Source organism: Silurus meridionalis, chromosome 13, assembly GCF_014805685.1.
Source record: "Silurus meridionalis isolate SWU-2019-XX chromosome 13, ASM1480568v1, whole genome shotgun sequence".
Lineage (NCBI taxonomy): Eukaryota > Metazoa > Chordata > Actinopteri > Siluriformes > Siluridae > Silurus > Silurus meridionalis.
This window is the reverse complement of record NC_060896.1, coordinates 18780400-18924578: the sequence shown is the minus strand read 5'-3', so window position 1 is coordinate 18924578 and position 144179 is coordinate 18780400. Positions and strand designations below refer to the sequence as shown.

General features: G+C 37.9%; 7 protein-coding genes across 23 annotated transcripts in view; 5 read left to right on the top strand and 2 right to left on the bottom strand.

The window, feature by feature from the left end:
• The window catches only part of trip12 (thyroid hormone receptor interactor 12), a 48413-nt gene extending 29802 nt beyond the window's left edge, over positions 1-18611 (bottom strand). The window contains exons 1-6 of one of the 7 annotated variants that reach the window (XM_046864048.1): positions 18520-18582; positions 15266-15307; positions 11830-11865; positions 6185-6304; positions 5296-5418; positions 4293-5173 (exon numbers count right to left, since the gene is read on the bottom strand). In XM_046864048.1, coding sequence (XP_046720004.1) covers positions 4293-5173; positions 5296-5418; positions 6185-6255 — 1075 coding nt within the window. In that variant the 5' untranslated portion in view covers positions 6256-6304; positions 11830-11865; positions 15266-15307; positions 18520-18582. Of the gene's footprint in view, positions 1-4292; positions 5174-5295; positions 5419-6184; positions 6305-11829; positions 11866-15265; positions 15308-17684; positions 17842-18519 lie in introns of those variants that run through there. The other 6 variants (XM_046864047.1, XM_046864045.1, XM_046864044.1 and 3 more) reach the window with 6 other exon arrangements.
• A 10425-nt stretch (positions 18612-29036) lies between these two features.
• On the bottom strand, positions 29037-72420 carry fbxo36a (F-box protein 36a). Of its 2 annotated transcripts, none has more exons than XM_046865217.1 (4): positions 34161-34303; positions 30595-30703; positions 29868-30010; positions 29037-29418 (listed from the first exon to the last, which is right to left on the bottom strand). In XM_046865217.1, the coding sequence occupies exons 1-4, from the start codon at positions 34254-34256 to the stop codon at positions 29236-29238; spliced, it is 531 nt and encodes a 176-aa protein (XP_046721173.1). In that variant the 5' UTR covers positions 34257-34303; the 3' UTR covers positions 29037-29235. The 2 variants fall into 2 exon arrangements, with proteins under 2 accessions (XP_046721173.1, XP_046721175.1); XM_046865219.1 differs by lacking the exon at positions 34161-34303 and adding an exon at positions 72282-72420 and having other exon boundaries at positions 29046-29418.
• On the top strand, positions 36965-63989 carry zbtb38 (zinc finger and BTB domain containing 38). 8 transcript variants are annotated; one of them, XM_046865213.1, is made up of 8 exons: positions 38254-38269; positions 41751-41829; positions 44603-44723; positions 45531-45693; positions 45890-45898; positions 46009-46104; positions 53974-54042; positions 58302-63989. In XM_046865213.1, exon 8 carries the CDS (start codon positions 58302-58304, stop codon positions 62106-62108), a length of 3807 nt encoding a protein of 1268 aa, XP_046721169.1. In that variant the 5' UTR covers positions 38254-38269; positions 41751-41829; positions 44603-44723; positions 45531-45693; positions 45890-45898; positions 46009-46104; positions 53974-54042; the 3' UTR covers positions 62109-63989. The 8 variants fall into 8 exon arrangements, with proteins under 8 accessions (XP_046721162.1, XP_046721163.1, XP_046721166.1 ...); XM_046865206.1 differs by lacking the exon at positions 53974-54042 and adding exons at positions 36965-36984; positions 37453-37510 and having other exon boundaries at positions 38221-38269; positions 45531-46104; XM_046865210.1 differs by lacking the exon at positions 53974-54042 and having other exon boundaries at positions 38253-38269; positions 46006-46104.
• A 155-nt stretch (positions 72421-72575) lies between the features above and the next one.
• rasa2 (RAS p21 protein activator 2) lies at positions 72576-120099 on the top strand. Of its 2 annotated transcripts, none has more exons than XM_046865216.1 (24): positions 72576-72786; positions 87705-87828; positions 92190-92293; positions 93021-93115; positions 95799-95872; positions 96413-96496; positions 99760-99832; positions 100193-100266; positions 101690-101791; positions 105300-105453; positions 105787-105935; positions 106334-106448; positions 106539-106613; positions 106722-106845; positions 107637-107743; positions 109836-109922; positions 111748-111825; positions 113807-113880; positions 114002-114114; positions 114520-114602; positions 114716-114861; positions 116036-116136; positions 117186-117363; positions 118698-120099. In XM_046865216.1, the coding sequence occupies exons 1-24, from the start codon at positions 72729-72731 to the stop codon at positions 118726-118728; spliced, it is 2403 nt and encodes an 800-aa protein (XP_046721172.1). In that variant the 5' UTR covers positions 72576-72728; the 3' UTR covers positions 118729-120099. The 2 variants fall into 2 exon arrangements, with proteins under 2 accessions (XP_046721172.1, XP_046721171.1); XM_046865215.1 differs by having other exon boundaries at positions 72578-72786; positions 116033-116136.
• A 3497-nt stretch (positions 120100-123596) lies between these two features.
• Positions 123597-129609, top strand: polr2i (RNA polymerase II subunit I). The gene is made up of 6 exons (XM_046863857.1): positions 123597-123766; positions 126838-126892; positions 126978-127051; positions 127285-127359; positions 129106-129157; positions 129370-129609. The coding sequence occupies exons 1-6, from the start codon at positions 123609-123611 to the stop codon at positions 129430-129432; spliced, it is 477 nt and encodes a 158-aa protein (XP_046719813.1). The 5' UTR covers positions 123597-123608; the 3' UTR covers positions 129433-129609.
• Positions 129610-133507: 3898 nt separating this feature from the next.
• pglyrp5 (peptidoglycan recognition protein 5) lies at positions 133508-136520 on the top strand. Of its 2 annotated transcripts, XM_046864660.1 has the most exons (5): positions 133508-133705; positions 133744-133819; positions 135030-135225; positions 135905-136023; positions 136120-136520. In XM_046864660.1, the coding sequence occupies exons 2-5, from the start codon at positions 133792-133794 to the stop codon at positions 136305-136307; spliced, it is 531 nt and encodes a 176-aa protein (XP_046720616.1). In that variant the 5' UTR covers positions 133508-133705; positions 133744-133791; the 3' UTR covers positions 136308-136520. The 2 variants fall into 2 exon arrangements, with proteins under 2 accessions (XP_046720616.1, XP_046720615.1); XM_046864659.1 differs by having other exon boundaries at positions 133508-133819.
• Positions 136521-139009: 2489 nt separating this feature from the next.
• Positions 139010-141827, top strand: snrpd2 (small nuclear ribonucleoprotein D2 polypeptide). The gene is made up of 3 exons (XM_046863847.1): positions 139010-139163; positions 139822-140001; positions 141495-141827. Coding segments are annotated over exons 1-3 (357 nt in total). The 5' UTR covers positions 139010-139161; the 3' UTR covers positions 141670-141827.
• The last annotated feature ends 2352 nt before the right edge of the window (positions 141828-144179 follow it).

The following is a 144179-nucleotide window of genomic DNA, read 5'->3' as shown; positions in this document are numbered from 1 at the left end:
TGACAATGCACTAAGATTAATAGAGGTCTCTGATGCACTATGGTTATCAATTCAAGTTTATTTCTATTGCGCTTTTCATCCTCACTGTAATCAACAACAACAAAAAAAAAAAAAAAAAAAAAAAAAAAAGGGGGTCCTTGCACTATAATGATCACTGCATGTGTTGGACTTTGGGTGAACATAAATATTATATGGACAAAGGTTTGTGGGCACCTGGACCATATCATTTGTATGTGCTTTTTTTAATATCCCATTCCATATTAAGCCACCATTTGCTGTTATAAGAACCTCCACTCTTAACTAGATTTTAGAGTGTGCTTATGGAGATGTGTGCTTATTCAGCCACAAGGGTGTAACTCAAGTCAAGTACTGATGTAGGTGAGGTGAGGAGGCCTGAGGTGCAGCCAGCATTTAAATTCATCCAAAAGGTGTTAAGTGCGATTGAGATCAGAGCTCTCTTGCAGGCCATTTAAGATCTACTCCAACCCATGTTAATCATATCTTCATCGATCTGGCTTTGTGCATGGGGCATTGTCATGCTAAAACGGGTTTGGATCCGGCTGTTCAAGTGAAGAGAAAATATAATGCTCTCACCTCCAACTTTCTGGTAACAACTTGGGGAACAAATCACCACAAGGAAGAAGGGAAAGAAAAAAAAAAAAAAAAAACACCCCAGGATTTGTTGTTGTTTTGATTTGATTTTTGAATCTACGATTAAAACTTTCCATTCAAACCAGACTGAAATATGATCCGCCCTGACCGTGTCGGTTCACTTTATTCTGATTTAAGTGCGCACTCGTAGGTGCCTTCCAGCACTATGGATTGTAAACACAGCGAGAGAATAATCAGATCGGCGCCACTTAATAATTCATGCCTGTAACAGTCGAGTCAAGAGTGAACGCGGGCGAAAGAAAATGACACAGCAGCTTCCCGGAAGCCTTTACAGTGGAATAAACTTGAACCGAGACTGTCCTACACAGACTGCACGTAAGAGAGAAGACGCTCGACAGCAACAAAGCCATGACTGCAAAAATGTCAGACGAAAGCTCGCGAGATCACCTAAGCAAATAGCAAAATCTTGCTGATGTAGCACTTCTGACGGCCATTCGACTCTCCACTTACAGAACACATGTCTAGGGGCAATGAAAGGCGACTAAGTCATAACATCAGCGCTGGTCCGCAAACTTAAATTCAACCTTCGGGCCAACCAAGGAGAATCATGACATGAGAACCAAAATGTTCTCTCTGCAATGAACTTTCTGAACCTTCGAGCTGCATCTACATGTGAAACTTGATCGCATCAGTCAGCCATACGCTCCTATCATATTACTCCTATACGACTCTGCTGCTGAAGTTTCTACTCTGACTGGTCAGAAGGTGTTGCTACAATTTCTATAACAGCTCTGACAAGTGCTGGCTAGAATTCAATCACAGTTTCATATTCTCTGTATAGCAACAATTCGTTGACTGTCCACATAACCCAAAGCTCAAAACAATCAGGTTACGTGCAATTAGAAAACAATGGAAAATTTCAGTTTTTCTGAAGCAGATATTCTGAAGCATTTTGTACATCGATGCTGGAAACAGGCGCCATTGTCAGCATAACGTAACTACGTTTTTCTACTTTCTACTATGAAATTTCATGACAAAGAGGATACGGCTTTGTCTTCTTAACTTTAAAAACAGAGAAGGCAGCATAGTGAGGAAACACCTTGCATTTTTACACAGAGATGGAATGATTCTAAATACATCATTTATACTAAAGCTGCTAAGACATGGCAACCGGAGTTGTTTATGAACCAGACTTTCATCTATCAGCTAGCCCAGCTCACGTTCTCCCTCTCAAGTGCAAGCAAACCAATAGCAGGCAACAGTTTACCTTATGTTTCCTCCTTGTTATGTCTAGCAACATTGTACCATCACCTTAGAACGTGAATCTGTCTATCGTGTACACGAGTTCAAACACTGGTAAGAGCCCTTGCTCACTTTACACAAGGACACTCCTCCTATGGCAACATGACCAACGACTAATTTTCTTAGCAGTCGCAGTAAAAACCTCAACAGGTAAAATATTTCAGTTTTATATTGATCAGGTACATTTTGCAGTTGAATTTTTTTTAAAGCAGAATTGTGAGGTAGCTTGTGTTTATTACATTACACACTTAACCCAAATCTTTTCCCCTACATGCTGAAAGGCTTTAGATATTACAATGCCATCATCAGTAAGTTTGATGATCGTTCTTTTTTTTAATTTTTATATATATATATATATATATATATATATATATATATATATATATATATATATATATATATATATATATATAGAAAAAGTAAACATTTTGCAATAAATTAAAATAGAAACGACACCCTGATCAGTGCCCGGACTGAGTCGCAAGATGAGACGTAATATGAAGCTTTTGAATTTTGCATAGGTATAAATGATGAATTAATTATTAATTATGAATATAAATATTGATAAATTATTTGCAGAGAAGCAACACTGAAATAAATACAACTAGAAACATCTGAACAAGGTTTTCTTTAAAACCGTGCTAACGGTTAAAAACGTTTACCCGGATAAGGATATCAAATCGGTCACGAAAAAGGGACTTCCAAAAATAGCTGATCCTCATTTGGCTTACAAAGTAACACATTCGTTCTATGGCCAAATGTTTGTGGACACCTGCGCATAAGATTTGTATGTGCTTTCTGAACATCCAATTTCACATTTAGTTCTCGTTTGCGGTCAAAATAACTCCCACTCCTCTGGGAAGATGTTTTACTAAATTTTGTGGAGATATGGGGTCATTCAGCCACAGAGGCATTAGTAAATTCATGTACTGATGTAGGGTGAGGAGCCCTGCGGTGCAGTTAGCATTCCAATTCATCCCAAAGGAGTTTAATAGGGTCAAGGTCAGCGCTCTATAACAGGCAACTCAAGATCTTATACTCCAACCCATGAAAAAAAAATCTTCATGGAGCTGGCTTTGTTTACAGAAGCATCTTGTTCAAGCAAAAAGGGAAAATATAACGCTACCACTCCCCCATATACAACAAGTACAATTATGTACCTCCAAATTTGTGGTAACAGTTTGAAGAAGAACCACATATGGCTGGAAAAGTCAGGTGTCCCAATACCTTTGTCCATGTAGTGTATATGTACATTACAGACATGACCATTAGAATTTTATGCCACATCGTAACTGCTCCGTTTTGCTTGTTCATTGCGCACAGCTCTAAATGCCATCTTGTGATCTTTCTTAATAGCAAAGCTGCTATAGAGCACACCTGCTATATCATCACTCAAACAGCAGGTGCACTGGCAGCTAGAGGCGTATCTTATTCAAATTAAAATGTTTTCGAATGAATGTTAATTCATGAACTCGCATTTCTCCTTCATTTACGTCTCACCATGTTATTTGGTCAAACCTATAAAAAAAAAAAATAAATAAAAAACCACGTCCCTAAACGAGCGAGACTTGCTGTTGGATTTGAACGAGAGTGGTACCAAATCTGTACAAACTGCGTCACATGGCGTGGCCCAGCACAAACTGAAGTTAAGCCTGTCACGAAAATGACCGAACTGGTAAACGTCGGTCGCGAGCGAATTTTTAGACCTCTGAATAATTCAATCAGTTGAGATGCAAGTCTTCCTGGTTCAACAAGAGGAGAAAGGCGCGGAGTCATGCTATAAGAATCTCAGAACAATTGTAAAACGTCAGAATATGGTAATTGTGCTTTGTGTACAAAATAAACAACCTGGGTAAACAAACAAGGATGTACTGACTCATGCATGTGGTTCGTTCAGTTCTCCACCCTTTCATCAAGAAGAGAAAGTGTGGAACGGTGCATTAGAAACAAACAGGCCTTGGGTTATGTTGCCAGAGCATAATCCACCACACGTACATGTTTGTATCAAGGTCTGCTATACCTGTATGTGCAAAAATGACGGACGCCTATTTTTCATACTTACTGTAACACTGAAATCTACTCCATATGTATAAGTAAAAATGTAATGTGTTTAATGTGAATGATTTTGGATATATTCCTATCCTCATTCGTGACCCTTCTTGCAAAACGAGCCTGCATTGATCAAACCGATGTAAGAAATGAAAAAATCTTTTTGATAAAGGAAATTCTCATTTTTGAGTAACTAGGATGAATCGAAATAACTATCGCTAGTGACAGTATGCGATATATAAAGGAACGCAGCAGATTTAGAAAGAATTTGTAGCAGAATGAGGTGTTACTGAGGGTTAAAGCCTTATTGGTCAGAGTGAGAGACTCACTGGCGAGTTTGGCCTGCAGTCCGCTCGGACCGGGTTTGCTGGACCCCGATGGAGTTTCGGGTTTGGAGGATCCGGGCAGGGCGAGTCTGGGCTTCGGTAAGTTTACTCTGGGACTGAAGCGGCTCGTCCAATCAAATTTAGAAGCAGCTGTGCTGGATTTGCTGTGCTCTTTATCGCGACTGCTGCGGCGAGGAGAGGGCGAGGAGGCGGAGCGAGAGCGCCGCGACTTGCTCTGATCTTTACCCTGCTTAAGCCGGGCACCCTGTGAGGGTGGGGCACAGCCGCTGGCACCCGCGACCACCACAGAAGAAGAGGAGGAAGAAGAGGACGTGAAGGAGGAGGAAGAAGCGGAGGAGGAAGAGGCGGAGTCGGTCACAGATTTGGCCGAGGCGGCCGATTTGGACGCCAGTTTGGAGGGTTTGGATGAGCGGCTGGCCAGCTCGCTGCTCGAGCCGGATAAAAAAGAGGAAGAGGAAGAGAATGAGGAGGAAGAAGAGGAACTAAACGGGGTGTCTGCCTTTTTACGTTTTTGGGAAGGGCTAGTGGCAGGGCACGTGCCGCTCTTCCTGCTTAGTGTCCTGCTAGTAGGATGTTCTGAGGCCAACCGTCGCTTTTTAGACCTGGCTGCGGATGGGAGTTCAGGGGCGGGGTCAGCAGTAGGGTCAGCAAGTGCAGGCTGTTCGGAGCTCTCGGGGGGCGGAGCTTTGGGCCGCTTGGCCGGGCTGGGTGAGTAGGTGGTGTTGTTGTGATCAGGTGCAGAACTACGTTTGAGGGCACGATTGTTACTGACTTCACGCTGCTCGTATTGGCCTGAGCTTCCTGCTGCCTCCGAATCCGGGTCAGATGTAGAGTGACTATGTGAAGAGAGAGAAAGACTGTTTCTGCATAAAGAAAGAGACAAATAAACAGAGAGATACTCAAGTTTCAGAAGCAGAAAAATAAGCAAAACTCATTTGAATAAAATGAATCTGTAAGTCTTTGAGTCACTCAGTGTTGGCACAACCTTCGAGGGGCGTGGCCACGTGAGGAGCCAGCAGGCGTGGGCGGGGCTTTGGAAGCTTTAGTATATGATCTTCTACTTTCAGGAGGGGAATTTGTCTTTTGTTTGGTTTGTTCTGACTGCAACCTGGAGAGGAGTTACACAATAAAAACACAAGTATTAGAACATTACCACATTATTAACTCAACCACAAAACATTTAAGAATCTACTCTGCAGCAAACAAACCACCGAGCCCTAAGAAATATATTTTTGTTCGAATTCAGTTGAATACATTTCTCAGACCGTACGAGAAAAGATGATTCAAGAATTAAGCCTGTCATTCTCACAATTTTAACGACTAAACTTTGGGCAGGTTTGGACTTGTTTGAATCACCAAGCACACAAAACAAAACCAGTATGCAAAAAGTTAGAATCCTTTGTGAAACATCTGTATGACAAGCATCCTGACATCAGCAGTTTAGTGTATATATTGTGCATTCAACAGTATACATGAATATTACAACCGGTTATTAGAGTTAAACAAGAAAAACAACACAACCCCATCATCAATATTTCTGTGTATAACTTTCTCAATTTCCTTTCGAAATGGCTCAAACGCAAGGAATTTGCTCATGTTTAAACAAAAAAAAAATTATAATAATGCAGAATCAATAACTTGAATTGTGGGTGATTGATAACTGAGATTACATTTATTCATTCATTCTTGGCCAAAGTTTGACACGACTGGCAATTATAATACCACCTTGGCACTGGCATCAGTCAAAATTCTGATACTTCTCATAAAACTACTATGCACTTGTCACTTTCTAGCAACCAATCATCAGTGTTAAACATACAGCCGTTCTAATTTGAGAAACTATTCACACACTGGTGTGTTGTGGGTGTACAGACCTGGTGGCGAGTGTGTTCCTCTGTGATCGGCGCAGTGACCCCCCTGCAGTGTGATTAATCCTGATGGACATTGGCACCTCTCTCCTGAAGGGACATACCCTTTATAGACACTACCATTCACTACAGAGACAGAGGAAGGCGAAAGAAAGGGGGAAGACAAACATTATAAAATGGTGCGCATGCAATATTCCTGGAACTAGGCTCATACTAACAATGCTCAAACCATTTTACATCATCTGTTATACCATGCACAGCTTACTAAAGGCCAGTCCATGTGTGTGTGTAAAAAAAGAGACAGAGAGAAAAAAAATACATACATAAAATTAAAATCAATTCATGTGCAGTCAAAATCAATTCAGGTCACCAATCTCAAAAAGTTGGTAATTATGACATGTATTTAAACACCAGAGTAGTGCCTGTATTTAAAATCCTATACAGCGCTATGGGGTATTTGTAATGCCCTGCATTCATATGAAGTCAGTGATATATGAAATAGAAAGAGCTTTGCATGGAAGTAATTTGATGCAGAAAACAGCAGTGTTGTGGCGTGCAAGTTGGAGGCGGGGCAGGGGCTCAGCTCACAGCACAAAGAGTCATGATGGCGCATGCATATATATATATATATATATATATATATATATATATATATATATATATATATATACATATATATATACACATACACATATTTAACTACGGTGGACACAAATCTGGTGCACTGGTTTCGCTGATTAAGGTTTCGTCCATGTTAATCTGGAGATCTCCGTGTACACTAAAATGCTTTCTAATATTTTATACTGAAGTTCCTGGAAATGCTTACACTTATCACTATACTGCATATGTGCAATGATGTATGAAGATTTGACCTGTGCTATTTCAATTTTTTTTTGTTTGTTTTAAAACAGCAAGAAATTTTAACTTTAATTATTAAGTAAGTAAATTAAGATGTGTTTTCAAATATAACTGGATTAATGTAGGCATAACTAGGGCTGTAACGATTCCTCGAAGTAATTCGATTACAGATTACAAACATTCGTCGAGGCAAATTATTTAAGTCCATTTAACTACACTGCGTTTCCCACGGATCATTATCACTGTCGCACAACCTGCTAAACTCTGGAGCTTTCTGGTCAGGTAACACAACAGATGCTGTAGAAAAACTGAGCAACGAGGAGAAAACAGCGAGGAAAAGATTCATATGGAAGCCCGTTTCCAGCACATTAAATATAAGTTTTACGTAATTCATAGTTTTTGTTCTTTTCGCAATTCCGACTTTTTTTTTGCCAACAGGGCGGCGTCACCCCCTCTATTGTGACAAAAAGCTTTACAAATTGCAAATGAAATGGGCTACAATCAATAGAATCACATTGGGATCAAACTAAGACTCCGATTCATGGAGAGAACTCTGTTTAACATTGAGCTCTGGAGGAGACAGAACAAGACAGATGAAGCAGAGGAGCCTCGTTCATACAGCAGCAGCTTTAAACTTCGGGCCGGCAATATGGTTAGCGGTGGATGCACCGGAAATGTCTGATGTTTACGAGAAATCAAGTCATAATTGCGAGGAATAAAGTTAGAATTGCAAGAATAAAAGTTGGGGGTTTTTTTTATGTGGCGACAACATGCTTCCATAGAATCCAGACCAAAGAAAGCAACGTTTCCAAAGTTTGGCATCATTTCAAACAAAGAAAACACCATACTGTGTGTTTATGTTTTTTTTGTTGGTTAATTTGTTAAATTTCAGAGTAATCTGAAATTAATTTTTATTTATGATTTATGGATATATTTGCATGTAATATGGCACTTAAGTGCACTAAATGGGTTTAGTCACAGATATAGGTGTACGCAATTTCAGCAAAAAAAAATGCTAATTTTTTAAAAAGGGAAACAAGTTACTTGTTCATTTCAAGAGACCAGTCTTGTTTTCTCTTGCATATTTAGCATCGCTCTTTAATATTAAAAAATAAAAATAAAAAAATAAAAATAAATAAAAAATTCGTATTTGATTACTCATTGGAATGATCGGTAGAATACTCGAATACTAAACAGCTCTAGATATAACCTGTTAGACTGTGCACGATTTCTGAGTATAAAAGTGTGTGTGTGTGTATATACACACAAATATAAATATAAATATAAATATATATATATATATATATATATATATATATATATATATATATATATATATATATATATATATACATACATACATTTGCATACATACATACATTTGCGCGCGCAAATACTTGACGGTTTAGTGATATCACAGATATACATGCGATAACTCATACATCCTAGAATAACATACATCCTCTCCCAAATCCTATTTAAGGATGTTCCAACATGCTTCAAGAAGATTTGGTGTACATGGGTTGGAGTGGAAGCTCTTGAGTGGCCTGTTGCAGAGCTCTGACTTCAACTCTACTGAACAACTTTGGGATAAATAGAAATTAAATGAAATCTTACCATACATCAGTGCCTGTTTAAACAAATGCCCTGGTGGCTGAGTGAAGAGAAATCTCCAAAAGCACACTCCAAATTCCAGCACAAATTTCTAAAAGCACAAACCTTTGCCTATATAGTGTCTCAGGTTAAGCTTTAATATTAAAGCCAGGGTCTATTCTTCGGCTTAAATCTTGTCAGTCACAGGAAGACTTAAACGGGGCTTTCAGACTCGTTTTGTAGTCATATTCTTAGCAATATTATGCATTTTAAAACCAGTTGCTACTCTGCATATTGCGTGTCAGCAGCTCAAAAGCTTTAACAGTCTGAATACCGCTCAGCTGTGGCAGTTGGCTCTAGCTAAATGCTACACCTTTTGAAGAGGGAAACGGGTATTAAACGTTCACCCATTCGACTCAGAAAGGACCAATCGGTTGAATCAGGCACCATGAGAACTACTCCAAGACCAGCTACAGTAAGTGGAGAACAGTCAGCTATGATGTAGAGACTTGAGGGGGAAAAAACAGAAGGAACTCAAACACATTGTGTTTCACTATGAATCCAGGGTCATCCTTTTCTATTGTGGTTACCAATTTATTCAAACTTGTATTAAAGAAATTAAAGCTTTTATGCCATTGATAATCCTCGGTAACGCAATCTTACACTATTGTGCTGACAAACAGAAGACAGGAAGTCACAGCGAACTGGACACATTGAATGATTGATCACAAGCAAACTGTGCTGTGAGAAAATACGATATTTACAGACAAAGTGACGCAATAAAAACGTGTCAAATGTAAAACCGACACAAGCAGCCAACACTAAATAAACCTGAAACATCTACATACAACATAATGTGAGTAAAAATAATCCATCATCCAGTATGTTATTCTGTAAACTGACCATGACGGACTAAAGCACAATTTGTACGTGCTTTATAAACATCCCATTCCACACCGAGTTCCCATTTGCTGCTGTAATAGCTTCCACTCTTCGGGGGGAAATGTTCCACTAGATTTCGCGATGTGGTTGGGGAGATAAAGCCTGACTCTAATGTAAGCTGAGGAGACCTGGGGTGTAGTCAGCGTTCCATTTCATCCCAAAGGAGCTCTATAACAGGCCACTCAAGAGCTTCTACTCCAATCCATGTGAACCATATCCTCAAGGAGCTCGCTTTGTGCACAGGGGCATTGTCATGCATCCTATACATTTTTGTGGTAACAGTTTGGGAAAGAGACCACATATGGCTATAAAAAAAAAAAAAAAAAAAAAAAGACAGACAGACACTTTTGTCCACATTACATACAGATATGCAACAAGTGCTTGTTTCGAAAGTGAAACAAAACCTCTTCTCTGACAGGACCACCCTACTTCATTACAAGTTCACTAACTTAGCTAACTAAAGCACTTTCAAAGAGCAACTAACTTTTTTTGGGGAAAAAAAGAAAAAAAAAAGAAAACAGGCCTAGCACCAAACTTCCTGGTCATTGCGTAAAGCAGGAAAAATAAAACAAAGCTAAAGGACACATTAGACAAACCCGTCGTCTCGATCGCAAATAGGTTACTCATTTCCTTATTATCGATAAGGTCCAAATAAATGGTATTTGTTCAACCCTAGTAGATAAAGTACAAAACATCAGACACCATGGGGGACACACTTTTGTTATAATTTCCTAGAAGGAGCCGATGACAGCTTTATTTTATTTTTTTTTTACTAAATGACTGAAAAATTCAGTGGTGGTGGTGTTCCAAAATGTCCACAAAAAAAAAAAATTGGAAAAAAATGGAGGTTAGAAATAGCAGGAAGAAAGGCTCAGACCCTAGGTGGAATGATTGAGAGACAGGCTGGGTTTAATACTCTTTATGAAGAAAGACTAGGAGGAGGCTTTGCACTGTGATGCAATCTCTTTGCTCGCACAGCGTTTGTTCTAATTCAGCATTATCACCATTACCTATACACTTTTGCTGCTGTTGAGGCCAAAGTAGCTTTACATCTTTATATCTACATTTTTACTGGCAGATAGAACCCCTATGAAAAGCGACTGAACCAGTTTCTTATGTTGAACAGCAGAAATCCACTCATTTAGCTCAAACCCCTTTAACTAGAAGGAGGAGGAGAGGGGGAAAAAAAACGTGACGAGTAACCTTGTTAAAAAAAAATAATAATAAAATCAAAAATCTACTTAACAATTTAGGTGTGTTTAATAAACAGGGACTGGTATATAAGGTTATGTCTCGGTACGGCACCAAAACACATTATGTAAGGTGCTGATCTAATCCAACAAATTATTTACTACCAACAATCGAAATTGTTTCATTATTAAATAAATTATAAAGTAAATATATATATATATATATATATATATATATATTTTGAGTGTGTGTGAATGTCACTGTAGTAATCGAGTCGCAGGCTGGCTTGGATTTCAGCAATAAGACTACACATTTTACAGCATCATGAAAAATCAGAGATGCTCGCAGTATTATCTTTCATCTGAGTCACTGTTACTTAAAATGAAGGGGTTACGCTTGCGAACATGTTACATATCGTGTACTGTTCTCTCGCTCTCTCACATGTTCACTCTTTTTCAGTCACTCCATCTTGGGTTGAGTTATTTATGTTTGTTTACGCAGCCTAAAAGCGTAATGAAAGCTTTAACAGATGACTGGAGACTGTGTGTGTGTGTTTAGGTGTTATAGTGTTAATTGCATCATAGGTCTGAATAAAATCTCTCTCCCCTTTACAGCTTCGTCAATCTCATTTCCAAAGTTTGACAGTCATTCTGCTGTTTGATAAGCGAGTATGGATTGCCTGGGGAAAAGTATGACATGAGCATTAGGATATATCGTGGTCTGTCAGGATACTGTAACCTGCTGCTACTCCTTGTAATACAGAGCTATCACACCTGGGAAAGATTACCATTTCTACCGAGAGCTAAAAACATTTTCGGGGAGTGGATCCATGGCACAAGGATTGGTTCACCACAGGATTGTTTGGGTGAGGGCGATCCCGCTAAAGATATTGACTGTTGTAAATGCCGTTCATCAAGACTGTTCACACACAAAGACTGGGGTACTGGGAATTATTTGTAAATATTGGATTTTGCACACACACACACAAACACACACACACTACTGTAAACATTTTTTAAGTGAATTACTGAGCTAAATGAATGCTTTTTGAGTGTCATGTAACTTACATGAATTGTTGAGTTTACTGAACTGGGAAGATTATGCTTAAATAAAAAAAATAAAAGTTACTGCAGAAGGAATTAAATTCATCAGCTTCAGTATTAATAGATAAGCAACAGAGGCATGTTATACAAACAGTTTCCTTCACTTAACTATTCATTTTAAACAAATGTTCTTAGTGAACTCTGTTTCATGCAGATTTGAAGCTCAATTTTATATAAAATAACATCATTGTTTAATTTCTAGTCATTTGCCAGTAATAACAAGAATTCTCCATTAAGATCATGTAACAAACACCTATACATATACACACAAAGGTATTGGGACACCTGACTTTTCCAGCACTATGTGGTTCGTCTACAAAGTGACAATACACAGTTGAATAGGACGTCTTTGGCTGTGGTAGAATTTTTATTTTCCTTCACTTGAACTATGAGACGCAAAGCTGCTCCAGTAAACCAATGTGACTGCACAAAGCCAGATCTATGAAGATATGGTTTACATTGATGGAGTGAAAGATCTTGAGTAGCCTACTATAGAGCTCTGACCTCAAACCTATGGTTCACCTTTGTGCCTAAACACCAGGCCTCCTAAGCCTGAATTTACTAACACCCTAATGGCTGAATGAACAAAGTCACAACCAGACTAACATCTTCCCAGAAAACTGGAGGTTATTGCAACAGTAAAATGGGGACTAAATGGGATGTTTAAAAAGCATAAACAAGCCTTATAAATGTGTCCACAAACTGTCGTCTATATAGGTTCCATTACACAGTTCATCACAACTTTTGAAGCATCGATAACTCATTAGCCAGCTAAGCATTTGAAGGTTCATAAAGACAGGCATTTTTAATTTATCTGGACCCTTCCAGCAACCCTGGCACCATCATGTGTCCGGGGGCAAATTAATTATATAAAATCTAATATATTGTGCACTAACCTTTCAAACATAAGTGCGTACCTTTACGAACCCTTAACTAGCAGGAAGTGTTGAAAAAAAAACTACAAATACTAAATCATTAGACAACTCAGTGCTCTGGTTCTACTAGGCTTCTCCACCAAATGAGAACTCAGGACCATCTGTGCTGCGGGTATGTGTATTGCATTCCCACCATGTAACCCGTAAACACAGGAGGAATTTATCTGGTGGTTATTGGGTGGTGACTTGGTAAGTCCAAGTAGTAACATTCTTGAAATTCATGGAGTGGATGTGAGCAGGGCATGTTGGTTGTGACATACAATTATGACAATGCAAAGCTTTACTTAATAGCTGCCCTGCGTAGTGACAATACGGAGGGGTACGAGCGCAAAGAGTAACTGATGATAAAAACAAAAACAGGCAGGTCTCAATTGTATTCAGTCACTACAATGCAAGCCATTTTGGTCCATTACATTATTTTTAATGTACAGTGCAAACAAAAGGGAAGAGAGCGCTATCTGGGTTTTGGCCCAACTGGAAGGAGTAGGAAAACCATACCCTCAGTAAACACATACAAATAAAGGGAAATATCAAACTGCTGTTTAAAACGGCAGAGTGAGGCATCTTCCACTTTCAGCCCAGCAGAAACGGGACTTTTGGAAAGAGCAGGAACTAAAACTACTACAGCAGAGTTTTGTGCTCTACACCCAGCTTAAGCCAATCAGAATTAATCAGATGTGATTGTGATGATCAAGCGAGGGTCTGTGGTGTTCTCGCTTGCACATGTTTATCCTAACTCGACCCGCCCGTTACCTGGACGAGAAGAGTAACCTGAATCGGCTTGGATAATAAAAGCACAGCACAGCTTGGTAGGGGAAAAAGGAAGAGCTTGGCAGGGAGATAAATGGTTGAGTCAAGCTGTGTTGTTCAGCAGAGACACACTATTCTACACAACCTCTGTCCTTACACTGCCTTCATAAATGGGAGTTTTGAATCTCGGGAGCATAAACAAACTGTCTGTTCATCTCGCAAAATGACCCTGTGGAGTTTTTGAAGCAAACGTTTAAAAGTTATTTACGCTTCTTGTTTTTGGAGCGGGGAGGTTGCTTTCACTGCTGAACGTCCCTATCTGAAGAAGTATGTAATTCATGGAGCTCGCACAAAAAGGTCTACATCTGTCAGAGTGGAAGCTCTCGAGTGGCCTGATATTGAGCTCTGGCCTCGACCCTATTTAACACCTTTGGGATGTACTCGAATACTCAAATAGAGACTAAATGTGAAATGGTGGAAAAGGCACATACAAATCTTAAAGTCATGTGTCCACAAACTTTTGCCCATATAGTGTATTTTACAGGTGATGATAGAAATGCATGCTTATTGTCTAAAAATGTGCAGACTTCTTGTTTCTGGGTTACAACAAACATTTTGAAGGAAGAACACAACACTTGTATACTTGTTTATCACATTTTGTCTGCAGTAATGCGCATAACTAGTACACCATGCATTTCTACACCAGGTTAGCTACCAAATGTTAGCTTTGTCAACGTCCACGTAAATTTGAATAAATCTAAACCCGCAAAATATTTTTGCCTTGCATCCGCAGGTGAACATTTTAGGCAACGAAAACTCTAAAAATATATATATATATATATATATATATATATATATATATATATATATATATATATATATATATATATAATAATAATAATAATAATAATAATAATAAATAAATAAATAAAAAATTGATTAGAATAGGCCATTTTTACGTTATAGTGTGGACTGAGAAAACGGTGCTATCAGAAGCAAGGATGTATTCATTATGTGATGAGTCATGTGACCTGCTCAACATAAAACAAACTGCTTTGTAGACTTGGGTTGCCAGATGCAGCAATCCCAAATTGTCCTCTGCCCAATTGGCAGTTCAATTTCAGGAGATATCCTAATCTTATTTTAAATGCACGGTAAAGAAATGTAAGCATTTAGAGTGTCCAGTGTTAACACTTTTTAAACAAGCAAAACGCAGTTTTTAGCTCCAACCGAATTAACGTGGATGTGGCCCTAATTAATTCGTTTCACATGCAACCAAACCATTAGCTTGGAGCAATAACAATCTAGCTGTAACAGACTGTAATTTCTGATATGATGCTGTTTAGCAAACACATGCCCACTGTGTGAGCTTTCTACCTGTTCCCTGTACCTTTCTTGTCGTTTATAAGGATGCTAGCTTTCCTAGTGCGGGTTCGGCCATTAACTATGCCTGTACTAACGTTTTTGTTCTTGACATTTGTGTCTAGACAACAGTAACTTTGGTTTGTGCTCCCCGAGATAAAACCAGCCCCATTCAGAAGGTGCCGTGAGGACATCCGTCTTCAAACAGTCCCCAAATATTCAACACCGAAACACTTCTCCTTTCTGAACCAACAAATTCTGTGATCCGTTTTGCTGTTTGGAAAAGTGTGGCTGACAGACCTGCAACTAAGGAACATATCTACAGATGTAAAAATGATTAAGCGTGCACTTACCAGCCGTGTGCAAAAGCCCCAACCGGCAGCCCAGAACAACAACTGGTGAAAGAGAGTAGAAATGAAAAGGAGGGGGGAGAAAAGCAAAGATGTGTCAAGACATGTGGTCAAGTACTGGGCTGAATGATGGGGTTGCAAAAGATGCAACTTAATCACACTAACTGCAAACTGGTGGCCATTTTGACAACCAAACATTACCAGCCATGCTATAACTTTAGACGTTTATTTACTGGTTTACACTGCCACTACAAGGATAATGCTGTTGTTGAAGTTGTTTACCAGCCGAACCACATGCCCAAATTATTAACGCCATAAGAGATAACCTGGTTTAATTAATATTATTTGGGCATAAACAATTTCATAAAAAGCATCAGTAGACATTGTTCTAAAATACAAAATATAAACATGGATTTGGACCCAGGTCAACATCTGCTGTGTCTCCTTCCACACGAGTCTGACGCTTGTCCGGAGTGACACCAGACTCAAAGTGATTCTGCCTTCAAGATGGCTGCCAGTATTGTGCCATGTAAACAATCCATGTCTCTTAAACCTGATGCGAGCTTACAGGGCACCACGGGATCATCATCACAGGTGGAAAACATAAGCGCCACCATGTAGTCAAATCCTGCAAATTCTCACATTCTTGATAACACAGAGCTTTAAAATGGCTGTGAAATAGCGCTTTACATTATCTGTGTACTTGTGGCACTGAAACTTTACCCTGGGTAAATATGTGGTTTTCCTGACAGACACAGAACAGAGCTAATAACAAAATTCTGCTTTTTAGGTTTCTGGGTCAGCAGATTCAGGGTTTAGTTGCTATTTTGTTAAGAAAAAAGCAGCATGAGAAGATGTGGAACATGCAATGCACTTGTCCACATTGTGTGTTCAGCCTTTAGGTGTCAAAAGGGTAATATAATAATTACTAGGCTGTTGTGGATGGATGGGTGGCTAAAAAAACATAAAATCTCACTAGAATAAACATTAAAGCACATGCCAGTTTTTGAAAAATACAACCACGTCATATTCAAAACTCTTGCACTGCACCGAAAAAAATCCTAAACAAAGACAACACATTCAGGAGGGGGTGGGGGTTTATACTTAATGAGATGATAGTCCTGTAGAAAAGCTGCAGCAGTGGAATAAAACTGGAAACCTGGAGTACAACTCAAACTCAATAAAGACAATCAAACAATCCTGTCTTCTAAACACATCGGTAATACGTCACACCAGGGTGAAAGGTGAACCAATTATGACGGCACAAAATCAATCACAATTCGTTCGACTGCAAATACCGTGATTCGAATTCACCGGACCGAAATAGGTTTTAAAAAAATTTGCTGACGCCGTCTTTACTTCCGGGTTTCAACCCGGAAGTGCAGACACCGCTACACCGATCTGATTAAAACGATTCCCGTCCGATCAAAGCAATCACCATCTCCTCTAGTTTCCCTGGAGCGCCTGTTCCTGTCCCTGATGTGTATTGTTTTTAACACACTAACACAGTTCTTAACAAGTAAACCCAACCTGTATATACAATGAAGCGGCGTTTGCTGTTTACTCCCCACTTAATAATAAATAATCGCTTGGAACTGCGTCTTAACCAAATGCGACATAATGATCAAGGCCATTTTTTTAGGCCTGAACGACTGTCGTCGCCTTTTGTTTTACTTCAGCTCGTGTACAAATGACTTGGCATATTCAAAACCTAAACCTGGGCGATTTTAGCGAATAAGGCCCCAGTGTTAAAAAGGTCCTGCGATTATTATTCATCATGTTTTCTTGATCGCAGATTATTTGACTTTCTCTCACACTGGCCCACTCTCTGGCGTATCTGGCTAGTTAGCACACACCAACAGCACACTCGTGTCAACACAGTGCTGATGAACAAACAGATTATAGATTGTCCACGACGCACATTGGCACAGAAAACAAATCGAAGTTATTATGATGAAGTCGGGAAAGTTAAAACTCTGAGGGGATGCGTAAGCAGTAAGCTAAGCTGCCAACTTCCCAGCTAATGTTCGCCTTGGCAACATAAAAAAAAACAAAGAACGAAAAACCGAGAGACAAGAAAAAACAAAGAAACATCCAAAGGTTTTCCCGAACCTAAATTACACAGCTGATACAGGACGCGACATGATGCTTATGGGTCAATACGAGCATAATAAATTCTAGCAAGCAAGGTACACTTACTTAGCATTAGTCGTTAGCAAGCTAGCTGCCCTTTTATATGGCTACAGCTAACGCGAGCTAACCTTCATTTCTTGCTAATCTGCTCACTCACTCACAAACCCGCTGTATATATTGCAGGGATACATTCATTATTTTGCTCATGTTGACCTAAATGTTCGTGAAGTACTGTTTCAAGGCGCTACACTGTCAGGTCGAGTTGGGAACCAAGAGAAAATCTACGTACCGTTGTTACAGAGGTTGGCCTATGTGGTTCGGGAAGGCTAACCTGATACTCAACACACATACACACACACACACACACTGCTGGACGTGGATGCGTGTTCAGACCAAGGCTGTGTTCCAATACGCGTAATTGTATTCTGCAGACGGGCGCCTAACTAGTGCGCGGCGAGGAAGCGAGAGCGCGCACGCGCGTTTTAGTCGGAACGTGCGCGCGCATATTGGAGCGCAGCCCTGGCTCGAGCTGAGCCGAGTCGAACGGGAAACAAACGGGCGCTCGTGCGATTGAGCTTTCAGCGTTGAGCCTCTGAGCATGACACAACGAATCGACTCGTGCCCGCCTCGGCGACTAGGCACAGTGACTACCAGGAATAGTGTATTGTGGATTCCGAATGATGTGCGATTAATCGGCAACCCATCGAGCTGTAGTACCGATTAAAAGATCCCATAGTCTAACGTTCACCCTGACCTTATTATCGCATAATGGCGAACTACCGAGCACAAGCATGACAAACTTTACCGGCGAACCAAATCTTACTTACTTACGTGCGATGGGTGTTTAGCTTAGGGGGAAAATAATCGATTATTCACCTCTAACCGCCAGTGTCAAACCAATCAAGTGGTGTATCGTGTGTCTATATTAGCAACAGAACACGAACGGGTCCCTGAACACCTTCACTGCATCAGACACAAATAAAAAGCAGGAACATGATTTCCAAAGATGACAACTGGGAAGCGTGTTCTGTCCGCGAAAACATCGCTGTTTTTCTTTCATCAGCAAACTTTCAGCTTCACAACCTCGTTCTTTTCTGAAGACGACGCAAAACAAGTGTTATTACCTATGTTTTTTTTGTTTTGGAGTGTTGTATAGTTGCTGTTACACACAGTTGCAGCAGCTCCACTAAGATTACTGTGGGCGAAATCTCAAATAACACCCTGCTCGCTCTCTCTAGTGCACTTCATACGGTACGAAATAATGGCTTCCGCGACTAAGTAGGACGCTCTACGTATAATAAGGTAGTGTTTTTGAGACTGGCCCCTTGTCACTAGCGGGCCCCCGCCACTTCTTCGACTCCCCCCGCGAAGAATGGTTTGAACTACGCATGTGCGCAATTTTCGCGCAGGCGTACTCTGATGGATCGGGACGTCACCTAAACAGCTGAGCGACCTGCATTCTGGTCCAAAACAATCCTGGGTGTCAGAGAATTAAATAGATAATATTAAGTGCCTAAATAAGGTTAAAACAGTTTTTTTGATCAACGTATGCAAATGACGCTTACGCTCATACATTGTCCCTCTTTTAAAATAAAATATTAATCCCCCTGACTGATATTTATATACAGTAATCCCCCACCCCGCCCCCCCGCGATAGGGGGAAAATCCGCGAAGTGGCAACCTGATATGTATACATACGGTATACAGAATACCTGTATATCTAAAGGCTTTATAAACACTCTTATAAGCCTTTCCTCTGCTCTTAAACACTTTCAATATTTTTACACCTACGTAATTCTAACCTTAAAAAGTCTATATGGGCTCACCAGTGAAGATACTTGAATGATGAAGATGATGATGAATTAAGTGTGCAGTACTACTCAGCTCTTCTGAAAGCCTAATTTATTAGGCTAGAAAATGCGTTTTTTACCTCAAAAATTACTAGGCATACTGTCCTTTTTAACGTGATTAGAACCAATAATTTACTATGAACCTTCAGCACTGACCTATGACATACACAACATTATAAGCATGTATAACGATAAATACAGAACTTCTGTTGACTCTTGTTGGCATGGTAACCAGTGTTCATAGCATCCAAAATGGTATAGTCAAAGTCAAGCGCAGTCACGCTCCAAAGACTTCTAAACAGAGATATTCTAATTTAAATGAATAGACATTCAATAATCTGTTTAGCACACACGCACAAGAATAGAAATAGGTGAGCACAACCTCTTTGTGTATATATACATCCTTAATGGCAGATTTCAGATACAACATTTTAAGTCAGTAGAGCGTTAGTCTAGTAGGAACTGCTAAGATACATTGCAGACCCCTCAAACACCCAGGCTTCTGGTAGAGAACCTGAGCTTGAGGAATTGTTGGTTAGAGGAAGGAGATGCAAAAATGAGAAGGAGAGCAACATTTAAACAGTGAAAGTCTCCATGGACTTGGCTGTGCAGAACAGTAGAACCCAGATCACATAATTTTTATTTTAAAATGCAGATCTGCTTAGGGAGGAATCCATAGTGGTGTTTTAACCACTAGCAATTTAGCAATGACAATTATTACCTTGTTGCTATCGCTGCCTACAAGTTTTTTGCTAAGTGCTCTGAATGGAGAGAATGAGCAGAATGGTTGTCCAGTAGATGCTAAGGACAGTTGTGGATCAGTGCATTCTGTCTCAGTTGGCCGTACTGTTCCATTGCTCTTGGCAACAGAGAAGATGTCCTCATCTATGTGCTTTGCCAATCTTTACTCAGCTCACATCATCACATCAATGTGCCGATGCCACTCTCCTGTGCAGCACATCTGCTGTACAAGTGTGTTGTCCTGGCAGGAGAACTATCAAATCTTGTAGCATCTTTATTATTTAAAAACTGACAAAAGTCAGTATATTATATTGTCAGTATATTATTTATATACTGACAAAAATATGACCAATCCCACCCATAAGTGTCTCCTATTTGCTGTTCTGATAGACTCAATCTTCTGGGAAGTGTTTCTATTATATTCTAGAGGGTGGTCACAAGAGCATTATTGAGCTCTGACATTAACGTCAAACAAGGTCTTTGGACCTTGTTCGACCTGGTCTATGCAGTGTGTCTTCCATTTTATCCCAAAGGTGATCAATAGAGTTGAGAGCTGGGCTCTGTGCAAGTCACTTAAGGTTTGCAAACCACTTCTTCAGTGAGTTCACATTGTGCACAGTGGAATTGTCATACTGAGACATATTTGGGTATCCATGTTTTATAGAAAGGAAATTACAATGCTTCCGCTTCCGGATACAAAGACATCCCATACAACTGTGTGCTAATTGTGTGTGTTAATAATAAACTGTGTTAATAAAAAAAACTACAAGCTATTATATGTTTTGCATTTCTTCTCCCTAACTGTACCGAAATTGAACTTAAACCAAGGCTTAAAAACCGAGGTACGTCCCGAATCGTACATTTTTGTACCATTACACCCATAGTATAAATGTATAGATAATTTTACTAATGCAAATAGAAATATCCAGCAATAAAATTAACTTAAAGAAAATAATTTACGCCACCGCAACAATGCTATTTTATGTATGTAAACAAATTATTTATGGAAACAAATTAGTTATGTGGCAAATGCAATTCCACGATAAACCGGGATGCGAGATTCAAACCGTGTTAAAGCGGGGGATTACTGTATTGCATTTTCTTAATTTACTAAAAAAATAGTGCATATGTCCCAAGGGGCCTATTCTTTGACAGAAAGCCTCCCTATCAGAAGGTCATTTAAAAACATAGAATGGAATGTAAGACTGATCTGATATAGATGCTACACAGTGATCAATGTCTTCTGTCTATTACACTACACAGTATCAGACTTAACATTATGACATTATTAAATTATGACAGATGAAGTAAATAACACTGATTATCTCTTCATCATGGCACCTGTTATTGGGTGGGATTTAATAGGTAGCATGTTAACATTCTGTCCTCAAAGTTGATGTGTTAAAAGGTAAAAGGATTTAAATGAGTTTGACAATGGCTAGATAGTGATGGCTAGACGACTGGATCAGAGCATCTCCAAAACTGAAGCTAACACTCAATGATGCACATGGGGAGCGAAGGCTGGCCCATGTGGTCTAATCCAACAGATGAGCTACTGGAGTTCAAATTGCTAATACTGTTAATGGTTATGGGTCAGGACTGTTTTGGCAGCAAATTGGAACCAACACAATATTAGGCAGATGGTCAAAAAGGTATGCCTGGTCGATGAACTTCAAAGCACTATTTAGTGTTAGTGGGGCGCTAAGGCACCCGCTCGTGGCCTGGGCTCTAGGGATCATGTGACATCGACTGAACTTTTGGGTAATGATGGAGCTAAAATTGGCATTTTGGCCAGGTTGCTGTTTTCATTCCTAAGCCTTTTGTTTTCCTATACAATTTTCTTTCTGTACACATGAGTGAGTGGGCAGAGTACTTTTTTCCTTTTATCAGAATTTTGTAAAAACACTTTATGTGGGTTATAGAACAGTTTGGGGTTAGTATTTTACTGATTAAAACTGAGGAAAGCCATCCTCCAGCGTTCCCTGGTTGGTATTATAGCATAGATTATAGCAGAATGAATACTGGAAGAAGAAATGGATGCAGAGCATGTGAGTGATGAGGTCCTGTTTAAACGCCATTGCTTAATTAATAAAAACACAAGCACATAAGAACAATGACACTTGTGTGTCATTAGAACAGTAGTGGACTCAATGAAACTGACAGTGACAGAGACAGTACCAGACGTAGAAGAAACAGGTGTAGTGCATACTCCTTTGAAAAAGTAAGGTCCTTTTTCAAGGTTCTCCATGTTTCTGGTTGCTTTATGTTTTTTTCCTGCTGCACACTGTTTTATGAATATGGTTGGGGTTGGGACTCAATATAAATGGGGCATGAAACATGCGCAGAAGAGCACTGCTATATGAATTAATAAGGCAAAAAACTTCAGTGCTGTCTTTATTCAGGGGACACAGTAATTGAATGATTGGTAGAGAGAATAGGGTAGAGTAGGGAGAGGTGCTGCTCTCACATACAAGCTCCACTAGAGAATGTGTGGCTGCTTTCTTCATCTCCTTCGAGGTGAAACAAAAGATCTCAGGCAGATTAATAGTTATTGGAGCACAGTTTTAAAAGTTCAGCATTATCTTTATTAATGTATAATTATGTGTTTTTAAGGGGACAATTTCAATTGCACAGAGAATTATGTGCTAGATCAAAACTACATATAACCTTATGCTGCACCAGGTGGCTCACAAATTATGTGATATTTGGGGATGGTTCAGTAAAAATGTAAGACAGTATGTATGGGCACATGCCAAAAATAAGTCCATATCCTTGGCTAGATTGGATAGACTTTACTGTTTTAAATATCATTTCAACATCGTGAAAGGGTGTGTAATTAGTGCTGTGAGTTTTTCTGATCATTCTTTTGTCACATGTTATGTATACAGTGCATTCAGAAAGTATTTGCTTTAAAGATTGTAAAAAAAATCTTTCAAAATGATTTAAAGATTTTAAGATTGCTTTCTGCTCATTAATCTACACTCAGTACCATATAATAAAGATGAGTGAATAATGACGAATAAAGTAAATTCAAACAGAATTCTAGAAATATCTGTAAATTTTTAAACATTTCATGTTAAAATCTTAAATATTACATGTACATAAGCAGTGTTGGGGGTAACGCGTTACAAGTAACGTGCGTTACGTAATAATATTACTTTTCTGGAGTAACGAGTAAAGTAGCGCGTTACTTTATAAATGTACACATTAATATCTGAGTTACTTTTTTTTAAAAGTAATGCGAGTTACTTTTCAGTTAAATTATTTTGCATAAAAAAATACTGAATTAAAATGAACGTAGTCACGTAGAATTGCGCACTCATACGTGCGAGCCGTGGGAACAGAAGCTGGTCAGAAGCGGAGATGGCAAACCAGAGCATTACATTACTGTGATGGAAGTATTCTTATTATTTTGAAATAGTCGAGGAAAAGGAGAAAGGAATAATGGTTAAGTGTAGATTATGTGTTGGTGAAAAGCTCTTGTCAACTGCAAAAAATAACACTTCAAAAAATAAAAAAAATCTGCATGCAAAGCACAGCACTACAGCTGTGTGTGTGTGTGTATAATGTTGAATCTGTGCAACATTATGCAATGTTGCATATATGGAAATGGAGACAGAAATATAGAAAACTTTTGCCGACTTTCCACTACTGCAGATCTATTGACTGCTCAGAATAAAAGTTTTCCATGGGAGACACATGTACGATGCCATCGCAGCGGAGATAGAAAGCAAATTCACAGCTCATTTGCTCTTTGTGGGAAGATAAACTGCCACGGTCACTGATAATAGCGCAAACTTTGTAAAAGCGTTCAGAATGTTTCGAACTGATGATGAAGCAGAGATTGATGTAGATGTAGACGTGAACGAGGTCATATTTACCGAATTGCATGATGTTTTATGAGATGACACCGAAAGGTATGTTCTCCCTCCACATGACGGCGAAGGCAGATTGCAAAGAAGTGTACAGAAGTGTGACTGGAAAGTGTTCAGCCTTGTGGTCAAAATTTAGTCGATCATCTTATTGTTCTCAAAGAAGTTATTAGGCATTTTAAATGTTTAAGAAATGTATTTTGCCCTAATATAACTTATTTCTAAATGGCAAATATCTATATTACACCTGTTACACCTGTAAGGCGTGAAAGAGATACAAGTAACGCAAAAGTAACGCAAAAGTAACGCAAAAGTAATATAACGCATTACTTTCCATAAAAAGTAACTAAGTAATGTAATTAGTTACTTTTTTGGGGAGTAACTCAATATTGTAATGCATTACTTTTAAAAGTAACGTTGCCCAACACTGTACATAAGTATTCAGACCCTTTACCCATTACTTAGTTGAAGCACCATTTCACATCTGGATTGGGGGATTTTCTGCTATTCTCCTTTTTAAATCCTCTCAAGATGGGTCAGCTTGGATAGGACTATTGGTGGACAGCCATTTTCAGATCTCTCCAGAGATGTTAGATATTGTTCAAATCAGGGCTCTGGCTGGGCCATTCTAGGACATTCAAAGAGTTGTCCCTAAGCCACTCATGTTTTGTCTTGACTGTGTGCTTAGGGTTAGGGTTGTTGTGTAGGAAAGTGAACTCGCGGGGCCAGACTGAGGTCTTGAGTGCTATGGAACAGGTTTTTATTGAGGATATCTCTAAACGCTTGCTCCATTCAGCTCTTAACCCTTGACCAGTTGCCAAGTCTCTGCTGCAGAAAAACTCCCACACACCGTGATTCTGCCACCACCATGCATCACATTTGAGAAGGTTTTGTGCATTTATAGATTTCCTCTAGACAAAACATTTAAAATTGAGGCCAAACAGTTCATTCTTGGTTTCATCAAAACAAAGAATCTGGTTCTACAAAGTCTGAGAATCTTTAAGGAGCCTGTTGACAAACCCCAAGCAGACTTCCATGGGTTTTGCACTGAAGAGAGGCCTCTGTCTTTTTACTCTGCCATAAAGCATTTAAACATGTGAAGGGGGTCTGAATACTTTGTGAATGCACTGTATATAGGGAATTTAAGGTCTAAGAGTGATTAAGGGCACTTTAATACATGCTTGCTTAGTGACCGGAATGTTTTTTTTAACATTTTAAAATAAGAAAAGTGAGTTTTAAACTGCAAGAGTGGTGGGATTATCAAAAGTTTAAATAAGATTATTGTGTCAGCAGTATACCTTCAAGGTCACTAGAAATATCACTCAAAATATGAAATATTTTGAAGCTGAAACAAGCATCAAAAGGGGTCGAACAGGGCAAAGCAGTATTCGAGGCTGGTATGTCTAAAAAGCATTCTTGCAGACCTACTGTCTTCCTTCTTCTTCTTCTTCTTCTTTTGGCTTCTCCTATTTTGGGTCGCCACAGCGGATCATTCATCTCCATACCCCTCTGTCCTCTACATCTGTCAGCCAGTGGCGCGCGCACTTCCGGTGCTTCCACTTCCGCAGCTCCCGCTTCCGCTCCCAGGGTAGCGCAAACACGCAACTGTCCCGGCTGCCATCTTGCCATTGCATAAATGAAGGCAGATTCCTTCCGTTCTCTGCCAGATTGTCTCATTGGCTTCTGTATCCGTTTGAGACTTTCCTGCCCCTCGTTTTTTGCTTCCCGCATTTTTGGTTTTGGTTTTGGATCTTCCGGTTTTCTCGGAATTGCACCTTGCCGCCCAGTCCTTGTTCCAGACCACTCAAGACAGGCGATCCGTAGCTGAATATGCCACAGACTTTCGCACCGCCGCGGCAGAGAGTGGGTGGAATTCCCCAGCTCTCTACAACGTTTTCATCCGGGGAATTAACGCTGAGATCAAGAATGAGTTTGTGGCCAGAGATCTTCCAGAGGGTCTGGATGCCCTGATCAGCCTGGCCACACGAATCGACCAGCGGATGATGGAGTTCCACTGAAGACCCACCTCGCTTCAATACTTTGCCTACCCTGCCTCCGCAGCCCATGGAGTTTGGCCGCTGCCACCTCTCCACTAGCAAGAAGGAGAGGCGTCGCTCTCACGGACTCTGCCTATATTGTGGCAAGGCAGGGCACATGGTCGCCACCTGTCCAGCAAAAGAGAGGGCTCGGCATTGAATATGGGGCCAGCACCGGGCCAAGGACTCCCAGCCCCCTCCAAACCGTTGCTTAAGGTTCAGGTCGACGTCAAGGGCCACAGCTATGAATTAGCGGTGTTTGTTGACTCCGGGGCGGACACTGAATTTTTGGATAAGAAACTTGCTCGCCAACTGGGCATTGAGTCCGAACCACTCCCTGATCCACATGTGCTTCAATCCAACAGACGAGCTACTGTAACTTAAATTGCAAAGCAAAAGTGTGGTCACACTATATTATATTATACATATGCTGTGACCACCCTTTTGCTTTGCAAAACAGCATCAATTCTTCTGGGTACACTTGCACAGTTTTGGCTGGGCTGCGGTAAAACGTGTTCTTAGCGGCCGGTCTGCGGTACAACGTCCCTCTCGCGGCCGGGCGATGGTACGACGTCCTCTTTGGGGCCGGGCGTCAGTACGACGTCCCTTTCGCGGCCGGGCGGCGGTAACACGTCCTCTTGGCGCCTCGGTGGCCGGGCGGCGGAACGGCGTCTTGTTGGTGGCCGGGCTGCGGTACGATATCCTCTTCGCGGCCGGGCTGCGGTACGACGAACTCTTGACGGCCGGGCTGCGGTACGACGTACTCTTGGCGGCCGGGCGGCGGTACTACGTCTTCTTAGCGGCCAGGCGGCGGTACGACGTCCTCTTTGCAGCCGGCGGCGGTACGACGTCCTCTTCGTGGCCGCGCGTCAGTACGATGTCCCTTTCGCGGCCGGGCGGCGGTAACACGTCCTCTTGGTGCCTGGGCGGCAGGGCAGTGAACGACGGCCTCTTGGCGGCTGGGTGGTGGTACAATGTCCTCTTTGCGACCGAGGGGCGGTACGACGTCCTCTTTCCGACGTCCCACCCTCAGCGGAACACTGGAGCTGAGCGGCACCTTCGGCGGAACACCGGAGCTGAGCGGCACCCTCAGCGGAACACTGGAGCGGAGCGGCACCCTCGGCGGAACTCTGAAGCAGAGTGGCACCCTCGGCGGAACACTGTGAAGCGGAGCCCTCTCAGAATCGAGTGGAGATCCGCCTTTGTCATCCCAAACATCCTAATGAATTGCCTGATAAAATTGGCATATGAGCCAAAATCGCCTCCTTAAGCGCTCCAGAGCTTACTAGCTCGAGAGAGAGCCTCCCCAGACAGGAGGGAAATGAAGAACGCAATTTTGGCTTGTTGGGTGGGGAATTGGGACGACTGCACCTCAATATATCTGCCGATGCTCCACTAGAAATTGCTCTATATGGCCCACTGCTGGAGAAGCGAGCCGGGAATCCCGTTGGGCTCTCGGAGAAGTGTGGCGAGCATGATCCGCGAGGAGCGGCAGCGGGCTTCCAGGTAAAATCCGGAACGGAAACGGGTTGCTGATCCATCGCAGTAGAGCGATTTCTCCTCCCTTTTTTGTTTCATTCGATTCTTCTCTCATGGTGCAGACCACGCTGAGACAAATTGAGTAACTCTATCATGTTTTTTGATTTACGGAACAATACCAGAGTCAGATAGAGTTACGGACCATGAAGCGGAGGGCGTCCGGAAGACCGGTAAGATCCGCGCAGCTGGTATAATTGGAATGTGGATAATCCACGGAACTGGGGTAATCCACGGAATGGAGATGATCCACGGAACGAAAGTAATCCGAGTGGGAACCAGCGGGAAATGCTGGCGGTTGAGGGTCCACGAGATCGGTAGCATGACGTTCAAGAACCGACAGCCTGTGACTCTGGAACGGGCATTTATAAAGGTGCATAGTTAACGAGTGACAGGTGTCTGTAGTTAAAGCCGGGACTGGCAGAGATAGCGGCAGCATGACAGCCGCCGAGGGGGGCATGGCAGGTGGATCCCTGACACAAGCATTCTCTATATATTGCTCTTCTTTTATATTGTGTAAATTAGTAAATACTCATGCATGTAAGGTCAGATATTTTGATAAAGCTCATGACAACAATCACAACGATGGTAAAAAACTGTGTGTGTGAGAGAGAGAGCTACCAAAGCATAAAAATGTGTAAATACATACAGCAGTGTGAAACATGTGGTCTGTAGTATTTTTAGGGTTTTCATAGAAACAGGATGAATCCAAACTCTTATGTTTTTATTATACATAGTTTTGCAAATTACATTGAATTATTTATTTTATTTACTCAATTATTTTGTATGTATCACAGTTAAGTAATATTAGTTGTAACACAATACAATCAGAGAAAAGTTTTTTGTGTCATCAATTCTTGTGCACACCAAAAACCTCACTCCTAGCTATCTATTAAATGCATCCTGATCTCATAATTATGACTTACTAACTCATAATTATGACTTAGTATCTCATAATTGCGTCAATGTTAAAATATAATATTAATAATAATAATAATAATGATAAAATCCTCAGATGTTAAAATATAATAATAACAATAATAATAATAATAATAATAATAATAATAATAATAATAATAATAATAATAATAATAGTTAATGCCCTATATCTGTTAACTGAAGCAAGACTTACCATAACTAAATTAATTAGCAGGAGGGGCAGGTCAGCGGGGAAATGTCCAGTAGCTAATTAAACTAATATACTGTTAGATTTTTATTATTCCATAATAACCGGAGATGTTTGAGCCCAGATAAAGACTTCCTGTAAACCTCATATACTCTCATCGTAAAGACCCTATAGACACTGAACAGATAACAGTGTTTAGAGAACCAGTGTGAGAACCATCTTAACACTAACATATACAGTCATCAAGCTAAACCATATTATTGTTTCTGTAATTTTTTTTCTCTTTGTGAATGCAATGTGCTTCCGTATGTACCTACTACACTGGCATACATAAATAATATCTTGTTGCATTAAAACCCCTGTCCACACCTGATACTGATAGCGTAGCTCAGTTAAAAAAATCTGCATTAACAGTATAAAATTATTAAAAAACTAAATACAAATACTATATGTTTACAATTGGAGCTTTTTGGCCTGACTTTTGCTTCTTCATTTATACCGTTTTCTTTAGCAGCTAAACACAATGATACCAGTACTTATGACACGTTTGTGACATTTTAAATGTTGGCCTATTCAATATTTTATTTCAAAATATGCAACTCTGTTGGGGAGCAGAGTTTTCAGTGAAGTAAATGATCAGAAAGATTCATATAATGCTTCTTAAAGCCATGCTTAATGTTTAAGGGCCTGGTTTCTCGCCCGCGTTCACGTTTGTCTCACTGTCATCCTGGCCTTTGTTAAGAATGAAAGTGTTGTAAATCTTCTCCCAGCCAATATTTTTGGCCAGCATCTCTGTTTCGGGTGTGATCTCCATGCCACTGCGCCGCACTGCCTGCTCCCATGATTGTTCAGCGTCACACGGCTGGGGACACACACACACACACACACACACACGCGCACACAAAACACTTTATTTCTCCTCATCTTAAGCTAACAGCAAAAAAGGTTTGGATGTAGAAAGGCATTTAGGATGGACATGCTCTAAACTAGATAGTAACTAAACATGAATTGTGCAGTTTAATATAAAGAGTTTCAACAAAGTTTTATTCTAACATTTGAGGTGCAAACTTTAAAAAAGCTTAAGTACCAGTAGACCACTATTTAGACATCATTTTAGCCTTAAAATGGCTGCCATGCATGTTAGGTAAAATAAAAATGAATTTTTTAAATGAAGCCAGATAAAGCTATTTAAACATAAAACTAGAGTTTGAGACAGGCCCTTAATGTGGTATTAGGACCTCTAGTGTTTAAATGAAACCTTATGTTTTCTCAAGAACACTAAGTTGAACCTTATTGTCTGGGTGCTCTCACCTGCTTTGGATCATGGGATGTCTGGCAGAGTTGGCAAATGGTCTCCAGCTTAGTAGGCAAACGCTCCAAATAATCTAAATTCCCTTCGCAGATGCCAATTATGCACTCCAGGTACTTCGACCCAAAGATTACAGAGATTTGTCCTAAATACACACACATACACACAAATGCACATGTGGCCTCAAAGAAAAATCATGATGCATATGTTCAATTATAGTCTATAAAGACGTTTCATCTACAAACTTCAAACTAAAGGTACATAAAACATATCCTTGAGGTTTCCATTTTTAATAACAATGGTTTGGAAGTTATAGATGAATAACATTCAACTGACAATGTATAATCTAACTTTCTATAGCAATTTTTGTTATTATTGTTATTATTATTATTATTATTATTATTATTATTATAAATAATAATAATAATAATATTAGTAGTAGTAGTAGTAGTAGTAGTAGAAAAAACACAATATTAAATATAAAGAAAATAACAAAAGTAATAAAACAAATAGCATAATAATAATAATAACAATAATAATAATAATAGAATATAATTAATAGAATAAAACAAAACTAGACAATTAAAGAACTGATTATTTGTAGTGTTAGGCCAATATTACTTGCCATGTCATATAGAGTTAAAAAAAATATACACAGAGGGCATGGGATAAATAAAATTATTGATCTATTGATTTGTCTGTATGTTCAACTGGTTTTATAAATCTTACGCTGTATTCTGTCATCAGTTAGGAACTCTTCATGACTTTGCTTCATTTCTCCAGGCTTTAGACTTTGCAACCTGATACGCACCGAAATCTTCCACCACCTCCATATTATCTTCGCAGAGAGAGAGAGAGAGAGAGAGAGAATAAGCCCCAATATCTCAGTTCAGTTGATGTCACATGATCCCTACCTGACCATTTTACATATTCATGAGTCTTTTAATGAAGCACACAATTGTATGGGATATCTTTGTATCCTGAAGCATTGCAATATCCTTTCCCTAAAACATGGATAACCAAACATGTTCCAGCATGACAATTCACCTGTGCACAATCTGAGATTTCTAGAGACATGATTTGCCAAGGTAGGAGTGGATGGCACAAAGGTTAACTGTAAAACCACCATCAATTTACTGAGGGTAATATAAAAGCAAATAGGAATAGCAAATACTTATGGGAGGATTGGTCATATTTTTGGCAGTAAAGTGTATTAATCATAAGCTACAAGACAAGATGCTACAAGATTGGACAGTCCTCCTGGAAGGACTACACACTGGTACAGCAGATGTGCTGCACAGGAGAGTGGCATCGGGACTCTGATGTGATGTATGAGATCTGGTTAAGATCACAAAAGCGCATTGATAAGCCTGTCTTCCCTGAGTCCAAGACTAATGAAACAGGACAGCCAACTGATCCACAACTGGCCTCAGCATCTACTGGGAAACCATTCTGCTGATTCTCTCCATTCAGCACACCTAGCTAAAGAAACATGTAGCCAGTAATGGCAAGCAAGAAAATAGTTTCCAATGCTAAATTGCTAGTGTTTGAGTTTGATAGTGTTTGCACACTATCCTAGCAGTTCCTAAACTAATGATCTACTAGACAGAGAACTAAAATGAATCTGCCTAAGCCACTAAGGAAATTATATACTGTATAACCACGATGGGCAGCATCTTTAAATACGGCACACAGTACCATGTCAGTCTGAAAAATAAAAAGATTGCTTTAATACAGTAAAAACCTATTGTACGAGGGTAGCATCAGTCGCTTAGTTGATCTTGTGTCGCTCGGTCGCTCTCGTTGTTCAGTGAAGCAAAAACTTAACTTTTTTTGTGTTATATTTTTATTTTACTAGAAATCTTGAAAAATGTCTCCCAAGAAAATCAGTGATGGTGCTTGGAAAACAAAAGTAAATAGAATTACCATTGAACCAAGGAAATAGTCGAAATGTACGAGCGTGGTGTGCATCTCACACTCGCAATCAACCACTACCACATGGGTAAGTGTTACATCTTGTTTACCATACGTAATTTGCGATATACAGTGAGGAAAATAAGTATTTGAACACCCTGCTATTTTGCAAGTTCTCCCACTTAGAAATCATGGAGGGTTCTGAAATTGTCATCGTAGGTGCATGTCCACTGTGAGAGACATAATCTAAAAAAAAAAATCCAGAAATCACAATGTATGATCTTTTAAATATTTATTTGTATGATACAGCTGCAAATAAGTATTTGAACATCTGAGAAAGTCAATGTTAATATTTGGTACAGTAGCCTTTGTTTGCAATTACAGAGGTCAAACGTTTCCTGTAGTTTTTCACCCAGGGATTTTGGCCCACTCCTCCACACAGATCTTCTCTAGATCAGTCAGGTTTCTGGCCTGTCGCTGAGAAACACGGAGTTTGAGCCCCCCCCAAAGATTCTCTATTGGGTTTAGGTCTGGAGACTGGCTAGGCCACGCCAGAACCTTGATATGCTTCTTGGTTATCCTGGCTGTGTGCTTCATGTCATTGTCATGTTGGAAGACCCAGCCTCGACTTATCTTCAATTGTTCCCCAGAATCTCGCAGTACATGGCCCCGGTCATCCTCTCCTTAATACAGTGCAGTTGCCCTGTCCCATGTGCAGAAAAACACCCCCAAAGCATGATGCTACCACCCCCATGCTTCACAGTAGGGATGGTGTTCTTGGGATGGTACTCATCATTCTTCTTCCTCCAAACACGTTTAGTGGAATTATGACCCAAAAGTTCTATTTTGGTCTCATCTGACCACATGACTTTCTCCCATGACTCCTCTAGATCATCCAAATGGTCATTGGCAAACTTAAGACATGCCTGGACATGTGCTGGTTTAAGCAGGGGAACTTCCGTGCCATGCATGATTTCAAACCATGACGTCTTAGTGTATTACCAACAGTAACCTTGGAAACGGTGGTCCCAGCTCTTTTCAGGTCATTGACCAGCTCTTCCCGTGTAGTTCTGGGCTGATTTCTCACCTTCCTTAGGATCATTTAGAACCCAACAGGGTGAGATCTTGCATGGAGCCCCAGTCCGAGGGAGATTGACAGTCATGTTTAGCTTTTTCCATTTTCTAATGATTGCTCCAACAGTGGACCTTTTTTTACCAAGCTGCTTGGCAATTTCCCCGTAGCCCTTTCCAGCCTTGTGGAGGTGTACAATTTTGTCTCTAGTGTCTTTGGACAGCTCTTTGGTCTTGGCCATGTTAGTAGTTGGATTCTTACTGATTGTATGGGGTGGACAGGTGTCTTTATGCAGCTAACGACCTCAAACAGGTGCATCTAATTTAGGATAATAAATGTAGTGGAGGTGGACATTTTAAAGGCAGACTAACAGGTCTTTGAGGGTCAGAATTTTAGCTGATAGACAGGTGTTCAAATACTTATTTGCAGCTGTATCATACAAATAAATAGTTTACAAATCATATATTGTGATTTCTGAATTTTTTTTTAAGATTATGTCTCTCACAGTGGACATGCACCTACGATGACAATTTCAGACCCCTCCATGATTTCTAAGTGGGAGAACTTGCAAAATAGCAGTGTGTTCAAATACTTATTTTCCGCACTGTATTTGTTTGTTAAAATAGGCTACAAATACTTTTTAAGTGCAGAAATAAGCGATCAAATTAGGTTTGGAACATCGCTTTTACATTCATTCTTATGGGGAAAATTAGTTCTTGAGGGTAGTTTGAGAATGGTATATATATATATATATATATATATATATATATATATATATATATATATATATATATATATATATATATATATATATATATATATATATATATATATATATATATATATATATATATATATATATATATGTGTGTGTAAAAAAAAAAAATATATATATATATATATATATATATATATATATATATATATATATATATATATATATATTATATAGGGTCTTTGTAAATTTGTTAAGATGTATACATTTACTTATCATTTAACAAAGTGGACCATTTAAATGAGCATAACTGCGCAAGTTGTATAATTAGGAAACTCATAGCATTAACTGTACACTGAGTTCTCTCAATTAAAAAGAAAAATGACATGTAAATATGTAAAATGATTTAGTCTGGATTAAAAATCTGGCCCTCTGATATGAAGGAGAAAAAATACTGGCTCTCAACACTATGAAAGTTGCCCATCCCTGCTGTATAGAAAAATGATTCCTATTTGTGTGTGTGTGTGTGTGTGTGTGTGTGTGAGTGAGTGTTATTACAGATTATTAAATTGCTATTCGTGTCAATTGTAATACCTCTGTTTTTGTTACAATAAGCTGATAGAAGTCTTTAGAGGGTGATTTAGCCTGACCACTAATCTCAAACAATATCTCTTCCCGAAACGACGCCATGTCGAATGCTACAAACAGTGGCTACCATGCCAACAAAATTGCTCAGTTGTTGTGACGTCACGATCCATCGTAATACGCCTGCGCGCAAATACTGGGTGCCTGGGCGTGCTGTGGCTACGCGATTTATACTGCGCCTACTTCATGTCGAAAGTAAGTCGGAACTACTTCATGCAGTTTGGGGTTTTATTTATTGCAAAAAAAAACAAACAAACAAGCAAAAAACCGAATGCAACAATAATTATCCGCAAGGAAGAGATAAAGAAAAGAGAGAAAATCCGGACAATACAAATGCATAGAAAACTATAAAACTGTCTTTATAAAAAAGTAAATAAAAGGTTCCTACAACAGATTAAAGAATAATATCATTTCTCGATGCCTTTGAGTTTAAAGGTTCTGATAAGTTCTTGAAGATTAAATTCATCCAGAAGACAGTAATAAAACAATGATCATCATTTGTGTGAAAACGTGTTTTCAAAAAGCTTCTTTAAATTGTTATTATTATTATTATTATTATTATTATTATTATTATTATTATTATTTAGAGCAAAGGAATTGTAGGAACTGACCAAAAAGACTTGGTGAATGGACGATGGTAAAACAAATGTAGAATTAATTCTTCAAATTTTTTTTTTTTTACAAAAAAGAGCATATAGGGGTAATGTCTAAGTAAGAGTTTTTTAATCCTACTTAGGATAAATCTTTTGTGAGGAAAGGTCCAAAAGTTATAAAGGTTTGGTTAACAGATACTCAATTTATAGTGTGCTTTAGGAAGGGTTTTTGGAGTTGAAAAAAGTGCTTTTCTAATGCAAGTGTAGGCATACAATTAATTAACTGTCCACGACTTAAATGTGCTTTAATCAGATTTAGAAGCGACACTTCTGATCACCTTGTTAAAATCACTTATTAAAACTGTAGCACATTTCAAAGACATACAATTAGAAAATGAAAGAAGGCCATCCACTGCTTGAAAAAAAGTGATTGTTTACCAGATAGCACATTATTCCAAACAATACAGGGGTGTGTGTGTGTGTGTGTGTGTGTGTGTGTGTGTGTGTGTAATCCAAAACCAGGGTAGATCATTGTTAGAGATACAGTTCTTATTCCAGTTAATTTTGAATATCTGATTGAAAACCATTTGAACGCATTCTGGTTCGTTTTTTCCAAATAAAGCAGAATAACATGGAGTTAATAGATTTGATCTTTTTTTTTTTCTTCCATCAACGTAAAGAGAAGAACGGGATACACTAAGTGTGATATGACCTCAGCCTTAGTCAGTAGGACTCTCCAATAAATTGTCATTTCCGGGTATTTATTAATTAATTAATATTTATATTAAGTTTGTAATCTTGTGTACCAGTGTGAATTTATTCATTTCTAGAGACTCAAAGCACTTTTGTACCTCGCTCTGGATAATGACTCAGCCGCCGCACGTTAGAGTGGTATATATTACGTCACCGTATTCTGGATCAATATCGGATAGGAATGCCTGAAATTCTCTGTGGTTGAATTCCCTCGAGTGAATTAAGGTTGTAGTTTTCACCACAGTGGTCATCATATCATCCATCTGAAATTAGTGCTGTCATTGCATGCAAAAATGAATAAAAATCCATCTTTGTCTGCACTTGTTCTCTCAAATTTGCTGACAAGTCTTTAATTCACCACCCGGCTGTGTTTCTTGCTAGACTGTTGTTTTTAAAATTTTCCATCTTTTCTGTGCAAATTATAATTGCATCTTTCATCAGACACCCTGTGAAGGGTTTATGTTGCGTAATCAGGTGAGCGACCTCATAACTAGCTAATACATCATTTTCCTGTGCTTTAAAAAGGTTATTGAACTGTCAAGGCAGCTGACCTCAGTGAAGAAAAATATGTTTCTAAAACTGAAATGTCTGAAATCTCCTTTGTTCACTTTAGATTTTCATTTTTCTTTGTTTGGTAATGACGTACTAAAATGTGATCGACAATAATTTTTTCAGCCTTTTTGTTCTGTTTGCAGTGGTGATGGACAGGTTGACGGACAAGGTCAGACCGGAGTCTCCATGGACTATGATGTTTGTGGATGATATTGTTATTTGTGATGAAAGTAGGGAGCAGGTTGAGAGGGCAGTGAAGTGGTGCAGCTGCAGGGAGAAGAGGTGGAGAAGTTGGAGGAGTTCAGGTACCTGGGGTCAACAGTGCAAAGTAATGGAGAGTGTGTTAGAGAAGTGAAGAAAAGAGTGCAGGCAGGGTGGAGAAGAGTGATAAAAGGAGTGATTTGTGATAGAAGAGTATCTGCAGGAGTAAAAGGTAAAGTTTATAGGACTGTGGTGAGACCTGAGTATGGTTTAGAGACAGTGGCATTGCGTAAAGACAGGAGGTGGAGCTGGAGGTAGCAGAGCTATAGATGTTGAGATTTTCATTGGGAGTGATGAGGATGGACAGGATTAGAAACGAGTTTATTACAGGGACAGCATATGTAGGACGTTTTGGAGACAAAGTGAGGGAGGTTTGATTGAGATGATTTGGACGTGTGCAGAGGAGGGACATGGGGTATATTGGAAGAAGAATGCTGAGGATGGAGCTGCCAGAAAGAAGGAAAAGAGAAAGGCCAAGGAAGAGGTATATGGATGTGATGAGGGAAGACATTCAGGTAGTTGGTGTGAAAGAGGCAGATGTAGAGGACAGGGGGGTATGGAGACGGACGATCCACTGTGGCGACCCCTAATGGGAGCAGCCGAAAAAATAAGAGGTAGTATGATTATTATATTACTAACTGCCTTGGCTGAATGTGATAACGACATCTGATGGTTATTTAGTGAATTTCATATATTTTCTTTGCAACAGGTCAGATTTGCATCATATTTTAAATCCCTTGTGGGCAAAGTGTAATAGTCCTGTTCCATATGTACATACTATGTACTTAATTTTTTTTTCTTCTGTTGAGTATTTAGTTACTAGCTAACAATCACTTTTTAGAGTAACTTATAACCAACACTGCATTGGTACTGCATTTATCGATGAATAAGATATAAATAGTTAATATTATTAACAACAAGTAATTCTTTGTGCAAAATGTAAGAAGGCAAATTATGCTGTCAACAAAATTCAATTGCTCTTTCATTGCGTTGAATTGTCATTTGCAGATTTACAAAAAAATCTATATAAATCTGTTAGTAATGAACCCAGTCTAACTGCTGCTTGCTTAATTTATTCACAGGTCTAGTGCTTCAGGTTTTCCTGTTTGGATTCCAAACACAGACTGCTGCCAACTGCTGGTATGGCAAAGTGACATTCTCTCACGCAAGCGCAGAACATACACACTACAGCCTACAAATTCCTACGTGGTCGTGGAGTTAATTTGTCTTATTTTGCATCGTATGAAGCACACTAGAGAGAGCAGGATGTTTTTTGAGATTTCACCCACAGTAATCTTAGTGGAGCTGCTGCAACTGTTGGTAACAGCAGTTTTTTTCTAACCTTTTTTATATCTACAAAACCTGTTATTAATGCTTTTACATATTTACTTCAATATGCATATTAATTCAACTTTAACTAAGGCCAACACAAAAAAGAAAAGAAAGCTCTTTTTATTATTTCTGTTTTTATTTCCAATCAATCTTATATAACTTTTTCTTTCATATTTTGATAGTCAGCTTTTGAATCAATTTCACTCTTCAGTCATTCAGCTTAGATTGAAAGCGTTGTTCATACGCAAATTTAAAGTTTACGTGTCACGGCTTGTGCTGTTTTGACGAATAAACCGGCTGGAAATAATGATCCATCTTTAAATGGTGCTGATGCCATTTGGCAGAATAAGGCTCAGATTATTTTAATAAGATATACGATAAGATATACTTTTATTCGTCCCACAGTAGGGAAATTTCTTAAGTTTTATTATTTATAATACATAATAATAAAATAAATACATGATGACAACTCGCATAGCTGCATCCTGAGCTGTGGTTTTCTTTGTGTGCCTGTTTAGCTTTTTATTTTGCAACCCTCAAGGGATATATCCGTTTTGGCACCATCAGGTCAGTATGCAGAAAAGTTGGATTTTTTTTTCTTCTCTTTTTTTTTTGCCAAGGTTTGAAATTATACAAACACAAAGCAAGTGTAGAAGTACATAAAAGTTATAGAAAAAAAGGTTTACAGAATGTAAACCAAAAAGAATCCATGTATAAAATTCCAGACAGAATATAGATTATACAAAATCTGTCTAATTGAATTGATTTCAAAAGTGTTTAGGGATTACAAATCCTACGAATCCCCCCCTCAATGTGAAGTCTCTCTGCAACCACAAACTAAATCTTATTCAGACATCTACTTTAACAGGATCAAAATGTAGGATACATGTAATTTCTTGACTTTTTGTGATTGCAATGCCTAAATATGTTACTTCAGGTTTAACTGGAATTCCATAAATAGAAAGTCCCATACAATATTTAATGGCCATTAACTCACATTTGCCTTTGTATAGATTAAGACCTGACGCTGAAGAAAACTATTTTGTCATCAATCGTTAAAAGAGATTTAGGAAGCATCTCTTAAAAATCTGCCAATTGACTAATAATGATTCGTCGATCCGCTATACAGACACCCCACAGAGAGCAGGAATAATTAGGGAAAAATGGGACATCCTTTTTATCCTGGTCATCCTTTGGTATATGCAAAACCAAATCGATACAAGGATTTTTATAATACATCTGTGCTCCAAAGAATCAAAAGCCATTTAGAAATCTAAAACCAGAATAAAGCTGTCCTCATATATCAATTCTGAGTAAAATCCAGCCTTATATTGTTAACAATATGCCTTTTACTTGAAAAACTAAATTGTGTCTCATCTATTATAGAATCCTGTAGATATTTTAATGTTTTGGTAAATTAGAGTGCTATAATTTTGTAGTCATGGTTAAGTAAAGATACAGTGGGGGGAATATGTATTGGATCCCCTGCTGCCCCTTACAAAGAATTAAACAATCTAGAATTTTTATGGTAGGTTTATTGGAACAGAGACAAAATATAAACAAAAAAATGCATTAAAATTAATTACAAATTAATTTGGATTTGTTTGAGTGAAATAAGCATTTGATCTCATACCAAATTAGCAGGAATTCCCCCCACAGACCCAAATTAGTCCTTTCCCTTTATAAAAGAACTCCAACTCGTTATGTGTATTAAAGACACCAGTCACAGAATCAACTTCTTCCATTCAAACATTAAAGACCAATGAGCTGTCAAATGGACAAGATTGTAGACCTGCACAAGTCTGAAATGGGCTACAAGACATTCTTGATCTTATATTTTTGGTCATTGTCATGCTGGAAGACCCATCCATGACCCATCTTCAGTGTTCTGGCTGAGGCCAGTAGGCTCTCATTAAAGATTCTACAATGCATGGCCACGTTCATGTAGTGAAGCCTTCCTGTACCCTTAGCAAAGAAACAGCCCCAAAGCAGAACGTTTTCTCCTCAATGTTTGACAGTGGGGATGATGTTCTTGGGGTCATTTCTCTGCCTCCAAAAACAGTGAGTCAAGTTGATGCCAAATAGCTCAATTTTGTTCTCGTATTACCACATCACCTTCTCCTAAGCCTTCTCTGAATCATTCATGTGTTTGTTGGCAAACTTCAGACTTTGGTGTGTTACCAATGGTTTTCTTGGTGACTGTGGTCTCAGCAACCTTGTGATCATTAACAAGCTTCTCCCATGTAATTCTGGGCTGATCCCTCACCTTTCTCAGAATCATTCTTACCCCATGACGTGAGATTTTGCATGGAGCTCCAGCACGAGGGCGAGCGACTTATCTTGTTTTTCATCCATTTTCTAATTATTGCGCCAACAGTGGTCTCTTTCTCAACAAGTTTCTTGCTGATGGTCTTGTAGCCCATTCCAGCCTTGTGCAGGTCCTTTGATAGCTCTTTGGTCTTGCCCATGGTGGTGGAAAGATTTGAATGGAAGAGGTTAATTCTGTGATGGTATCTTTTATAACCATAATGAGTTGATATTGAGAGTTCTATCAAAGTTCTATCTCTGTATGCTTTCTACAAAGACACTAAGTAAAAAGAAGTATATTTCTTTAGAAAACAATATGCAGAACTCTGTAGCAAGCCCATCAGTTCCAGGTGATTTATTGTTTTTAAGCTCTGTATTGGAATTATTTATCTCTATTGAACTTTCACAAAAATTTCTGTCTTTTTCTTTTTAAATAGTCTTGCAATGTTTAACACACTCTACAAATGCACAAGCTGCCTCTTCAGAATAAATGCATTGGAAAGTTGGACTGTAAAAATCAGCATCTTCTAACATCTAACAATCGATCTAACAATCATCTTCTTGAGGATTATAAGTAATAGTTCCATCACATTTAAAGATTCAATTAATGAGTTTTTGGAACAGTTCTTTTGTTATCTAAAAAAAAGAATGCTGTATTGCATTCTCCCTCCTCTATCCATTTTTCTCTAGACCTTATATAACTATGTGTCTCATCTAATTTACATTGCAGTTTAGCATATTCAAGCTTATCAGATTCACAAAGTAGCCTTGAAAACTTAAAAGCTGAGACACTACCTTATTTTCTTTTGCTTGTTTAAGTTTAGCTAAATTACTACCACATTTTCTAAAGAACGTTCAAATTCCAGCAGCTCTCATTAAAAACAATATGAATCTAGCACTGAAGTTCTTCTCCAATATTGTTCTATCAACCCTATTAACCCTTAAGAAAGATGGTTTTGAACCTCTATGGTTTGTAAAGAGGAGAAACATGAATATTGACTTGTAATTATTTGCTGGGCTTTGGGGAATAAAAAAAATCCCCAACTGAATTAAGTATAACATTTGGATATATGTTTATCCACTGCTGTATATTTTCACTTATCACCTCCAGTAAATGAGTACAATGGGAAAAAACCTTAGCATTACGCCTCCCTAGTGCTTGGTGAGCTAATGTATAGGTTTGTTGTGGGTATGAAAGCCCCACCTCTAAACCCAAGGCCCTAGCCAATTGCCTGATCTGGTTATAGTACATACAGTTATATACTGTACTATAAAAACAAATTCAGATATTATGATTGAATAGTATATACAACAGTTTAAGTCACCTATTACGAAAATAACTAGATTTTCCTTTCGACTCTCATAGCCCAAGCTATTGGTTAATGACCTGGTCAACAGTTATTGTTGTTATTGTTGTTTAAATTTCCATTGTGGTTATCATGCCTTCTTGACTGCAATACCCTTTTCTCTGTTCTCTAACAAGGCTAACCTAAAATCTAAATCTATGTTTTTTTTATTATTTTAATTCCTCTACCGTTACACGTTATAAAGCAGTCTTCTATTAGTTTTTTGTAAGTGTATGTGTGTAAGGCACAATATATATAGGGAGATATGGGACATATAAATACCCTTAACAATATATACACATATATCTAATGTTCAGTCTCCTTTGCAAAGTAAATCATATCGTGCGGTTCTGCAAAAAAATTTATCTATTTATCTTTTTCTTTTTTCTGGTCAGGGCCTGGGCTCGAACTGGTTTCAACTGTTGTTGGGCGTGTTAGAGAGTCCAGAAAACAACTAAATTAAAGAAAATCAAGGTAACTAAAATACCAAGATACAAAAGTAAATCCATAACTTAAAAGGGGCGGAAAAATCTTAAGGACTTGGGGAAAAAGCAGTTTCAAAGTATTTCTCTGGAAAAAGCACAACAAAGCAACAAATCAATCAATACACAAAAACAATACCTTACAGAGGGACAGTGCTGGAGACTGAGAAAACTAACCACAAAAGATTGACCACATAATATTAAGGTCAAAGCAAATGACTGACAAAAAGGAAATCGCCGTTTAAATTGACTTAAGAAACATTGGCGACACCTGGTGGTGAAAAACAAAGAAAGCCATTGACAGAAAATGGGGGCAGAATCATGACAGGATCCCCAAATCCTGACAGATCCAGACCATATCTTAGGAACACTGGACATGACTGGACATGGATGACTGCTATCTGGCATCATGCACACACTCAATTTCGATGTATAATGTCTCTGCATTATATTGTCTGAAACAATACAGTGGTGTGAATTTCTTGTTTTTTTGCATGTTTCACACGTTAATGTTTCAGATCATCAAACTAATTTAAATATGAGTAAAAGATAACACAATTGAACACAACATGCAGTTTTTAAATGAAGGTTTTTTATTATTGAGGGAAAACAAAATACAAAACTACATGGCCCTGTGTAAAAAAAGTGTTTGCCCCTAAACCTAATAACTGTTTGGGCCGCCCTTAGCAGCAACAACTGCAATCAAGTGTTTGTGATAACTTGCAATGAGTCTGTTACAGCGCTGTGGAGGAATTTTGCTCCACTCATCTATGCAGAATTGTTGTAATTCAGCCACATTTTAGGGTTTTCGAGCATGAAAGGCCTTTTTAAGGTCATGCCACAGCATCTCAATAGGATTCAAGTCAGGACTTTGACTAGACCACTCCAAAGTCTTCATTTAGTTTTTCTTCTCTCATTCAGAGGTGGACTTGCTCGTGTGTTCTTTGGATCATTGTCCTGCTGCAGAACACAAGTACGCTTCTGCTTAAGGTCATGAACAGGTGGCTGGACATTCTCCATCAGGATTTTTTGGTAAACAGCAGAATTCATGGTTCCATTTATCACAGCAAGTCTTCCAGGTCCTGAAGCAGCAGAACAGCCCCAGACCATCACACTACCACCACCATATTTTACTGTTGGTATGATGTTCTTTTTCTGAAATACAGTGTTACTTTTACACCAGACGTAATGGGACACACACCTTCCAAAAAGTTCAACTTTTATCTCACAGAGTATTTTCCCAAAAGTCTTGGGGATCATCAAGGTTTTTTTTGGCAGAACTGAGACGAGCTTTTATGTTCTTTTTGCTCAGCAGGGGTTTTGGTCTTGGAGACCATTTTTGCCCAGTCTCTTTCTTATGGTGGAGTCATGAACACTGACCTTAACTGAGGCAAGTGAGGCCTGCAGTTGTTTGGATGTTGTTGTGGGGTCTTTTGTGACCTCTTGGATGAGTCGTCGCTGTGCTCTTGGGGTAATTTTGGTCGGCCGGTCACTCCTGGGAAGGTTCTCCACTGTTCCATGTTTTTGTTATTTGTGAATAATGGCTCTCACTGTGGTTTACTGGAGTCCCAAAGCTTTAGAAATGACTTTATAACCTTTTCCACACTGATAGATCTCAATTACTTTCTTTCTCATTTGGTTCTGAAATTATTTGGATCTCAGCATGATGTCTAGCTTTTGAGGATCTTTTGGTCTGCTTTACTTTGTCAGGCAGGTCCATTTTAAGAGATTTCTTGATTGTGAACAGGTGTGGCAGTGATCAGGCCTGGGTGTGGCGAGAGAAATTTAACTCAGGTGTAATAAACCACAGTTTTAACAAGGGGGCAAACACTTTTTCACACAGGGCCTTTGACTGTAACTGGGCAAACAAAGGGTCAAGCCCAAGTCTTACTGATCTTAACAAATCATTGGTCAATCAAATGAGCAAGAATTAAACAAATGCACCACTGAGACTCTGTTTTGCCTTTGCTGTTTAGAGGAAAAGCTAGAGAGCAGGAATAAAAAGTATTAAAAAAGCATGTGCATTTCACACCTAGGGCTTCAGTGGTGTCCCACCTGAATCAATTCACCTCTTAATACGATCATTATGACACCACAGCTATAGAAACCATCAGTAATATACAAAAATGCAGTATAACAGAGTGCTGCACCACAGACAGGAATCTCATGCAGTGAGAACAAGTGCCATTGCTAAAGCAAGACACCCAATTACCACAAATCAACAAATCTCCTTTCAGTTCACTGCCTGCATACATCTCTAGCAGAAGCATCAATAATAACTTCATAAAATGACCACAGGGCTTCCTGCATTGTTGTGCATTTTTGCGTGCGTTACGGTTTTCCTGGGGATTTAAAATGAAGGCAAATGGTGTGTTTTGGTGCAAATTCTACAGAAAAGAAAATCTAAATGGTTCCTGAAAAAGCTTTCCAAATGTTTTGACTAAATCAGTTTCTCCTCTGTCAGCTATTATAGAATAATAAAAAAAACAGCTGTTGAATCTACATAAATATATATTTGAGCTTGTGTAGTTTGTTACAGATGTGGTTTGTGAGCTCTGACTAGTGCGCTTTTTGACCATCCAATCAAAGGATGTGAAAATGCTGATGTTACTGTATGCCTGTTAGATGGGAAAAATTGTATACTATTTGTGGATGTATTAAAATATATTTAAAATATATTAAAACATACGTGATTTTGATGTTGTTTAGCCCAGCAGAGAAGGCCTTGCTACCACTGACTATACTGTATTTTTTTTCTACTTTAGTAGGTATACCGCCATCTTGTGGTGAGTCGCAGGGCTGCGGTTGACCAACAGAGGGCGCGTTTATAACGAGCAAACACACACAATGTCCTGGATGACGATCAGGAACGTCATGTACGGAAAAGTAGGTGTTATTAAATTCTTCCAGTGCGGGCTTATAAACACCCAAAACAGTTATGCAACCTGCTCTGACCGAATACAGAGAGCTAAAAATCTAGCGGTACACACACGGAGTTTGGGAACAGCGTCAGATCCACTGAAGATTTAATGTGCTGTTATGTAATTTCCAGGTCAGGGATCTGGCATGAGAGAGAGAGAGAGAGAGAGAGAGAAGGCCTGACAATGACAAAGCATGCTAATAATTGAGATTAACAGAAAGATAAACATAAACCGTCAGTTTGAATGTGTGAGAGAAAGAAAGAACGAATGAGTGTGTGTTTGAGATTAAAAGAGAGAGTGTGTGAGAGAGAAAAAAAACTCAGAAGAGAGAGAGAAGGCCTGACAGTGTCTGAATTATGCTAATAGGGATAAACAGTAAGATAACAGAGAAAGAGAGAAAGACAGAAGGAGAGAATGTTTGAAAAAGAGGAAAAGAAAGCAAGGGTGTGTGTGAATAAGAAAGTAAGAAATAAGACAAAGACAGAAAGAGAGAATGTGTGAGAGAAACAAAGGAAGAGAAACTTATGTATGGTAATAGGGATAAAAAGTAAGAAGCACAAAGAGTGAGAGAAAGAAAGACAAAAAGAAAGAAAGAAAGAAAGAAAGAAAGAAAGAAAGAAAGAAAGAAAGAAGGCCTTACAGTGGCTGCAGTGTGTTAATAGGGGGATAAACAGAATGGGAAAGAAAGTCTGAGATAAATAAGATGAGATAATGAGGGATTTGTTTTCACGTACCACTCACTCTCTCTCTTTTTCTCTCTTTCATTCAACAGAGGAATGACACAGCATTTTGGGGCCAAAGGAAGGGCTGCTGCCGAGGGAAAAGAGTGCACCACAACACAAATGTACACACACACACACACACACACACACACAGAGTGATGCACAATGCTGCTGGTTTCGGGCTCATGACATAGTCTGAAAGAAAAGAATCAGGTATGAGAAACAACTTTCTCAGTTTCTCACTTTGGGAATACTTAAAATAGCACATGAGTATTGTGTTTGTGTGAGAGAGAGAGAGAGAGAGAGAGAGAGAGAGAGAGTGTGTTTTCAGATGACATTGTAGGACAGCTGTGACAGTGAATGACTCTGTGTGTGTGTGTGTGTGTGTGTGTGTGTGTTTTCCCCAAAGGTTTCCAAGGTAGGATGCTATAGGAGAATGGTCCTTCATGATGTGTTAAAGCCTTCTGCATGCTACTCATCCAGCTCGTTTTCTTTTTTTTCATTATTATTATTACGAATCCCCAGCAGGCGGCACTACACGCTGCTTTGCAGACTCTGCATTTACTGTGTGGTCACAGAAGAAGCAGACAAGAGACGATCATGATCGGGACAGCTGCTCTGCAGGTTGGTACACAATTACTAACCCTACTCTGGCTGTGACACTTCACACACTTCACTAATCCTTCTGCGCTCTTTTCTCTTTGGTATTCCTGCATGATGTCATCGCCTTTGGCTGTACAGCAAACACAGAGGCGTGTGTTTTTGATGTTTTTTTTTTTTATGTGCCGCAGCATTTCCGTTGCATCACTGTGAATCAGACACTCTTCTTGTTTTTGTGTTTTGTTTTTTTTTTTTTCCCCAGACCTGACCAATCCTGTCACCTGCTGCGTTTCATTCCTGTTTTATAACCGCTTCTCTCATTCCCTTGTTTTCGCCTTTACCTCTTGGCTGCCCTCCATCACTCGGGCCTATCTGTTACTTTGTCAGCTCGAGTGAAGTGCATTAGATGAGGGCTAGAAGAGCTCAACTTACCCAGAAGACATTACTGCAATGCAACATTGTGTCCTTGGTGAAAGAAGGCAGCAAAAAAAACAAAATAAAGTTTTCCACGATCGGCTGTCTTGAATCACGTCCGTGTTCCATATGTAGAGTCCGGCTATAAACGGAAGACTATAAAAGCACTAGGCGGCATTCCAGTACTGCTTTTAACATTTTTCCTTGTCCCGTTGCCCTCCTTTTCTTTCCCCTTTGGCAGTTGTCCATCCTGATGGCTGCGTGTTAGATGATTATTAGATGAGCATTGACTCAGGTCAGGAGCAAGTCATTGCTGTACATATATAGAAAACACTGACTATGAGCAAAATCATATACATCATATAGTTAATTATCGTTTTTCTTTCTTCTTATGTCAGCTAATGGAACTGTGCTACTGAACATGCTGCTGGCTTGTGAGAGGGAGCATTGTACATTTAAGTAAACCAAACCATGAGCAAATCTCTGATGAAATTCCTTTAGTTGTTTTTACATAGTAACAAACAAGCTTCGGGCTCTCTGGTTTGACTCTGAGCTCAGTTTCTTTCTCTCCACATGGGTTTCCTTTTGGTTCTCTGGTTTCCTCCAACATTTCACATGTAAGCTGGACTGGCTATACTAAATTGTACCTATGTGTGAAGAAGGGTGCATGAACATCTCATCCACTGATTATTCTTTCCTATTCGATCCCAGTGTTCCTGGGATAATCCTGGAAGCACAACCATAACCCTGACCAGATAACACGATTGCTAAAGATCACCGAATGAAAAATTGGACACTCAAGTCCGCTACTCAGCACACAAACAAGCGAGCAAAGCTTTTTTTTGTAAATCTGTTTGGAACTTGCATCAGTACCTCTCCTTGCATGGTTCTGCAAGTGCACACTGGCGTCCGGTACATCAAATGCACTTCAGCAAGGGCACTTTGGCAGCAAAATGGGCGCATAGCTCAGAGTGATTTGACACTGAATAGTCTGCACTCCTGTCTTTTCAGGATGGGTGAGTTAGTGTTAACATGTTAATGCTGTTCATGTTTAAACAGGAAGTGAGGGATGATGTGGCACACCACCTACGCCTGCGCTCGGTGACTCAGATAGAAAATAACACTGCGGTTTGCTCACTCTCTTGTAGTGTGCACTATACTTGGCGGTGTTGTTTCCTGCACCTCCAGGCCATCTCGTTCGATCATGTCTTCATCACAATGCTGATCAATATACACGTTTGGATGGAAAACAGAACTCAGCCTATGCTCAGGGCCTATCCTGATGGCAGGTGTGTATGTGTGTGTACACACACAGGTGGGAATGGAAACAGAATAGGAAGGCAATGAGACACCAATGACGTCATCATATTGCTGCAGCACATTCACCCGCACCAGGTGTAAATAAGCTGAACGATGAAAGACGGGCTGTCCAAACTCTGCATTGCTCAGAATTAAAGCTTTCTGCCATAACGGGTTAGTATTCTCCCATTAGTATTTTGTGTGCGCACAAAAGATCATAATGTGTCATGAGAAATTCATATTTAAAACATTTGTATGAAAGCACATAAACGATTCATCAGTTCAATTGAAAATATTCATCCAATAGCGTGCATACTCACTACAGACCTTTCATTTCCCTCTTGCCTTTAGCTCAGTGGTCCATTAATGTATTGTAGTATTAAAGGAATAAAAGAAGTCAGACGTGGTTTTAATGGCCTTTCTGACCATCTCTGCAGGACCACCTGAAATCCATAATCCGCCATTTGCTTTGCCCTCAAATCCTTTAGGAGCCTGTCGGTAACATACCCAAGGTCGACACTTGATTAAAATCTAGGAGATTTTTTTCACACACTTCTGCATTAACTCTGGTTTGAAAAATCTACACATTCAATACATCTTGTGTAGATCTGCAGCTAGAAATGGTACCATTGGTTTATCTGTCTGGTACTTTGCCAGAAATGGGGTGATTTACTCACAGATTAAGCAAAATGTATCATCAAATGACTTAGTGCCAGGACTTGGTGTTCTTTTCCCTTCAACAGCACTCACATATGTGGCCAAGTTTGGCAAGATCTACAGTGCTCTCTCTAAGACAGGAGCGTTTTCTACCCATCTTGCTGGGCAGAATGATAGTAGAAGAAGACCATCTTGTGACTCAAATATATTCCTTTTCGAAGGGGCAGGGCAATCAGGAGTTGGTATGTGGCACGTAGAAAAGCATCGGCTCTCCAACCTGTTGATGAAAGTCCTTTCTAAAATGCCCCATTCACAATATGCAGATCACAACTGCCCAAATTCAGGAGGAACAGTCCATATTAATCTGCAAGGGACTTTTTGTCCTTGTAAAAGGACCAATTAACATTTGGTCCATCCATGGATATTTGCAACATGTTATTTATTCTGGCAATGCCTCAGTGCCTTTCTCGAAGGCCAATTTGAGATCATCTGCTCTGGCATGCCCCATGAACTAAAAAATTGTGTCTAAACCTGATCACCATTCCAAAATCAGACACGAAAGTCACACTGTTTTGATTGTGATTCCCAGTTGAGAGACTCATCAAAAAGCGACACATAGTTCTCATGTCCAAATTTGAGCTTGTTGGTGAGCAAACATTTGAAATGGGAAGCTAAACCGTAAATGCATACGTAGGCGCACATTGTCCGGCCACATGAAAAAAGCTCATTGCAATTTCACTAGCAGGGAACCTTGCAAAAAATTGTGACCTGTAGAAATAAAATAAAAACTATGATCTCTCCTGAACATATAAATAATAAAAAATGTTACAAAATACATGAATAAAAATCAAGCAGGCCTTTGATTAGCATTTGTTATCACTACAGTCAATAAGAACCACAAGATACAACCTTTACTTTGTAATAAAGACATTTCTAAAGGGGATTATGAACACTCCTTTATGATTAAGAGTCCTTCGTTTTATAATAAATTTATGCTGATAATTTATTATCATTAACTTAAGAACTAAAGGTGTATTAAAACATATTAGGAGTGTAACGGTACACAAGTCACGGTTTGGTACACACTTTTTTGTAAAGTCATGATTCGGTAAAATTTTTGTATGGTTGGTGGATAGAAATGCAAAGCATAAAATCGATTTTTTATTAAGCATCAAAAGTTAAAATGTTAAAAACAATTTAAAATGCATGTTTGATTAAATAATATGTAAAATTATATTTATTATTTTATTAAAAAAAAAAATAGAAAAAATCTAATTAATGCAATACACTTTTATATTGATTGAATTAAGTAATCAATGAAATTGGCATGCAAATTAAATTAAATAAATAAAAGTAAATCAATTTTAAGAGAAATTCTTGAAGCTAGACATAAAATGCAAATAAAATCAATAGCTAGTTTTAGCCTTAGCCACTTCCTGCCATGTCCAGAAGCCCTGTACCAGAAAATTTCAGTATGAATGCGTGTGCCGTTACACCCCTAATAAATACTCTATACATGTCTACATGTCACCTGACAAAAAAACCACAATGTTTTATTTAAAAATAGTCAAAATGCATTTGGAACAATAATTAAACACTAATACTTTTCAAAGAAAGTACAGTCACAATTAAAACAACTAAGAAACGTTTGTTACTGCCAGTCTACACAGTCCTACTGTACCTGTGTGCTAAATATTGACAAAACAGAGGTTCTTCTGGGTGGCACCAAGTCCAATTTGTCAAAATTCTATAGTTTCTCATTTTTCATTGACCTCTATAATCTCCTCAGGTTAAGAGTCTGGGTTTTGTCCCTGATAGTACATTGTCTTTTGAAAAGCACGTGAACAATATTACTCTGTATCTTCGGATCATCATCTTCCGTTCCTCACATCCAGTTCCACAGCTGTTCTTGTACATGCTCTAGTTACCTCACACATTTACTATTGTAACTCTCTTTTGTTTGGGTTACCACACAAACTCCTTTATAAACTTCATCTTCCTCACCCCTTTCCCCTTACTGTACCTTCCGTTTAGTCACTCTGGGGTTTAGGGCATTTAGCTGGGCTGCTCCTCATCTGTGTAATTCTCTTCCACAATCAATGTGAGATTGTGACTGTCTGACCACTTTTAAATCATGCCTCAAAACTCATCTGTTCAGACGAGCCTTTTCTGATTCATTTTAACAGTCAATTAGGCATTTTGAAATATAAATGTATTATTATTATTATATTACTGCAGTAACATATGTTTATATATACTTTTATACCTTATCACTTTATACCATTTCACTTTTACATTTTTTATACCAGCACATGGACATTTTAATGACAATCATTCTGGGTCATTTTAATCTGTACTCTGTCTATATCTGTCATACACATCCATCCATCCTTTCTGTTTAACTCATGAATGTGTATATACATACTGTATATTATACTTGTTTCCTTCATTGCGTGTGTATGTGTGTGTGTGTGTATATATATATATATATATATATATATATATATATATATATATATATATATATATATATACACACACAATATACTTTTATTCTTTATTTTATTCATTTTAACGTTTTCTTTACTTTAATCTTTATATTGTATTTCTTTCCATGTTTACAAGTCAGACAGTGAAAAAAGCATTTCACTATGTCATACAGTACTTTGTATGAATGTGTATGTGACAAATTAAATTAGAATTTGAAATTGGATTTAATGCAATGAGGAGAGAAGGCTGATTGAATGTACACGATGGTAAGCAAGCTGGAACGAAAGATAAAGATTGCAGCTTTATTATCCATAATTATTCCATACTAGTTTTAGTTTTCCTTTTTGGTGAATCATTACTTTGTTAAAAACATTTAAATGTAAAGATAATATTATGAATACATTTTGCAATTGAGTGAAAAAATATGGATAATATAATTGGCAAAATTAAATAAATAAATAAATAAACAAACTACTGCCTGTATATATAACTTATTTAATCAACAGTCGCCTGAGGGCGCTATACGTCCACTGTCAAGTGCAAAACGCTGCTCTGGAAAGTTCGATACTTCTATAATAATATACAATGATGCATGCTGATACATATGTTTGCTGCCTGTATATATAAAATATACAATTATAAAGAAAATGCTTAGCATGACTTTCATTCATTATTATAAGAGAAAATTCAGTACACATTATATACAGGCACGCAGAATATGAACTCAAAGCGTGCATTACGTCCCTATTTCAGGCTCTTCTACTTGACTCTACATAATATGCTTTATTAATACGGTGTTCATTCTTATTCTTATTAATAGGAATGTTCCTTTTGGACACAGCAAGTGTCACAGGTCAAATGTCCCCCAAGTCCTAGTTTGAATAATCAAGGGGAAAATACTCGAACACGACTAGCAATGTTTAAAAATCCCAAAACAAATATTCTAGAAGTTCTAGTTCTATAAGTTTAGCAATCCGGCTATCATTTCATTGTATTTAGACAGACTCTTAAACATTTACTGACAAGATTAATTAATATTATCATTCTCAAAATTAATATATTAAAAAAAAAACACAACAAATTGGGTTTATCTATAGTTAAATAAAACATATTAAACTGAACTAACAAATAACACAACTAGACAAAATTTAGATGACTAAGCAATCAAGACCTTACACATTGGCCTTTGACAGGAAGTAACATAGTTTGGTGATTGTCCAGTAAGTTAAAATGGGGGAGAGAGGAAGAGAGGGGACTAAAAAAGAAAATGACAAGGCTTTGGTTTGCCAAGAGACTGAAGTCAGTCAATCTCACAATCAAAATAATTACTTAATTCCTATCACAGATTTATAAATCTTTTTTCTTGTGTTATCTTTTAATAAATAGAATCGATTATAAATGCAGAGGTCAGTGGGATCGCTTGTTTTGTGTGTGTGTGTTATAATAAAATAAAGGGTATTACTGTTAAGTCTTAAGAATGACCGCTGGATGAGTGGGGCTTTCAAAATAGCAAACAAAAATTTATATCTTTATTATATAATAAAAAGATTGACAGGTTTCATTTCAATCGTTAAATTAATCAAATAAAACTCTGTGGGAATTTTTGTGGGAAGTCGAAGCTTAAATGCTACAACTCTCGTTTTTTGTATAATAGGAAAACATTGCAGTATGTGAAGGGTTTTCCCAGGCTGCCACATGTATACCGTGGGTAGAGGACCTGAAGGGAGAGTACATCAAATGGCAGTGTTCATGTTTGACCATTTTGATGCTCAAATCTTTTTGGAAAAAACTACGAAAAATCCTCAGTTAAAGAACACGACACTGTTTTGCTCCCTCAATCTCTTTCTTGTCCATATTTCTGTTTCTCTTTACCCAGTACACATATTTAACCTGTTCTTGTTTTGTAACATCCGCCTGCCCTACATCTCTCCTTATTTATTTATTTATTTATTTATTTATTATTTCCCATTTTTTTAATCCCTCCTCCTGCCAGCCATCATCTTCCCTTGTGTCTTCATGCCCTCGTTCATTCTTCGCTCATGCTTTTCACGCACTGTTCCATCTGTGCCCTTGTTCTCTCCCCCATCTCGCGCTCTCTCTCGATCTCTTTCTCTCTCGCTCTGTCTGTCTCTCGTGTCACTACATTGATCAGGCTGCAGCTTAGCTGCATTAAAATATGCATTAAAAAGGGCTGCAGAAAGCGAGATGAGCCTGTCTATTCTGTATGTGTGGGACAGACACCATTTACAAGTGTGTGTGTGTGTGTGTGTGTGTGCGCGCGCATGTGTGTATGCAAATGTATAGACACTGTTTTTTTTCCCCTAATCTCCTGCTCGCCACCACTGCTGCTAACCCGGGATCGCCATCGTTTTTTTCCCTCTGACATTAGCATCCTAGGGTTCTGCTTCTTCCGCTGTATCTTTTTTTGGTCATTTTGCCTTTCAGCTTTCCTCTCTGTTTCTTTTCTTCCTCAACCTCTACAGAGCACTCGTTCCTAGTGTACTATCATCCACCCTTTCATCCTTTTCCCTTTTTCGCAGCATGCATCTGTTCAGCTCTGCCTTTTTCTTTTCCCTCGCTCTCTCTCACCGTCCATCATCTTCCCTGGTGTTTCGGCAGTGTTTCTGACGCTAGCATCGTATCGTACTCAATCCCTCGCTCTCTCTCACTCCCACCATCTACATCTCTCTGTCTCTCGCTCTCAACCGTTTTTCAGCCATGTTGATTAAAGTTGCAGTGGCTATTCCAGAGCAAAGTCGATGCCACCTCTGAAGCTCAGCGAAAAGAGAGCTCTGAGAAAAAATAGAGAGCGAGAGAGAGAGAGAGTGAGTGCATGAGAGAGAGAGAGAGAGAGAGAGAGAGAGAGAGATGACGCACAGACTTTGAGAGCAGTGCTAGACAGCAAGCAACGAGTCAAACGAGTCAATTTTTATTTTCGTTGCAAGATGGCGCATTTTTCTGTTTCCTCTGTTTCACCTCATTCTCTGATTAACAGAAATAAATAGTACGTTCTACGTGTTTCCTCTTCTGCAGAAAGCGCTGTGATGCGATTCTTGCTCTCCATATGACTGGACACCAGCAGCTGGGTGTCATTTTGCTGAGGTAGGGGATTTTTTTTCTAATTTTATTTTGATTTCTAATTGGTTAGAAAAAAAAAAAATCTGATACTATGATTGTCCACCTTTTTTATTTTCCATTGCAATTTTACGATGTTTTAAATGAGGGTGTGGCAGCATTCGTTTCCGCACATCTGCAGACGGGGAGTTAGAACGCGGAAAAAAAACAAAACAACACAATCCGTGTTTAAAACAAACAACAACTCCCAACAATTAGCTAGTGCATTGCATTATTACGCAGGTTTACTAAATTGTACGGCGAGCCGCCATCGCAGGAAAAGATGCAGCAAGCCCACAGTGTGAGAGTCCAGAGGCTGAGCAGACAAAACCCACACACACACACACACACACAGACACACACACATTTAGGAGCAGAGCAGGCAAAGCCGCCTATCCTCCATCTTAACATATGCCATTGAGCTTAAGCACAATTTTTACTCTGTTCGCCATTCATCACCAAGCTTAATTGCTGATAAATCTGTTGCCCTGACAACAGAGGCCTGTTTCAGCAATGATCATGCCAACTTCTCCGCCTTACTACATAAACTCTGCACACTGACTTTAGATTTTTGTATTTGTGCGTTGATTTTCTATACGCACTTCAACGCACAAAATGTTATAAATCGAAACATTATTTTAAAGTGTATTCCCAATGATGACATACTTAACTCTATGTGGGTGGATTAACTGTGCCTTTTTTTTCTGCTGTGTAATTCATGTAGCGCTTTGCATGTGGTTTTCTATCTCTTTCTTTTTTCTGACTCATGCTCTCGTATTCAGAGACACACTCACAGCCCCATAGCTTTCACAAACCGCATGCGGATTATAAAGAAAATGTTTATTTCCTTTTAAAAAACACCTTCGAAAACAGGAAATCTTGCGTCTTTTTAACATAATGGCATGTGTGTGTAGGTGTTAATATTTCTTTTGTCTGCTGTTTTTTTTGTTTCATGCTAACTGCTAGGCAGTTTCCATTAGGTACATGTGAAAGAAATTTGCAAAAATCATTTTCAAAATATATCATAAAACCAGGATGGTACCAGCTTCGTTTTTGTGGAAAATCATGACGCGCAATCGGCGTTCAGAATCGATAGTGATCTAAACCGTCAGCCAAACCCCAGCAGCCATTTTGTACTTACTGAGGCTGAATCATCTCTGGATCGTGATTTTAAAATGGCTGCGCTGCAGTGATGAAATGGGCAGTAGTGCAACTGACACGAAGAAAACCGAATAAGAAACGCAGGTATAAAGGAATGCGGTCGGAGGATATCGAGATGCGGAGAGAAAGGAAGAGCGATAAGATAAATTTAAAGACAGATAAAAGGTAATAACGACATAATAAGCATATAAAAAGAATGTTAATACAGTAAAATGTGAAACATTTACACACAAGTGATTTTATTTGAATGTGAAAAGTAATAATATCCAAAAACTAAATACAAATAGATGTTGGTTAATGGAATTCGAGAAACGAGATACAGGAAATCAGCATTAGATACTTTCAGTTGATGCTCTTAGCATAGAATATACAAATGCCTACACACGCACGCACGCGCACACACACACGCACGCACACATTCAATGATAGTTATCAGTATTATGACCTGCAAGTATAATAACCTCTGGATCAATAAAGAATTAAAAACCAACAACAAAATCTATGAAGTATTTATGAAGTATCAAGTGGACAATGGAGGAAGCATTTTTGGGCAGCATTTGTAGTTGTAATGAAAGATCCTCAGAGCAGCCCCTCTCTTTAATCTCCTATTTCTCCATCTGTATCTCTGATATACTGTGTATAGCTCTACAACACAGGGTTTCTTCATTAAAGAGGGTGCAACCTGTTTAGGGACCTAAGAGTCCTTGAGTGTCGCTTTGCTGAACAGTTATTGTGCTTAGCACGCGAATATTAAGTCAGTAAATACTGAGGGAGAAACATTTTTTCCATTGTTAAAGCTCTGCTGCCATCTTGTGTTTTGCAACAACGGTGTAAGCGTTCATTCTGTCGATGCTGTTTACAGTTCGATGTTCAATGGCGCATGTGTAAGTAAAATAATACAAGTTAATATAACAAGATTTAAGCAACATCTGTAAGGTAAGTATGATACAAATATTTGTATTTATGGTGTTTCTATGACTCAGATATATGTGTAGTTTGTTTTGCTGTCAAATATACGGTCTGTTGTGGAAAAAGAATAAATACCACATAGTTTCGATGCAGTGTCTTCATGTGCCTAATTTCTAACATCAACCTCATTTATCTATCTTGTAATAGTTTCAAACCAAACAAATATTTCACCAGATTTACAAAATCTAATGCACGGATTTACTTTATACTCCTGTTCATAAACTGCTAATTAACTGTAAATCACCAGGCGAATGCACAACAAAGGAAACGCCATAAAAAGGCCAAGGTCAATGAGTTTAAAGAATAAAATGACTACTAAATGGAAAAAAAATTTCTCAGAGACCGTACTGGAATTAGTTTTCACTCATGTTTACAAGATTTGATTAACAGAATTTGTAAAGGCCATATAAAAAAAGAATCTGAGATTCATCAGGAGTCCTCACTGATACAAATTATATACATGGCTGAATTTCTGCCGTTTATAACAAAAGCCTTTTTTTTAATTTTGAGATACGGTAACTATCATGTTACGGCTGAAGGGTGTTTGCGCTCTGATGTGTTCAGGATAAGCTGGATGATTGCAGACACCACACAAGGGAGTATATACCTCTTATTGAAGGCTAAAATGCCAGATTGGTCACTTATATTTTCGGATATGTGCCAGCAGCAAGATATCAAAGCATGGACAAAATTGGGATTGATTCAGTCAGCCAACTTAGTGCTGGTTCTAAAGAGTTGCACAGCACTAATAGATGATGCAATGCCACAGACCTACAAGGCAGCTTTCATTGTCTGAAAAAAATGTTACCAGTAAATCCATTGCCTTAAAAGGTGCAGCGTTCCATTAATATCAATTCTGCCATTTACACTGTCTCACTGTATCACGCCCAATCTTTTGTTGCATGTATTTGCAATATATTAGAAGCCTGATGGGAGCTGAACCACCTGCCTGTCTTCCTCCATTAAATTGCATAGTTTAATTTACTTTTACCTCACTGCTGGAGGTTGAGGTATAGCTGCAGACAACCCGAAAAATTATCCTAAATGAAGAATGACAAACCAGATCACAAAAGCTCAATTGGCATTATGCTAAACCATGAAGATGGGCAGTGATTTATGCACATTCACTCAGTGTTCATTTCATGCATTAAAAGTCTACTGTAATAGTTTTAATAATTCAGCCATGGTGGAGGGATTTCAAGCATAAACATGCCACAGAATCTTAGTGTTTAATGTAGAATTTGGAACAGGCCACTCCAAGAAATAAATTATTTCTGAAATTAGGAATGCAGTCATGAACTTTCAAGATTTAGTGAGATTTGTTGCCTTCCCTTCTTCTCCACTGAATGAATTGAAAATGTATTTATCTCCAGTTGAGCAGCTTTTAGCAGCAGTCTGTACTGCTAAATTTGTTTTCGTATAATGGCGCTCAAAATGGTTTTGTTGTTGCTCCATTACATTCTGGTGGTCCATATTCAGTGGTCCCATTTTTTTTAAAGCATTGGTCTTTTAGAGACTTACTTTGTTATATCTGTGATGGGGAAAAGTTGGCAATTATTAATTGCTAGTATTGCTAGCCAACCCCAAAACTATGTACCTATGTTTATTTCTATTTAAATTAGATATCCACCAAATTCTTTGTGTGTGCCAACAAACTTGGCCAATAAAGCTGACTCTGATGGTATTGCAGCCACTAACCTGCCTGGAACAGGAAACTTTGCTCTAACTGCTGTAAAAACTACATATTTAATACTTTTATTTAACGTGTTACCTCATTAAAATCATATATATAAGGCTTAGGTCTGAAAAGCTTTTGTATAGTTGTCACCATGTGTATATAAGGTTTTGTATAGGCCACACTGTATGGTGTATGTATTTTATTTTATTTCCTTAAATTAAATTGACCATTTGTCCAATTAAGTATGTTTTAATTATTTAGCATGTTAAAACCTTGGTCATTGAGAAATATATTAATAGAAAAGTACCTTAAGTTTATATCTCAGACGTTCTGAGATTTAAACTAACATTAAAAAGTTCTCACAGAAATTTTCTATACAACACTGACCACTAAAATTATGTCCATATGACATTGTTTTCTCTTTCATCCATACTTATAGATGATGGTGGTCCATTCCAGCTTTAATGGAATGATGGACAACCTGCATCCGCACTCTGTCCTTTCTCGGCTTAGTGAACAACAATCACATGGCCTGTTCTGTGATGTTACCATCGTTGTAGAGGACATCAAATTCCGTGCTCACAGAAACGTCTTGGCTGCAACCAGTGGGTATTTCCGCAATGCTTTCACAGCGCCTGAGACTTGCAGTTCCAGCCAGGTGCTGGAAATTCCAGATCTAAAGTCAGAAGTTTTTGCCAGCATCCTTAATTTCATTTACTCCTCCAAAGTGGATTTAGCAAGTAAAGGGGACAACAAGTCTTTAATAGCTGCAGGGAAAAAGTTAGGGATCCCCTTTCTCGAGAAGCTTCTTGATATTGAAAGACAAGACTCTGGAATTGCACAAAGCCAAACCATTGCTAAGTCAGAAAGTTCGCTGAACCAGACAAAACTTTCTGTTTGTTGCACTTTGAAGAATGAAGCACCACGACTTGAGGAGCAGGAGTGCTCCAAAGGTCCACGTATTACTAATGCTTTCTCCATCACAGAAGTGCCAGAAGTTAACAACCCATTTACTTCAGTGGACTCACATAGTAGTGGTCAACAGTCACCAGACATGGCGCACCAACCACTATCAGGAGTACCATCTGTTGAAAGTGATTCGGTTGATGCTATGTTTGAACACTCATATGCTGTAAGCCAAGGCCATCAAACATCTGAGCAAAAAGAGAAGGTACAAGAGTATGATAAAGAGGCCATAAAGCCTGCAGCGTTACCCTGCAAGACTCTGACAAACCATAGGCTTGGTCCTATTAAAAAGCGGCATCGACATTGCAAAGCCCTGGCACCCATATCCAACGAACCTAGTGAACTTATTCAAAATCCTGTTAGCAGTTCTGTTGTACAAAATGGTCCTCCTGACTCCACATCTATGCTGCAGTCTCCAAGCTCAAATTCAGCCTTGTGTTCTGCTCCAGAATTGTTGCCTCCACCTGAGATTTTGCCCCCACAGGATGATGATCCACCTTCTTTGGTTCCTGAGGATGTACCAACCTCTACAACAAACCGATGCTTGCAATGTCCTGAGGCATTCAGCAGTTCAGCACTTCTTGCTGTCCACATGCAAAGCCACAAGAGAAGATTTGTCAGTCATCTGTTTTGCAAGTACTGCTATAAAAAGTTCATACACTTGAAAAGATTGCGCAATCATGAACAAGTGTGTTTGAAAAGTCTACCACAGCTGGAGTCAAATGACATAGAGGCTTCAGTCAGTCTAGACTCAAACAGCACACCCATCCTAAATGATAAATCGTTTCCAAGTTCTGATCTTTCAGACACTCCACAACTTGATAGTACATTATTAGGCCCAATGGATGCACTTCAAGAAGAAGTTACAGAATCAAACGGTCAACGAGCTTATAAATGCAGTGTGTGCAAACGAGCCTATGTAACTCTGTCTAGCTTAAAAAGGCATGAGAATGTGCATTCATGGCAAAGGGCATATCCTTGCCACTACTGCAATAAAGTCTTTGCTTTGGCAGAATACCGGACCAAACATGAGATCTGGCACACAGGGGAGCGGCGCTATCAGTGCATTTTCTGTTTGGAGACCTTCTTGACTTACTACATCCTCAAAAACCATCAGAAGTCCTTCCATGGCATCGATCCACGTCTGGCAGTAAAAAAGAAATCTGCTAATGGTGGTTTCAAGGGAAGTGTATACCCAATAAAGCTCTACAGACTTTTGCCAATGAAGTTCAAGAAGAAAAGGTACAAGACTTACAGTCATACTTACTCTGAAACCATCGGCAACCACGAGAATTCTTTCACTGCCCCACCAGATCTTAACTCACAAGCTGATCCACTCAAAGGCACAGCACCTATTTGTAACTCGGAGAGTGCCACTAGTGGCCAGTCATTATTTTCAATGCCTGTGACTTTTATGGCAACACCAAAAATGGTGGCTTCGGAAATGCCTCACATTACCTTCGACCAGCCATGTGATCAACATGTAGAAACTCAGTTGCCTTCGGATAAGAATTTGTCTCGCGTAGAAGAGGAAGGCTTTACATCCACTAAAACACATACTGGATTAGCTGGTTTTCAGGCCACTGTGTCACCTGTTTTTGGTTGTGGATACACCCAATCTTTGACAACAGAGGAAAACACAAAATCCTCTACAATAAGGCACAGAAATGACTCTTCTTCCATGCAATGCAGTAGTAGCACAAGCAGGGATGGTCTGCCATTCCTAAACATACCGCCTGTGTGCTCATTTGAGGGACTGAGTAAGCTTAGTGAATTATCAGCAGCTGCCCAAACTATTGAAGTAATGGCTAATCAATTGCTTCAGCCACAGCCGGAGACCCTAATGCAGAATCTTCACCCTAATGGAAAGACAGAAACATACATTGCCAAGCCTGCTTGTCCTGGTCCTTCAGTGAATAGCCAAGTCTTGCCACTGTGCCAGATAACTGTCAAAATCGGTAATGAGGCGATTATTCGTCGCAAGATCAAAGGATCTAAGCTGTTTCCAAAGAGGAAAAAGAGAAGAAACTGGAAGCAAGATAATAAGGAAGGTAACACTGCGGAAGACGATGTAGGATTCCCAAACTTGCGCTTACGGACAGACGTTTCAAGCTCGGTCACAGAAGATGAGCCATACGAGGATGTGAACGATCCTGAAAACGATAAACTGTGGCGTCCTTATTACACATACAAACCTAAAAAGAAAGGCAAAAGATTCCGATCCAAGCGGAAAAGATTAAAGGTGGCTCAATACTACACAAAGCCACTGTCTCCTGAACCAGATGATAACTTCATGGAAATGGATTGTGGTCTAGAGGACAGAGCAGCGAAACCTGAGTCTAGGATGGAACTAAGGAGTCAAAGTCCAAAAGAAACATTTACCTGCGGTCGCTGTAGTAGCTCTTTCGTGACTTCAGCATCCCTTAGCATGCATATCATCAACTGTCATCAATCTTGCTGCAAGATTTGTGGTAAACAGTGTCCTCTCGAAGAGCTTCCTAGTGCAGATGTCCCATTCGTTGGGGATTTTGCCTGCCAAAGTTGCACCGAGGACGGCTCCTGCTTTAACTCGACAGAGATGACTCGTAGCCTGAGTACTGAAAAGCGCTACCGCTGCTCATACTGCCCGCAGCGGTTCCTCTACCTTGCCACCAAAAGGAGCCATGAAGCAAAACATCTCGAGAGGTTCAGTACAGAACATAGCTGTCGGTACTGTTCTAAAGTGTGCAAATCTGCACTGCTGCTCGGTATACACGAGAGCAAGCATTTCAATAAGGTAAAAGAGACAGAAAATAGTGAGATCAAGGCAATCTCAAGATCATATTTGCCCGCTTCAGAGAGCAAAGAACAACCGAAGATTGAACCTTGGGCAAGTCCTGAAATCTCATTACCACTCAGCCCTAAAACTGAGGAGGCACTGGATGCTACAGATGATAAGGGAATTTTCCCCAAAATTTCTAAACACCATAAAAAATCATCCATTTTGCTGTCCTATAAAGGTGACAGGACTTCATCTCCATTTCATCCAGAAATACAGAGAAGAAAATCTAAGAAGAAAAGCTTCGTGGAATTTTCGAAAGACTCCACTCGAGGCTTGCTTGACACTGAAGTGCATAAAGGCCATCTTTCGAAAAGTTTAACAAACAACCATCTCAACACATCCAATCTCTATTCAACATGTCTGACGAGAGTGCCTGCTATTAAGGGAGCTCCCCTGCAGTCACCCAAGTCAGAGTGGCGTATGTGTAAAGAGGAACCTGGTTTTTACACCCACAACTGATCCTGAAAAAAATGAAATGCGGAAAATGAGGTTACATAGTAAACTTTAATGAGTGTAGTACAAATACACACATTTCTAACTGACAGAAATGGAAGTTGCTATAGTCACTTTACAATGGTGTAGATATAAAGTATTTTTTAGTTGTTTTCTGCAAAATACTGTTGGTAGTTTTTTATGTTTTTTCTACGAGAGGAGAAAATTATATTTTTTTATGATTTCATTCGTCTCCTTGGATCAAGTGGGTGTGACTTTGCTTATCAGATGCATAACAGAAGCAGGACTTAATCACATTGTAAAGACTGAATTCAAATGTTCTCATATTCACGTTCACATTATTCGTTACATGCACTTGAATGTGTTTCATTCATTTTTCATTCATTTTGAACTACTCTTTTAAATGAATTAAGCTAATTGTTTGACAGTTGACAATCGCTGGGTAGATGCAAATCGGATAAATTAAAATCTATTTTACTCAGTGTTTGATTATTTTGAGAAAACAGGTAGTTCAAAAGGAACTGAAGTAAGTCATTATTGTGACTCAAATGGGTTGACAATGTTCAATTCAGCGAAATGCAATGGTTGATGTTACAGTGATTGATACGGTATGTTAACCCAAAGTGTTTATGATGCCCTCTAGTGGCTGGCTGTATAAATTGATCCTTGCCTTTATCCAAGTGAATGGACTAAGCTATTTTTTCACTTGTTAAGTCATTTATTCCTGGCACTTAAGCGCTGTAGAATTTCTCTTCCTATTTATATTTCTTCCAGTTTTACTGTTTATGATGAGTACATATTAAAGAAGTAACATCCTGTAATAATGCACTTGCATTGAAGGCACGCAGACACTTTTGTTATCTGCCAGACCTACATAATTGGGGTCTACACAGTACATGGGGTGTTGTATTAATTAAAACTTATGTTTGTGTGCCTTCTCCTTTGTCATTGGGCACAGCTGTAATTATGGTTTCATTAGTGATTGACTAATGTTTCACTTGCCCTGTAGTTTAATCTGTTTGTTTACAGTTATTAATATGGTAAAATATTTGAAGGTATTGCCAAAGTATTCCAACTGCTCAAAGTTATTAATGTGGGCTGGCTTTTAAAATAAAGTTTAAGAAATGGGCAACCTGTGCATGCCCAGTGCAGTTTTGAATGTTTTATGAATGTGATAGTTCTCTTTGGGTGTTTCTTTTTTGGGAGAGGATTCTTTTTTTTTTTTTTGCTGACCAAGTAAATCTATATAATCTGTAATTTCTGATTTGATAACAATTGTATTTTTGTGCTTTGTTTTATTATTGTGACCACCTGTAAAGACTCCAGAATATGATTTGTACTGTACTGTTCCTAAATCCACTGCTCTAGCAGTACAGATCTTGAAGACATGCACATTTTGTATTCCAGTATAGCTTTAAGCAGTAGATCCACCTCATTTTTAATCCATACTTATGAATCTTTGCATTATTATTTTGTTTCAAAACCTTTGGTCATGTTGAGATTTGTCATATTTCTGTTTTGCTTCTCAGTATACATGTTTTTAGAGTTATTCTTGACACGTTAGACATAATACAATAAGACACGTTGTCGCCGCGTTGGAGTTCTCAGGTCTAATTTCTGTCCTATTGTTTTTGCATTAATACACATTTTGCACACCTTCAACATCTTTGTAGCGGTTATTGGTAAAGCTCGATTCATATTTGCTACTCTTGTCTGAGTTGGTTCGGAGATTGGGATTTTAGAAAGTGTTTATTATTGTAAAATATCTAAACTCTTATCTTTCTCTTCTGAATAACAGCAATGTCACTGATCGCTATAGGACCAATGTTCCAATTGTTCACACAAATGCTCCTATGAAGAATACGCAATAAATATTATTAATTGCAATAAACCTGTGAGTATTTATTTTGTAGTAATATCACCAGAAACAACAGTAAATGGTTTTTGTTATGTCAGAGATTTTTTTTCTTTTCACCTTTATTGCGACTGGGCAAATAACATTCTGGTGAAAAACCAACATAATAGTAATAGTAAACACCTGCATTAAACTGAAGGCATAAATGTGTGCAATTTTTATACTGGGGCAACACAGAATTCACTAATCACATTCAATATATTGTTTACATAATTATCATACACCTGCCATCAATGATTTCAGTCTGGTTAATAAAATACACATCAGCTGCTTCTGTATGACTTCATGACTGAATTCATGGTACACAGAACTTACAAAGCATGCACAGATTCTCTTTTATGAAAGGTATCGATCAGCGGAGAATTTCCACATCATCAGATCATCAAATCTATCATAGAAGTTCTACAACAAGTGGAGAAAATAAGGAACCCCAATCACCAAGAACAAGACGTCCTTATGAAATTCACAAACTTATCAAAAGAGTCTATGGGATCATAAAGAAGTTGCAGGAATATCTGGTCCAGTTCTGGTCACTCTCCAAATGACTCTCATAATCGTCACATGGGTTACATGATTGTGTGGCTGTACAGAAGACTTGTAGAACTCAAAAAATTTCCTTCACCTGAATTTGGGACAACCGTGTGTGATGGTTAAAAGGCATGTTTTTTTTGTTGTTGCTAGTTCTAAATACTAGTCTGTTTTGGCATAAATCCAGCAGATCTCTTTTATACAATTAAAGAAAAATCTGACCTTCCAGCATTCAACACACTAATCCAAGTCAGGCATTTTGGAATTGCAATGCTAAAGTTCAATTCTACAGTATACCTTAGTGAGAACCTGTGGAATGACTTGCTGAAGACTGCGCACAAATGCTAAAAGCCTTTTACAAATTATTTCCATTTGAATGTGTTTGTTCTATCAAGATGTAGACGAATAAAAGTGAATGCTGTATTACATGGAACAGATTTTTACATTTTGTGGGAATGAAAAATTATCATGGTGTAATGTTTATTTGGCGTATATATATATATATATATATATATATATATATATATATATATATATATATATATATATATACACAGTGAGGAAAATAAGTATTTAAACACCCTGCTATTTTGCAAGTTCTCCCACTTAGAAATCATGGAGGGGTCTGAAATTGTCATCATAGGTGCATGTCCACTGTGAGAGACATAATCTAAAAAAAAAAATCCAGAAATCACAATATATGATTTTTAAACTATTTATTTGTATGATACAGCTGCACATAAGTATTTCAACACCTGTCTATCAGCTAGAATTCTGACCCTCAAAGACCTGTTAGTCTGCCTTTAAAATGTCTACCTCCACTACATTTATTATCCTAAATTAGATGCACCTGTTTGAGGTCGTTAGCTGCATAAAGACACCTGTCCACCCCATACAATCAGTAAGAATCCAACTACTAACATGGCCAAGACCAAAGAGCTGTCCAAAGACACTAGAGACAAAATTGTACACCTCCACAAGGCTGGAAAGGGCTACAGGAAATTGCCAAGCAGCTTGGTGAAAAAAGGTCCACTGTTGGAGCAATCATTAGAAAATGGAAGAAGCTAAACGTGACTGTCAATCTCCCTCGGACCGGGGGATTCACGCTAAATCTCACCTCGTGGGGTCTCAATGATCCTAAGGAAGGTGAGAAATCAGTCCAGAACTACACGGGAGGAGCTGGTCAATGACCTGAAAAGAGCTGGGACCACCGTTTCCAAGGTTACTGTTGGTAATACACTAAGACGTAATGGTTTGAAATCATGCATGGCGCGGAAGGTTCCCCTGCTTAAACCAGCACATGTCCAGGCACGTCTTAAGTTTGCCAATGACCATTTGGATGATCCAGAGGAGTCATGGGAGAAAGTCATGTGGTCAGATGAGACCAAAATAGAACTTTTGGGTCATAATTCCACTAAACGTGTTTGGAGGAAGAAGAATGATAAGTACCATCCCAAGAACACCATCCCTACTGTGAAGCATGGGGGTGGTAGCATCATGCTTTGGGGGTTTTTTTCTGCACATGGGACAGGGCGACTGCACTGTATTAAGGAGAGGATGACCGGGGCCATGTACTGCGAGATTTTGGGGAACAACCTCCTTCCCTCAGTGAGAACATTGAAGATGGGTTGAGGCTGGGTCTTCCAACATGACAATGACCCGAAGCACACAGCCAGGATAACCAAGGAGTGGCTCTGTAAGAAGTAAGGATACACCGAAATAAAAATTCTTGGCCGAAACCGAAAACCGAAAAAGGAGGAATGCAAGGCCGAAAACCGAAAAACCCGAAACACCGAAAGAAATTATGGCAATTATTATTACCATTGCATTTATGGCTCTGACTGTGTACTAAACTTACTCAAATCAAGGCATTTCAATTGCATAAATTAATATTAAAGTTTCAAAGAATTAATCAATTACAAATTATGAAAATATTTATTTATAGCACATTGCAACAATGCACAGGATAAAAACTTAAATGTTTAACTTAAATGCACTCATGTGTACATTAAATAATAATGTACAGGCCCTCTGGCCTGCTAAGAGGTTGTTAAATTAAATATGTTCTTTCATAAAAACAAAGTGCATTCAGAACAAGTGCAACTGCTTAAAGATACAATACAACACTATCACTGGGAAACTTCCTGCCTTTTTAAAAACGTCCGCCACAGACGGAGTGCGCATGCTCGGAGGAGTTTTGCTTTTCTGTGCGTTTGCGTTCCTCTCATATTTAGTATAGCGATCGGATGTTTAGATTTCAAATTAAACCCGACGTGGAGAAAGTTTTCACAGACGAAATTTCAGCATTACATGTTTTGCAAATCGCTATTCGTGGGTCTTTCTCAGATATACTGAAATACGTCCACATCGCAGACATGTTGTTTTAGACATGCACGTGCAGGCAGCGGTTTCTGTTTGCGTCATCACAACAAACTGTTTCGGCTGTGTTGTTTCGGTGATCGAAGTCTTTCGGCCGAAAACCGAAAATGCACTTTTGGGCCATTTTCGGCCGAAAATTTTCGGTGGCCGAATATTCGGTGCATCCCTAGTAAGAAGCATATCAAGGTTCTGGTGTGGCCTAGCCAGTCTCCAGACCTAAACCCAATAGAGAATTTTTGGAGGATACCCCAAACTCCGTGTTTCTCAGCGACAGGTCAGAAACCTGACTGATCTAGAGAAGATCTGTGTGGAGGTGTGGGCCAAAATCCCTCCTGCAGTGTGTGCAAACCTGGTGAAAAACTACAGGAAACATTTGACCTCTGTAATTGCAAACAAAGGCTACTGTACCAAAAATTAACATTGACTTTCTCAGGTGTTCAAATACTTATTTGCAGCTGTATCATACAAATAAATAGTTAAAAAATAATATATTGTGATTTCTGGATTTTTTTTTTTTTTTAGATTATGTCTCTCGCAGTGGACATGCACCTACGATGACAATTTCAGACCACTCCATGATTTCTAAGTGGGAGAACTTGCAAAATAGCAGGGTGTTCAAATACTTATTTTCCTCACTGTATGTATTTATATTTATATTTATATATATATATATATATATATATATATATATATATATATATATATATATATATATATATTACACACACACACACACACACACACACACACACACACGTAATTTCTGGACTATAAAGCGCACCCTTATATAAGCCACTGAATTTGACAAATATTTTTATTTTTAACATAAATAAGCCGCACCTGTCTATAAGCTGTCTACACTGAAACTAATTACTTTACACAGGCTTTACCGAAAGACACTAAATGCAATATGTTGCGCTTCCTTTAGGAGCATAGCGGTATTTTGGGAATAGCCTGCCATTGCATTTTTCCGCTATTACTGCGTGTGTGGAGACCGAGGGTTATGTCCTTATTTTTTTCTGATGCTCATTTCTAAGTTTCTTTGACTAACCCATAACGCTGTTGCCAAGAAAAATAAAAAAGCACGAGTTTTGGAAACCTGTCTGTGCTTATATGATTTCTGTTGCAACTGGAGATTTAGTGAGCTCTCCCTTTACCCAGACTCAACACGCTACAATGGGCTTGTATCTAAACTGTAGCAGTCACTCGGCCGATTTTTTTGCTTTGTTACGCGAGCAAAAATTTGAGATACGAGCTCGAGACGCCGCTGCTAGATTAGCTCAAGTCGTCTCATCTCCAAGGAAAATACACTGAATAAAACCTTATTATATCTTAACATACTCTTTCTATTATGTTTTTATACAAGATTTGTTATTTAGAAATGTATTTTCCAATTTAATAACATGAAACATAAAAACGGGGTGTAATTTTGAGGGTTGGAACGGATTAATGCCATTTTAAGTATTTTCAATGGAAAACTGATTTGATGTGCAAGAAAATTGAGTTACGAGCTCGTCCACGGAACGAATTAAACTCATAGGTCAAGGTACCACTGTATTTCTTTGGGGAGTTTATCTTTTGTCATCGGAGGTTTTTCTCCCGATGCTGTGCAGCTCAGAACACAGGTGAGGTGGGTTTTTTCGTTTCCGTTCGGAAATGTCATTGGTTTAATGTTATGTCGCTCATTTTTTTGGCTTGAAGTTTGTGAAACCTGGAAAAACCCAGGAAAAATCCATATATTAGCCGCTTCGTTGTTTAAGTGGCTGGCTTAACTGGCTTTCGTTGTTTAAGCCAGGTTCAAAACGTGGGAAAAAAGTAGCGGCTTATAGTCCGAAAAATACGGTACATAGAATTTACATATAATTGTGCAAAATAAAGAACTAAGCATCCAGTGAGTGACAGTTCCACAGATGGATATAGCTTGCTGATTAGAGTGTTAGAGGAGAACAGCCAGAAATTTAAGTTGACAGGAATGTTTTGATAACTAAAATAAACACAGTGAGTAGACAAACAATCCAGAATGCATCATCACCAAACTTGGAAAAGCAGAGGACCAGGAGTTTGTGGCTACAGTGGGCCAAATGAACAGGTGAAGATTGAGGAAAAGAAAAAAAAAAACACCACCTGGTAAACTGTCAACTGTTGCACCATATTGTGTAAACTCTAGCAACTGCTGTGCATGAAAATCTCAAAAGATCAGCAGTTTCTGATGCACTCAAATGAGCCCATCTGGCAACAACCCTGCCATAGTCACGGTGATCACATTTTTCCTAATCTGACTGTTGATGAATATTAACTGAAGCGCCTGTCCTGGATCAGCATGGTTTTATGCATTGTGATGCTGCCTCATGATTGGCAAATTAGAAAATTGCATGAAAGTGCTAGTGTACAGATGTGCCCATTTTGTGTACAAGTCTACAATTTTGTTGCATGCAAATTACTTTTATTTACCCACTTATTCACTTATTGTATACTTTATCCAGTGTATATAAGCTCTTTTTAACACTCCCAAATTGAGTAGATATTCAGTTCCTTGCACTTTCACATATAAATGATTTGAAATGACCGAAATTAGTTTGAAAACCTTCAAATGGTGCTGCACTTGCTATCATTGCTATGATTTTTATTAATTACTTCATTCATTTCCATCCATTTTACAAAATGTCATTGATCTAACGTTCCTCTAACCATTTAATCTTTTACCTCCATCATATACTGTGCTTTCAATATATTATTACCCAAAATATAACTCAGTAACATGGGTGACATATGGGTAACAGGGCCCACAACAGCAAATTATTTCAGCAATCAGCAACAAATTATTTCAATTATGGCCCCTATGTTGCAAATATATCACTTATTTTCTTCTTCTTCTTCTTTCGGCTTCTCCCATTAGGGGTCTCCACATCATCTGTCTCCATACCCCCCTGTCCTCTACATATGTCTCTTTCAAACCAACTACCTGCATGTCTTCCCTCACCACATCCATAAATCTCCTCCTTGGTCTTCCTCTTTTCCTCCTTCCTGGTGGCTCCATCCTCAGCATTCTCCTACCGATATACCCCATGTCCCTCCTCCTCCATGTCCAAATCATCTCAATTAAACCTCCCTCACTTTGTCTCCAAAACGTCCTATATGTGCTGTCCCTCTAATAAACTCATTTCTCCAGATTCTACAGTTGTACATTTTTACTTACACTCAAAATAGCCATGGCATTTTAATAGAAATGTCTTTTTCCATTGTCACAGTCTTTGGTATGAAACACTGTCACCAATAATGTAGAGCCAATAATGCTGCAACATTTGAAAAATATCACAATCAAGACAAAAGTGGACGTGTTTGTTCACTGATGATGATGATGGAGGTTGGAGGTCAACTCAGACTGTCATGAGTTTAAAACCTAGCCCTACCAAGCTGTCAATGCTGGGTCCTGCTGAGCAAGCCCACTAACCATTAACTGCTCAGTTGAATAACTGAGATTACAGTAAGTCACTCTGCATAAGGGCATCTGCTAAATGCTATAAATATAATACAAATCTATATATTTTTAAAGGTATACTTTCTTTGCAGGTTTGAGAGTAAATGTAGGGCCTGCCTCTATTTAATAACCTAATACTAAAAATAAAAGAAACAGAATGAGTATGCTTACAATAATAATAAATAAATACAGATTTGTACACTTTTATTTCTATTTAAATCTGGATACAAATGCATGTAAACATTAAAATGGCTTGAAGAATTAATACTATGTATAAAAAAAAAGACTCTGTATTAAAATTGCACATTATGCCAGAAAAAATGCTTAATTTCTAACCAACATTGTGACAATGTCAATTTTAACATTTTGTCAGAAATTACATTACATTATATATTATCTGATATACTGATTATCAATTTCATGTGAGCTCTTAGCTTGTGGGCACATTCATTAGGTTATGAACAAAAACATAGAAAGTTTGTGTATGTGACAAATAAAATTCAATTTGATTTAAAACGATTAATTTACTGAACTGACTACTGAGTATTTCTGTTAAACTGGTTAAAAATAAAAATATAAAAATGTTTATTTCAGGTATTTTACATTCAACACTGTGTCATTATAATAGAAAAATACGTCACTTTCCTTCACAAACCTTACCAACCCCACATTAACATATACCGTGCTGTATTTTCTACGAACAGGCGACCATGCAGGAGAAATTAAAACTAACACAAAACACATGAGGCCACCATGAACATCATTTCAAACTGCTGCTCCTGCTGCATCACAGGGCAGTGTAACATTACTCTGAGGAGGTTCCTGAGAAATGGTTTTTATAATGATATAGTTTTAAAAACTACACTTTTGTTGACTTGAAAATAAAATTCTGATTTAGGCAAATCTACAGAATATGCAGTCAAAATTAATATGCCGTAATAGTTTTCTATCTATCCATCCATCCATCCATCCATCCATCCAGTTACTTTGCTAACATAAAACATTGACAATTAATATGACTAAGCAGCTTTTCATAGATAAGGAACAGGATGGATGGATGGATGGATGGATGGATGGATGGACGGATGGACGGAGAGATAGATGGGTGAGCAGATAGGTAGATAAACAATCGAATGTGAACATGCTGGGTATTCTTTAGTAAACTTATTATTAGTATCTTATCTATCTATCTATCTATCTATCTATCTATCTATCTATCTATCTATCTATCTATCTATCCATCTACGTAAGATCAAAATGATTTTCTTATAAAACCTTATCAAATTGGTTTCTGCTCTTTCCTCATTTACAATAAGATTAATAACTGGCTTCATTTCAAAATCATACTATCTCAAGTCTGGTTATTGTAAGGTTTTCAAATGAATACACAAATGAAATCAACAAAATTTCCCTTAAACTCGTGTGAAAATACTCCAGTAAGTGATCTAATCGGGATCTGAATAGACTTTGTGTATTAAACATAGAAACATTACATACATTGATTTTGAATTCTTCAAGTTGACAGATTTTGGACAGATTTCTGCTTTCAATTTTGTTTGAATAATGTATTATTTGGCTGTATCTCTAAAAACATTATTTAATATTAATAAATTAAACACCGGTCATCATCTGGCAAATATTGAGTGTGATATCTATTGTTTAATCATTTTATTTATTTATCACCCCTCTGTAATATCCTGCCTTAGATTCAACACTACATTTTCATAAGCAGAATTGTAAATGTGAAAGCTAACAAATAACCACTTGCTTGTATTTTTATGCGGTGTAATGTGTGTCATCTCATAGTCTATATTTATATATATTTATAACAAAAATAATTAATAAATAATAATAATAATAATAATTTTCCTTTACTTACCCGCATGCATGTGGCTTGTTGTTCTAATCGAGCACATAAACACGTAGTGATGTAAATAAAGAAATCACACACAAAAAATTACATTCGCGTGAATTTATAAAAAATAAAAAATAAAGGAAAATAAAAAACTCAGAAGTTGCTATAATTTCCACTCGCATGCCACCCCTTTCAGCCTCCGTTAAGGGTGTAATAATAACACGCATGCGCGGCAAGGTCCCGCTAGCGTCGCCGGTCGCGCCGTTTTGTGCGCAAGCGCGGAACTTGTCGCGCATGCGCGGCGTAAGTCGGGTAGTGACAGCAGGCGCTCCCGATAGTTGCGCTCAGTACTCAGTGAATGTAGCTCCTGTACACGCACGCACGTACGTATACACGGACACATACGCGCGCGCGCGCACACACGCGCACACACGCTCGCTCACTCACTCACTCATACACAAAGCTTTGACCATGGCGGAAGAAGACGACACGAAAATCAGGATTCTACAAAGTCTGCGAGGGAAAATCTGTAAGTGTGAAATCGTCCACCTTCATTACTCTGTTGTATATATGTTTTGGTAGAGGATGAAAAAACAACACACACATACAAAAGTGTATGATCGACACGAAGAGGGGCGCGGTAGGAGCAAAATACACAAACATAACGTGGGTTCAGATGAGCTCGGGTCTAATTATGTTTACATTTAGATAAAATATCAACGTGATCGGGTTTTGGGAAAGTGTGGAAGTCGGGCTGCGCCAGCATCAAGATGAGTTCACCAGCCGCTTTAGTGGAAGACTGAAACCTTTTACCAGGCACATAAAAGTTAAAACGACTTCACTTCCCCTTTTCTTGAAACACTTTAGACAGTGTAGAAGCGCAGTGAGGCTGAATGATGTGAACTGGACGTGAATCACTCACTGTACTCGGAATGAGAAACACACAGAGAAGAGAAATTCAGCGAAAACATGCCGAATTCATGTACACAGGAAGTCGTTCTGTCTTTACAAAAGTACACTTTATTTCATCTCTATCTGATAACACACCACATTATACAACCTGTCAGACTTTGAGACAAATCGCTACATAGATATCTGTTCGTATATACAATCAGCAATAAACCTCGTGTGAGGAATATCAAATATATTAGACTACACTAAATTTATATAAAGTTTACTCTATTATTCTATTATCGTCCAGAAGGAATAATAATATAGCTATTGGATATGAACAAAGAAGAGAATAATCAGAGTGTGAAAAAACAATAATAGATAAAACTATAATGGTGAAGGTTTATTTTGCTCAGTATCAATACCCTGATTGTTTATTACAGTTATTTAGGCAATTTAGGAAAATACAAAACGATAGATAGATAGATAGATAGATAGATAGATAGATAGATAGATAGATAGATAGATAGCGATGAGAGGGAGAGAAAGAGAAGTGGATAGAGTGTTAACACGTAAATTAGTTAAGTTTGCGATTTAAAGTTAAAAGTTTATCTAAAATCACCATTTTATCTATCTATCTATCTATCTATCTATCTATCTATCTATCTATCTATCTATCTATCTATCTATCTATCTATCTATCTATCTATCATCGTATTGCGCTAATATGAAACATTGGCAATTAAAATAATACACAACAGGCGATAGATAGATAGATAGATAGATAGATAGATAGATAGATAGATAGATAGATAGATAGTTTTTCTATCCATCAACTGTGAACAAACTGGTAACTTTAGATAAACTTTTATTCACAGTCTTAATTTACATTTACATTATCTATCTATCTATCTATCTATCTATCTATCTATCTATCTATCTATCTATCTATCTATCTATCATAATGTGTAGTTGTCAACTAATGTAAAGAAGCAGCAGGCTATAATTCATATAATAATAATTATAGATAGATAGAGAGGACTGTAATTTTGGCAACTAATGTTTAGCTAAAGCTACGAGTTTGTTCATGGATTCTGCTTACTTTAGAAGGCAGAACATTGCAATTGCAATTAAAATATTATTAAGTGTTTTAAGTACCCAAAAAAAAGCCTTCCACTCTGTCATACGAGCTATATACGTTATGAGATCGCAAATGAGAAACGTTTCAGTATTAGTTTAAACATAAGTACATGTTTCAGGCTTAAACAAACCATTTTACTTGAATCATGTAATTATACACTACATCCTCAACGAGGAGGCTCTCTAACATGGCATATATTTATTTATGGAAATGTTATTACATTTCTGGAGAGTTCCTAAAAACGTCGGTAAATGTTTATGACACTCTAAAGTTTATTTACTCCTTTATTGCCTATTTCCGACATGTAATTATCATTAAGTAGGTGAGATGATATTTAATCACAATCTCCACAGGACTGTGATCTGATGTATGTTTTGTTTACAATATCATACACAATTTAAAATAATAAAAAAAAAAAACTCATTAATAAACTATTGTTCATTCTGGCAGAACTTTTATGGTCTGGTGAACAGATTTTTGGGATTGCTTTGTGGCAATCTGTCCTCAAACCTGTCCAAGAGCAGGACAGAAGAGAGCTGTCCTTCTGCTGGCTTCCCTTTCGAACAGGACAGACTTTATCCCCAGAGCACAAACAGTGCCCAAAAAATGCTGCCTAATTTCACAGCACCCTACTGAGTGCCTGCATTCTCACATGACTGCAATATTGTACAGGTTGAATATTGTGCTGTTTAATGTACCCAGTGCCACACATTTCTGATGATGATGATGATGATATGACATTAACACATTAAGAGAGTTCCTTCTTGGCTATTTAACACTATGCACACAAGCAAACAAACAAACATTACACAATAAATGTCAGTCATTTGTCTTCCTTCGATTTTTAATACACATATAATACACATTATTAAACTATATTGGAGTTTATTTGCTTATTGGGTTTATCCATATTTACCCTGCCATACTACATTTTTCATATTTCCTTGAAAACCTAGGCCAGGGATCAGTACGCTAATGGATTTTCCCTTGATCTTAATGCTGGGGGCTGTTAGATAGTTTCAGTAAATCTAATATCACATGCACTTTTTGTTTTCACTACCACTTTTTTTTTTTTTATAAACACCACACCGTCCTGCTCTTCGTCATTGGCACGTGGACAAAAATCGACTTTTCTGTGTCGTCTCTTTAATGTGTGTGTATGTATGCAGTAAAACATTTTTCCCAAAGCTTCTCCAAACTGGATGAGGGCACTTACACTTGCACTTGATTTTAATGATCATTATCTCTATTCATATATTTATGGATTTCCATTTCATATCAAACACAACCAGTCATGCAGTGATATAACGTCTTGTAATATCGTTATAGTGGCCACTTTGAAATTCCATCAGAGGCGACTGTCAGTGTGTGCAGCATCGCGTTTGTCACGTTTGTCATGTTTGCAGAGCAGCATAAGGGTCCAAGCATCCCTATTATGGAGCATGTGTGTCCTGTAAGGAGAAAACAGTCCCGCTTGGAGTTCACGGGGATCACGCAGCGTCAAATAAGCACAAATTGTAGGCTTTCGGGATGCAACGATGTAGATTTACTTATACTCATTAAAAAAAAAGCTCTGATAGCACGTTAAACTATATGAAGTGAGCATAGCATGCATTTCTGCACTGATGAACACACTGGAAATTATATAATACAAGCAACCGGTGATTTTATGACGTTCAAACACTATCTTTAATAAAGAGCTTTAAGGATGGATATCCTGTGCATGCAGAGGACACTCAAGTGCGAGAAAGAATTGCACGTGAGACTCCTGTAAGCACTTAGACATCAAGGCACCGAGGCACATGGTTTCCAATTTAAGCTTTGCCTGGCTTTCCTTGTGCTCTCTCAACTGTTTAAATATCATTACATTAAACTCGTGCTTAGATGATATTCTAGGCTGTATTTTTTTTTCGGTTTGTTGTTTATCTGACTATACAGAAAACAATTCTGTATTTATAACTCGTGCATTCCCACAACAACTTCCATGCCTGTACTTTCCATTTGTTTCATAGTGATATCAAGATCGGTATGATGTCTGGATACTTGTTATATATGTTATGTATGTACTGGTTCACTACTACGTGTTAGTGTTCTATAGATTGAGTGCGTGTGTGTTTTAGACTATCGGCATATCTGTATTCAGTCGAAGTGTTTGTGTTGTTTATTGGGTGTTATTCAGGTGCTAAGCCTCAATCTTTGTTCTTCGCTGTTAACCTTTTGCCTCGTCGGGAAAATGATTGTTAATTGTCTGCGATGTTATATTCAGAAATGAAAGTTAAATCAGTACTGATGTTTTTCCTGTAAACCTTTTAATATTTTAGTTGCTTTGCAAAGTTCATCTGTTTATGTCAGAGATGCCCAAATTTGGACCATGTTGACCTTTGATTTGGCCCGCCATGCCATATGAGAATGGCATATAAGAACAATGCCATTTGGAAAAACCCTCGAAAAAAATAAGGACCGGCTTCATGTCTCTCATTAGAGGTCAATGAAAAGCTGTGTTAGGCAGAGAACTGTACAATAAATTGAATTGGGTTGCTTTTCATTGTAGTATTAATTTTAACGAACTAGAAAATGAAAAATATAACTGCGTTAGTTAAGCAAATTACAGAGTAATGTTTTCTATTTATTTCATATTTTTATATATTTATTTATGTAATATTATGGAACAATGGCATCTTTCATTTTAATATAATGTTTGGTATAATACAAACTCTGGCTCACAGCTCAAACCAATGAAGTAAAATCTTTTGGCTCTTCATAGAAAAATGTGTGGGCACCTCTGATCTTTATCAATCATTTAAAAGCAGAAACTCTTCTTGAAAAACTAACTTTTTTTTATTATTTTATCAAAAGGAATTACTTTTTACTTCTGATTTATACCACTGTACCATATATATATATATATATATGTGTGTGTGTGTGTGTGTGTGTGTGTGTGTGTATATATATATATATATATATATATGTATATGTATATATTTATATATGTATGTTAGGTTCCTGCTATAACTGAGTGAAAAAAATCTAAATACTAAGCTTTAAGTCAGAAATATGTCACATCACACAAGGCTTCTTGACTTCCGCTTCCTGTTGTCGTTAATGTGTGCTCATGTGGCCTGTAGTGAATAGAATGTGTCATTTGGGACACATCCAGTGTGAGTGGACTTACAATGGCAGTGTTTAATAGAAGTGTATAAAGGCAGTGTTTGTATCACCAGAAGTGTATGTGTGTGTATGTGTGACCGTGTGAAAGGTTGATTCAGTTTTGAACTGAATGAGTCTGGTGCTGAATGGATCTCGTTCATTCACAAAATCACTTTGCACTTTCATTATGAATAGCAGAGTATTCTCTGCTAACACTCCTTACCTTAAATCATATCCCCGTGTCTCAGTCTGTTTATGCATCTCCTTATCATGATACATTAGAAATGCAGGACTCACTGTCACATGGTTCAAGCTCATGGACTAGGCTAAAAGGCTAACACTGACAGCGGTGGCTCATTAAGGAGCTGAGCAGCTGAACAGCATGCAGTTCTTCTGAGACTTACGCTTCAAATTGTCTGGTAGTAAAAATGTGTTTGTAAATGTGTCTGAGCAGCTCTTGCGAGGAGTAGGAGTTAATCCTGAGTGTAAAGGCTTGATGTGCATGACAGTACAACATTGCCATAATATTGCTCAACTGGTTGAAGTACAAAAAAGTATGTTAAACACAACGGACAGTCATGCTAGTGCTGGATTCTATCTCATGGGTAGGAATAATAATAATAGTAGTAGTAGTAGTAGTAATAGTAATAACAGCTGTAAGCATCAATGAAGGGGACCAAGCATTTTTTTAAGACTCACCCCCTATAGCGACAGAGCACGACCAGAAGCCATTGGGATTATGAGTGCTTGTTCCCAGGGAGATTCAGTAAATTTGACGGCAGTACGTCAAAGCTGTTGCTGAGATATTGCCTCACTTCCTTTTTTCAGTAGCCCTCCCAAGTTGCAAATGAACTCGAAGCTTGTCTGAAAATATTTCTCACAGAAATGATATAAAATATCGAAATTTGTGTACCATTACACCCCTAGCGCCTGTATACTTACTGGTTTCATGATGTTTACATTGTTGCTTACAAGGGCAAAAGTCCACATTCATATATTTCATATGGCAGGATCTATACAGTAGAGATATATAGATATGTATTATATGTAAGCCTACTGAAGTGACATTATTAACTTATATTAATATAAGGAGATTATATATTTATATTAAAAGGGAACATTATACGCGTGGTGTAATTATTTTTGCGCTGCAATTAAGCCTTCTTTCTGCCTGTCCTGCTGGTGCAAATTTTTCTGTTTTGAGAAATGTAATGTTGAGAAAGAATGAACAGAAATTCAGGGAGGAATATCGAGTCAATATTTCATTCCGTACCTTGCTGTCACAATGCAAATGATTAAGTTAAAATGCAACTGAAAGTGTAATTAGATCAAAAGAACCACTGTGTGATCGGAGCGGTAATTATACAAATTGCTTAGGGTGAGTGAAACATTATTTCAGTTTTGAGAGCCAAAACTGGTGTATAAAATGTGGTTGAGATGTGCCACATTACAAATCTTTTTGTAAAGTTGCTGTAAGGTGTCATTTTTAAAATGTCATTGCATTTTATTGATTTTTTCCCCCAGAAGCTCCGTATCTAATTAGTTGCTTTCCAAACATTTTTTTTTAAACATGTTTCTATATACACACCATCAACATGCACAGCACTATCATCAAAACACCATCAGACTGGTTTCTTTTCATTTTTGTTCATTGGCTTTATGTGGAGCTAGGGCACAAATTCCCCTCAGGGATCAATAAAGCATATCTGCCTATATCTGACTAATGAATATCTGAATACTGCTTTCTGTATTCAAATACTGACACGTCAAAGAATTAACCTGGAAATTTGAATGACTGTGCGCATCCCTGATTGAAGCTTGGCTATATAAATTGTGTTTCCTGATCTGTGACAATGGCAATAGTGTGTTCTATTTAATATAGGGGTGGAACTATACACAATATTCATGGTTCGGTACGTACCTCGTATTTTAAGCCCCGGTTTTACAATTTCGGTACGGTTAGGGGCAAGAAATGCAAAAAAGAATGATTATAATTGCCTGTCATTTTTTATTTACAACGTTGTTTATCATTATTAACAGTTGTGATCATTAACATTTAAATTGTTTACATTTTAAAAAAGTTTCCAAAATGCCTGCTTGGTTAAATAATATACAAAATAATATTTTATAAAAATAAAATAGAATAAATCAAATGAATGCAATCCACTTTTTATTATATAGATTAAATTGAGTAATCAATTAAATTTGCACATTAAATTGATTAAATAAAATTTAATAAATGGAAAAATGTAATTAAATAGTAAGATGTAATACGCTATTTGGGTAATACAGATGTGTATACCTGTGTGTGTGTGTGTGTGTTTTACATTTAATATTTGATCTTAACTGTTTTACTTATTTCAGCATACTTGAACTTATGTCTTCATTCCTTCTATTCTTCATTCATTCACTCCCTCGACATGCGGAATTGTCCGGATTTTGTCCTTTTAAGAAAAATTATTGAAGCTCGACATAAAACGCTTAATAATCCATAGCACTAGTGTTAGCCACTTCCTGGTTAGCCGCTAAACAGGAAGTGGGTTCTTTAGCGTTTTCATGCATGCACAAAACAAATCTTATTTCCAGCACGGAGTGAGTATCTACAGTGACACTGCTCTAACTCTAGTTTCTCCCCGGCATTGTTGTGAATGTTTTCAAGTTTAATCATAATAATAGTAATAGTAATAATAATAAGAAGAAGAAGAAAAATAATACAAAATTAAATGCACTCAAAGTGGAAGGCGGAGACTAAACAAACTCAGGGAACTCAGATTTTAACTCTGATGTTCTGCACGTAAAAAGGATTGCACCAAAAGCCCTGTACCAAAAATTTCATCACGTATACATGTACCGTTACACCCTTATTTAATAATTAAATGTAGAATCCTAGACATAAAAAATGGACCAATCCCCAATGAAAGAAAATCAGAATCAGCTTTATTGGCCATGTATGCCTGAGCCTGCAAGGAAATTAGTTTCTGGTTTAGAGTTCACCAACAGTGCACATTTACCATACAGGTACTGCACAGCAGGGCCAGACTGAACAACATAGACTAATACATAGAATGCATAGAAGACAGTACACATTGACCTGAGACAGAAAGTAAGAGTGCAGTGATTAACCAGTTGGTTAAATAAGCATATTGCACATGGATATATGAAATATACAAATTGATATGAAGCTTTTAACAAGAAATCATTGGTTAGAAAATGAGCAAGAATTAGACACATGCGGTCCTGAGACTGCCTGTGCTATCATTTACTTGTTTACCTTTGCTGCAGTGAACTGGTTGAAAAACTCGAAACAGGAAAATTCACTTCTGCTACACAAAGTTCAAATCATGATAATAATTCTAATTTTTTTTTTTTTACACTATTTCTAATATTTACCAACTGTTCTAAGCTCATCGTTTAATAGAACAATATTGAATGTAAATGAATCATCCACATGTTTAAATACAAGGTAAAGGAAAAGTGCTTATGTATGTTACTTTTTGTCTAATTCTAGCTTTTATTTTACCTGGAAATGTAAACAAACTAAATCAAAAGCTTTATTTGCAGCAATTTGTCTACTATAACTCTTATTAGATGTATTATCGTAGAGTTATATTAGAAGTAAACTCCACTGTGTAGGCATAACACCACTGATCTCATGTTCTTTACAGTAAATAGAAATCAGTTTGGCAGTTGCCACAGCGGATCATCCGTCTCCATACCCCTCTGTCCTCTACATCTGCCTCTTTCAAATTAACCACTTGCATGTCTTCCCTCACCACATCCATAAACCTCCTCCTTGGCCTTCCTCCTTTTCTCCTGTCTGTCGGCTCCATCCTTAGCATTCTCCTACTGATCTACCCCATGTCCCTCCTTTGCAGATGACCAAACTTCTCAATAATCTCGCCTCCCTCACCTTGTCTCCAAAACGTCCTACATGTGTGGTCCCTCTAATTAACTCATTTCTAATCCTGTCCATCCTTGTCACTCCTGACGAAAATCTCCATGTTCATGTCTCAAATGCTATATATATGCTATATAAGTAATAAAATTGAGCATGCGTTTCTAAGGAATATGACAATGCAGGCATATACCGTTATTGCAGGCAATGTTTAAAAGCCGTGTTTGTTTAAGAGGAGACGTCTGATTATGATGCGATGTGCACCGATGCAATAAAGAATGGTAACTTGTGTAAGAGTCATTCATGCAGATTTATTTCCGGCTGCTCCAGCTGTGCCCTCAGCCATCGATGCTTAAAATCCCTTTTGGGACTGAGAGTAATGTGTGTGTTTTGACAGCGTTGTTTCCTGAAGCAACAAATGAACTCGGGTAGTGTTTTACCTCTGCGGCGAATGAGCGGATTGGTTGCTACAAAGGCTTGCTCTCTTCCGTTGTCGCAGGCTGCCCCTATAGATTTCACAGTGAACTCCCAAGTCTGTCTTTTCCCCATTCCAGAAAACTGTTCTGATGAAATTGGAACCACAAAGGGGATAAGATACAGCTAACATCACATTTGTGTTTCGGTTTCCACACCCTGAGGCTTTTAACTTTTTTTTATAACAAATACCAATCGCTTTTGTTCTAACCATATGCCTTTCAGCTCTAAATAATCTGAACAACATCTGTAAAAGAAACGTGATTACAAATGTAGCCCGATTAGCATTGTCGGCATGTGTGGTTAACAGTATAACACTCTGCGTCGTCTTTCTAACCTCCATTCATGTCATTTACTTATTCATACCCACTAACTAATTCTTCCCATCACATTACAAACAACCAAGCGGAGAGTCTGAAAGCTGGCTTGTGCTTCTACCAAGACACAAACCCGTGTTTTTCGCCAATATAGCTCAAAAAGTCTCTAGCTGATGTCATACATTTTCAATAAATCAACACTGTCATTTGCATGTCAGAGCATTGAATAAGCCTTTCAGAAGAGGCTTAGAGCACAATAAAAATATTTCTATTATATATTTTTTTGAAAAAATGAAAATAAGAAAGGAGTAACAAATATTCCTAGCTAGTAGCTTCTTTTATAATAACCATAAGCTATAACAAGTCATTCCTGTGCCAACATATTTTTATTCTTTGCTGCACAGCACTTTTTTTGTTTCAGTCTATCAATTTATTCTATAGTTAGTCTTAAATTGTAATGCCATGCACATGAATGTATGAATAAGCTGTTGTTATTATTAGAAACAGTAACACATTGGACACAACAACACCAATTAGTGATGGAATAATGGCAGTCAATGATTGGTCATTGGGTACAGTGGAGATCAGTGATTGGTTGGATGGAAACATTGGTGACCAATGATTTGTCATGTTGAAACATGGTCGATGATTAGGCATTGGGAACACTGGTAATCCGTGATTGGGTGTTAGGAAGAGTATTGATCAGAGATTGGTTGGTGGGAAGAATAGAGATCAGTGACTGGTTGTTAGAAAATGGTCAATGAAAATCTTGATGATCAGTGATTGACTGTTGGGATCAGTGGTGATTAGTGATTCGTCATTAGGAAACATGATGATCTGTGTTGGGGGAGGTTAATCAGTGATGAATTTTTTCATAGAACAATAGTGATTAGTGATCATTAAGAGCATAGACTCACAATTAAAAGACACTCGAATCATGTCTAGATATTAGCCAATCCCAGCTATCAACCATCCTTTCGTCTATAAATGAGTTTAAACACTGTTCATCTCAGCTGTTCAAGAATTTTCTATAATGCTGGAGCACTGGAGTTCTGCAACCGTTTTGCTTTAAAGTGGCTGTAGTAGTGTTTATGTGCGCATGTGTGTGTGTGCTTGTAACTTGTTTGTTCAGGCTTTGCCCTCTTGGTTTGCGTACACTTCCGTTCCTATGTGGCACATGCTCGTTTCCCTACAGATCGCACCTGTGTGTGTGTGTGTGTGTGTGTGTGTGTGTGTGTGTGTGTGTGTGCGTGGTGTGGTTGTGTGTGTGAGAAAGAAAACGTGTAAGATAAAGTTGACTGCAGGGCATTGGTTGCTGTGTGACTCTCTAAAGCTTTACTTGTGGGAGATTATACTTCCTCTCTGTATGTGTGCATATGACATCACGCACTCATGTCAGAAAGGTATGTACCGAAGAATGTGTGTGTGTGTGTGTGTGTGTGTGTGTGTGTGTGTGTGTGTGTGTGTGTGTGTGTGTGTGTGTGAGTATAGATTGGTTTCTCTTCTAGAATTACCTGGAATAGAGAACTGTGCTTGCATAGACAGAGGCATGAACCGAAATTTTGAAACTCTAGTATCGTTACAGTGTATATGGGTGGGGTGTGTGGGGGTCGGGGTGAGGCTAGTCAACTAGTTGATTCAGTGCAGAATACTTTTATTAGATTTGACTGTGGAAATGTCAATTATTTAGTCGGCGGAGGAAAAAACATCAAAGCAGACAGGACTCTACTTCTTTTGCTTTGATGTTACTTCAGCACTTTGATATCATTGTACATGAAGTAAAGAGGTGACTGTGTAAAACTAAGCAAGATCCCACTCGGCTGGTTTAGAGTCTGATCAGTGCCACACGCCGACTCGCAGAGGCCCGTTCAGGCTTTTCAGACAAAAGGGAAAAAACGTTCCCTGGTGCTCCCGTAGGCATTGCAGCCTCCATTCATAAAGAAGCTAGCATTTCATTACTTAACGAGAGGTTCCACATCACCCATTTATCTTCAAAAGCACATTCTCAGAACAAATTCTTCAAACTGTTAGAATGGTGATCAGAATCGTTAGGGAAATGATGGTTATTAGTGAATGTTCAATGTAAAACCATGACAATCAGTGATTGGTCATTGGGAACCATGGTGATCAGTGATTAGATGTTGGTAAGAACGGAGATGAGTGATAAGCAGAACTCTTTAATTGTGTACCATGATTTGCAGATTATACAGAAATGACTAGGACTGTTGTTATCGATAATTTTAGTATTCGAGCATTCTACCGATTATTCCATCAATTAATCGAGTAAATCGGATAAAAAGTAATTTTACTTTTGTATTTGCTGAAATTGCATACAAGAGTATCTGTGAAACCTAAACTCATTAAGTACATTTAATTGCCATATTAGATTAAAATTCAAACACAAATATATCAATAAAACTATCAAAATCAATTTCAAATTATTTTCAAAACTGTGACGGTGTTTTCTTTATGTTTTAGTTTGAAATTATTTCTACTTTGAAAACTTTTCACCCCGTTCCTCTAGTTTCAGCTTAAGATATGACCAATATATTTATTGCTTTTTTATTTTTTGACTATTAACATTAAATTAAAATATATCCACAATATACGCTAACAATGCGCAATAGTCGTTATATACAGTTTTTAGATTCATCCATTTAACTAAACACAGCACCTTTTTTCCCACGGACCGTTATTACTGACGCACCGGCTGCTAAACTCTTAAGAGCCCTGTACAGGTAACACAGGAGACGCCTGTAGAATGCAAAAAACGGGGAGAAAACAGCGAGGAGAGGATTCAGGCCAAAGAAAACACCAGAAATTCTTTTTTTTTTTATATTTTTATTTATATACAGTGCGTTCAAAGAGTCCCTCCACAGTAGAGCAGGTAGTGGAGCACGTTTTTAAAGCTTGGCATAAATACACGTATTTACTGGGTGGAAGATTTCAAGCAACTTTTTCCAGAGACAAGAAAACCACATCGCGATACTGTGCGCGATCCAATAAATAAATACGAGAGTGAGAATAATAATGAGTCTCATTAAACAAATAGTTTCCCATAACCTACTTAAACTACAGAGGGACTTTTTGAACGCACCATGTTTGTATTTTGATGTAATGTGGCAATTAAATGCACTAAATTTGTTTAGTTTTTTACAGATATTCTTGTGTGCAAATTCAGCAATAGAAATGTACATTAAAAAAAAAGAAAAACAAATTACTCGTTCATTTTATGAGATCCGTCTTAGTTCCTCTCTCTTATTTAGTATCCCTCTTTATTAAAGAAAAGGTACTTCATTTGCGATTAATCGATGGAATAATCGTAGAATACTTGATTTCTAAAATAATCAATAGCAGCAGCCCTAGAGACAAGACATCATACTGAATTCACAAAAAAATTAGCACTATACAGCATTCACAAGATTCATTATATATACAAAAATCATATACGATGCTTAAATGAAAGTCACAATACATATAAAATTCACAATAGACGAATAGATCTTCACAGCATGATATTCGTAGCATTTATTATGATTTTTGAATGATGTTTTAAGACTTTCAACTGAATTTGAAATGCATCATGATATATAACAAACGTATGTATATTTGACTGTACTGTATTATTTACACACACACATCTGTGAGTGGAGACACTTGCTGTAAATGTAGTAAACTCATAAGGTCTGACATGAACTGACAAAAACTGGACTGGACTTGATTTCAGATTTCAGTTTTTATTTTTTTTTCCCTGAATATCATAGACTTACCCTTAATCATTATACTCCACTCCAAGTTTGTGCTTTAATTGCTGGGTTGTATTTTTGTGCAACGTGTAATAAATATGGATGATATGTGGCGTTTGTGTGTGTGTGTGTGCGCGCTTGTTTTTCTGAATCACTGTTTTGCTGGAAGTCGCAGTGCATTCTGGGAGGAAGTGAATACTTCTCGCCTTTAACCACATCTTACACACGATGCAGTTTAATATACAGTTCTGCGTACATGCGCACACTAAGACACACACACACATACACACATACACACACTGTTTTTATGTGACAAAACCTGCAACTTTAATAAAACAACCTAAAAGAGCCAAGCGATTTCCTTTTAATTACCGAGGTTATGATTAAGGTTTTGGCTCATGCCTAGTGCTTCAGGGTCACCTCTGCATCCAGTACAGCTATGACCAGGATAAACTCTCACATCATTTTTTTTTTTCTATTACGAAAGGTTCTTAAGCCAAGAAAAGCAAAGACAGCAGTATCACTATCAAAAAATCTGCTTCGACTTCCTATTCATTAGATACACTCAGTACCTGTGTTGTATTCAGATGTTTGTGTGAACTTTTGAATGCAATAAATTTCTAAGCACAAGCTTTTTCTTAGATTTGTACACACGTACATATAATGCACAGCTTTGACAGTATGTAAACAAAGTTCTAAGGTTGAAGAATGTTTTTGCTCATAAATCTACCATCATGCTCGATGCCACCATGTCTCCTGGCCCAAATGATTTAATTCCCCTTATACAAATGGCATCCTTGTTGCTGGTATATTTTACATTTTCAGCATTTAGCAGACACTGTTAACCAGAGCTACTTACAAAGTGCTTTGAAATCTCTATAAAGCATCCTAATGCTAGTTCTCTAGATCAGGACTAAGAATAACATAAAGCTAAAAACCCTGTTCAGGGGGGGTTCGACATAAAAAGCTAACATGAGAGTGAAGGGATTTTTTAAAATAATTGTTTACAAGTGCCCAGTGAAGAGGTAGGTCTTTAGTCTTTGTTTTGAAGGCTGCCAGTGACTCAGCTCTTCAGACAGCCAAGGAGGAGTTTGTTCCCCCACCTGGGTGCCAGGACCGAGAAACAACTTGACATGTGCCTTCCTTGTAACTTTGCTGACGGTGGGGTCAAAGGAGGTGTGTTAATGGCTGAACGGAAGTGAGGTGGTGAGCAGGGTAGCACTAAAAGCACCATTAGAAAATAAATTGGCTTAGATAACCCCAGGCACCTCCCCTACACCCACCCCCAAGATATTTTGTTTCTATTAAATGCACACGCATGCACGTATAATTTTTTTTTTTTATACAATAAGTCACAAAAATAAGAAACAGCAAAGGTTAATACCTCGTCAACTGCTTATCAAATCAAAAATTCTGCATTTGGCTGTTTCCCGATGGCGGTAACAAAATGTCAAGGGTTATTTTTTTTTTTGTTGTTGGAACGCCAAATAGTTTGAACGTACATGTTATGACCTACATTCCATATATGGATAACCGTATAATCAAACGGTCATTACCTGTTTTAAATAAACAGTAACATAAGGGCTACACATAACTGGTTCAACTTCATTACTTACTTGTGTATGTGTGTGTGTATCTGTGTGTAGGTCTCATTAAGCCTTATTTTTGTGATGGTTAATGAGGACCACTGTAAAACTTGCATCCCTCCTCTGGGATTTCATATTCAATTTGGGGAGAAAACACATTTTGAAAAAGAAAAGCAAGTTTTGCTATTATTGATGTGCAGTTGTTTTTTTAAACTGTAATTTGCATTTGCATATTACGTGTGTTTTTCAGGTGAAGGCCGGAACCTCGGCATCGGTTCTGTATCGAATCGTCTCCGAGACATTGGAACGTTTTGCACCATCAGTCTGGACCAAGAGGAAGTGTTCCGCACTAAAGTGTATGACAAGAGTCTGAGGTGAGGCGTGTTCTTTCATGGTTCGGACTTTTACTGGGCACCATGTATTTCATCGCCTGTGTAGTACTTCGATAGAAAGTAGGAAGCTGACTCATTCAAGCCAGTATTTCATATGCTAAGTAGTGTATCGTGTACACGGAGTGTGTATGCACACACACACACACACACACACATACACATGTACAAAAACATGTAGTAAGTGTATGAATGAATCCCAGTTTAGTTTTCTGGTTTTGTGAGTAAAATCTTGCATATATATATATATTTTTTTTTTTTTTTGTCAATCTTTTACCATCTCTCTCTCTCTCTCTCTCTCTGTGCCACTGTCTCTGTCATTTTATCAGTGTTTCACAACAGTGTGTTGTTCTCTGTGCTCACAGGATTGTGACTCAGGAAGTGTTTCCACCCACGTGTTTCTCTCTCTCTTTTAGTCTCTCTATCCATTTCTGAATCTCGCTCGATCTTACACTTAGTACAGTTCGATTTTGTCTGCTTTATTAGCATGAAATATAATGGATTGTATCGGCAAATCTGTCTGCGTTAGTCTGTTTCTCTTCTGTCTCTATATATCTCCTTGTCTCTGTGCCTTTTTTTGTCATCTTTCAAAATCTCTTAGACTCATTTTCTCTCTCTCTCTCTCTCTCTCTCTCTCTCTCTCTCTCTCTCTCTCTCTCTTTTTCTGTGTCCTTGTTTTCTACATGTGCTGCACAGTTTGAACCTTTTTCCACCTGTGATATTTGTGTGTGTGTGTGTGTGTGTGTGTGTGTGTGTGTGTGTGTGTGTGTGTGTGTGTGTGTGTTTTCACAAGTGCGCGCATGCGTACTGGACTGCGTGGGCTGTGAGTGTGTAATGTGTTGCATGTGTGTGTGGGCGGATGTTCGTTCTCGTCTGCAGTATGTGCTGAGGTATTCGACCGCACTGACTCCATTCGTACACGGTCATTCTCCTCGCGCGCCGAAATCTGGAGCTTTATTCTTATAATATTATTGCAGTTTTATACATTATTTAGCAAGTTCATTTCTGAATCTTAGATGTCTAAATGTCATTGTACAAATAGACCACGATTTTCTGCAAGATAACAGAATTATCATCCCTACATGATATTATATTGCCATGATACTGAATTAGCATTTATAGCTGATTATAATGTACAATATCACCAGATCTGCCAATCGCTACACACTTGCCATAGAAATCTTTTTCTTCCCAATAAAACAGGAACTGAGCCAACCGACATGTGAATGTGGAACAATTTGCACAGGTGTTATGAACTCTTTTATATTAACACTCACTTCCTGGAAGCTGTGTCCCCTTTCCCCAATCTCATGTGCTTTTGATTAGCACAAAGATGCTCTCGTGGGCTCACTCGATTTCAGTCAGGGTGAATAAAGATTGTTTCGAGTTTATTAATGTGAAATAAAATGTATCAGTTTCTATTTGACAAAAGCTAACATTAGACATGAATTGAGCGTCGATTGTATTTAGTACGTTTATTAGGGATACACCAAAAAAAAAAAAAAATGTCCAAAAACCTTTTTTTAGTTTTCAGCTCAAAAAGATTCCGTAGCCAAATAATGCCAATGGTAATAATAAATAATATTTGTGTTTTTGTGTTTGTTGTGACAGACATTTGAAAAGATTACATGTCAAACCATGCATAACTGCAAAATCACTTCAAAATCTGCCACTTGACTGATATTTCTCTGATTGCCCCAGTAATCGACCGTGCAGCTGATAATATCGCAACACCTCCTCTCCTCTCTTTAAAACCTGAAATGTGGTACATGCTCATTTCCTTGTTTTTCCTGTTCTGAACGATTCAATAATTTATCATGATTGTTTACAAAGCGAAAATCGTGATCGGGGAAAAACCTATACCGTGCACGCCTGACTTGCGCATCTACATCGTATAGAAGGTTTTATCATTATCATGCAGCAAATACAAACTAAATACCAGTAAGAATATCAGTCTCTGCAGGACACAAAGTTCACATAATGTTTATTAACACTTCTGTAGGTAGTGAGGAGCTGAATTCTCAGTGCCTCCCCATGAAGCAGAGAGTTTCTGATTGATTAAAGCGTTGTGTATGTAAAAATAAATAAATGAGACATAAATATTCAAGCTGATTTACTAGCACTCTATGGAGGATTGGGTCCTTGAAGCAAAAAAAAAAAAAAAAAGCACAGATTGTTTCGGTTTCTGTGTGTTTTAATTAAGGAAAAATGCTAAATTGGTGCATTTCTACATGACAGATTTTGTACAGTCGAGTTCATTTTGCACTCTCAGTGTGATTTATTAAGGTTATTTTTGAGTACGTTTGCCTGCCATTCGAATGACTGTTAAACCACTGACTCATTTTGAATGAGAAGGATCATTAAGGTTATGTCAAAATGTTCAGGAACTTTGCTCTGTTACAGTCATGACAACATAATTGTGTCAAAGTTAGTTTCATATTACCTGCAATGCAAAACATGAAAGCCCATTTGAATCCTGTGAATAATTTTTTTTTTTTATTTTTTTTTTTTTTTAACTCCAGTGGTCATGACTTTTGGATGGTGAACGATTCAAACGTGAAGTAATCCCTTGTCTTGACTATGTGTACAACTTTTTGAGTTGGAACAAAGGTTATGTTCAAGTTGACTCACGTCTTTAAGGCAGCAGGGGAACTTTCATTTTTAAGTTTAAACACCTTCAAAATGTTTAGCGTGTTCACCAGATTTCACACCTTCGCCCTGTGACAATTATTTTTTATTTTTTTATTTTTAGGTTGGTTTTTTTTTTTTTCGCACATCAAATCATTCAAATCACACTGCTTTTCATCAGCTCTATACGTTGTGTGTGTGGCAAGATTTAGTTTCAGTTTTGCTGTTTTGGAAATCTCTCAGGGATCTGTTCTCACCATGGCTATCAAGAAAAGCAGCATGTGAAAAAACCTGATTTACATACTGTTTCCTGCCCCTGCTTTGTAAGTGAAGATCTTGGCTGCGATTGTAAATCACCCACATCATCCACGCTTTATTCACAATTTATCCGATTGTGCATGTGACTTTTAAAAAAAGATGCTTGTAAGTAGGCTGGCTGTGTCTAATTCTCCCTTGGTGTCAATGAGTGTGTGAATGTGTATTTGTATGATGTCACGCAATAGACTGGAGGCCAATCACACCTCATGCACAGTGTTACCGGGATAAACTCCCCTCTTTCCTCGAGAAAATAGCCATTACTGAAAATGAATGAATCAACAAACAGACAAACAAATAAATGCATGAGTGAATGAATAAATGACATAAAAGACATTATTGACAATAAAAAAGTATTTGGTCACTATATTGAATCTGGACATTAAAACTACACACTGTTGTTCAGTTTGCAGCTGATGTCCTTGTCAAAGACCACAGCAAAGATCCCCATTAGTACTGGTCCAATAATTAGTGAGTGGAACGTTCATGGAATTATAACTAATAATCCCTGGACACATAGAGCAGATTTAAAGATAAGGAAGGAAAGAGAAGAACCTGCAGTGAATCAAAAAAGAGTTGCAGGATTACCCGAAACACCTGACACCTGACTTTTCCAGCCATGTCATTATTTTTCAAACTGTTAACACAAAGCTAGTGGTAAACAATTGTGTAGGATGTCTTTGGGTGTGGTAGAATGAAATGTTTCTTTCACTTAAAGTCGGAAACCCCAAGCTGTTTCATTATGACACCCTTGTGCACAAAGTGAGCTACATGTAGATATGGTTTACATGGGTTGGAGAGGAAAATCTTCATTAGCCTGCTACAGAGCTCTGACCTTAAACACCTTTTGGATGAATCGGAACGCTGACTGCACCCCAAGACTCTTCACCCTACATCAGCATCTGACTTTGCCTAACACCCTTGTGGATGAATAAATATTATTCTCCACAAGCACTCTTCCCAGCATAGTGGAGGCTATTAGAACAACAAATAGGGACTAAATGCAGAAAAGCATTTAGCAAAGGTCAGGTGTCCACAAACCTTTGTCCATATGATATATTTGTCTAACAAAATCAAACTAAGAGAATTGTATGTGTGTAAAGTGGATGTATACACTAGAAGTGTTGTGTTTCAAATAGCCAGAGCAAACTTTTTATATCCGTTCAGTGTAGTAATAATATCAGTGTAATATTAATATATGTAAAGGCATTGGTTTGACTGTTGTCTGGGACTTTTCCCTTTCATGTACCCTTGGAGAACAATTGTCCTTATGCTACTTTCAGACTGGAAGACACATTATCTCACTGCCCAGTAATGTTGCCTTTCTGAAACGTGTGTGAACATTAGCGTGCAGAAGCCCCGCACTGTGTTGCATGTCCTCATTTCCTGTATGTGTGTTTCAGCCCGTTTTATGGAGAAGATTTCTACTTCGAGATCCCACGGCCGTTCCAGTGTCTGTCCTTCTACGTTTACGGCAAGAGTGTGTTTCAGAGGGACCTGACTATAGGTTAGTGTATTGTATACGTCAAACACACACAAATAAATAGTGTGAATTTCAGATCTATATTATATATCAGTATTGAAATCGAGAAGCAGCATTTTGTATGCCTCTGTGTTCAATTCCTTGGAGAGTGAATTTACAGAAGACAAAACAGTGTGCTAATTTATAACTTTATGAAAAGTGATGAAAAGTCAGGATGAAAAGTCAACAACAGAGGGGATTCAAAAATGTCTGAAAGAATCAAAAGAAGCTTCAGGCAATTTGTACCGAGGCTAATCATTTGTCAGGTAAATTGCGCAGTAGGGGATCTGTTTTTTTTTTGTTGTTTTTTTTTTTTTTTTTTTTTTTTAAAGAAAACCATAAGACCGTAAGTGGGATTTTGAAACGAGGGAAAGGAGACTGGAGATAAACAAGGGCAAGAATTTTAAACATATGGAATATTTAAAGAATGGAGAAAAAAATTATAAATATAAACCATAAAGCACCTATAAAGCACACACTTTTATTTGTCTTTGTTATTTTTTTAAATTACCTTAAAATAATCTTTTCACAGACTTAGATAGAACAGGATGCTGATATGATGCAGTTTTAAACATTATAGATTTCACTTATACAGTATAATGCCCACATTAAATGTTAGGTGTTTGATTGACGTGTGTGTGTGTGTGTGTGTGTGTGTGTGTGTGTGTGTGTGTGTGTGTGTGTGTGTGTGTGTGTGTGTGTGTGTGTGTAGGGAAGGTAGCCCTCAGGAAGGAGGAGTTGTGTAATTACAGTGGGAAGGAGAACTGGTTCCCACTGCAGCCTGTGGATCCAAACTCAGAGGTGCAGGTAAGGTGTGTGCGTGTGCGCGCACAGATTGTGCACATTTGTACGTGTGCCTGCATGTGTTGGTGTGGTTTGTCATAGGTTAAAGCATGTGGTATGCGGCTCACATATTAACTTTGCACATGAAACATTGCATTTCTGCATTTATAAAAGCACAAACAACCCAAAGCCAAAAGAGCAAAATCTTTAATCGTAGTATAAAAAAATTTATGTAATCTGTATTGGACCAAATTTAAATAGGAATATTGATAAAAAAAATCTTAACAAACCGAAAGAGACCTTTTTTAGAAAACCTAAAAAAAAAAAAAAAAAAAAAACATTTAAACAGTTTACATTTATTTAATTTTTTTAATAAAATGCCTGTTTGGTTAAATAATATATAAAATAATATTTGATAAAAAAAGAAAATAGAATAAATCAAATTATGCAATAGACTTTTTATGATATTGATTACATTGAGTAAGCAATTAAATGGCACAAATTAAATTGATTAAATAAATGGAAAAATTAAATATGTTTACATTTGTTAGACCCCATTCAGGTAATACAGACGTGTGTGTGTGTGTGTGTGTGTGTGTGTGTGTGTGTGTGTGTGTGTGTGTGTGTGTGTGTGTGTGTGTGTTTTTTCCATTTTCCATTTAATTTTTTAAAGATATAATCTATTTAACTGTTCTACTTATTTCATCATACTTTAACTAATGTCTTCATTCCTTCCGTCCTTCATTCATTTACTCCCTCGACATGCAGAATTGTCCAAATTTTCTTCTTTTAAGACAAATTCTTGAGGCTGGATATAATACGCTAAAGAAGCCATAGCTCTAGCTTTAGCCGCTAGCCACTTCCTGGTTAGTGGTTAATGCTAGTGCTTTGGATTCTTTAGCGTTTCTATGCATGTGCAAAGAAAATTGTATTTCCGGTACGGAGTGAGTAGCCACAGTGACACTGCTCTAACTCTAGTTTCTTTTTTTTACACCCCTGGCATTGTTATGTATGTTTACAAGTTGAATTATTATAATAAAAAATTAAATTGTTGTGCGAGGTGGAGACCAAACAAACTTGTGGTCAGCCACTTAATCCGTTTCTGAGGGAACTCAGATTTTAACTATGTTCCGCACGTAAATAGGATTGCATTCGGTACACGTGTACCGATCCAAAAGCCCAGTACCGAAAAACGTCTGTACGAATTTGTATACCATTACACCCCCTGCATAAATGTTTATGAATACAGTGCCTTTAATCTTGAACAGATTTAAATAAGAATTTACCATTGTACTAAAGCAATACAATTTAATATAAAAAATGTGACTAATAGTAGTGATTGCATAAGTATTTCTCTTTGTTGGTGCCATACATTTTAAATAATTTGCTATCTGAGGCCATAATATTTAAAATTACTAAATGGAGTTCAGATGGGTGATTATTATAATAGTCATGTGGTCACACTTGCTCTTGGAGGAACTCCAAGTTTTAGAACATGTTTTAGTATTACGAAGACCCGGGAGCTATCAGGAACAAGTCCAGAACAAAGTTATGAAAAAGTCATAATTAGATTTTGGTTATGAAAAAAAAACAATAATTTCAAATGGAAAGAATATGCCTCAATCTTGATGCAAGCTGTCCAGCAAAGGCAATGACTGGGTAAGATGAGCTCAAGTCAGAAAAGCAACCAATAGGTCAAAGCCAGTAGGATTACCATAGCTGTGACAGTCCAATCCTGGGCTCAATGAAATAATGCTAAAAAAAACAAAATAATTGGGGGTTTGCGAATGAGTATTTACATGACTCACTCACACAAAGCCTTTTTGGACTTTAATTCTTTGGAAATTTGACTGTTGTTCCAGTGAGTATGAATTAAAAGCAAGACTTTTAAACTTGAATTAATTAACTTGATTTAATATGGTCAAATCAAAAATCAAACCATGAATTACATTTAGAGTAGGGCAGGCTGAAATTTTAATCGTCTGCTTAAACTAAACACACATCCACACATCCACACATATGGCCTCATTTATGTGTATGTGGTTAGTCACTGGTACTCATATTTAGATGTTAGACCACCAGATCACATCCTGGCTGTTCATCATCACTCTTTGAGCTAATCAGACGTGTGTATGTGTTTTGAGTCGGGCACAGAGCTGTTCTGCTCCATTTCCGTTGTATGTGTAAAGTCTATTCTCTGTTTAGTACACACATTTCACCCTTCAGCAGCAGTGAGGACGGAAAACTCAGTCATAAAAAGTGTGTGTGCGGGTGCACATGCAAAGATGTTCATATGGGTGTCTGTGGTTCATAAACATGAGATGTCATTCCTGTATTAGTATGACGGTGCACTCGTACTGTACTAAGGAGAATGAAGTCATGTGCTCGATAGTGATGGTAAACGTATTCATACACAGTTATGTATGTAGTTAGGTGTATATGGTGACCTCCCTTATCCGGTCTAAATGGCAAATTCAGTTTGTTTTTCGGCCATTTTAGAATGAGGTGCCATACATAACATAGACACGTGGCATGCTGGTATGTGACACAGATAACAGTGGTTTTAACACTGCATATGTGTTATCTGACAGAACAACCAGCACAAGCAAACAACATATACTTTGTGGAAAGAAAAGACACAATGTTTTTGAATTAAAAGTGTTATGTGTGTGTGTGTGTGTGCCTGTGTGTGTGGGTCATTTTTAAGGGGAAGGTTCATCTAGAGATGAAACTTAATGAAGTGATCACAGATAACGGGCCTCCTTCGCGCCTGCAGGTCAGGTGAGTCAGCATGTGTGTGTGTGTGTGCGCGCGCGTGTGTGTGTGCGCGTGTGTGTGTGCGCGTGTGTGTGTGCGCGTGTGTGTACGCGTGTGTGCGTGTGTGCGTGTGTGTGTGTGTGTGTGTGAGAGAGAGAGAGAGAGAGAGATGTTGTTATGAAAGAGGAAGTGATGCCACCAAAACAGGAAGTCTGACTTGCTCTTCTTCTGCTGCAACTGTGCTTCTGTTTTAGCTTCAGCTTTTAGTATCTCTCTCTCTCACTCTCTCTCTCTCTCTCTCTGTGTCTGTCTCTCTCTCTCTCTCTCTGTGTCTGTCTCTCTCTCTGTGTCTGTCTTTCTCTGTCTGTCTGTTTCTACCTCTCTGTTTATTTTTCTTTCTTCCATTCACACAAAAAAGAAAAACACATACAGGATGTGATGTCATACATTTTCGCACCGTTTTTATTAGTCAGTATAAAATGTCACAGTTTGGCAGGCGTAGATAATGATTGTGTAATAACACTTACTCTATGTGTGTGTGTCTGTGTGTGTATGTGTGTATAGGATAATCGAGTGCCAAGGTTTACCGTTAATCAGTGGGCAGGCTTGCGACTCTTACGCTTCTGTAACACTCATTGGCCCTGCAAGGTAATTTACACTCACACACACACACACACACACACACACACACACACACACACACGCTACAAAGTATGATCGAATACAATATTTTGTAAAAGAATATCCAAGTAAATATTGCTTACGTATTCATGCATCTCTCTAGTACTTTCAACTTTTTTTTTTTTCTTTTTTTTCTTTTTACAAAGTTAAACAATTATTTCAGATGTAAGATTCACACAATATATGTAACAAATGAAGATACAAAATATTTTTATTGTGGCATAAGACATAAAAAAAACAGAAGATTGTTGGTATTTACTTCTCTGGGTCAATAGTTTGTTAAAAGGGCCATTGGTTGCAAATACAGCTGCATGTTTTAGAAATGTTCTACAATATGCAGTTTCCAATTATCCATCCTTCTTGGCTAAATTCTTCAAGCTCTGATCAATTCTATGGATACACAAATCAACAGCACTTTTCACATCTTGTCAGAGATTCTCAACCAGGTCGAGTTCTGGTCTCGGAACGCATCGCGCTCAAGGTTGATTTATACTTGCTGTTAACTGCTTGTATGCAAAGTGGCTACCGAATGCACTAATGTCCTCGTAAATTAATGTAACACGTACACATAAATAGTGAAGGCATTGCAGCACCACGCGACAGTATCACCAACCATGTACACGGACTAACGGCGTGTCTCTAGACTACACTAGACTGGTATTGGGTACCACTCTTTTCCATTTTCAAGATTAGTGAATATTTTTTTATGTGGTGAGAGTTTGGAAGTGGAGATCCGGCATCGTGACATTTTACATTTACATTTGCGGCATTTAGCAGACACCCTTATCCAGAGTGACGTACAAAAGTGCTTTGAGTATCTAGTAATGAATAAATCTATACTGGTACAAAAGATTACAAACTTAATATAAATATAACTCTTGAATTCTACAAACTTGGAAAGTGCTAAGTTAAGTGTTTCAGGAAGAGGTAGGTCTTCTGTGACAACAGTCAGGCACACCGCAAAACATTTTTAAAAAGCAACGGAGCCCGTCGGTCCGTTTAACGTGTCTACTTGTGAAAACACAGGAGCTTACAGTTTGACCTGGAAGCCAGCAGGATTGGGATGTTTTTGCTTTGAAATCTGGTGAATGCTGCTTTTACTCCAGATGTACAAAACATACACAAGCGAGTGAGTGAACAATGCTGTTCAGGTAGCTCCTGTGTGGGTACGTAACACATGGTAAAAGTATAGTATATTTGCACCTTTTAGCAATGTATTCATGTTGCCAGATGAACCTTTACCTCATTCTCTTTTAAACCGAAAGAGGATTTTCTTCTGTGGTTCTCCTGTATTTTTGACGTCATCCTTTTTATGCTCAACCCTCACCAATTTCCCACTCTGTTGAAGAAAAGCATCCCCAAAACATTATAGTACCTGCACCATGCTTTACTGTTGTGAAGGTTTTCCCAGGGTAATGAGCAGTGATGAGTTTCCTCCCAAACATGGAACCTTTTCCCAGGACTAACTCTTTTTTTTTTTTGCTTCATTAGTTGATGAAAACATGAATTTCTTTTTCCAACAATAGTATTCTTTTTACCACTTTTTTTTTTATTTCTAAATATTTTTGCAAACAATATAGGGCTTTCTATTAATATCTTGGGTTTCAGCCATTAAAACCGCCATCTGGAAACTGTACTTCTCCAGTTGTTAATCATGTTTGTAAATCAAACATCGACTTTGGATACAGTATGTGGGATGTCATTACAAAACAAAGCTTTAAAGATTAAGCAATAAGGCCAAATCTTTCTTAAAAAAAAGAAAAGAATGTAAAGACGGTGGGAGGTTCTTTTTGCCTCCGTGTAATGAGTCCACTAAATGTTTGGATGTTCATTGAGATTGGCATGTTTAATTAGACTGATGATGACCTGATGATGAGCTCCAACAGGTTTTGGGATATCTATACAAAAATATCTGACACACTGTTGATTTGTCTATCAAAACAGTTTTGACTAGTGGACTAGAGATACGTATGTGGTTTATTTATTGCCATAAGCGTGGACATTATTTTCATGTTACCTGATTATATTACAAAGAGAGAAGTACAGAGGTTCTAAAACAATGCTCTGTGGATCTTTTCCATGAATCGTTGAATTATTATAATGAAGACATTTTATAGACACCAAATATGAATTAGTCTCTTGAATATATGAAAACTATCTCTGAGAGCTACCCAATTTTCAAAATGATGGATAAGCCTCTTGAGAACCGCTGTAACAAATGCCATGCTGAGATCCAGCAAGATTAAAATCTATAACTCATGTGCACCAGCATGACGTTTCAGGTCATTGTTTTAAACTGTTAACACAAAAAATATGATTCATGAGTTTGCAAAGAAAAAAGACTTTATAATGTAATTATTTTGAGATGCTGGGCAGAGCCTCGCACAAGGAATCTGGTAAAAAAGTAAGTGGTAAATTGAAGGAATTCAGGTTAAATGTAAGAAGAAAATGTACTTAGTCATTACCTCCCCAACATAAGGTGTGAAAGGATTCTGGGTGCATGGTAACCAGAGACAAACACTGTGACACAGAGGTGAGAGTGAGACAGAGAGTGTGTATAAACAAAGCAAATAAGAGTCAAAGTGTCAAATATGATACTGTAAAAGGCAATAATACTCAGAACAGTTTAAAGGGTTTTTCTATTATTGTTATTAATATTATTATTAGCGTAATTCTTCTTGAAAAAGTGAATACTAACGAATTATTTTTCTTCTAGAGATTGTACTCTTTTGTAAAATTATTTCCTTTAAATATTTTAGCCAACATATAGCGAGAAATCACAAGTCACAACCACAATAATTGTACTAAACACGTGTCACTACAACTTTCATATTTTGAATTTGTCATATGGGTTCACTCTAACAGACACACACAAACACACACACACACACACACACACACACAAGCAGAAGGTGACTGATGATGTCTCCCTCTTGCTGCCCTGTTTACACTGGCTACAGACAGAGATGAGACTTTCCACAACACACATATAGTTTGTGCCAGTTTTGCTGGGGTGTGTGTGTGTGTGTGTTTGTTTATGGAAACTGTGCAGGAAGTTTTTATGTAAAGCTTGCGGAAAGCTGTGTAACAGACGTGTGGTAAATAAAGCCTCAATAAAGGGTCTACATAACAATCTCGCTTCACCTTCTTCTGTCTCTCTCACTCTCACTTACATATTCTGCCTTTCACTTTATCTCTCTCTGTCTCTCTCTCTGTGATTATGTACACAGGTCAGATCAGAAAAAGACAAAGGTGAAGAAGAAAACCAGTGACCCTCATTTTGATGAGACAGTTTACTTTGAGGTAAACAGACATACATATTTCTCTCCAGTCCCTCATTCCACTTTAATATACGCCACTTCTTTTTCCTCTTCCCCCATTGTTTTCTGTACTAATTCCAACCCAGAGCACTTGCAGCAGAGTCCCTGTTTTGAATTTGTCAATCGAAGTCGATTGTGAAACATTTCCATTGAAGCAATCTGTATAATGATGACAGTGAAATCCAGCTGCAAGCTGATCATCATTACGGGTGTTTCATCAGCTTTGCTAAACATGCACTCAGTGGAACCGCACCACATTAGACACCTAATACCCACATGTTATAATTAAACCAGTGAACAACAGAATGAAGCTGTGTGGGTGTGTGTGTGTATGATTGCACAGGTTTCCAGACCGAGCAATCACAACAGGAAGAACTTCCAGGTAGAGGATGAAGACATTGAGAAACTAGAGATCAAGTGAGTTTCTTTATTCATCTATTTTCTCTGACTAATTATACAGTCTTTGCAATTCGATTTAGTATTTTACATTTACATGTATAAGCATTTGGCAGAACACCTTTATATTCTCACACATCTGAGTAGTTGAGAGTTAAGGGTCTTGCCCAAGGGCCCAGCAGTGGCAGCTTAGTGGAGAATTTACAAGCTTATGATTAAAATTCTGACATTTTAACTACTGATTTACAGTCTAAAACCGACAAAAGCAACTTTTCATGTATAGATAAAGTTAAAGCCTTTTTTAAAAAAAAAAAAAGGTTGCTAACATTTATTTGGTAAGTAAACTTGACAATCCACATGTATCCGCAGACTGTACAAGAAAAGAGGTTGCAAAAACCCAATGAAACATTTCTAGTCAACGAAAAATAAACAACAATCTTGTTATTTCCCATCTCATAAAATCTTTTACGAGGAGACAAGGTTCCTGTTCGGCAAATGGACATAAATCCTAAACCCCTGCTAAGGCCTCATCAACTAGTTGTCCTTATAATACTGAGATTTGGTCTGATGGTCAGTTGTTAATAAAACATAATACACAAATAAACCCAATCATTTTGTTTTCATTCATATCATGTTGACATTAAAACCGGGGCTAATATATTAAAACAAAGACTGCAGAAGAAATAATATCTAATAATCTATTTAATTTTGTGAAGCTGCTTTGAACGCCGTTATGAAACAATTACGAAATTGAAAAGAATTGAGAAACAACAGAAAAAGCGAAATCAAAATAGATTTGTGGAATATGAATCCTCTGCTGTTAGGGCCAAAGAATGATTAAATGTTTGTAGGCTTTATAGATTATTACGACTGTTAACCCAAGATGAATTTATTAGGTTTTGGTTTTGATCCAGACAAGGCCAAGGTCACAGCAAGGTCAAGTGTGGGAAAATTGGCCATTGGTCTTGTTTTATACTTATTAACTACATACTAATTAATCAACTCATTTCAGTATAATGTAACGTCAAAATGAGTGCAAGTGGTGCCTTGATGGAAAAAGAGATATGTGCAGTTACTGGTACTTGCAGTTTCATAGAGAATGCATGTACAAGTAATGATATAAGTGCACCTGTTTTGTCTGGAAACAACTGAACATTAGTCACGTTTCCTTTCTCGGTTTGGTCAGATTTAGACAGTTGTCCACTAGAGGGCGAGCAAAAGTTCTACAGTATGTCTGTGTAGTAACTAAAGCACAGTCAGTGTTAAAACTTGAGGTTAGAGAACAGATTTTCTTTTATGTTATTAGCTTTCATACTGAGGGTAAGATAGAGGTTTGGGAATAATATATTGCATGTGTTGCAAAGAGAACTTCAATCTCTCTCTCTTTCTCTCTCTCTCTCTCTCTCTCTCTCTCTCTCTCGCTCTCTCTCTCTTTGTCTCACAGGGTGGAGTTATGGAATAATGGAAATCTGGCCCAGGATGTGTTTCTGGGTGAAACAAGAGTTTCAGTGAAGATCCTGAGAAATGACCTCGTACACAAAGCTTGGTGAGCGTGGGCACGCGAGCACACACACACACACACACACACACACACACACACACACACACACACACACACACTCAGACGGTAGAAAATGCGTTGGCAGTACAGGGCGGTAATGAGTGAGCTCTGCTCATGACCAGATGAAGTGCATGATAAAAACCAATCAGCTCGCAGCTGCTCTTATCTGCTCAACCAGTCAGCTCACAGCTTATCTGCCCAATCATCCGGATTCAGCACTACTCTCTTTGAATGGCCAAAATGTTTGTGTTTTGGGGCCGACTCTTCCGGCTTGTGTCCTCTGTGTCCTCAAGCTACTTTAAACATAGTCTCCTGCTGGTAGTGTTTTGTAAATATTGTGTGTGTGTGTGTGTGTGTGTGTGTGTGTGTGTGTGTGTGTTCGAGAGAGCAAATGGAGAGATAAGGGACCTTGTTGATACTGATCTGCATGTTTTGAATGAGGCCATTGAGTCTGGCGCACGGCTAAGCTTCTGTGTGGAGGCAGAAGAGAACACACACATACACACTTTTTCAAAAGCAAACATTTTCTTTCTGCTACTGATTCATAACGTAAAAGATCTGTGTGTGTGTGGTTTAATTGGCTGTCAGTTGGCTGTCTGAGTAAAAGCAACTGTACAATTTTTGCTTGTATTCATCAAAGGGGTGCACAGAATGACTACAAACACATTTGATTCATGTAACTGTGACTAGCATCAACAATTGATTAAAGTTTAACTTAATTGAGGAAACCCTTTTAGCTGAATGGAGATAAGGCCCCTCCCAGCAGTGTCTTATTTACAGGTTATATATGGGTTTTCCACATTGATAAAGCGAAGAATTCATAAAGCCACTGCTCTCCAAGCTTCAAGGAAAGATGAGGATAAATTGAAGTAGGGCTGTAACGATTATAATATTCGATTACAAAAATTCAAAATACAAAAAATGATTTGCCTCGATGCTTCGTTTAGTCCATTTAACTACACACGGAGCACTGCGTTTCCCACGGACCATTATTACTGATGCACAACCCGCCAAACCCTGGAGCACTCTGTACAGGTAACACAGAAGACGCTGCAGAATGAAAAATGGAGGAACAGCCAGGAGAAGATTCATATAAAAGCCGCCATATTAAATAAAAAGGTTGTCTAATTCTAAGTTTTTATCTCTCGCAATTATTACTTTTTTTTCTCACAATTCCATCTTTATTTCTCGCATTTTAGAGGGTTTTTGTTGGACAACCGGGCGTCGTCACCCCTTCTGTAGTTTCAGAAAGCTTTACACATTGCAAATGAAATTGGCTACAATCAATAATATGGCATGGTATCAAACTTGACCTCTGATCCCCAGAGAGAACTCTGTATTACAATGAGCTCTGGAGGAGACGGAACAAGATGAAGCAGAGGAGCCTCGTTCATACACCAACAGCTTCAACCTTCAGGCAGACCACGTAGTTACTGGTGGATGCCTCAGAAATGTCGGATGGTTATGAAAAAAAAAATTGAATTGTGAGGGAAAAAAACGTCAGAATTATGAGGAATGAAGTCAGAATTACGAGGAAAATCTCAAAATTAGTTTGGGATCATTTTATTGTAAAACATAAAGAAAACACGGTGCGTTGATTTGAAATTTATTTGGTGGTCTGGTGGTTAGGATGCGGCGCTCTCACCGCTGCGGCCCGGGTTTGATCCCCGGGTCAGGGAACCAACCCCAGCCATTAGGGTTGCACAAGCCTTAGTGCCGGTCCCAAGCCCGGATAAATGGGGAGGGTTGCGTTAGGAAGGGCATCCAGCGTGAAACGTGCCAAACCAAACATGCGGATGGTCCGCTGTGGCGACCCCTAACGGGAGAAGCCGAAAGAAAGTTTTTATTTGTATTTACATTTTAATGCAACATGCCAATTAAATGCACTATATGGTTGAGTTTTCAATTTAAACAATAAAAATTAATTTTTTTTAAAAAAAGGAAATGTTACTTGTTCATAACAAGAGACACATTTTATTTTCTCTTGTTTATTTAGTATTTATTTTTAATGAAGAAAAAGTTCCTATCCGATTACTCTATTAATCTTTGAAATAATCGGTCGAATACTCGAGTATTAAAATAATCAATAGCAATAGCCCTAAACTGAAGTGGAGCTGGTAAGGTGGGTTTTTTGGGGGTTTTTTTAATGGCACAAAGCACAAGGTGAAATTTAAATCAATTGTGTACAGCAGGAAAAACATTGTCCTCCCTTTTATATCTGACAGGAATCAAACTCTGAATTGCTATTCTGCAGTTACAGGTTTTCTGTTTTGAGTTGCTTTTCTGCTGATCAAGTTGTAAAGTGTGGTCATATAAGTTACCATGAGCAAGGTGTGTCCACCAGATATTGCACGTATGGGTGAAAAGGGGTTCAAGCGCAAATCTAGTATGTCTCTGAGACCCTCTAGTGGCTGGCAGCAGTATTACATTTAACCGCACCCATTTCCCTGTTAGTTCTTGCAAAAAGACTCAAATTTACATTTTATTTTAATTCTGCAAAAATTATTTTCAGGAAGAGCTTTCTGTTATTAATTTTTTTTCCAGTTGTAAACATCAATTAGTTGCAGACAGGACATGGTTAAAGACTGCTACAGAGTTCCTGAGAAGTTTTTTTTTTAATTACATTTGTTTGCAAGAGTGGAGGAAGGTGCACACAGGTGGACTATGTTCTATGTAGGAGATGCAACATGAAGGAGATTGGAGACTGTAAGGTGTTGGCAGGGGACAGTGTAGCTAGACAGCATCGGATGGTGGTCTGTAGGATGGTTTTGGAGGTGAAGAAGGAGAAGAGGAGGAGAGTGAAGACTGAAAGAAGAATAAGATGGTGGAAACTGAAGGAGGAAGACTGTAGTGTGAGATTCAGGGAAGAGTTCAGACAGGAGCTCGGTGGTGGTGAAGAGGTGCTGGATGATTGGGAAACTACTGCAGAAGTGATAAGGGAGACAGCTAGAAAGGTATTTGGTGTGACATCTGGAAATAGAAAGGAAGGCAAAGTGACGTGGTGGGGAAATGAGGAAGTGCAGGAGAGCATAAGGAGAAAGAGGTTGGCAAAACAGAATTGGGATCAACAGAGTGATGAGAAAAGTATGAGTGGACCAGTAATATATGAGTCTGTGTGTACTTTGTAAAATTATTTTTGCATATTTATATGAAGTGTGCAATTAGTTTTGGAGGGCCCAGTATTTACAGACAGCTGCTCTACATTTTTTATCATACTGCATTTGATGGACTCTTATCAATCTTTTTTCTTACTAAGTAACTAAATATGAGAATAGGAATAGCAACATTTTGATGGGTCGAGAGGATAAGGGTAGCTGAACTCTGATAGACCAGTAGAATAAGAGTAGCTGAAGGCTTATAGGTCAGGGGGATAAGCACAGCTGGACTCTGATAGGCCAGCAGATTTAGAACATCTTATTTAGTTTCACTTGTTTAATATGTAGATTGGTAAGAATAATACTGAAGTCTTAAAGAGAAATGTGTATCCGTGCAGGTATCTCCTCCAACCAAGAGGTAATGGTGTGAAGTGTAAGCCTGATGATCTTGGCTCTTTGCGTTTGAACGTGTGTTACACCGAGGACAACGTGCTGCCGTCACATAGCTACGTTAACCTGAGAAACCTACTGCTCAAATCACCTGATGTACAGGTAACACACATACACACACACACAGCACGCAGAACACCTGCTACATTAAGTAAGCAGACCGAATCTGACAGATTGAATCGATGAAGGCTGTCTTAAGCCTTTCTTTTTTTTTTTATAGCAAAAAGAGTGTTCTATTTTATATTTAAAGGACCTGATCTATAAAAATTGATCTTGAGCCCTATGTCTTTTTAAAAGCATACACTGAGACATGCTTTCACCCTCCCTCTCTCTCTCTCTCTCTCTCTCTCTCTCTCTCTCTCTCTCTCTCTCTCTCTCTCTCTCTCTCTCTCTCTCTTTTCTCTCTCTCTTTTCTCTCTCTTTTTACACCTGTAGCCGATCTCTGCATCTGCTGCTCATATTCTGGGTGATGTGTGTCGAGATCGATCCGAAGCCTCACTGCCTTTAGTGCGACTTTTACTGCACCACAACAGACTGCTGCCTTTTCTCACAGCTATTGCTGCCTTAGAGCTGGAGAACACGCAGTGAGTCTCTTTCTCACACACACACACACACACACACACACACACACACACACTACGTATTATAAGAGAATATATCTATAAAACTGCTCTGTAAGTTATTAAATACTATAATATCTTCAATAGTAAATATCTGTTTTTCACAGATTCAATCATGTATTATTCTTATATTTAATTTATTCAAGTTATTAAATGCTGTAATATTTAACACTTGTTTGCAGTGAATCTTTACACGACATACATTTGCAAGGGGTAAATCGCAATGGGCAAATGTTTTTCACGTTCGTTTTTTCACCTTCATGTTATCTATAATTTAAACTCTGGTTTGAATATACTGCTATACTATGAATTGTATACTGTATAAATATAATACACACACATCTCATCCTTTTCCCATGCAGGGAAGCAAACACCATCTTCCGTGGGAATTCTCTGGCCACACGCTGTATCGATGATATGATGAAGATGGTGGGACGAAACTATCTGAATATCACACTGAAGCCTGTGCTGGATGAGGTAATGACCAGAGGGGGGCGCTTCCTGTGCATCACACCTACTTGAATACGTTTTGTCTAAATATTTCTTTTTTTTTTTTCTTTTTTTTAGATTTGTGAATCCAATAAATCATGTGAAATTGATCCAATTAAACTGAAAGAAGGAGATAATGTTGAGGTCAATAAGGTCAGCACATGCACACCCTCACACTCTTACAAACACACTCTTGCATACATATACAAAGTTTAACCTGTGTGTGTGTGTGTGTGTGTTTGTGTGTGTGTGTGTGAGTAGGAGAACCTGCAGATCTATGTTCAGAAAGTATTCTCGTCCATTACCGAGTCAAGTGCAAGTTGTCCACCTCTGATGTGTGACGTGTTCCGATCCCTACGTCAGCTTGCCTCAGACCGCTTTCCCAGTGAGTCACACACACATATATACACACACACACACACACACACGCACGCACGCACACACATGCGCAAGCCAATTTGTCCACAGACAGGGGCATGGGGCTGGGGGTTGCCATGCACAATGACCTATATATTATTTTATTATGCATATTATATGATTTCATTATTAATGTTATTATTATTATTATTATTATTATTATTATTATTATTATATATAATGAAAATGTGAGAGCTTAATTTATTAATGCATAGAACCAGACTGCAACTGAGTGGGAAATTGGCAAAGGCAGAAATAGTGTGTGTTTTATGTATGTTTTATAACATATATAAACAGCCTGCATACTGCAAAAGTCATAAAATAAAATGGAAAAAATGCGATTAAAATAAAAATTAGTGTTCCAATCTACAAATTTATTTATTTTTTGCTGTGTGGCCTGGTACTAAATGACTCATTGCCCGGTACTGGTTCACGACCAACTGGTTTGGGACCCCTGCTCTAACCAACCCTCAACAAACAAACACGTATTGAATAAGGCATGGAAGTCAACTATATTAACATCGATATTGTGATGAATTATGTCATAATTCTGTTAAGTGACATTATTATATATTTATTCTTAATCATTTTTTCTTTTTTGTTCAAAATGTTTTTCTTGATTGATTGTAAAGCAATCTTTTGTTCTCCATGTTATTGCCCCCTCACCTCTCACTGTCTCTTTCACTATGTCTATCTCTCTTCCCATTCACCCTTTTAAAAATTTTTTCTTTCTATTTAAACATCATCCATTCTATATAGGTGATCCTCATGTTCAGTATTCCGCTGTGAGCAGTTTTGTGTTCTTGAGGTTTTTCGCTGTAGCTGTGGTCTCTCCACACACCTTCCAGCTACGGCAACACCATCCAGTGAGTCTGCACAACTGCACACATAAAGGAACATACACAAGACATTGAATTTGTGATTCAAAACAATGTGACATGGCTTCATGTTTTCAGTGAGTTATGTGGAAGTTTACATGTACTTTGTTAATATTTGGTGGAATTTATTTTATGCTTAATGTGAATAATTCTTGAATCGAAGGCGTCTCACTTTGCTGGAATTCTTCCTTAACTCTATTCTATAAAAGACATGCATACCTTTTCCAGCCAAACAGCCCATTACATGATGCTGCCACCCTCATGCTTCACAGTTGGGATGGTGATATTTGGAATCAAAGAATCACACTTTTTCTTCCATACATAGCACTTGAAGTAGGCTTTTTTCCAGCCATCAAAATATATAAAACTTTCTTAATGGTGACTGTACATGATTTAATACCTGATTCTTACATCAGTATTATTTATTTTTTTGGTCGGGGATCAGATTGAACATTTGCTTCAATATTTGTTTATCCTTATAGTTTGCGCTTCTGTTTTCATAAACAAAGTTTATTCAGTATAAATATACAAAGCAATTAAATCCAGAATTATAATCCGAGGGCATAAACATGAAACAGGCATAGGTCAGGTGATTAGCAAACAATGTGATCTAGACAGTGACAAAGATAAAAACAAGGAACCAAAACGAGACATGAAAACCGGAGAATCAAAACAATAAACAGAAGCTTGGTATTCGGCAGATAACTGAAAGAAAATACTTTGCAGATGATAAATCAATCACAGGGGTGTTTGTATGCATAGAAAACAAGCGCAAATCATCACCACTTCACCACAGTTTATATGACGTGTTTGTGCTGACATGCTGTGTTCGGTTTTCACCAAGCCTGGCACTGTGCTTTATGGCCAGACTTCTTCATATTGGTCTCTTCTGTTCAAAAGACACTCTTCCAGAAGTGTTGTTTTTTTTCCCCCCATGCAACTTTGGAAACCTATACCGTGCTGCCATGTTTTTCTTTTTTTTAAGAAGAGGCTTTCTCCTGGAAAACATTTCCAAATTAACCATACTTGTTCAGCCATTTTCTAGTTGTTCTGTCATGAACTACAGCATTTAGCATGCTAACTGAGACCTGCAGAGCCTGATTTTTCCAATTTCTCTGAGCTTTGCAAATTTCCAATTTGTCTGACTTAGGGGTGAATTTGCTGAGAAGTCCACTCCTAAGAAGATTGGCAACTGTCAACAAATGTTTTCCACTTGTGAATAAAGTTCCTCACTGTAGAATGATGGATTTTAAATGGTTTGAAAATGGCCTTATAACCCTTCCCAGATTGATGGGCAGCAACAATTGCTATTCTCAATAGCATTGCTAAACTCTAGCCTCCTTGTTAAACACATCTGAATGCTCCAGAAGGAGCAATCTGCTAAAAACTTGGGCTTTTATAGAGGTGGTCACACTTATTGATAATCAGTTTATCAAGAGCACTTGATTAGCATCACCTGGCTGCTAATTACTTTTTTCATTTTTATGGAAGCAGTGATTAGTGTACTTCACACATGGGTTTTCCTGAAATATTTCCTAAAAAGTAAAACCATAGAATTCAAAGAGTCTGTACTTTCTTTGTTTGGGTTTTTTTTTTGTTTACTTGACTGTATATATTTGAATTAGACACAAAAGTGGAGATAGCTGTGGCTGGGAAAACACATTAACACATGAACCAATGATGAAACAGAGGTGGAGACATTACAAGAACAAAAACAATCATATATACACATGGTTATGAAAACAGAATATAGAATGTAGAAGTGCTTGCCGCAAGCTGGCGTGCTGCTTCCAGAACGATGTCTGTGTGGTTCAATATTTTGATATAGTTGTATGTACATATGCTTGTGGTATTCTTAGATGTCTGGAAATTGACATATTGTGTAACTAGATTTGTGGGGGGGTCTTAAATGCAAACATTTATCTGCTCCTTAAATTAAGCCAATCAGTGAAAGCCTAATTATGGCATTGGCCAATCAGAAGCGTTTAAAAGTAATTGGAGTACTTTAAGAAATATCCATTTTCCAGTCTGGTTTTCTCCCCATGGTTTTCTTAACATATTGCTGTTTTCTTTCTTTAAGGATACAGACGTTTCCCGAACCCTCACACTTATCTCCAAAACCATCCAGACGTTGGGCAGCTGGAGCAGTCTCTCTAAAAACAAACTGGTAAACACATGCACAAACATTAGTCCACTACATTCTCATTGGCCTGTCTGAACCTTATAGTATCCTTGTATTCATTATAGGTGTCGTTGAATGTCTTCAAAATGTCTATATGCATTGTGTCAAAATGTCTCCCCTTTTTAACACAAAAAGCAAGTGAAGCTAATCTTGGGGGACTGCATTGTAAGCTTCTTGGGAAGAAATAAGTAATCAGACCTACAAAGCTTTTACGTCTGATTAATTATTTAATATTATATTACAACAAAATACACATTTCGTCTATTTAAATAAGAATGCCAGCTCCAGTGTATACAATCATACACAGGTGTTGGTGCCAGACTGGCTGGTATGATTGTATCTGAAACTGCTGATGACAGGGTGAAAAAAAACACCCTGTGCGTAAAAACCAACATTGAGAAATCAATAAAGAATGGACAGATTGGTTTGAGATAACAGGGAGCTTATAAGCACTCTTTACAAATGTGGTGAGCAGAAATGTATTTGTAAAGATATTGATTTTCTCACATTTGTAAACAGTACTTACTATGTAAATATACCATAAAATACCACAAATGTAAATGTTCTAAGAACATTTACATTTATGGTATGTCAGATGCCTTTATCCACAGCAACTTACAACTGAGCACTTGAGGGGTTAAAGGGCCTTGCTCAAGGGCCCAGCAGTTTTAGCTTGGTGGTGCTGGAATTTCAACTTGTGACCTTTTACAATCAAGAGTCCAATGCCTTGAGCACGAACTCACCAAAACTGGACGGTTAAAGAAAAATTGAAAGATTAAATGAAAAAAAAGAGTGGAATTTGAGGTGGTCTTTTGCTTTTGCAGTGTTTAATGTTTTGTGCATTTTTGAGGTGCTTTTCTTTTTACTATTATAGAGTGCCTATTTTCCTTTGCCATCAGAAAGACATTTTCACCCACAGAACTGTTGCTCACTCAGTGTTTTTCGCACCATTCGGTGCAAACTCTAGAGATTTTTGTGTGAAAATCCCAGAAGATAGGCAGTTTCTGGAATAATTAAACCAGCTCATCTAGTACCCGCAACCTTGACATGATCAAAGTCATAGAAATCATACTTTATTTCATTCTAAAGAGTCATGTGATCATTAACTAAAGTGATTGACCACTGTTTGCATGATTCTTTGCATTTGCACTTCTGCCAGGTGAATGGCTGATTACATGTGCATGAATGGTCCGGTGATCCTAATAAAGTGAATGACGTGTAAATTCTGACAGCGTATGTAAATGCTGTCTATTTGGCTGTAGATTGTCAGCCAAACAATTTAAGACTCCCAAAAGATGTAAAACATAGATAGTGTTGAAATGTATACATGGATATGAGTTTAGTATTAAATCTGCCTGGATTATTCAATTTATTTCACTTGTAGCTGAAGAGACTGACAAAAGTAGGTAAATTTTTTCCCTGTCTATTTGTACGCCATTAATAAGAATGGCACAACAGAAATGCATTCAGTTTGTTGTCAGGAGATTGTGCAATCACAGGTACCTGTGAGCTCATGTATGTAGTGTCCAGTTAGCATCAAACCTGAGCATGTTCATCACTTATTTAAAAAGAAGTAATGGCAGATATGCACATACAGAATCTCAAACAAGCCCCTAATATCCAAAATAACCAAGTTGGTATAAATGGTGTGCTAGATGTGCAAGGTTCTACCCTAGACTGCTCCATTAAGGTTCTCCAAAAATGCTGTTTCAGTATTAGTACATGGGAAACAAAATATATAAAGTGGACTTTTTGTAAAACATTTGTCATGTGTCTGATGCTCACTGATATGTATGTATTCTGTGTGCAGTCAAGCTTCAAAGAGACCTTCATGTGTGATTTCTTCAAATTATTCCAGGAAGATAAATGTATTGAGAGAGTGAAGAAGGTAAGACTAATCCTCCCTTTTATTTATATATATTTATATTTGTTTAAATCGAATAAAATATTAAATATCCAATAATTGCACGATTGTCACGATGAGTTAACTGTCCTAAATGGATCTTAAGTTAATACTTTTCATGTTTTTAATACTCTAATCAACATGGGCATGGACAAATATGGATGCTTTATGCAAATGTATGTTTGTTATTAGTGAAACATTACTCGACATAAGTAATTTAAAGACATTATGGTGTTTTAAATTAGTAAATCATCAAGACACCAAACTTAACTTTTGTGTTAACACATTATTAATGTGACAGCATTTTTTTTTTTGCATGTTTGTCACACTTTAATGTTTCAGATCATCAAACTAATTTAAATATTAGTAAAAGAACACAAGTGAACACAATATGCAGTTTTTAAATGAAGGTTTTTATTATTGAGGGAAACCAAAATACAAAACTACATGGCCCTGTGTGAAAAAGTGTTTGCCCCCCTGTTAAAACTGTGGTTATCACACCTGAGTTGAATATCTCCAGCCACACCCAAGTCTGATTACTGCCACACCTGTTCACACTCAAGAAATCTCTTAAATAGGACCTGCCTGACAAAGTGAAGTAGATCAAAAGATCCTCAAAACCTAGACATCATGCTGAGATCCAAAGAAATTCAGAAACAAATGAGAAAGAATGTAATTCTATCAGAATTAAGAAAGAATCTGTAGATCTCTCAGTGTGGAAAAGCCATTTCTAAAGCTTTGGGAAACCCAGAGAACCACAGTGAGAGCCATTATTCACAAATAGCAAAAACGTGGAACAGTGGAACCTTCCCAGAGTGGCCGGGTGACCAAAATTACCCCGAGATCACAGCGTTGACTCATCCAAGAGGTCACAAAAGACCCCACAACAACATCCAAAGAACTGCAGGCCTCACTTGCCTTAGTTAAGGTCAGTGTTCATGACTCCACCATAAGAAAGAGACTGGGCAAAAATGATCTGCATGGCAGAGTTCCAAGACCAAAATCGCTGCTGAGCAAAAAGGACTTAAAGGCCCGTCTCAGTTTTGCCAGAAAACATCTTGATGATCCTCAAGAATTTTGGGAAAATACTCGGTGGACTGACGAGACAAAAGTTTCACTTATTGTAAAGTGTGTGTCCCATTACGTCTGGCGTAAAAGTAACACATTTCAGAAAAAGAACATCATACCAACAGTAAAATATGGTGATGGTAGTGTAATGGTCTGGGGCTGTTTTGCTGCTTCAGGACCTGGAAGACTTGCTGTGATAAATGGAACCATGAATTCAGCAGTTTACCAAAAAATCCTGAAGGAGAATGTCCAGCCATCAGTTCAATACCTCAAACTTAAGCGAATTTGGGTTCTGCAGCAGGACAATGATCCAAAACACACCAGCAAGTCCATCTCTGAGTAGCTAAAGAAAAACAAAATGAAGACTTTGGAGTGGTCTAGACACTCCAAAGTCCTGACCTGAATCTTATTGAGATGCTGTGGCATGACCTTAAAAAGGTGGTTCATGTTCGAAAACCCTCTAATGTGGCTGAATTACAACAATTCTGCATATATGAGTGGGCCAAAATTCCTCCACAGCACTGTAACAGACTCATTGCAAGTTATCACAAACACTTGATTGGAGTTGTTGCTGCTAAGGGCGGCCCAAACAGTTATTAGGTTTAGGGGCAAACACTTTTTCACACAGGGCCATGTAGTTTTGGATTTTGTTTTCCCTCAATAATAACAAACTTTCATTTAAAAACTGCATGTTGTGTTCAATTGTGTTCTCTTTTACTCATATTTAAATTAGTTTGATAAAAATAAGAAATTCACACCACTGTATTTAAACAGTATACGTGTGTGTGTGTGTGTGTGTGTGTGTGTGTGTGTGTGTGTGTGTGTGTGTGTGTGTGTGTGTGTGTGTGTGTGTATGCACATACACACCTTCCGTCTCATTTGTCCTCTCATCCTATAGTTTTTAGACGACATCTCGTCCAACGTGTGTAAAGGTACCAGCGGAGCAGAAGATTCGGTTGTGCTGAAAGAGGGGTGAAGCACCATTCTACACTTTCATGCACAGCTAGCAGGTTTCTAGGTGTAATAACTGTGTAAAAAAAGTGTGTGTGTGTGTGTGTGTGTGTGTGTGTGTGTGTGTGTGTGTGTGTTTTAGAGAGGTCCACAAACGTGCCCAAGGAAGAAAGAACTTTCTCCAAAGTAGAAAGAACTTTAAGAAGCGCTGGTTGAGAGTGACCAATCGAGAACTGTCATACCATAAACAAAAAGGTAATCACAGACACACACACACACACACACACACACACACACACATATATATATATAACACTTGGCAATCACAACTTTTTAGGTTTGGTTAGGTTTTTCACCAAGCAGTTGCCAATGATGTCTTGATCCAGCAGAGCATGTTTTCTGGCTTTAACATTGTTATAGCATGCAAAGGTTTATTGAAGAATGTGCATACGAGTGTAAATATTTTAAAGAAACCACTATAGCGGCTTATAGTCCGAAAAATACGGTATTTAATTTTTTTTATAAACATGGTGGCTTTTGTGGGCCAAATGTCCTGTCTATCACTTGTCTGTTTTATATTTAGCAATTTGTTTGTCTGAGTAGATATTTAGATGGATAGTATTCAAAGTTTTTCATGTATCTTGTTTGTGTGTTTTGCAGGGAAAGACCCACTATTTTTGGTCTCTGTAAAGAACATCAGTGGAGTAGAAAAACTTGATGAGAGCACTTTTAACCGCAAAAATGTAAGCAGCATTGTGCTTTACTCTCCAGTTAATTTTAGAACTATGACTGTTAGAATAGTGTTAACAATCTGTCTGTCTGCCTGTCTCACTCTCTGTGTCTGTCCCCTTTTTAGATGTTCCAGGTGATTTTCAGCGATAAGCCCCTCTATGTTCAGGCAGGGAACTGTGTTGAGGCAAGTGAGTGGATCGAAGTGCTGACTCAGCTCATCCGCTGCAATACTGACCGACTCGGTGTGTTCCAGCCAGTCAGCAGTAGAGAGTATGCGCACACACACGCACACACACGCACACACACGCACACACACGCGCACACACACAAACAGTAACTTGGTAGCCCTGTTGTGACCAATAGTGCTGTCTAATCCTGCTTAACAACACATTATCATTTATCATCTATTTTCAGCTAACCCTTCAGTTTAATCTGAAACATTTACCCTAGTAGAGTTCACATTAGCCAGATCTCCCACAATAATAGAACAATTATGCAAAGTACCAATATAAAATGTTTAGGCCAATAAAAATAATTTTTATTTGTGGTTTTTTTATTTGGTCTAGACAGTTTTGATTTAGCATTATGAGTTCATACCACATATATTATATTATTTTAAATAGAGCTATGACAACGCACATGAATAATCACACAGCAGGAATTGTAACATGTAAGTGCTTACCTGCAGGAGTCTTATTTATTTCTATTGACCGATTTCAAACATAGAGATACAAAACAATCCTAAAATTTTTTGACTCAATAGCATACCGGAGGTAGAACGTTTCCATTAGTTAAAGACTGACACAATATTGTTGTTCGTGGCCTTAGTTTTACAAGGTGCTATCTGTAATTCTTTCTTTATGTCGAACCTTGTTTCAACATTCAAAAGGTCACAACTTGTGTTTCACGAATTTGGTTGGAATGAAACTGTCTTATGATGTTCAAACAGTGCAACAACAGAACCGTTATGTATAACTTGTTAGTGTAATATGTAATATTTTTCAGAAGCCTGTTTGGAGGATTAGACATTATACATGTGTGATAATTACATTTGCAGAGACAATTATAAGTATAACATTATAAGTATACCCTCACCAACTGACCCACTGGGGAGTGTAAACGCCCCTTTTTATTTAATTAATAATTTCCACTCGATATTAAGCATCAGACCTCAAAATACAGAATGTCCTGTGTACAGAAACAATACCTTATGATATTACCAGCATGTATGTTTGTATCTTAGTAGCCTATAGCTTAGCAATCCCAGTGCACATAGCAATTTAAAAACTGGATATTATATTGGCGGATTATTAAATGCATAGTGATACTATCGTTTAGGACACAGTCTTTTTAATCATACTTTTTATTGATCTAATATAACTTGTGTGCGTGTGTGTGTGTGTGTGTGTGTGTGTGTGTGTGTGTGTGTGTGTGTGTGTAGCAGCACACTGGCGAACATCCAACTGGAGATCGACTATGACAGAGAGACAGAGAGAATTTTCTCACTGTTCAATGCCAATTTACACCATCTGCAGAAAATGGAAGGTCAGTGTGGGCTTGAACTTTTCAGGGGTCACTGTCTTTCTCATTGTGGGAAATGTAAAATGGAGAACGATACACACATAAAAAGTGAAAGCCAAGAAAAGCAGTCCTGTGTGTTAAGGAGCCTGATGGCTTAAGGGGAAATAAAGTTGCACAGTCTGGATGTGAGGGCCCGGATGCTTCAGAACCTCTTACCTGATGGTAGGAGAGTGAAAAGTGTATGTGAGGGGTGTGTATGTCCATGATAGAGGGGGAAGAGATTTTGATGATTTTCTTGGCTGTCCTCACTATCCTCTGTAGGGTCTTGTGATCCGAGATGGTGCAGTTCCCAAGCTCTTGACGTTCAGAGACAGGCTTCCAAGTTGTTAGCTGTTGCACCTCCTCTATGTATGCTGATTTGATGTTCTTGCTGATGAGACCCACCACGGTCGTGTCATGGGCGAACTTAATGATGTGGTTTGAGCTGTGCATTGCTACACAGTCGTGAGTCAGCAGAGTGAACAGCAGGATGCAGGATTACAACATCTTTCCTCTAATTTAAGTGTGCAGAGAATACAGTCCACATGTAGATGCACTCCAGGCTGGAAAAAGTGACCAATTACTGATATGGAGGCGTCTTATCCCTCACCTCAAGTCTGCTGGGATCGATTTACATACCTTGGTGTGTGTGGAGAAATAAAACATGCACATTTGTGGGATTTTTGGAAAGCCTTTCCTGCAATCTCTAATACATTTCCATTATGACATAAGTGTAAAATAGAAGTATTATCTCCGAATGTGTTCCTTAATAACAGATTTTATGATTAAATTGAATCTGTATTTACATGTTGCCTGTTTACTATGTTTTCTAAATGACCAGAATGTTCCGAAACAGTGGCTTTGCATCATAACTGTGAGTGGCGAATACATCAAGTGTAGTCAAATAGTCAGAAATGCAAAGAGGTGGCTTTGAATGTGACACCACAGTGGTGAAAAGACAGAGGACTGTAATGATTAATGAAGGTGGACACTCGTCGGCAAAGCTGACTTTGTGTGTGGGTGTGTGTTTATAGAGGCCTGTGCCGGTATGTCGGTGTACCTGGGCCAGCAGAAGGAGCAGGAAGAGTACTCTGCCTTCATCATTCAGGACCCGAAGGAGACATTCCGCACCATCAGGGAGATCAGAGATGTCCTTGAAGATCTGAAACGCAAGCATAATGCAACCGAGCTCACGGACAAGCCAGGGACAATGTAAATACACACATATACACACCTTTTTTTTCCTCCCTGTTACACACAGAGACCATATAGTATATGGGGATAACAGTAGCAGTACATTAAAAATAACTGAAATATAAACTTTTTCAACTAGTTTTTACAGAGTTCCATAGATACTATTTTATAACTTGTGTGCCAGACTTTTAAAAGGAGGCTGGATGATTTCTCAAACTGCGATCTAGCTTTAAAACATACAATACAGAAACACAGACGAGATTAGGAGTATAATGTAGGTTGGGTGATATAATAAATAGAAAACACACTGGTTAGTTGGTGGTGATTCAGTATTATGGAAAAATCCGTTGTGCTTCCCTTAAGGTGCAATGGATGCGTATTTTGTTATTAATTTCTTATTTGTACAAATAATCTGGAGGATGTAAAGAACATTATGAAAAACAATGGATTAAGACCTTGTGTTTGTTTGCTTATGCCTCTTGTTATTCATTTTACAAACACTTTAAAACACAATGAGGTGAAAGAGTTTTTTTGAACACAGCCAGGAATCATGCAAATGTCAAACCCACCTAACTACACTAAGTGGACAATAGTATTGAAATACTTGACTTTTCCAGCCATATGTGGTTCTTTCCCAAACTGTTAACACAAAGTTGGAGGCACACAGTTGTATAGGATGTCTTTGGATGCAGTAGCACTATATTTTCCCATCAATTGAATTAGAAGACCCAAACCTGTTTCAGCATGACACAAAGCAAGCTCCATCAAGATATGGTTTACATGAGTTAGAGTGGAAGATCTATTGGAGTTGCCTGCTATAGAGCTTTGACCTCAATCCTACCTCTTAACCCCTAGATCTGTACCTGTCTTTATTAATGCCCTTGTGGCTGAATGAGCCTAAATCTTCACAACAACTTTTTAAAGGCTAGTCTTATATCGTCCCAGAACAGTGAAGGTTATTATACCCACAAATGGAGACTAAATGTGGAATAGAATTTTTATAAGCACATACAAATCTTTGTGTCGGGTGTCCAAAAACATTTGTCCATATTGTGTATCAAAGACTAATATCAAAGTTTAAGCAACAAATGTAAATGTTGCTAAGAGAAAGTCAATAAAAGTGTGATAGTATCATTTTGGAGCTTTTAGAAACTTTACATTTTGGTAAGAAGTTATTATTATTTCATCTTCACCCCTTCATTGTGCCCATGAAATAATAATATGAGACTAGACTGCACACATAGTAATAAAACCTTTAACAGTGATCCAGAATCCTTATAGACATAAGAGATTATTATGTTTGGATGTTAATTTCTCAGTCTTCTTTTTTTTTTTTTGTTTTTGTTTTTTAGCGAGAATCCGATCGTGGGGAAGAGGTCCTGACACTCCGAGAGCATTTCATCCCTCCACACCAGCAGGTGACACTGCCCAAAGCGAGACGCAGAGACACTCTCAGTGAGGAATGGAGTGATAGCTGCAGACTCACAATGAAGAAAAAGACTAATGGAGAGAATCATCTCAGACTCTTACACTCCATGCTGCGCCTTAAATCACCTCTGACAAATGTGTGTTAGACTTTTTTCCCTGAGATAAGCACACACTGTCGATCAGAATGCTGTGACAGACGGGACTCCAACAGTGAATCTGAATATGGCTGCTAAACCGACAAACTCAACCTCCATTTTGAAAACAATCGTTTAAATATTTCTTTCCACATTTTTTAAGCCTACGATGTCTTATGTCTTTGATGTGCATCAAAGGGAATTTTCCCAACTTTTCTATTGTCTTTTATATTTGTATTTGGAATGTGTGGATGTGCACACACTTTGTTTGGGGAAAAGACACACGTCCACACATAAATGGCACTTTAGACATTTGGAATGTTCCAAATGAATATATTTGATACACTGTATCATCTCTTCATTGATCAGTTGAATGATCACTTCGTTATAATGCTTTTGTCTCTGTAAAGTTTGTAATCAATTTGCCTCTCATGCCAAAGACAGTGATGTATAAATGGCATTATTTTTGAAATATTCACCTTTTAATGATGATCTATATTTCTCATGTCACAAAAAAACAAAAAAAAAAACAATATTTTTTTCTCAAATTTACGATGAACACATGATAATCAGACCTGCTCTGTGATTTTGCACAAATCAGTTTCTCAGACGGAGGAATGGAGACATTGGAAACGTGGAATGATATTCAGATAAAGGGACAGATGGTGAGATTCTCGAAGTGACAGTAATGGAGTTAATACATTTCTGTTTAATCATCTCATGATTAGTGTGTGTAGACAATAAGGTTTTTTTTCCCTACTTCTCAGTGCACATTCATTCAGAAAGACAATGGTCTGTTACCTGTAGTAAACCTTTTCTTCTGTTTTCCTGTTACCTTTACAACACGGTTAACTCAATCATGTGTAACCTGTATCTGTTTTATTTTTTATGTTTATTTTATTTTCTAATGTTTGTGTTCAAGTTGGATATGCAGTTGGATATGCAGGGATCTGATGGGATCTGTTGGTACACTGATTACGCTGATCAGCTAAAAATTGTTACATTAGGTACGAAAAGGAGAGGCATGTTAGCCAGATATTTCAGTGCCACGTCTTCAAGCAAGGCCTCATGGATCTGGTGTAATATCGTTTTCTCCTGATCAGTTTCAATTTGTTAATGCTGTCCTAACCCCACCCCTGCTCATTTAAGCTTATCTGACATCCCTCTGAATAAATGAAGGATCTGTAATGTGCTCAGGTTTTTTGTTGTTGTCCATTTCCATTAATCTTTTCTCTAGAATATAATTGGGAAGCAACTGCTTGAGCATTTGTTTTAAAGTGATATATGTGTTTGTAACTTTACATATTTGTTACATACAGTGAGAAAAATAAGTATTTGAACACACTGCTATTTTGCAAGTTCTCCCACTTAGAAATCATGGAGGGGTCTGAAATTGTCATCATAGGTGCATGTCCACTGTGAGAGACATAATCTAAAAAAAAAATCCAGAAATCACAATATATGATTTTTAAACTATTTATTTGTATGATACAGCTGCAAATAAGTATTTGAACACCTGTCTATCAGCTAGAATTCTGACCCTCAAAGACCTGTTAGTCTGCCTTTAAAATGTCCACCTCCACTACATTTATTATCCTAAATTAGATGCACCTGTTTGAGGTCGTTAGCTGCATAAAGACACCTGTCCACCCCATACAATCAGTAAGAATCCAACTACTAACATGGCCAAGACCAAAAAGCTGTCCAAAGACACTAGAGACAAAATTGTACACCTCCACAAGGCTGGAAAGGGCTACGGGGAAATTGCCAAGCAGCTTGGTGAAAAAAAGTCCACTGTTGGAGCAATCATTAGAAAATGGAAGAAGCTAAACATGACTGTCAATCTCCCTCGGACTGGGGCTCCATGCAAGATCTCACCTCGTGGGGTCTCAGTGATCCTAAGGAAGGTGAGAAATCAGCCCAGAACTACACGAGACCAGCTGGTCAATGACCTGAAAAGAGCTGGGACCACCGTTTCCAAGGTTACCGTTGGTAATACACTAAGACGTCGTGGTTGAAATCATGCATGGCGTGGAAGGTTCCCCTGCTTAAACCAGCACATGTCCAGGCACGTCTTAGGTTTGCCAATGACCATTTGGATGATCCAGAGGAGTCATGGGAGAAAGTCATGTGGTCAGATGAGACCAAAATAGAACTTTTGGGTCATAATTTCACTAAACATGTTTGGAGGAAGAAGAATGATGAGTACCATCCCAAGAACACCATCCCTACTGTGAAGCATGGGGTGGTAGCATTATGCTTTGGGGGTGTTTTTCTGCACATGGGACAGGGCGACTGCACTGTATTAAGGAGAGGATGACCGGGGCCATGTATTGCGAGATTTTGGTGAACAACCTCCTTCCCTCAGTTAGAGCATTGAAGATGGGTCGAGGCTGGGTCTTCCAACATGACGATGACATGAAGCACACAGCCAGGATAACCAAGGAGTGGCTCTGTAAGAAGCATATCAAGGTTCTGGCATGGCCTAGCCAGTCTCCAGACCTAAACCCAATAGAGAATCTTTGGAGGGAGCTCAAACTCCGTGTTTCTCAGCGACAGGTCAGAAACCTGACTGATCTAGAGAAGATCTGTGTGGAGGTGTGGGCCAAAATCCCTCCTGCAGTGTGTGCAAACCTGGTGAAAAACTACAGGAAACGTTTGACCTCTGTAATTGCAAACAAAGGCTACTGTACCAAATATTAACATTGACTTTCTCAGGTGTTCAAATACTTATTTGCAGCTGTATCATACAAATAAATAGTTAATCATACATTGTGATTTCTGGATTTTTTTTTTTTTGATTATGTCTCTCACAGTGGACATGCACCTACGATGACAATTTCAGACCCCTCCATGATTTCTAAGTGGGAGAACTTGCAAAATAGCAGGGTGTTCAAATACTTATTTTCCTCACTGTATGTGATTGCATGATGCACAATTGCTTCATGTCTCGTGTTTCTAAGAGGCTGCAGACCCAAACCATCCCTGAGAAGGATAATGCACTTACTAAAAAGGTACCATATTCAGAACAATCATATGAATATGAATGCTATAAGCAGGAAGGAATTTTTTTTTTTTTTTTTTATAGCAAATATCTTGCAGACACTACGTTCACTTTATATCACGTCGGCTTCTTTCTTTTCATATTCACAAGTGGCAAGTTTTTTTCAATGTTAAGTCTAAAGTTATATTCCTAAAAAGTTGTTTGCCGTGTATGTTGATGATGCCACTAACTCAATGGAAGTAACTTTAGAATTACAGTTTTAAAGTTACAAGTCAAGAAGCTTTTATTGTAATTTCTAACATATATATAGTTGATGCAGTACACAGGAAAATGAGACAACATTTCTCCAGAACGCTGGTGCTTTATTAAACAACATAAAGCTACATAACAGAAAACACAGAGCTAAGGACTAGTAAGTGTCCTCGCCACATAAAGTGCATCGTGTGCAACCTGGTGCAAACAGTGCAAGACAGACAGTGCAAAGACAACACAGGACAGTGTAGGACAACACAAGACACAAAAATAGCACCACCAGTAAACCTACTGTATATTATACAGTGTAGTGTGAAGAGAGAACTGAGTACAGGAGTGTATCTTGTAAAAAAAATGTAAATAAAAGGGTTTGTGCAAAACAGTGACATATTACATGGCAAACACAAGGGAGCAGAGTGATACACACCATGAACAGTTCCAGATTAAATAAGGTTACAGTATGTACTATAGAAGGTCACATCGTCCACCCACATCAAAATGTTTCAAATACAGTATCTCACTAAAGTGAGAATACCCCTTACATTTTAGCCACCATTTTAGTATATCATTTTCATGGAACCAAACTATAGAAATTAAACTTGGATATATTTTAGAGTAGTCAATATGCAGTTTGTATAGCAGTACAGATTTACTGTCCCCTGAAAATTACTCAACATACAGCCATTATTGTCTAAATAGCTGGCAACAAAAGTGAATACATCAAGTGAAAATGTCAAAACTGTGTGCAAAGTGCCAATATTTTGTGTGAGTACACAAAAGTATCTGCACTGCCTTAATCCTCCTGGGCATGGAATTCACCAGAGCTGCACAGGTTGTTGTTGGGAACCTTCCACTCCTCCATAATGGAATTACAGAGCTACTGGATGTTAGATACATGATGCTTCTCCGCCTCCGGGCTTAAGGATCCCCCACATGTGCTCTCAAGGGTTAAGGTCTAGAGAGACAACCTTGGCCACTCAATCACCTTCAGAAAAGCAGTTGCCATCTTGCCGGTGTGTTTATGGTTGTTTTCATGTTGGAAAATTGCTGTTCGGCCCAGTTTCTGAAGGGAGGGCATCATTTTCTGCTTAAGAATGACACAGAACATGTTGGAATCCATGTTTCCCTCAATTATTCACAGCTCCCAAGTACAAGCAGCACTCATGCAGCCCGAGACCATGATGCTACCACCACCATGCTTTACTTTAGGCAAGACACAATTTTCTTGGTACTCCTCACTAGGGTGTCGCCACACATGCTGGACACAATCTAAACCAAACAAGTAAATTATAAATTATAATTTGTGTGCAAATATAAACCAAACAACTAGCAAAGGCAGAATGTTATACAGTATGTTGCTTTAGTTTTTATTTCAGGTGCAGTTCTGTCCTCCGGCCGCGCGGTGTCCCTCTATCAAAACAATAGCTCGTGAACAAAACGCGCGCATGTGCACTGTTCTCGTCACTCTTCGGTTGGCTGGCACCGGTATAGCGGTGTTACTTGTTTTGTTTTCGGTATTATACTCTTATAAAAGGGCGGATATGGATTTGGAAAGCGGCACGTATGAGCCCGGGTTCGTGGGGATCAGGTTCTGTCAGGAATGGTGAGTTGGATTTTGATTATTATGGCTGAGTGCGTTAGATTTAAGACAGAAGAGTGTATAAACTGATCCTCATCAGGGGACAGGGTTTCGTCACAGGACTAACCGAGTGGAGATTTCACACACTGAGCTTTATTCATAAACACAAACACACCTGATCTTTCAGGAAACTCTAGAAGATCCAATCTCACACCAATGATCTGCTCTATATAGAGATCAGAGACGTGTAGACAGAAATAAGGCATTGTTTCAACTGTTCTATACCAATAATAAAACTGTCATGAAATGCGAGACAGCGCTTTTTCTCCATGATCTGTGTTTATAAATGCCTTTTTCTCTACGCTTTTATTTGTAAAATAATTCGCGGTAAAGCACAATAAAGCGCCTCACCTCGGATTGCGCGATCCCCAATCCCATTCACACTGACCTGAGCCGGGAATCTTCTTCTGTTGGCTTCTCCCATTAGGGGGCGCCACAGCGGATCATCCTTCTCCAAACCTCCCTGTCCTCTACATCTGCCTTTTTTTTTTTACCCCAACCACCTCCATGTCTTCCCTCACCATATCCATAAGACTCCTCCTTGGTCTTCCTCTATTCCACCTTCCTGAGCTGGGAGTAATGTGACTTTGTGCAATATATCACCAATATACTTAGTATTTGTGGACGAAGAACACAAACCATGTAATTGAGTTTAAGTAGAGATACAGTAGGTAAAATGTGACTCCAGTAAAAGTGCTCCCTTTATATCTTTTACTTGAGCAAAAGTATTTGCCTTCAAATGTACTTAAGTATCCAAAGTACTATGATTTATTATGGCTATAATGTTCCTATTATAATTTTTTTTGTCACAAGACTCTGCTTAATCAACTCAGTTTATGTGAAAAGACTCTCTGACTCTCAGCACACCAGTCTATTAATAGGATAATATTAATGAGTCAAACACTGAATGATATCTATAACAATTATCATGAGCCCAAAATCTTTTTTTTTCTACCTAATCACACCAATAAGGCCACAGGTGTTAAGTTAGAGTTGGGAGTTTCTTCCATTATTTATTACCCTCAAAAGTTCTGCTTTAGTTTGAACTGACGTTGGTGATGAGCGACAGTCAAAACAGGTTTAAAACAGAGAGCGCGTTCTCTACCATGATTGGGCGCTTGATATGTTTTTATCCACTCAAATAAAAAGGAACGACTGATTTAGCAAAAATGTAGTTGAGTAAAAAGTCAGATATTTGTTAAATTAAAGTCAAAATCCCCCTAAATAGAAATACTTCAGTAAAGTACAGATACGTGAAAATCTCCTTAATAACAGTAACAAATCTTGTTTGCTTTGTTACAGTCCACCACTGTATACTGGTCATCGCATTTCATAGTATATGTCACTTATTTCGCGTATCTGCATAAATGATGTTCAGGTTTGTTGCTTAAAAAAACTGCAATTAAAAAAAGGAGCACGAGAGGCAGCTATTACCAAAGCCACATGGCCGCATGTGTGAGAGCCCGAGTACTGATGACTGTCCCATTCCTAAAATTTTACATTTGCACCTCAGTTACAACTCGTCTTAATTTAACTCAGCTTTCCTTTATTTTAAATGACAGTGCACCAAATGTTAGACTTTCAAAGTGAAAGGGCAGTGATAAGTAATAGCAGACCCATGCCAGAACCACCAGACTGCTTTAAACTTTTTCCAGAATGATAGGCGTATGGTTTTCATTTATGAATAAAGGTTGCAGTGTATATTTGTATGCGAAATATATTGCCAACCGGAGCCATTCAAAATATTAAAATATTAAAGGGCTCTTCTTTTTCCATCAAAATATGTTTCTAGATGAGTGGATGCTCAAAAAACACACATGGGTCAGGTCAGGTTTTCACAGACATTAGACCAAATAGTGTCGATTTATTTGAGTGTTCGGTCACACTGGCGTTTTTATTAACGACGTTATCCTGGTCAGCGTGGTGTTTGATTTTCAGCCTACCATAAGTATACTGGCTGTTCAACAGAAATTCTTTGGTGTCCTGAATGTTCTCATTCAAACATTCTGATGATAAATTTGGTTTTGCTGTTTATAAGCTTTTAATGCATGGAATCGACTCCAAAACTTTAGGATTGAGATCTTTTAATCAATCAATCAGTGAATCAAGTCTTTTTGCGAGCACCTACAGTGTGAGCCTAAACCAGGACAGAGAAATGATTACACAAGATCTATATAATTAAAAAAATGTGAATATTTGCAGATGGTTTCTGACCACTGCAGTAGGGATGTACTGCATAGTGCACATGCTTCATAGCATTCAATTTGAACTCATCAGGTTGTTATACTAAACATATAAGGTACCATGAGGTAATGTTTTCTAAAAGGGCAGTAAAGATAGATGAATGTGGTGTAGAGATGCTAAAATTCAGAATAAGTTAGGACAGCTCAACACCCATCAGTTAATAAGTAAGTTTCCTTCACATTCCTGCACACACATCGAAATATTACATGAAAAGAGAGTATTTGTCGATTACCGATTAATCAACCATTTATTTATTTTTTATGGATACTGGAAAAAACAAACACACTCCATGTAAATTAGTTCTAAAAACTTTCTTTCGGCTTCTCCCATTAGGGGTCGCCACAGCGGATCATCCGTAAAAATAGTACTGAACTTTATAAAAAAAAAAAAAAAAAAAAGATAAGAAAACGGTTTTGAATCATGAAAATTTGTTAAATGAAATCAATGAACAAATATTGGAGGAAAATAAGACATGCATTCAAACTGGAAAAAAAAAAGTAGCACTAAAAATTTAGCTCTAAATAAATAACCAGTTACAGTTACTCTCATACTGTATAACGCAACCCGGAAAAACTATCAGTATGGATTTTTGCCAATTTCTTCCCAGCAACAACTATCGGTTCCAACCTCTACATAAAAGTACACTAATGTAATGGTACTGTGTCAATAACTGTTCCTGTACATTCCTGAACCATGTTTCTAAAAATGTTGATAATGTTCATCAGTTTTGCCAGCTAGTTGTTGAACTGTTTATTCATAAACATGACTGTTGTCGATGTGTGTGTTTACAGTAACAACATGCTGTATCCAAAAGAGGACAAAGAGAACCGCATCCTCCTCTACGCTGTGAGTCACTACAACACAACCCTGTCTGTCTATATATCAGTAATCACTCCACTTCAGGCCTAATCGTTTGTGTGTGCGTGTACAGTGCAGGAATTGTGATTATCAGCAGGAAGCCGATAACAGTTGCATCTATGTGAACAAAATCACACATGAAGTCGAGTGAGTACAGACGCAACCTCATGGCTGTCATTTATCATGGCCATATTTTTAATAAGCATGCAGTTGAATTAGGAAAATTATGTAATACAAGATGCAGATGTGAGTTTGCTGCTACAAATGAACATCTAGTCACAATGTGCAATTACCATAATATATTTACATATAATTATTATCTATATATAATTACCCTAGGTATTGTGTTTTGGTGTTGACTGCATGTTGTGTTTCTACAGTGAGCTCACACAGATAATCGCTGATGTATCTCAAGATCCAACACTGCCTCGTACTGAAGATCATCCATGCCCGAAGTACACAACACAAGCACACACAACAAATAAGACACATAGCCTTATTAGTGTAGTAGACAGTTAATATATATATTTATTACACATTTATTCATGATGTCCTTTCTTTACTCAGATACACAAAAATAAAATCTCGGCAAGCGTCAAATCAGGCACCAAAACCCACCATGGTGCACAAATCCGCCAAACATAGCAAAAGCTCAGTTTGGTGTCCTGATGGGTTTTACGTAAAAACACCACAATTACTTGAAACCATTTACAAGAGTATTTTTTACGAGCTGCCCTGTCATCCAAAAATGTAAACAGTAACATAAAACTTGTCCGTCTGAGCAACTTTGCTCAATGCATAGAAAGAAAAGTAATAAGAACCTGTGATTTATTTATCTTTTTTTCCATGTAAATATATATCTTTTCCTACCGTCTTTAAAACATGTCTGGTGTTCTGGTATGGTATCACTAAAAAACATACATTTGCATAAAGCATCCATATTTGTCCATGCCCAGGTTGATTAGAGTATTAAAAACTTGAAAAGTATTAATTAAGGTTCATTTAGAACAAAATGTGCGATTAAATTTAACAAAGATAACTTATGACAATCATGCGATTAATCGGCATTAAATATTTTAATCGATTGACACCTCTAAGATTGACCGAGACAGAAAGATATATATTTTTTTATATCTGAGTAAAGTAAGGATGTAGTGAATATATGTGTTTTATTGAAGGTTTTAATTTTGTCTCTTTTATATTTAATATTTACATTTTTTATAAAAATGGTCAAACAGAAAAGTGCACTGCATTAATCGCGCGTTAATAATATTAGTGCAATTAAAATTCATTTGTTAACCCGCAGATTTTGACAGCCCTTTTTTTGACAGATCGGATAATCGGCTGTTTTGCTTATTATAATTATATAAAACACTAATTCAGGGTAATTATGTATAAAAGTGTACTTTAAAAAAAAGCAATAGCTACATACCTTTACACATCTTTCATTTAGACAAATGTACAGTAGCTGCATGTTGAGGGGAGCATGGGGGATTTCTACATATTCACTCATGCTGGGTTGTTGTTGTTTATTTCTGTAAAAAAAGAAAAGCATTTGAGTCTGCAACGTGTAAATCATCATTTGTATGGTTTGTAATAATAATTGCAGATGGCAAGTTGATAACCATGCTTAAAAAAAGACATTGTGTTCAGTTGTGAAGATCTAAGCATCTAGATTATAATTAATTTAATTTTGTGTAATAATGAAATGATATATGCATAAGTTAAAATGTAGTAAAGTTGCAGTAATACACGTTTGAAAACACGGTTGTAGAAGACAAATGCTATAAAAACAGAATGGAACAGAGAAACGCAGCAAGCTAACAGGCTTAATTAAAGAAAAATATAAATATGCATTGGTGTACAAGTGCATAATCATTCACTGAAAACCACATCAGTGACTAATAAATATAACTGTTTACTGCTGCTATTTGCTGCATTTAGATTGTTTGTTTGCACCGGTTTAACTGAATCCATCACTGTGTCGTGTTTTTTCACTGGGCTGTTATCTTACCGTCACGCTAAACCGAAACTCGAGCAGCCCAAATAATTGGTAATGGCATTTATTGACAACGAATTTTATTGCCGATTATTATCGTATTATTATAAAGTTGTTGCAGCACTGATATACACATATATCACACACACACATGAGAGCTTTACTAGCCATTGTTTTATACTTTGTCTTTTCTTTTTTCCAGATGTGGCCACAAGGAGGCAGTATTCTTCCAGTCACACAGCATGAAGGCTGAGGTAGACATTTATAAAGCATCATGGATGTAGTAGTATAACAAAATGTATACAATTACACAACCGTTACGAGACACAGGCAGGATGTGTAGAACAGATATTTTAGGTCACAACCAGAGAGAATAAATTATGTGTGGGGAACAGCTATAATTGTACAAACAAACAAAATGTCTTATCTTGAATTTGAGCTAAAAGTGTGTGTTTGTGTGTTATAGGATGCTATGAGGCTGTACTATGTGTGTACTGCTCCACACTGTGGACACCGGTGGACAGAGTGAGGGAGAGGTGGAGAGACAAACTCACTCACTTTATCACTGGGGCTAATGAGAGACACCCAATGAGAGAGTCTATTAACTGGGCTAAATCTGTGTGTGTTTGTGTGTTCAGAGGACTGAGTCGTGTGTCTGTAAAATTGGATGCTTATAGTGAATTTCTTATTAAATATTTTTTAGAAATGTTGTGGTTTTTGAGTTGTATGTGAATGTCATGTACTAAAAAGAATATTGAAATAAATTACATTTTTTAAAGATTTTTTTAAGAACATTACGTTAATGTAGAATTCTCTCCAGAAGTTTTGGAACGGAAATGCAAATTCTTTCATTTTTGTTATACATTCGAACATTTCTTTCCTGATATTTGCATCTATGTGTGGAACGTAAACCACCGAACCAACTGTAGAAGACCAAAAGATTTTGTTCCTTTTTTTTTGTGATTATTTTCCAGGCTTGTACCACAATTTTTTCAGTTTTTGCTTGTTGAGTGTGTGTTTCCTCCTTTCAGTCTTCTTTTAAAGGAGTTGGTAAATGAGTTGTCCAGTATAAAACCTTTTGTTTCTCACTCATAATGAAGTGCTCTATTATATGCCATTATATGATGAAGATCCTAGCAATTAGACTGGATTGGTTGCATTTATTTGTTAGCAGACAGAATGTTTCTGTAAACTTCTGAATATATTCTGCTGCTGCCACTTTGAGGTAAATGATCAATAAAGAATCGTGAGAGTTCTAGAAGAATTCATGCAACCCCAAGCAGTGACACTACTTTTAAAGTAGTGTATGTTTTGGCTCATGAGCAGATTTTTATTTTTTATTTTTCTCTTATTTTTATCATTTTGTAGGTTAATCCTGGGCAACTAGAAATACCTGTAAGTCACATGCTCAGTTACAAAATGGGTGGGTTCAAACAAAGTATCCTGTTCAAGTTGTCTAAGTCATCTCGATCTGCAATCTAATCTGTAAATGAGATCTGAAATTCTGGTTTATTGCCTAATTCATCTGCAAAGTACAGTAAAATCTAATGAATTTGCCTTCTTCAATTACATTGAGGTACTTCTTTACTGCACAGATCTGTTTATATAGCAAGGCTGGAAAATTAAGTTTTTTAAATATTTATTTAGAAAAATTAGTATGATATAACTGACATTAGGACACAAAATGATTAACATCAACGGTAAAAGTCAATGATGAGGAATATTTATAATGCACTTTTGAAACAAACAATTCACAATTAATCATTGATATGGTAATGCTGACCCCTTGCTTCATGCATTCACAAAATGAAGACTTGTGTTTAGGATAAAAAATGAAATTATGAAAATCTTTGTAGATCAACATAAAAAAAAAAGCACAATTATATTATCTTTAATCTAGACTTTAATCTAGTCATTATAAGAGTTTAAACTGCTCGAATTAAGTCAAGTCTTATGGTGGGTCCCTAGTTGTTGTGTAATTCATATATTTTTTGCTAAAATAATCTTGGGGACCCCCCTAAGTCTATTTTTTTACTTGTCTCGGGGGTCCCTAATGCCTTATGGGGGGTCCCAGATCCCCCCCAGCCCCCCTTCGATTTGAGCACTGAGTTTAAACAAGCTGTGGCTAAAGGTACACACCTGATTGTCATACGTAGATTTTCTTACAACAAAGTAGAAAGAGTACAGTTGTCTCGGATGTCTTTGTATGTTGTGGCATTAGAATTTCCCTTTACTGGGGTCCAAATATGTTCCAGCATGACAGTATACCTGACCACAAAGCGATGCTTATTCAGACATGATTTGCAAATGTAGAAATGTAGGAGATGTCTGCACAGAGATCTTTTAGTTTGAAAAAATTTTGGAATCTTTCTGTTGTGTTCTTTGGTCTGAATCTTCTCCTCACCCCTGGCTGTTTTCTCTCTGTTCATCCCATTTTTATTCTGCAGCATCTTCTGTGTTTACCTGTTCAGGGGTCTCATTCATAAACGTGGCATACGCCACTTTCTGTAAGAAAACATGTAAGTAAACTGAGCCCTGCATACACACAACATAGAAACAGACAACCTTTGTGTGGAAAGTGGCACGGGGACATTTAGAAATGAAACCCCAGAGCGGTCCAGTGTTTAGTGGAAGGTGCGTCAGTAATAACGGTCCGTGGAGAAACACATTGATCTGTGTGTAGTTAAAGTTAAATGTACTGAGGTACATCTGTGAGTACATGATGTTAAACATGCTAAATGTACACCTAGTCTGAAGAATTTAGCCACTACTGAAGGACATACACAATTGTCACAGCAGCCACATCCAATTAAAAAATTACTGTTTCCTCATCAGTTTCAATTCATTATTTCTGCTCTCAGAAAAATCTCCTTTAGTTTGACATTAGGTGAGTCTGTCATGGAGGCAGTTATTTTGCCCTGTGAAGTCAATGTTCGATATAGAATTTGTGTATCACAAACATGTGTTTAACTCCAAAGGTATGTGGACACCTGACCATAACAATAACTTTTATTTAGAGAATTTGTTAATTAAAATGACAGTGCAGGCATATTAAAATTCTAACAGAAGGTGTTCAGAACCTGATGCACTTTTTCACCTTATGGTGTCCTATAAAAACTCATACGCAATCTTGTACAGCAGACCCTCCATATAATCAAAGACTCATAGGACAGAAATGTATTTTTATAAAACAAAGAAAAATTTGGAACAGTTAATAATTACTAATCTGATTAAATCTGGGAGTAGCAGCATTTTCTATTTATGTAATATCAGTTAAGTTTATGTCAGCGCTTTGTAAAATCAGAACAATAAGTTCTTGTTTCCAAAGAATGGTTTTGACTATAAATAACATCAAAAAACCTGTTAACAATTCAAACCAACCTCAAATGGTTTCCATTTGGTAGTTTGTGCACATGATTCAATCATTAATATGATACCAAAGAAACATTTGTAGAAAGTTATAGAGACATTTACTGGTGTCCATTACATACCACCATGCAATTTACAAGCCCTGCTGAAATAAACAATAAATAAGTTAAATGATTTTCCTTTATGAAATTCCTAATGGATTTAATGGGTATAATAAGAATTGTAATGGAAACAGTTAATGGTCCCTGTGTTGAAGGTAATTTGCTGCCTGCTATTTTTAGCATGTCTAGTGCCAAAGACTATTTTCAGAAACATGTCCACCACATGTATATGTAAAATGTAAAAAAACATAATTGATGTTTTGTGAATGATATATACATTCAAATTAGTGGAATGACATTTTAATTGTGAAGAATCTGTAAATAAATAAAAATAAAATACAATAAAAAGTTGAGATAAGGAGGAGGCCATCATGACCTCAGGGTTCAAGAGAAAAAAAATAAAGAGGATAAAAGTATTAATGAAGTATTGTTGTGATGTTCATGTGTCATTATTATTATTATTATTATTATTATAATCATTTTTATTAAGCTCCCTAACCCCCATAAAGCACATGTATTACAGTATCTATGTACAATAAGGACCACTCAGACATTTGTAGTGTTTAGATTTCAAATGGTTTTCCAGTTGGTTTGTGGTACATAAACACAGGGGCGCCGTTAGGCATATGGGCCCAAGAGAACGCTAGAGGGTCCCACAATCATCAATTAAATTTTTTTCAATTATTATTATTTTTTTTTTTTATCGTACATACACACATATATTTTAAATAATAACACTGTGGTGAAATAAAATAAATTCCCTGTAAATAAAATTAAACTGTATTAACTTTATTATTAATAATATTTTATATATATATATATATATATATATATATATATATATATATATATATATATATATATATATATATATATATGGGCCCAAAATTCTGTCTTGCATACCCCCCTTAAAACTCTTAATTGCGCCCCTGCATAAACACACTATGTAATGGAAACCATTTGGTAATGTGTTAAATTGGATAAATGCTGATATGGTGGTATTTTTAGTGGAAACCATTAGAATTTGTTAGGGGTGGGCTTTCAGTAGATTTGCCAAAGATTGGGGTTTTTATTCACTTTGCACACATATTTACAGAAACAACCAGGTTTTATGTCTCCTCAACACACTGTATGTCTTCACTTCGGCAAATCCTGCCTGCGTCCAAGTCATGAAGTTCATGTGCAAATCTGCTGATGTGTGTGTGTGTGTGTGTGTGTGTGTGATGTTGCTGACTCATGCGGAAATTCCACGAGGAAATACTAATGCAAACAAACAAAACTTGATTTACAATGCGCGGCGTGGTTGGGGTTTAATATCGTTCTCGTTATTGGACACACACACACACACACACACACACACACACACACACACACACACACACACACACACACACACACACAGAGACAGACAGACAGACATGACAGGAGTAGACGAACCCAGTACAGGTGAGTGTGTGGATTTGTGGAGTATGTAAATTCTCTGTGTGTGTGTGAGTGTGTGTGTGTGTGTGTGCGTGCGTGTGCATGTGGTGACTTTTTTCTTTGTCTTTTTATCAGAATTCTTCTACTTTATTTGGTATATTGTGTGTCGCTGTTGCTAAGAAACAACAGAGGATTTGCAGCGTGTGAATTTTGCTACAGTTTTACGTCAGCGGGATTTTTGGCTCGCTATCAGGAAGTGTAGTCAGACTTTAAGAGTGTAATCTGGTTTTGATAGATTTTTGCCTTAAAATAAGCTAATGTTGAAAGTTAATGTGGTAACTCATAATAAATATCTAAAAATCATGGAAATGTATGTCGTTATTTTGCATACATTTATGTAACTTTTTGTAAATTGATTTACAAAACTGCAACTGCATTTACTGCAGAACTGTAAATTGGAGGCTCTGATTTGAACACTGAGCTCATTGGTGGATGATTTTGACGTCTAAAGTACAAGAATAGGTTTTATCAAAAATGTTTACATTTACTGTACTTAGCAGACGCCCTTATCAGGAGCAACTTGAAATTATCCTATACAACTAAGACAACTGAACAGTCAAGTGCTACAGGTGTTGCGCGAGGGCCTAGTGGTGCTTAGTGGTGCCTAGTGGTGCTTAGTGGTGGGATTTGAACTCGCAACCTTCTGTTTAGAAGTCCAACATCTTAACCACTGAGATACCCATTCCCTGTGTATGTTCAGGGCTTTGGGTTACTGCACCATTTACAGATTATTACTGTTCATTATTTTATATAATAGTTTTTCTTTCCAGTTATTTGAGTGTGCTGTAATGTAGTTCCAGTAGTGAAAAACCATCCAAACAGGAATTTATATACTTGAGTTCTTATAGATGTTAAAAACATCTAAGCCTATAAATAATGTCAGCTTGAATCTAATTGCAATTCAAGGCGTTCCTGGTAAGAAAAACTTTTGATTAAGCCCGATAGAGTAGAGTAGTGAGTGATGAATTGTTATTAAAGCTTTCATACAAAAGGACCACACAACTCAATTCCTTAAGTGAATTCATTATTAATAAATGCAGATAGTTTCTTTCATTCACTTCATTTAATTGATCAAATCTGTTTAGAGATAATTTAATATAATGTATTTATTTATTCATATACATTTGCTGGCATGTGTATGTGGCTGTTGTTGAGCCGTCTCTATCATGTGCAGTGAAAGTGATGCCCCGCAGGGCCTGGAAGGCAATGGATGTTCAGGTCAGAGAACGACTGCATCAACCTGCTGATAAAGTTATTATCCATCACACGGCACTGTGGAGCTGCTGGAGTGAGACCCAGAGCATCGAGCAGCTAATACACATTCAGCAAATGCACATCCACGAGCGCAGCTTCACAGACATCGGCTACAAGTCAGTGAATGTTATAGTTAACCTTCCTCTAATGCATAACATTTAAAAGTAGTTACATTTCTCTTGAACACTTTAATTTGTTTTTGTTCCTTTTGTCTGTAAATGCACTGTATGGACAAAACACCTGACAATAAGATGTGTGTGTTAATTTTTGAACATCCCATTCCACATTTATTTCCCATTTACTGTTATAATAGCCTCCACTCTTCTAGGAAGATGTCCCACTAGATGTTGGAGTGTGGTTGTGGAGATTTGTGCTCATTTAGCTACAAGGGTGTTAGTAAATTCAGCTACTGATACAGGGTGAGGAGGCATTTGGTGCAGCCTGCATTAAAATTCATCCCGAAGGTGTTCAGTAGGGTTGATGTCTGAGGTCTGAGTTGGGTAGCAGGCAATTTCATGGAGCTGGCTTTGTGCACAGGGATTTGTCATGCTGAAATAGGTTTGGGTCTCTTAAAAAACCTATTAAGGGAAAATGTTAGGGTACCACATCCAAAGACATCCTATAAAATTGCCTGCCTCCAACTTTGTGGTTGTAGTTTATAGAACCACACATGTCTGATAAAGACAGGTGTTCCAATATTTTTGTTCATACAGTGTATTTGTACAATGTAGTTGTTCCAATCATTACAACTTAAAAGTTAGGATTTTATGTTAACTGTTAATTTGGCATTTTCAGCTTTTTGGTGGACCAGGCTGGTGTGTTGTATGAAGGTCGTGGCTGGGGCGTCGTTGGGGCGCATGCAAAAACACATAACCACAATTCTGTAGGTGTTGCTTTTATGGGCAACTTTAATGGTAAGAGCACAAACCCGATGCAATTAAACATTCACCCTCACATGTTTAATCTTTTTTTTAGCATTCACTTGTAATTATGTAATCTTCTCCTGTCAGATGAGTCACCAAGCTTGAAGGCTCTGTCAGCTGTACATGCTTTAATCCAACACGGAGTGGCCAGGGGATATTTACAGCCCAGTGTTGAGATTTTGGGACACAGAGATGTTGCAGACACGCAGTGTCCAGGGGAGAAGCTGTATACTTCACTACACATACTCAAGACACCAACTGACCAGACATTTTGAAGGTTTTATTGTCTAAACCTTGTGGTTTAATGGCATCTCTCTTGTGATTTTGGGACTCTTGTGTCCTGCACGTACTGTACTTTTTATATTTCATAAAATTCTTGCGTAAATTCTATTGACTATTACGTCATCATTCATTCTGTAAAGTTTATCGTAACCTACTTTGTGTATATCAAATCCAACTAAAATAAATTCCATGTACATTAAAGGTGATTCTGATTTTTTTAACCTTTCTTTAGATACTATTGAAAACATTCTCACAACACGGAAACACAGGATATGTGAAAGTAGAACAGTACTCAGTAACTCTGAAATTCAAACATTCTTCAGACCACATCTAGTGAAAGTCCACAAATCAGAATTGTGTTTGCTAACAACTTAACATGTTCATATGCGTTGGTAATTTTAGCCCGAAACACACAAGTTTCCTTTAGATGTGCCATTATTGCAGATGGTGTCAAAACCTGTGTGCTCTAAGAATGTGGTTGAGCTGCTGGATTGGTTGGAAACAGCCACATTCTTTGTCTTGGTGATGGAGCGACCCCTTCATTCTATAAGCATCAACGATTTCTGCAAACGTAACAAACGTCAAGTGACCGAATCAGTGGCTGGAAAGGTGACGTGGCAGGTGGTTCAGGCTGCACATCACTGCCGTAACTGTCAGAATAATTTGATCGAGCCAGACACACTGGAAGTAAAATTGATCGACTTTGGCTGTGGCGATTTGCTAACCGACAATCTTTACAACAATATTGGATGCGAGTTTAAAGTGTTTTTGTGAATATAGTCACAGTTTTTGTGACCGTTTCTGCTCTTATATACCTGCTCCTACATTTTTTTTATTATTTAAAATGCATTATTTTGTATTATTTTATCATGCAGTATCTTTTGTTTAGGCACTGCAGTATACTGGCCTCTAAATGGGTTCTCCATAAAGTGCATTTTGGTATTTCTACTACAGTCTGGAGTCTGGGTGTCATCCTAATTTATTCGGCCTGTGGAAAGTTGCCCTTTAATAAAAAAAATGTAATTGTAATAAAAATGTGATTGTTAGCAGGACACTGCAGCTATGTCATAATCTGTCTGGGGTAAGGAAATGCACAAGTATCACTATTATCACTATTTTAACTTTGTCATTTTTACTTTACTATTTGAATTTCTTTCTAAACCTGATCACTGTTCACACAGAGTGCTGCAATTTGATGCAAAGATGCCTGAAACAAGACCCTAATCTTCGGCTAATTATGAGGAAAATCCTGCACCACAAATGGTTCACAACGGGACTTTCATCAATTTGAGACAAGATATAAAAGTCTTGATTGCAGGGAGTAAATCATCTGTCTCCATACTACTCTGTCCTCTACATCTGCCTGTTTCATCTACCTGCATGTCTTCCCTCACCACATTCATATACCTCCTCGCTGGCCTTCCTCTTATCCTCCTTCCTGGAGCCTCCATCCTCAACATTCTCCTACTGATATACCCCATGTCCCTCCTCTGCACATGTCCAAACCATCTCAATCGGGCCTCTCTCACTTTGTCTCCAAAATGTCCTACATGCACTGTCCCTCTAATAAACTATTATTTTTAAACCTGTCCATCCTCTGCTACCTCCAGCTCCACCTCCTGTCTTTTAGTCAATGCCACTGTCTCTAAACCATACAACATCGCTAAATAATAGCTGCCAAAATGAAAGAAACCATTTTATAACATTTGGACCTCAGACATTTTTCTATTTTTAGAATACTTTATTGATCCCACAGAGAAATTGTAATTTCTTTACATATTCCAGCGATGTAGGAGCCGGGGGTCAGCCATGCTACAGCACACCTGGAGCACAGAGGGTTAAGGGCCTTGCCTTCGCTTAAACTCCGACCTTTCGATCAGTAACCTAGTGCCCTAAATACTGAGCTACCACATCCGCAAATGTAACTACATAACAACAGGCTAAAGTGTTACTTGGAAAGCTGCACAGGACTCATGCATGCATGGGGAATAGTCTGACAACAACAGATAGTCTAAATTAATGAAAGTTATAAAAAACTTAACTTTTCAAATTAAAAGGGTTGTCCGCTTTTGCTTTAGTCACACACACAGTGCTAAAACACTGAAATGAATGACTTATGGATGACACTAAATAATACTATTCATATACAGTCACTGAATACATAATTTCACTGAGCTAGAACTATAATTGCATTAAATACGCAGATTACAGAGTCATGTTTTCTGTTTGTTTATGTGTTTGTTTGTTCATTTGTTTCTTGTTTGTTTCTTTATATCATAAGATCATAAATAAGTATAAATAAATATAATTTTAAAATAATATTTGATATAAGGCAGCATTTCCGTCTATCATGGTTGATTTTTAGCTCTTCCTAGTAGGAAGCATTGAGCACCTCTGCTCTATAAAGACAAAGACTTGAACTGCTTTTTTGTTATATGCTCCATTATTAATGTGATTCGACATTTATTTTATAAGTAGTTGATCTGATAGAATCAACTGTTTATTTATTGGTCAAGAACTTTCAAGGAAAAAGAAAAATCTTATCTTTTTTAAGAAATAATAATTTAAGATTTATAATAAACCAATCTTAGAATATATGTTAAAATTTAGATTTTGTATATTATGCCCGTACTGATTTATTAAAAACACTGATTTTAGGTTTAGTTTTTAAATAAATATTTTTTAAAAAGCTCCCAAAAGCAGTGGAAAGCGGCTTGACCCGGAAATAGTTTTGATTGAGGCGGTTTAGTGTCGGAAGTGGTGCCATTACCTACGACGTTCAGTCAGCGTGTTAGCAGCTCTGCTACCTGCTTCATCTCTCAGAGTTATAACAGAGAATTAAACAAAATGTAAGTTTATTTTTCTCTTTTCTACATTTCACGAGCGACTGGAATTGTTATTAATATGAGATTTTGTTATAAGTAAAGCGGTGTCGAACACACAAAGGCTGTAGTAGCTGTGCACTCTGTGTATAGCAACACCGCTAGTTTTGTATTGTTAAATGTTTGGGTTATGCTAATCAGACCATTTTTACTTTTTATATTGAATGCATATTTTTTGTAATACCGTTGTTTTACAAAGTTTGTCGGCTTATATCATAACTAAGTCATTAAACAGTTCATTCATTCAATGCAAGAACGTTGGCGCTTAAATAGCAATAAAAGTAGTGTCTGTGTGTGTGTGTGTGTGTGTGTGTGTGTGTGTGTCCGTCCGTCCGTCCGTCCGTCCGTCAATCATTATCTATCTAGGAAGCTATTTCTGATTACTATAGTACTCATGTAATTTGCCTTCAGTCTGTGTTTAAACCACTAAACATATTTTGAAATAAATTTGTATTTGAGCTAAGTTTCCATCTGGTTCTTGGAGCTTTAGTAGAGACTCATGACTTCTGCATGAGAAGCCTAACCGAAATCATCGTTCATATCTGAGCCTTGTAATATTTAATCCTATGAACGAAGGCTGACATTGAGCCCTGATGAGTTTGTGTGTTTGGTTCTTATGGTGTAGGAGTCTGTTGAACAAGCCGAAGTCGGAGATGACTCCTGAGGAGTTGCAGAAGCGGGAGGAGGAAGAGTTTAACACCGGCCCTCTGTCAGTCCTCACACAGTCCGTCAAAAACAACACGCAGGTGCTCATCAACTGCCGCAACAACAAGAAGCTGCTGGGTCGAGTCAAAGCCTTCGACAGGTGATATTTGATTCTGTGTTGACACTGACTGCCCTCACTGCCAGTGTGTGTCTGAAGGGGATGTTATTTTATGTTTTCATGTTTATTATGAGCGTTTTTTTCTTTCAGATGTGTAGATGGAAATCAACTGGTTTCCATATTTTTATGATCCAATCACTCCCACAATACTTTTGATGTGTGTTTAAATTCTATACATTCCTTCTGTATTTAATTTCTATCTACTGTTCATTTAGCCATCAAGTGCAAATTGTCTGTCATGCTTTCGATTTTCAAGTAGGTATTTGACTAGAAAAGGTCAAATCAATTGGGTATATACACAGGAGGAGATGGAGGCAAAACCCCTTATTCATTCATCAGCATTGGAAAAACTACAGCCTACACGTCTGCGCTTCATAAATCCTACTGGTCTATAAAAAATGGCAATTTATAAAAAAAAAATTAAAAAAAAGTCCAAATTCACTGTCAGGGCAATAATGTACATAAATTCCATTTGACATGAGCTGTGAGGAACATGTCTTTTTGTTTGATAGAGGGTTGCAGGGACTTACAGCAGGGTTTCATCTAAATAAAGCTTGTAAGAGAGATTGATTCTGCTAGTGGATTAGTATTGTTAATAGACTTGTTAATAGATTGCAGGCTAAGCTAATACAATTCCTAGCACTCCAAAACCAAAACACTTACTAACAGGTGAAAAACTACAAAAAAACACCATGGGTGGCATATTAGTCTCTGGTGTAAATTGTCCCATCTCCTCTATTTCAGTGCTTCTCAAATGTAGTCCTACGACCGACTATCAAAAATCAGGCATGATTACAGCTTACGTTAAAAGTAATTATTGCCCTTACTGGGGATTTGGACATTTTTGGATCTGGTTTTTTAAATAAACTTATCATGATTTATGAAGAGCGTCACTTATGTGTAGTCGGTCATTTTCCCCATGTTGCTGAAGGAATGAGTGGTTTTGACCGCCACCTCGTCCCGTTTATACCCCAGTGCTAATACTAAAGAAATACCGGCTAAGTTTGAAGCTGAGCAACCGACTGTAACAGATTTGTCCAAACACAACAATGCATGGCAATGTCTGACAGATGAGAGGCACTTCAAGGCTGGTTGGACATCTTCAGCTGAACGATCAACTTTGTAAATTATTAAAGATGAAAAGAGTAGACGAATGGCATTAGTGCAAAAAGGGCAAAGTTTAAAACGAGTGGATAAATAATTAGTGCTTATTACGGGAAAAAAACAGAAAGGCTTATTAAAACACAGATTCACAAGCTGCCATGTTTATTTGGTGCATAGGTGTGCCCATGGCGAATTCTTAATATAGAATTGATTATACTGCCCTTGTCTGTTTATTACTTGGTCTACCTGTCAATCATTTTGTGTATTAAACTTTATCTGAGCCAGATGCTGCATCTGTTTGTGTGATGACTGAGTGCAGCTCAATGATGTACTTTTTGTCTATCTCACTGTGTGTGCGCTTGTGTGTTTAGACACTGTAACATGGTCCTGGAGAACGTAAAGGAAATGTGGACTGAGGTACCCAAGAGCGGAAAAGGAAAGAAGAAGTCCAAACCAGTGAATAAAGATCGTTACATCTCCAAGATGTTTCTGAGGGGTGACTCTGTCATTGTGGTGCTGAGAAATCCACTGATCACTGGCAAATAATCTGTTCACTCTGTGTGCGCACGCGCGCACACACACACACCCACACACACTCTGCTGGCTTGCTCTCAGTGAGAGACTTGGTGTGTAACAATAGTACTGATTTTGTCACCGGGTCCTTTTTTTTTTTTTTTGTTCTGAATAAATGTTTTGTATTTACAGTCACGTCCAGTTTTTGTTGTTTTTTGTTCAGTCTGTTCTTATTGTCAGTAGTGTTTTTTTTTTTTTTTTAAATCAGTCGTGGAATCTTCAGAGTATTAAAAACATTCAATTTTCTGACACTCCAAGCTCTGTAATATTGTATAATATGTAAAAGTGGAACGTCTAATTGAACCAATAGTAGTAATAATCGCACTTCAGCCTGTCAATTAAACATTTTTTACTACAATGTTGAACAATTAAACCATTTTTGTAATGCTGTTAGTATTTGACTTAATCTTGCTAGATTCATTACTAATTTACATGTACAGTGCGGTAAAGAAGTATTTGCCCCTTCCAGATTTTTTTGCACATTTGTCAAACTTAAATTATTAAGCAAATTCTAATATTACACAAGGATAACCTGAGTAAAAACAGAATCCAGTTTTTTAGAATGTCATTTATTAAAAGGAAACTGTCCAAACCTGCCTGGTTCTATGTGGAAAAAGAATTTCCCCCTAAACCTGGGTTGTACCACCCTGCTGTCAAGCGTTTGCAATAACTGGCAATGAGTCTTTCACACTGCTGTGGATAAATTTTGGCCCACTCTTCTTTGCAGAATTTAATTTTGCCACATTGGAGGGTTTTCGAGCATGTACAGCCTGTTTAAGCGTATCTTAATCGGTTTTAAGTCCTTTTTTTATCTAGGCCATTCTAAAACGTTTTATTTTTTGAGCCATTCAGAAGTGGACTTGCTGGTGTGTTTCAGATCATTGTCCTACTGATAACTGAAGTGCACTTGAACAAGAGGTTATAAACTGGACATTTTCCTTCAGGATTTTCTGGTAGAGTGCAGAAATAATGGTTCCTTCAATTATGGCATTGGTCCAGGTCCTGAAGTGGCAAAATAGGCCCAGACCATCACACTACCATGTTTGACTGTTGATATGGTGTTTTATTTATTAAATGCTTTGTTTTTACAGCCGATGTAATTGGACACACACCATGCAAAAAGTTAAACTTTTGTCTCGTCAGTCCACAGAATATTTTGCCCAAAGGTCAAGTCAAGAAGCTTTTATTGTCATTTCAACCATATATAGTTGACGCAGTACACAGTAAAATGAAACAACGTTCCTCCTAAACCCTGGTGCTACATACAACAACAATCACAGAAAACACAGGGTTAGGGACTAGTAAGTGTCCTTGCCACATAAAGTGCATGTGTGCAACCTGGTGCAAACAGTGCAAAGACAACACAACACCGTGCAAAGACAAACCACAAAATAGCTCCACCAGTAAATCTGTTGTAAAAGAGACGTAAAGTGAACAGTAGCAAAAATGTAAACAAAATGTTGAGCAAATAGCAGCAATCCATCAAAGATGTGCAAAAACGGCATATAAACAGTTTATGGTAATGAAGTGATGTAATGTGAGTGGTACTGAAGACATGGATGTGTGAAGTGAGTACGAGTGTGTGTTGAGTCCGGGTTGTACAGACAGACAGGTGTGTGTGTGAGAGTGAGTTCAGTTCTGTTCTGTGTATTGAGAAGCCTGATGGCTTGAAGAAATAAACTGTTGCACAGTCTGGATGTGAGGCCCAAATGCTTTGGAACCGCTTCCCTGATGGCAGGAGGGTGAAGAGTGTGTGTGACGGTTGTGTGTGGTCGTCCACAATGCTGTTGGCTTTGCGGATGCAGTGTGTGGTGGAAATGTCCATGATAGAGGGAAGAGAGAGACTCTGATGATCTTCTCAGCTGTCCTCACTATCCTCTGTAGGGTCTTGCGATCCGAAACGGTGCAGTTCCCAAACCAGGCAGTGATGCATTGCACCTCCTCTCTGTATGCTGACTCATCGTCTTGGGGATAATCAAGATTTTTTTTGGCAAATGGATGAAGAGACTTTGTGTTTCTTTTGTGTTCCTTTTTCCTACAGTGCCAGATCAATTTGGACAACTTTTTTCTATTAATAAATGAGTCATTTTAAATTATTTTATCTCAATTATTTGACTGTCAATATATAAAAAAAAATATATAGAGGCAAATACATTTCCACAGCACTGTAAGGCACTCACCCCCACACCAAGCTCAAAATGAGTTGTATTAATCAGCCCTTTTTTTTTTTTTTCAGCATCTTTCTTAGCAACAAAAAGTTGCCCAGGAAGCTGCCCATGACCCTGTCACCAGTTGCCCATGACCCTGTCACCAGTTCACCACTGTTCCTTCCTAGGACCACTTTTGATAACTGACCACTGCAGACTGGGAACACCCCAAAAGCTGCAGTTTTGGAGATGCTCTGACCCAGTCGTCTGGCCATCACAATCTGGCCCCTATTTCTAGGTATTTCATTGCTTGGACTGTTGGCTTCTTTATATTTT

Excerpts from the sequence above, each read along its gene's own strand:
- zbtb38 (XM_046865206.1), top strand. The coding sequence starts at position 45,949 with ATGCTACTCATCCAGCTCGTTTTCTTTTTTTTCATTATTATTATTACG. Across the intron at positions 46,105-58,301 it reads TCGGGACAGCTGCTCTGCAG|ATGATGGTGGTCCATTCCAG; the intron begins GTTGGTACACAA and ends CCATACTTATAG.
- polr2i (XM_046863857.1), top strand. The coding sequence starts at position 123,609 with ATGTGCACTGTTCTCGTCACTCTTCGGTTGGCTGGCACCGGTATAGCG. Across the intron at positions 123,767-126,837 it reads ATCAGGTTCTGTCAGGAATG|TAACAACATGCTGTATCCAA; the intron begins GTGAGTTGGATT and ends GTGTGTTTACAG. Across the intron at positions 127,360-129,105 it reads GAAGATCATCCATGCCCGAA|ATGTGGCCACAAGGAGGCAG; the intron begins GTACACAACACA and ends TCTTTTTTCCAG.
- snrpd2 (XM_046863847.1), top strand. Across the intron at positions 140,002-141,494 it reads CGAGTCAAAGCCTTCGACAG|ACACTGTAACATGGTCCTGG; the intron begins GTGATATTTGAT and ends TTGTGTGTTTAG.
- fbxo36a (XM_046865217.1), bottom strand. The coding sequence starts at position 34,256 with ATGGCGTCGTTTCGGGAAGAGATATTGTTTGAGATTAGTGGTCAGGCT. Across the intron at positions 30,704-34,160 it reads TTATTGTAACAAAAACAGAG|ATAATATGGAGGTGGTGGAA; the intron begins GTATTACAATTG and ends CTCTCTGCGAAG. Across the intron at positions 30,011-30,594 it reads AACTGATGACAGAATACAGC|GACAAATCTCTGTAATCTTT; the intron begins GTAAGATTTATA and ends GTGTGTATTTAG.
- pglyrp5 (XM_046864659.1), top strand. The coding sequence starts at position 133,543 with ATGAAGTTCATGTGCAAATCTGCTGATGTGTGTGTGTGTGTGTGTGTG. Across the intron at positions 133,820-135,029 it reads AGTAGACGAACCCAGTACAG|TGAAAGTGATGCCCCGCAGG; the intron begins GTGAGTGTGTGG and ends TATCATGTGCAG. Across the intron at positions 136,024-136,119 it reads TTTTATGGGCAACTTTAATG|ATGAGTCACCAAGCTTGAAG; the intron begins GTAAGAGCACAA and ends TTCTCCTGTCAG.
- rasa2 (XM_046865215.1), top strand. The coding sequence starts at position 72,729 with ATGGCGGAAGAAGACGACACGAAAATCAGGATTCTACAAAGTCTGCGA. Across the intron at positions 96,497-99,759 it reads ACACTCATTGGCCCTGCAAG|GTCAGATCAGAAAAAGACAA; the intron begins GTAATTTACACT and ends TTATGTACACAG. Across the intron at positions 101,792-105,299 it reads GACCTCGTACACAAAGCTTG|GTATCTCCTCCAACCAAGAG; the intron begins GTGAGCGTGGGC and ends GTATCCGTGCAG.